Genomic DNA, 144179 nt, shown 5'->3' with positions numbered 1-144179 from the left:
CAGACTTGGCTATAGTATGGCCTTGCTGTTCCTTACCAGGATAGCCCAGGCTGGCCTAACCTTTTAAGAAGTCAGAAGCTAAGCAAAGTTGGCCATCATATTGGTTGCTCTGGCACAGCTGTCCCCAACCCCCAGTCCGGGGACTGGTACTAGTCCGTAAATCAGTCGGTACCGGGCCGCGGTTCCTCCTCATCCTTCTCCTCATCCTCCTCCCCGGCTGCTGCCTTGGGGGCTGCCCTGCCACTCTGCCGCCGGCTCACCTTTGGTGCTCTTCAGTGGCCGCCATGGCTGGGGCTCCCCCTCGGCGTGGTACTGCATAGCTGCTGCTGTCAGTGCCCCCCAGCAGCCAGTCAGGGGTGCTGGCAGGGAAGCAAGTGGAGCAGGGGCTCAGGTGGTGGCGGCGACATCCCTCAGCAAAAGACTACCTCCCTCCCTGGGCCTCAGTAAAATTGTCAACCGTTGACCATCCCCCGGTGATAAAAATGTTGGGGACCACTGCTCTGGCATACAGGACTCTCTGGCACACCGAGGTAGTCGTGCCGTTGGGAAGAGGGATCTGGATTTTTACTGCCTGTTGTTGTAACATATGGGATTTCAATGTTTTATGTGGGGTTTTTAACATTGTGATCTTCCACGAGATGGCTTGCTGTGGGTGGCGGAATATACATTTAAATAATAAACAAACAAATAAACAAACAAACAAATAAAACATTGAAACTGTTAGTTATGAATTGTTATGAAACCTCTTGTATTACTGTTATGAAATCACTATTGTTCAGTTGATTTTACTCTGGATTATAACGTATTTATCTTTATGTTCTCCTAAGTTTTATGTAAGGGAGCCGCAAGGGAGGCGGTATATTAAATAAGCAAGTAAGCAAATAAGTAAATAAAAAAATAAGCAAGCATGGCATATTATCTGTTCAAGGTTCTAATCTAATGCATATCTCAAAGTGGCAAAACTATGTAATATTAAATGCACAGTAATGATGAAACGAGTGATATAGTTGCAAAATAGATTAGTTAAGAGGGTTGAAACCTAAAATGTTGATTGTCATCATACCCCAAAATTAGTAAGAACTACTGTAATTTATAGACAATGCCTTTAAAACTATAACGAAGGAGACACGAAAAATATTTTCTATCTTACATACATTGTAATGCATTATTGTTCTCAACAAACACAATTATGTTGTACAACACCTTTTCCTCCTTTGCGTTCGTATATCCTTACTGTTTGAGGTATACGTGTGCATACAAAAGTTTGAAATAAATAAAAAATTTGGCAGCAAGTATCGTGGCAGACATGGGGCGGAAGGGTTTTAATGCATTTGTGCTCTCCTGCGGAATGCCATTAGTCAGTTTGCATGAATACGTCCTAAAACAGTTGCATCTGTAAGTAAAAGACTGTGTTTATTATACAAAACCTATCCATCCTTCTGAGATAGTACACCTGTTCTTGCAGAAGATGCATAACTAGAATATTTCAAGTGCACAAAAGGCGTCCATATTGTTGCATAAACTGTGTCACGAGGAGCTAGGAAACACCTGGGGACTGGAACAGGGCATTTCAAAGCTGAAATGGCAACATAACTATGACTAATTGCCATGCACATCGCAGTATCAGTTGTGGATTGTGTTCGAGATGATTTTCTGTCAAATTCCCGGGCAAGGAATTTTTGAACCTCTGCACGTTTTATATATCAAAACCACCTGGATAGATGTTACTTCAACTGTTACCATTACCTCATGACAACCAGAATTGCATCCTGTAAATCTCTCAGATACCAATCATGAAGAGAATGAATTATGTCTGAATGCACATCATGGCGAAGGGCAAGATACAGGAGGCATAACTGTCCCCTTGGATTTACAGTTTCATGGCATTTAGCCACATAACTCCCATAAAGTCCAGAGCAAGTCTTCAGAGACTGACATCTGTATTTTACTTTGATTTGTCGTTCACATGCCTGGCCATTGAAATAATTTATTCTTAAAATGAGAAGGCTCGATCTAGTTCTTATTGTGCTGCTTTCAAAATAGCGTTAACATTGACGTTAAAAAGCCCAAGGCAGAAATGTGAAACAGGTCAGGAAAGTACTTACAGAACAGATTATTTGTATACATGTTTTGCTCCAACAAAATGTGTGCGAGTATATAAAAAACGTTCCCTGACCATACAAGGCATCTCTATTGGGTCTGTTTGACATTTAAACAGGACGACCACCATTTTACATCTGCTTCATATTATGATATAAATGTCTTCTCCACTCTGTTTTGTAACATAGTGCTGTGTAAGTGGAAAGAGTTTCTTCTGCATGTTACTTTTGTGTGAGTCTCTGAGCAGTTATAAATTAATATGAGACAGTTGTAATGAGGCTTTGCATTTCGGTTGTCCCTGGGCAAGGCAGCATGCAAAGCATGTTATCAGCGGATGGGTATCAAAAAGAGGCCAACATTCAAACAGCCATCTGCATAGCTTGCTGATGGTGCAATTCTATGAACCCTTTCTTGGAAGTAAGCTCCATTGAGTAGGCCTGAGCAGAATTCTGAGTAGATCTGATTATGACGGCTCTGCTGGTGTCACTCAAAGATCAAATATGCTGAAAGGTGTGCTTACACCCTACAGTGTACCTCATAGCTGGACTCAGATTAGACAAACTATGGGTCAATGTATCTGAAGAGCTGCACATGCACACAAATGCTTATAACTTGAATTTAAAAACATTGGACTAAAAGAGTGGTTCTCAACCCTGGGGATCGGGACCCCTTTGGGGGTCGAATGATGCATCTGTTGATACAGCCCAAGATTCATTTGCCTTCTTTACTTTCATTTCCATTTGACCTTTTCCAGTCAGCACAAAGCTGCCTGACTCTGAACTGAACTATCTGCCTCTCTCATCAACATTCCATCAGCTCCCATTGGCTACTCTTAGGTAGAGGTGGTGCCTAACCTGCCTATCATTGATGTATAAAAATCTGATAAACAAAATAATGTCATTTGTGGCAGTTTCGAAAAAGAGGTCCAGAAGCCATAGCTGTTCACCTTCATGGTGCTGAGGTAACCCCTTTTCCTTTGCTTCGCAACCAACATTTATTCAATTTTCATAAATAAAGCCTTCAAAAATCAAACCCCTTGTTCACAAAAAAGCGTCTTCTCAGTCAGGGACATCATATAATTAAAAAATAATTTGAAACATGGACTGCTCTGAGAAACTTTGCATTCAGTGTAGTTGCTAGCCAAGTAGCCTCTGGTTGCAAATGCTCTTGATTGAATGGCTAACTGGAAATGTTTGACTTCTGGAGTCAGGCTCTAGAAATAACTGAAAGTAAATTGAAGTTTCTTTTAAGCTGTTTTGCTGTGTCTCCCTTACCATATCTTTTGGAATATGCAAGATCAGTAATATGCATGATTGAACAGAATATGGGGATGTCCTGCAGGGGGCATCATAGAAGATGTGTAGTTAACATATTTAGGTGAGAAATTTTCTGATATTGTCAAATAATCTCCTCTGTGTCTTGACTGGTTCAGTTAGAGGCTTCCTGCTCCTTTGAGCATACTTCCTCCCTACTTGCCTTCACAACAGAAGGAATGCAGAATGGAACAGTTAGGACTCTCTTCTCTCCTCTTTCTATACAGAGTTTGTTTCTCTTCTTACTAAAACTGTTTTATTCTTTTAGGTAGTTTAGTGCTTTACTCTCTCACATATTTAAACTTTGCCAGCAGGGCTACAAGCCCAGAGTGAACCTGTGAGAGTGTGAAATCAAAGGTAGGTCGTTTTTGATAGCAAAGAAGAGAAGAAACAGAAAATGGCAGTTTTCTGCAACACTCAGAACAACTACCTACTGGATAGGCTTACTGAAGGCAAATACCTGACAGGGAAGGAGACAATGAAAAATCACCCCCTGGAGATGGAATTGTGATGTGCAGTTAAAGACCTCCAACTGGGAGGTGATCAGCAGGCAGGAGAGAAGACCTAGGATTCTCATAACCAGAAGGCAAGAGGAGCCCTGATCAAAAGTTTGACTAATAGAGATGTTTTGAAAGCCATTTAGAATCAAACAGCAAAAGCAGTCTGGTTGGAATTAGAATTGTTGTATATTAATTCATTTTTTAAAATGCTAGAATTACCAGCTTTTATTGATTTTTATAAAATGTAGAATAGAGTAGAAGAAGAAGAAAAAATAAGAATACAGAAATATTGAACCTTCATATGGTTATGGTTAACCCATATTCAACAAATACATTTGTTTACTGTCTGTCTATATAGTCTGTGTAGTAATGCCATAGTTCTTTGAATTCTTCTGCTGGTCTGCAATTGATTAGACTGATTAGCTTGGCCATTTTAGATAATTCTCCAAGTTTATTTAAATAGTTTGTTATTTTTGGTATCTCCTGTTGTTTCCAGTTCTTTGCTGTTACTATTTTTGCTGCAGAAGTTGCATGGAAGAAGAAATCTTTGGCCTTTCGAGGAATTTTATCTGGCATTACACTTAGTAACATATAATTGGGATACAGAGGAAATTTAATATTCAATATTGCTTGTAAGATACTATGGATTTCTATCCAAAACTTCATATTTTTTTCACAACACCACATATGATAAAAAGAACCCACCTCATCACATCTCCAACATCTACATCTATCTTTACATCATCATATTCTTTAGACATTTTGCTAATTAGTCTAGGTGTTATATACCATCTATAGAACACTTTATACCAATTTTCTCTTGATAACTGTCATTTAGTGTGTTTTACAGTTTTGCCCCCACAAATAGTTCCCATTCATCTAATGAAATATTTCATTTTAAGTTCTGCATCCATTTAATCATACAATTTTTGACCTGTTCATTCTCGGTCTCAATGGAGAAGAATATGTGGGATATGACGTGAAGGACTACTTGACTAAAGAAGGAATAAAACATCAACTCTCCATTCCATCTACTTCAGAACAGAATGGCATAGCAGAAAGAAATAATTTCTCCCTGTTAGTCAGAGGAGCCAGGTCTGGATCAGGGAATATAGGTCAAGTGGTAGATGTTAGCTCTGTGTGTGTGCTCCCTTACCCTGCTGCAGTTGGCTACTCCTGTCCACACCCATCTTGGTCTGACTCCTCTGACTGATGAGTCAGAAGAGCCAGGTCAGGATGGGGGGAGGGGTGGGAGGTGATCTTGGGGTAAGAAGTTTCTCACTGGGATCAGCTGTTTGTCAGGCTTTGTATGGGGTAATTTGAGCTGTCCCACATACCCGGCCATATAACTGATCCTGCAGGAACTGTCTGTCTGGTGATCAGCTTTTGGGCAGTATCTCCAGGGCTCGGAAGCAGGTAGAAGTGAAATGGAATGGCCTGAACGAAACCAGTTCATGGGAAGGTCATGTCAACTTCAGATTTGGGGACACCGCAAACCAAACCAGAATTTTCTGGATTGTGCCTACCCCTGGTACATAAATGTCATTAATTATCATGAAATAGTAATTTCTAGAGATATTACGCAGATGACTAGTCTAAATTGTAACAAGCTATTTGATGATATATCTAGATTTGGACAAAGTAAATATACTCAACATGAATATTATATTTAGGATTATTTGTTTTTACGTGTAATTCCTTTCTATTTACCTTGGAGATATAGTCATAAAAAGAATAGTTTCCGAAATTTATGTAGGGTTCCTCACCTTCTTAGATTTCTTTAAAGAGGATACAACAACCATTCAAAGGAGGAGGATTTGGTTTCCCTCATATTAGTTTATATATCAGGCATCGTAGTTAACTTGTACTACTCATTGGGGTTTCTCCTTGCAGTTGGACTTGAGCACTTTTGGATGCCTCTTTTCTGGTATCTCTCTCTAAGTGGAATACCTTAGTGTCTACTTATGTTAGAATGGATCCCATTTCTCCTGCAATTTCTACAACTAGAAAACAATGGCGTATAATGATATGACAATATCTATTTGATCCATTTTCATATTCTAAATCAGGGGTAGTCAAACTGCAGCCCTCCAGATGTCCATGGACTACAATTCCCATGAGCCTCTACCAGCGTTCACTGGCAGGGGCTCGTGGGAATTGTAGTCCATGGACATCTGGAGGGCCGCAGTTCTAAATTGTTCTAAATTAACATGAGCTAATTCAGATCTAAAAACCGGGAAGAACCCTTTTTTAGTGGATGGCTTGGACTCATAACTGGATTTTTACACTGGACCAGTGGATAGATTATGACAATGAGGTTTTTTTTGTTTTGTTTTGTTTTTTTGTTTGTGACATTTTCTCAGCTGAGGTTTAGGTGTAGTTTGTAACCTTCTGTAGAATGGCAATGCTTACAAGCTGGAACATTTGTCAGTATTTAAATACGGCCCTGTGGCATTAGATGTATCTGTATCCCCTCTGCTCCTGGAAACTCTAATCAAAATTAAGGCAGAATTGGACCAACAGGGGCTCATTTATGTGTAGCTTTCCAAACTCAAGACACTTGGGGTAAAAATCAGCAATGGTTACCCACAATGGTAGCAATTACCTCATTGTATTTTCCTGGAGGGTTTGAGAGGGCGTACCTGCTTGAGTCAGAAAAAGCCAATTTAGTTTTAAATAATGTATTTGAGGTCTTACTATAAAATGAGTGGCCTAACTGCAGTTGGGAGAAAGTCTCTTTATGTCAAGGACATTCAGTTTTGTATTTAGAAGCAGCAGCATTCCTCATGGGCTCGTTTCCCTGTAGTTTCTTATCTCCCATCACCACACCTGGCTTACTTCTAAAAGGCAAATAACAGTACAGCGGGACCTTAGAGGATTTCGGAATTGTTCAAATGACTTCTGAAAGCTGGAAAATTAAATGAAACCACCTGAGAAACTGGCCAAAAATCTAGAATAAACATACCCTGTTTGAATAATAGTGGATTACCTGCAAAAAAAGGCCTAGGCTTCTCCTTGAAAACATATGACGTGTCTTTGAAATAACATGTGTGCAATATAACCATAGATAGTTTCAGAGACTTCACCCCAAAAAGGCCAAATATCCCACTAGTCAACAAGCAAGTAAATGCCAGCTGGCGTGCTAGGTAGGTTTGGTCTGGGAAGATGCAAAGAGGATGCCTAAGCAATTAAGCATGGGCCAATTTACTGAGCTGAGTAATGCCATCTCTGGCTGGAATCTGGCCACAGCACAGTGCTTTCTAGCAACGACTTGGCTCAGGCTGATTCTGAAAGATCTGTACCCATCAGTTCCCAGGCCAAATTCACAGTGCTGGTTCTTAACATTATGACCCTAAAAGGCAAAAGTACCTGAAGAACCATCTCTTTCCATGCTATCCAGCCCACCAGTTAAAATCTCCCTCTCTGACCATTTCTGCACTGGGAACTTTACTGTCCTGTCTCCTGTGCAGGAGCACAAATGCTCTTCTGTGCGGGAGCAGGAAGAAATGGGGCAAGTTGCTCTGGCTCAAACTCCAGCCTGCAGCCTGGCATACAACCTCCAGTGTATACCATGGCTTCAGAGGGGATGCAGCAGCAAGACTTTTGATCACACTTATGAACTGACCTGTTCTTCCCCAACTTCCACCAGTGAGGAAAAGCTTGCCAGATGTTTAACACCTTTGCCAAGAATTTCCAAGCACCCTATAAACTTGAGCCAGAGGTGTGAGCCCTTGGTCTTTCTGGCACTTTGTTTCCCCATGGCTCGCAACGTCTGTCTTCAAATGAGACAGCGAATGAATCCACCAGCCTCATCTTGGACAGATCCTTTTCGTTTGCTGGTTTCGTTATATGGTGCTTGTTATAATGGGTCTCTCCTGGGAGATAAGCAGGACATAAATACTTAACATGGCTGCCACTGCTGGCTACACTCTTGAAAAGCGGCATGGCTGCGCCTACCTGTCTGCTGTCTGGAACTGCAACCACTGACAATGCTAAGAACCAGCCCCTGGGTTAGGGACAGCATCAGCACAAGATGCTTTGCCTCCCTGCTCCTCGAGTCGCCAGCCAGCCCCTGCCACATCCAGCCACTCACTTAGTCTCCTGTTGAGGGAAACATCTGCATCGCTGTTGACCACTCCTACTGGCTACCTGACTTGCCCAAAGAGGAGGGCACCAAGATTGGAGGGCAAAGGAACTGGAGGGCAGCAAGTCAATTGCAGTATTGGCACACACCCCACCCCAGGGTTCTTCGCCAACTGTCCCTAGCACCTGACCCCATAAGTGGTGGCCTTGACCTCTGGGGTGGAACACAAGCTAAAGACTAGCTCCAATACTGCATATGAAATTTACTCATGGGGGCCACGTGTGAATGGGACGTCAGTGTTTCAAAGATCTAGGGGTAGTCAAACTGCGGCCCTCCAGATGTCCATGGACTATAATTCCCATGAGCCCCTGCCATCGAATTGTAGTCCATGGACATCTGGAGGGCAGCAATTTGACTACCCCCGATCTAGATCTTTGAAACACTGATGTCCCACTGACATCCCCTGATCTAGACTGATTCTCCTCCTTCCTTTCCCACCCCCATTTTCTATGGGAAATGCGGTGTACGCATGTGTGTGAGAATGTACAAAAGTTAAAAGACAAGTAACAAGATTTTTCAAGTACAATGAACTGAATTGGTAGGCTTTTTTGTCCAGGAATTCTTACAGTCATGCTGAGCTATTGTAGACAATGTCAGTTTTGTGGTCACTCAAATGCTGATAAACAAGCTGTGTTCAACAGATATCTGCCTCCCTTGAGGACACATCAGCCTATCGCTTTTCCATGGCATTATTTTAGTGAGGAAAGCCTTAGTAACATCATTTGAACTAACAGGTGCTTTCAGTTTGCATGACACTGCTGTGGGATTTCAAATAGCTAAATGTAATCTTCTTCCTGTAGATAACAGAGAAAAAATGCAGCCCTGCACAATTGCAGCTACAAAATAAATGCTCAGCGTGAAAATAACCAGCAGATATTAGAATAGTCATGTACAAAACCCATGGGAGGAATTCCATCACCAATGATGTTTTCCATTTTCCCAGGCCTAAGCTGTGGATTTCCACTGGTTGAATGAAAAGAAGAAAAGTTCTCCCTCTGTTCTGACTATTCACTCCTTTCTCAAGGTAATTTATGCCCCAGATGTTATCACAAGAGAAAGATTCTCCAGCAGTGTCACAGCAGAATGAATTTTGGAGACTTAATATTTCATACACATCTCTATGATGCGCTGCATTATGGAACTGGTAGGCTTAACTCTGAAAAATACCTGTATGGAAATGGAATTTTATACTCCAATCGTGAAGTCAGGATATCTTTGGAGACTTAAATTCAGTGACTGGAGCAGTGAACTGGCAAGACAGATCTTTCTATGAAATGTCCCTAGGTTTGCAGAAAAATGTGAAATCTAAAACCAATAAACAAAACCAGCCGGGTGGGGGGTGGGGGCGGACCCTGGGCAACTTAAAAACAAAAATAAAAGAAATGCCTGTAGCTTTAAGCAAAGATTCCCTCAGTGGCTGTTGCTAGGCAACTACAGTTATTCCAGATTTTAATTTCTGGGACTAAAACTTTCCAGTAGTCTTTTGGCCTTTGAGGGAAGATTCTTTGGAACTAGCCCTGAGTTGCAAGGCCAGCTCCGGTTTGGAAAATACCTGGAGATTTTGGGGTAGAGTCTATAGAGGCTGGGTTCTAAAGAGGGGAGAGTCTTCAGCCAAATATAATGCCATAGATGCCACGCTCTGAAGCAGCCATGTCTTCCAGGGCTCCCAATATACCATTGTCTATAGTAATTCTGGAATAGTTCTAGGTTCCACCTGGAGGTTGGCAACCCTAGGCAACTGCTGCATGACTTTGCACCATTTGAGTTCTATAACTTAGCTAGGCCTGGCTGCTTGCTATTGTTCCACAGCGGCTACACTATGAAAGCCAGTGTGGTGTAGCAGTTGGGCTTCACAGTAGCTGAAGATAGAACACAGATAAAAGTAGGTCGGTGAATGGCTGAGAAGAATGAAATAGGGAAAGGACATGGGGATTACAAAAGAGAGGTTGGACAATTCCTAGAAATGTCTCAGAGGAGGGGGGATTTGAGAAAAGGAGAGTCCACAGACTCCACCCTCAAAAACAATCATTTCCTCCAGGGTAATTAGGGTAACCAATTCCAGAATTATGATTGCTGTTCAGGTGACAGAGAGAGAAAATGGCTGCTTTGGGGGTGGACTTAATAGCATTACACCCTGCTGAGGTTGCTTCCCTCCCCAAATCCTGTTCCGCCAAGGCTCCACCCCCAAATGCCCAGTGATTTCCAAATCTCTATCTGGCAACTCCAAGGGGAACTGAGACATCTGTTGTGATTCCAGGAGATCTCCAGCCCTCTCTAGGTTTATTCTCCTGGTAAAGCGAATGAAAAATACAAGGGACTATTAATTCAATGAATTTCTGCCCGGTTCTTTTACACCGGTGGGTTGTTGTTGTTGTGGTTGTTGTTGTGGTTGTTGTTTGCCTTTATTCCTTCAACAGTCTTGACTGAATTCACCAAAATCATGAGTATTAAAAATATCATTTTTTTTAAAGAACAGCATTTTATTTGATCTGCAAACATTTACTTGATTTCTGCCTTCGCTTTTGTAAATGTGGAGAGAACACTGAAAACAGCAACTATGCAATCGCTCAGATGCATGAGAATAATGGAGCTACGTGTAGCTATCAGATAGACCGGACTACATAAAAGATGAATCTTCATTCTAATTAGATTAGTCTCAGAATTTCAAAACACCAAATCTGGGCAAGCATTCCTTGACAGTGGAAAGGCAAAAAAACACCCTTGTACAATATACTTATTCACAAGCCTCTGACATCTGGATATATAGGTTCAAATCAGGTCACAGATGGGCAGAATGAATGGGAAGTATTCAGGGTTCCTTTCTGCCCTGCTATATACTTCCAGGATGGCACCAGTGATCTAAAAGGACAGATTCCTCCAACATATTCATGTTCTCCTCTCTGATGGACACCTAGCCATCTGGGGAATCCACAGTCGTAATAAAAAGTACATCGGTAGATAAAGAGATTGAGAGATAGATCACAAGTTACAAGCTCACAAAGCCTGTGTTCACCATTTTAGTTTCTTGTTTGAAATGTGTTATATAAAAGTGGAGTGTTTATTGTAAGTGGTGATCATTTCATCCCATAAAGAGGCGGGCAGTGCTGAACTAGTAAGGGAGAGACACTTAGGGGGAAATTATGATTACCAAAACATGGAAATCCCAACGTGTTCAAGGCTAACAATGCAATCTCAAAATCACTGTCATGGGAGTAAGCCCCACTGAGTAGCCCTTAATAAAATTCTGAGTAGATTTGCTTAGGGTAGGACTGTAAATCTGGAGAAATATTAAGAAATATTAATTCAATAATACAAACATTAGAAAACTGCAGATAGCTAAGAAATCTGAAAAACACAAAATTATCATCTAAGAATATATCCATACCAACCTGGCTAGGATTCTGCTAGATATCAGTCTTGGCAGAAAAGCCTCCATCATTAGAGCAGGATTACTTTGCTTTCTCCTACTGCTACAGCAAAAAATGCCCCCCCCCCTATTTTTCTCCTGGGGTTGAGAGGACCCCCATGGAAAATATGAAGGGAGGAGTATCACAAGAATAAGCAAAAAAAAAAAAAGTCCTTCACACAGGATCCAAGTCAAAATACATACATTATAAATAGGAAATCAGTACCTTAAGGACTAAGAAAATTCAGGGCATTATGAGTGTTTGTGATGTAGATATGAGTTTACAAACATTTTATGCTGGACTAATTTTGTGAGTATTTTAGGTGCCATGGGACTCCTACTGCTACAGACCAGTATGGCTAACCACCTAGAATTAGTATGGCTAACCACCTAGACCAGTATGGCTAACTATCTGTAATTCTGATATCGTAAGTATCAGAATTACAATTAATAGGTAGAATTGTAACATATATCTACTTGCTAATATATATTCACAGACAGACAGACAGATAGATAGAACCATACCAGGAAAGGCTGTATTAGCTTTAATAGCAGGAATCATTTCAGAGTTCTATTTCTATGCACTAGGTGAACAGGAAACAGAAACTAAACATGAGGAAGCTCGAAAGTTCCTCCTTCCAGAAGAAAACTGGTTAAATATTTATTAGGAACAAAAAGATCAAGGAAATCACATTTTGTAATACTAGATAGGGGTGCGGGAAACATTTTATTAAGTCCGAGTAGGGAAAGAGGACATTGACCAGAGGGGTAGAGAGGGAAAAGATAAAGTTCTCATGAGCGACACTTTCCGTGCTTGTTGTGCAGCTGGATAGCACCTGCCTAACATTTACACCGGATAGCTTTTATTCATTTCATGGGATAGTCATCAAAAAACATGGTTGAGAGATGGAGAAAATTCCAAGTATGTGTCATCACTTTCCTGGCTTGTGCAGCTGTTTCCTAAGGCACACAATGATGTTGTGTCATTAAGGAAATACACTGTCACTGTGCCGGACAAATAACACATTTGGTTTTATTGAGCAACTCGACAATAATGAAGGGAAATAATCACTCTAAATATACTGTTTGTTCAGTAGCAATGAGCCTTAATTTCAGCATCTTTAAAAAAAATAAAATAAAGAAAATCCCGAATCACTTTCTTTTTATTTCCCTACTGTGAATTTCCTTTGCAGAACCTGTTTGCTAAAACTCTTCTAAAATATGTGCTGCTATCGCCTAGGATTATTCCAAGATTTGCAGCTGACTCCTGCACAAGAATTCCACAAAGGTGCCAGTGTCTCTCTTAGCAGATTCTGATGCAGGACTGAAGCCAGGCCTGCTGCTATAAATGCAATCATTAAAAGTAGGCTGTGATCCTGAAATTTTCTGGTTTATGAGGAAAGCTGTTGATGATTAAGCCCATTAAAAATTCCAACTTGACAACAGCAGATTATTGAAGAATAACATGGGAGGTTTCATATGAGAAGGGAACAAATCTCGAGATTATATGTTAAAGTGTTTGAAAACGTTAGTATTATTCTTCTTTGGCCATAAGCCTCGATTCACTTCAATTTAAAAAGTTTAGTTACCATTAACTTGCAAACATAGGTGTACATAGGCAATTTAAAGAGTCCATGCTGTCATTTCTATAGCTTGTACTATAAATGGAGAAATCAGCTCCATATGCTGAAGGCCTGTTTGCCCAAAGCAGCCCCTATTTTCTAGGACTTGTCATAAACAGTGTTGACTATGGTTTAACATATTATTGAGGATGTGAGGATATGAAACTAAGTCCCAGATAGAGAGTAATAGACCTTTGCTGGATGGGGGGAGGGGAGTGGGTTATTATCTGCCATCGTGATATTGTGTTTTAATTATGTTTTAATGGGTTTTTATTGTTTTGATAAAACTCTGTAAACCACTGCGAGACTTTTGAGAGTGGCGTTATATAAATAAATAAATAAACAAACAAACAAACACATAAATAAATAAATGGTTGAAAAACTCTTGTTGATGCAGTGACCTTGTTGATGAAGAGCAGGTCAAGGTCTATCCAGTGCTTGGATAATTTGTGTTGAACATCTTGTGTTAGCATGCCAGTTAGGGTTCTACAAATTAAAAAAACTGCAATGAATACATACAGGTGAATGTTTCAGAGTACCTTTTAACTTCTTTTCATGGTTGCACTGGAGGGGGTGGAAAGATACATCATCTGGGCATGGAATTGGGGTACCATAAAGGGAAACAAAAAACCCAACCTGAAAAACTGGAGAGAACCAAAAGTTTAGGGATGAAAGCAATTATAAAAATAGATATATTTTATTGGAGCTCATATTTAAATACATTAAAATATCTGATGGCACAAATGGAGAACTACACATAAAATATCTGGGTGAGTACACCAGTATTGCCAAATTGCGTCCTTGGTTATCCACATGATGGACATCTCCAGGATTGATTTCTGAAACTTGATCTATGCAGGCCTTCCCTTGTCCTTGGCCTGGAAATTGCAGCTGGTACAGAATGCTAGTGTCTTCCCAGGAACATCCTGGAGGGTCAATATCCAGCCAGTGGTGATGCAGCTGCATTGGTTGCCAGTTGCAGCCCAGATCAAGTTCAACGTATTGGTGCTGACGTTCAAGGCCATTCATGGTCTGGGCCTCACATACCTGCAGGACCGTCTACCTCCTTATGCCCCCACAGGCTCTTCACTCTGCGGGTGCAAACTTGTTATTGATCCCTTGCCCAGAGGAGGTATGTCTGGCCTCAACCCGGGCCAAGGATTTTTCAGTCCTGGCTCTGACTTGGTGAAATGAGAGTCCAGTAGCACCTTTAAGAGCAATAAAGATTTATTAAAGGCCCTGAATAAATCTTTGTTGGTCTTAAAAGTGCTACTGGACGCTGGTTTTATTGTGCTACTGTAACCCTTTGTAATGGGGAAGGTTCAATTCAATAAATGACAGCACCTTTATGGCTTGACAAAATGAGAAATTACTTCAAAAGAAAAGAAACCATTTTAGGCATTGAATAATTTTAACTATAACAATATTTATCATCAACCCCAGAACTGTAAAACTAGATATATAACAAAACCATAATGGCTATGAGCATAGCAACATTAATGGGAACAAAATCTTCAGTGTCCTTCAAAGAGGGCACTCAGAACCGAACCAATTCTAACACACTGGAAGAAGAAAGTCCAACTTGAATTTATAGAAGTGCATGGCTGCTGCTTCTGATCTTCCACTTCAGGAGTTGACTTGCTGCTGCTCTTGCTCAGGGACTCACTCCCTGGCTTGGCCTGCAAAAGAATTAGCAGTTCCCTCAGTCCAGCTCTGGGCCTTCTCTCCCCTGCTGCAGGGCCAGACTGACTGAGAGGTGGGGTTTTGCAACTAATATATGAGCAAGATAACTTACTGCTCATGCTCAGTAGCCTTTGGCTCCCTAGGCCTAAATCCTAAACTGGTAAAAATGACATGGGTTACACCACTTCAGACCAACACGGCTACTCATTTGAATCTAGCCTTGGTGAAATGAGTTCCTGGGAAAGCTGAGGGCCCTGTTGGAACCTTCTCAGTTCCTCAAGGCCTGCAAAATGGAGTTCTTCCACCAGGTTTTGGGTTGAGGCCAGGACAGATAAGATTTAGTGCCCCTCCCTGAGACAGCTGAAACAGCAGGCTACTCCCTTATCATCTATCCCAGGGGTAGTCAAACTGCGGCCCTCCAGATGTCCATGAACTACAATTCCCAGGAGCCCCCTGCCAGCATTCGCTGGCAGGGGGCTCCTGGGAATTGTAGTCCATGGATATCTGGAGGGCTGCAGTTTGACTACCCCTGATCTATCCCACCTGAGGCATGAGATTTGGATTTGGTCACCCTATACCCCCTGCCCCATACTCTGTCAGTAGCCAGGAGGGACCTGCCAACCTGTAGAGAAAACAGATCCTCTGTAGACAAGCTTTTTAGTATGAACCTATCTGAGTTTGTAAGATTATTCTTCAGAGTCTTTTTATTATTTATTTTTGAATTTATATACCTCCACTCTCTAATTGTCCCACAGTGGTTTACAATAAAACAATAAAATATAACGTAACCTTTAAAAAAAACCCTTAACACATTAAAACATTAAAAGATGGCAATACAATAGAGGTCTAAACTCCCACACCCTGTCCAGCTTATGTTCAAAGAGCTCTCTCATTAGGAGCAAGGATCCTGGTCTAACCAACACTAAGAGATCCCCCGATAGTAACTTCGGGACCTCATCCTGGCCTCAGCCATAAACCTGGTGGAAGAGCTCTGTCTTGCAGGCTCTGCAGAAAGCTGACAACTCCGACAGGGCCCGAAGCTGTCCTGGGAGCTCAGTCCACCAGATTGGGGCCAGGGCCAAAAACACCCTGGCCCTGGTTGAGGCCAGTCAAATGTCCTGGGGATCTGGGACAACCAGCAAATTCATACCTGCAGAGCGGAGTACCCTGGGGGGGTGGGCATAAGCAGTTAAGTGGTCCCGCAGCTAAGAAAGGCCCAAGCCACATATAGCCTTAATGGTTAAAACCAATACCTTGAACTTGATCCAGAAACCTATGGAATGATGCTGAATGTGGGCCCTCCAAGGTGTCCTACTGAGGACCCTAGCAGCCGCATTTTGTACCAGGTGTAATTTCTAGGTCAAAGCCAAGGGTAGGCCCGCGCAAATAGTCGTGCTTGGCGCAGATGAAAAAACACTGCCTGGGCTACCTTTATGACCTGAGCCTGCATTGAAAGGGAGGCATCGTAGATCACTCCCAAATTCCTTTAAATAAAGCTGCTCGCACACTGTTGCAATTCCTTTCTTCCATTATGATCCCATTTCTTCCAGAACTGTGTCATGCCAACTTTAAAAGTATCTGTGTTGGTCTGAAACAATGGAACAAATTTTGAGTTAGTCCAGTGGCACCTTTAAGGCCAACAGAGTTTAATTCCAAGGGCCATTCCGCACGAGTTCAAAGTAGCAGAAGGCTTACAAATGGTAAACGCTACTAATTTGCCGTTCCGCATGACGTCGCACACAATCTGCAACAGTCTTGCAACACTAGCGCTAAAATCACTTCGTTGTAGCGATTTCCGGTGAATCCAGAAAAGTGGATTCACCCTCAGAAAATCGCTACACTCTTGCCAACAACCTGCAACACTTGCGGGAAAGACCTGTGCATTCTCAGTGTAGCAGTTGCAACAAAGTCCCTCCCCCTGGCTCTCTCTTCCGAACTTCCGGCGAAGCGATCGCCATTTTTTTTCCTCGGAGCGAGCAGGGAAAGCAACGAACCAGTGAGGCTTCATTCACCCAGCGAGGCTTCTCCAGCTACAGTCCCTCCACAGAAGTGCAATTGCTCCCCTAAGTCCCCAAGCACAACACAGCCCCGTTTGCAAGTTCACTTTATTTTTGGCCGAAAATCACTCCCGTGCGGGGGGGGGGTTCACTCGGGGGAGCGTGGTAACGATGACTCGCCAGCTCACACGCCAGCTAGATGGGTCTCTACGTTGCGAAGAATCAAGGCATATTCGTTGCAACGTGTGTATGTTTTTTTTTAACCTGTGTTTAAAGGGAAAGGAGCTTTTCTGGAACATGATAACAACCGCCCATTGGCTTGTTTGATTGACGGCCAGGGGCGGGAACAAGCACAGAAAAAATCGCTTCCTTTCTAGCGATTTTTGTGAGACCGGAAACCTGTGGGGAACGAATGAAACGCTACTGGATTCCACTACAAATGCAGGTATGCAGAACGCCGAGATTCCACTATTTAAAATAGCGTTTCCACTTTGTGAAACCAATTGGCAACATTGGTCCTTGTGCGGAAAGGCCCTAAGTATAAGCTTTGTCTCGTATGCATGCTTCCTTAAAAAAAAAAAAAAAAAAGTTCTGCAACAGTGAATTAAAAACAATTCAAACTTTTCATTCTGCTTTTCACCCATAATGGGGCCTTGAAGTAGCTAACAAGATAAAATAAACAATACAGATTTACGCACAAATATAACCTCTCTCTCTCACACACACACACACACTCGAAACAGGTGATGAGCCACTAGGATGTCCTGGACTGGTATTGGTGCCACAGATTGAGCTCACTATAGGCTATGAGCCAACTCACACCTCTAGCTAATCCCAGGCTTCACCTTACTAGAAAAAAGCAAAGAGGCAGATGTTCAGCTCCAGGACTGCTTCCGCTGGCTCGGCTTTCCCAGTTTCCATCCCAGCTCACACCTCTGGCCATGCCCCAGGCGACTTGCAAAATAAATCTGTCTGAGCCACTATTACATTGTACCACATCAGCAGAACGAAAGGCTAGCCATTAGTAAAATCGGAGATGTTCGGGAAATAGCTTGATGCCTGGAGCCTTAAGGAGGAAAGGGCAACTAGAAACGATTCTCTAGAATCGGCTGGATCCAAAGGCAGAGGAATAAATTGGATTGTCTCTCGGAGGACAAAGATCCCAAAGCTTATTAGTTTCCAAGGGACCAAACTCAACGAGGATGCTGGATTGCCTATCGTTGTTTAAAATTTCAATCATTAGCATTATGGTAGGGAAAAAGAGTCACTTTTTTCACTCACATCTAATATTCGACTAGTGACACTGCCTTTGTTTAAAGATCCAAGTGGGTAGCTGTGTTGGTGTGAAGCAGCAGAACACCATGGCACCCTTAAGGCTAACAAAGTTTTATTCTGAGTATAAGCTTTTGTGTGCATGCACACGAATGTGCTTTCCCTCCTTCTAAAGGATGGCATTTTAAAAATACAAAAATGGCGTGTGATTGTCTGCTTTGTAACTAACCCTTATCAACAGGGCACCCCAACTTCTGGGGGAAATGAAATATATAAAGGGATAGAGTGTGCTTGTCAAGGACCATAATGGACCTTTGTGGCAAAGCTGGGAAGGAACGCCAGATGTCCATAGTCTTGGATTTCCTGTACATCAACTAACACATTGAGGTTTAAAAATAAGGCGCTGGAGAAGGGAAAGCTGCTATCTCTCATCCCTTAGAGGCATAGCTCTAGAGGCTGTAATACAGGCTATGAGGTTTATGGAGACATGATCTATCCCTGTTGTAAACCTGCCTGTCATACATCTTCTGCATGGATCATTTGGGAACAATGTCAGAGGGAAGAAGCAGGGGAAATTTGGCCTTGGAATTCATTCAGCAGGCAACAGAAATGAATATGGATTAGCTTAAGTGGCAGCCTTGTTCAGTTTATAGAGGAATTGCGGAAAGTACCGTCTTAATCGATATACTAATAGGGAAGTCAGCCAAATCTTTGGACTGGAGCTGTGAATAGGCAAGATAAATCTTTTTACAAACCTGAACAATGGCCCAGACTTGCAGAAAAATCTGAAAATGATATATATATATATATATATATATATATATATATATATATATCATATACAGGCAAGTTTTTAAAAGCCCCCAAATGATAAAAGGAGCATCTGTAGTTTTAAGCCACAGATTTCCTTTGACTCTTGCTCAGCAACAGTATCCAAGGCTTGGTTCTGTCAGTGAAAGGAGGGAGAGAGAGAGAGGGCCCTTTCCTAAGCCTATTTTGGCCTTTGGAGGAGGACTCCTTTCCACCAGGCCTGGAAGTTCCTGGAGATTTTGTGATGGAGTCTGAGGGGACAGGGTTTGGGGAGGGAGCAGCTTCAGTTGAACTGAATGCCACAGAGTCCACCCTCGAGAGCAGCCATGTTCTTCAATGGGACAGATCTTTGTCATCTAAATATCAGTTGTAATTTCTGGATATGCCCAGGTCCCACCTGAAGATTGGCAACCCCAGGTCTGGCACCCACTTCTGGATGAGAGCCAGTTTGGTGTAGTGGTTAGGAGTGTGGACTTGTAATCCGGCATGCCAGGTTCGATTCTGCGCTCCCCCACATGCAACCAGCTGGGTGACCTTGGGCTCCCCACGGCACTGATAGAGCTGTTCTGACCGAGCAGGAGTATCAGCACTCTCTCAGCCTCACCCACCCCACAGGGTGTCTGTTGTGGGGAGAGGAAAGAGAAGCCGCTTTGAGCCTCCTTCAGGTAGAGAACAGTGGCATATAAGAACCAAGTCTTCTTCTTCTTCTAGGGAGACACAACTGGGCCCCAGCCAGATTAGTGTAGTGGTTAAGACAGGCAGCTCCTAATCTGGAAAGCCAGGTTTAATTCCCCGCACCTCTATATGTAGCCAGCTGGGTGACCCTGGTCCAATCATAGTCCTGTTAGAGCTGTTCTCACAGAGCAGTTCTCTCAGGGATCTCTCAGCCTCACCTACCTCATATGCCCTTTGTTGGGGGAAGGCAGTGGTAAGCCACTTTGAGACTCCTTTGAATAGTGAAAAGCAGGGTTGTTGTTGTTATTAGTGAATTTTATTCTCTGCCACTCCTGGGAACTGACTCATGGCGGGTTACAATACTAATCCATAAACACTAAAAACTCCAATAAAATCCCATTAAAACATTATTTATTTATTTATTTATTGTTTGTTTGTTTATTTATTTCAATTTTTATGCTGCCGCTCTCGGAAAGTCTCGCGGCAGTTTACAAGTATAAAATAATAATTCCATTAAACCCCCATAAAAACAGCCCTCATCATAAACCAAACAGATCAGAAACCAAACAGATGGCAGTCTCTGGGGCGGCCCCTGCCGCCACCTCCTCCTTTGGCCGCAGCTCAGCTGAGGCTGGCAGGTCCCCCCACTCGTAAAGGGACACACACATACCCTGCAGCCCCACGGAGAAGGGCATAGGATGCGGGAGGCGAGGGCGGGTCGCATGAGCTTCCTTTTCCCCCTCCCGTGCCACACTTGCCTCAGATTTGGCCAAAATACATATCTACGGTCGCGGGCTGATACACACAAAACCAAAAACACACACCAAAAAAAGGGGTCCTGGCTCACGGAGGGATACAGTGACGTCATTTCCTCTGTCGCTCAGGCCCGCCTCCTGATTGGCCAGCGTCTGTGACGTCACTGGCAGCCTGGCACACCCTAACCTATTCTGGGTTGCGGGAGTTCTCAAGGTTGGTTGAACTCCATGGTTTGTGCCTATGGCACTGGAATGGACACAACCATCCACTACATTGATCCAACTCTTCATTACCCAGTGTTCGAAACACGCTGATCACCTAAATTTCAGCCCTACCACTGGAATAGTGGAGTCTTCCACTTTTTAACAGTTGAAAATATTATTTTAATCTATTGAGACTTTGCAGTTACAGTAAAATAAAAGTCTCCATAGATTTGGGAGGGGGGGAGAAACCAAACAATTGGCGATCACTATCCTAAGATTCTAAACACTCCACCCCCCTACCTCCCGATTCAGCCTGAGGTGTAATTCTCAAAGCGGTATAACTTGTCTGCCCTTCCCCCCAACACAACACCCAACAAGGGAGGTGAGAGAGGGCCATAACCAACGCCATTCAATGCTCAATGGTCGTATCTGCTTCTTAGCAAGAGGGGTGTGTGGCCTAGTTGGTCTTCTCTCTGCTCTGTCCTCAACCATAAACCTGGCAGAAGAGCTCCATCTTGCAGGCCCTGTGAAAAGACGAAAGCTCCTGCAGGGGCAGCAGCTCTTCCAGGAACTCATTCCACAAGGTGGGGGCCAGGAACGAAAAGCCCTGGCCCTGGTCGAGGCCCAGTGACCTTCTCTGGGGCTGGGAATGACCAACAAGTTGGTAACCCACAGAGCGCAAAGCCCTGCAGGGGGCATAGGGCAACAGGCGGTCCCTCAGGTATGTGGTTCCCAGACACGAGAGGATACAAAAAGCCAGCTCTTCTTCATTATGGGCTTAAAACAGAAGGGAAGATAAAGGTAGTTTGGCTGTTGGGTGGGAAAGAGATGTTGTTGCCAACTCCAGGGTGTAAACTGCACGGAGCTTTTATTCCAACCCCAGATCGATTCAGTCCCTGCCCTCTACACAGAATGCGATTTCCGTTTGGATTTGGGGCGATTTAAATTTTCCTTCTGCAGCAAGAAGGATTGATCCGGAGTGACCCTACCTTTATTGTGAGATATCTCAGACTGCTGCTAATCCTGAATATATTCAGAAAATCGCATTGTTTTGAATCTGGGCTCTCCTCCATGGTAGAGGACCCGTGATTGGCTACAGGTGGTCATGTGTGTGTGCCTTCTTCGTCCCCCCCCCTTCAAGAAAAGAAAGGATTTTTTTCCTCCCTCCTCTGACTTCTTGGATCCTCTCCCCCCACCTTCAAGAAAACAAAGAAAGAGTCTCCATTTGCCTCCCCCCCACCTTCTGAGCCTCCCTAACCAGGTGCAGAAGACTTTCCTGTTTCAATAGGGAGGGTGGGAAGAGGAAGACCCGAGTTCAAAGCGATCTGAATTCAACAGGATTGACAATGGAATAAAAAAAGTAAGTGCAGACTCTGCCCAGGTTAGGAAATTCCCCGTGATCTAGGGGATAGAACTGAGGAGAGTGAAGTTTAAGAATGGAAGGGATCTCAGTATAATGGCACCCTCCTAAACAATAACTTCTGTCAGGTTAAGTAGGGTTACTAACCTCCAGGTGGGAGCTGGAGATCACCTGGAATGACAGCTGTTCTCTGGATGCCAGAGATCAGTTCCCCAGTCAGATTTCATGAACAGGTGGTATCACTGAAGATGCTACTATTAGTTATGTTGCGGGCTATTCCAACCTTTTGCTGGAGCAGCAATACTGGCGCTAACAGATGAGATGACAGAGAATTACGACACACTTTTAATGCACAGGTACTTAGTTCAATAGATAAATGTTTGTTTGTTTTAATAGAATCTAGTGCTCATGTCCCCAGGTATTCTTTATTTCTAAGCATATATTTAAAGATTTTTGATAAGTAATGCTTTTACAACTGCTATTTTACTTTGGGGTGTGCCTAAAAAAAACCCTCCCCCAAGCAAGCTTTTTAAAAAAAAATCCTATTTATTTATGAACTATTTATATTTTAATTTTTAAGCTATTGGGTTTATTTCTCGGTTATAATAACAACTGTGCGGGATGTCTTTTGTTAGCATAGTCTCTCCTCATTCATTTTGCCGCTGACAATAAAGAAAAAAGAGCTGTGTGATAAAAACGAGGGTGCAGCTGCTGCATTCATTCGGAACTCCAAATTAAAATGATCAGGGTCCTGTTTTATTCCTTTGTGAGGAGCACTTAAGGTCCAGCTGGTTCATAAAGCCAGTGGAGCAGTGAGTGAGATCAGGCTGGGATAAGATTTGCATAAGTATCGTTGCCCCCGGCTACTGGTCCCCAAGAGCGTTCATTGTTCTGTTGTATAATTATCTAGCTTGCAGACAGCTCCAAGGAACCAGAAGAGAATAGAACGTGCACCTGGAAAAAGATTGGCATGCCAATATACCCATGTGGGTGCCATCTTCACTTTGATCTCATCCCTAGCACAAGCGAGAAGCACTACTTTTTTGCACAGATAAGAATGTCTCAAAGCATCGCTGCGTGTCGCATTGGGGCAGGATTTTGAAAGCCTTCTCCACACCTCTTCAGATGATGGACAGAATATAGATCAGTTCCTTCTACGGAATCGATTAGATGTCTGACTTAAATGTAACGGTTCCATTCCCCTTGTAGAAATTTTTCCTGAAGCCTGAGATCTCGAAAGACAGCAAGATTTCACGATTGGTCACAAGTGTAGCATACGGGGTTTTCGCTTCAATCTAAATGCATGTGTATCGTATCTAGTATCTCTTGAAACACCAAATCACAAAGGCTCAGGTCACACTTGTGGATTGTAAATCTGTGGACGTTTTAGGTTTCCTGTACCTTTCACCTATTTTCTTTCCTTCTGTATGAGATGAAGCTATGGAATCACCATGACAAATCGTAAACTAGCTGGTCCCCGTTTTGATATTGAACACTGCTGAATGGGGCCACTAATAGAGAAGTTTGGGGACTGGGTCTACTTGGGGAAATTCCTCAGGTTTGCAGAAAAAATAAGACTATGTACATGAACATAAATAAATAAATGGAAAACCAGCCTGCTGAGGGAGGACAAATTATGCTCCAGAAGGGATACAATATTGAAAGGAGTGGAGTGTCAATTAAAGGGGAAAGTGGGGAAAGAATGGAGAAATTGGTTTGCTCAAAAGCTTGGGGGTCGGGATCCCTTTGGGGGTTGAATGACCCTTTCAGAGGGGTCGTGGCAGGGCAAGCAGCTTGGCCAGGGGAATGCTATTTACACAACAGCCTTGCAGGGTAGATCAAGATATTTATTTAGTCCCGTGGCGCCGCGGGCGGTGTTGAGATTGTGCCAGAATAAACACTACATATCAAATTTGGCCCATGGCCAAAGTTTGAATGATATGAGCCATTGTTCACATGAGTTACCAGAACATTTCCCTAGAAAGAGTATATTATGGAATATAGTTTCAAAAACACGATGTGTAACAGATTTTGTTCCGGGCAGCTAATTCATATGGGGGAAGGACCCTCTTCTGGTGTCAAATGGGAGAAATCACAATAGATTAGCAATGCGAATGAATGAAAAAGTAAACCAAGCATAGTAACTTTTGAAACGTCCATAGAAATACAAGATATCTCCACCTCGAAATACAGGGATTGCGATCGGTTGCCTCACAAGGGTGAGGGATGTTCAAACGTGCACACTGAATGCACACTGGGGCTGCCTTTTTCTGTAAAAAGTCCCCCGCACACACAAACATGCAAATATTGATTGCACAACAGTGATGATTGCTCAGCATAGGAGAGAGAATCCCCCTGGGTCCCAGGAGAATCGCATGTTTGCCTCAGAACCCTACAGAACTGGGATTGTGGTCATTAAAATATATATATATTATTTCATTCTTTCCCCCCTGGATTTTTCTTAGTGCCCATAGCTTTATGAGTTTGTGGATGTAGCAGTTTACGTTTCAAACAAAGGCTGAAACTGACATTCAAGAACCAACTGTGGATTTAGCCAAAAATACCTTGGAGAGTTATTGCTTGCCAAGAACATAGTGATGCTGACAGCATGGTCATCCACTCCCTGTATAGGATAATAAAAGATCAGCTTGGCCTGTGGAAATGTTCAGGAAGAGATAAAGGCTGGTGATAATTCTTACACGGAGACATCTGAGAGAAAATTATCATCAAGCACAACCTAGAATTCAAGGCCATCAAAGCACTCATTCTGGTGCTTGAATTTAATGTATTATTTTACATTTAAAGTGATTAATTGCTTCAAAAAATAATAAAGATCAGCCAGAGCCATTATAACAAAGAAGGTGATAGAGCACATAAATATTCTAAGGACAGACATGTGGCTTTTTATATCACTACTTCATGTTTAATATGGAAAAGAGAAACTATATATCCACCAATATGAAACTTTGGACGGGAGGTCTATTTATATAAAATGTTATTGATTTAAGCTTTTGAAAGGCATGCGTCCTGCACATTTGGATCTCATTTGTAAATTCTCAACCCACAGGGAGAAATGTAGCAAATAAATACCTGATGAATATGAACAATGAACATAAAAGATTAAAGAAATCTCTCTCTGTTAGGAGGTAGAATTAAAGAAAGTTATAGCCCTCTACATCTAATTGACGGTTAGGTAAACTGCTATTCTCTTTCAGTGTTAAACCTATTGCCCCACCTCCACCCCCCCCAGCAGGTGCTTCTTTATTATTCTGGGCCCAGTTAGAGAATAAGTCTTGTTTGACTTATACTGAGTAACTAGCCACCCATTTGGGGAAAAGAACAAAAGCCTTTTGGTCCCTGCTCCATAAGTATTTCGCAGATTTCAACGGGATGTGCCCTGGTATAATTAGCTCAGTAAAATGAAAGGGCTTGCATTGGTATAGGCCCCAGAGGCCTACCGTTCTACAATTAAAGTAATATCTGGTGCCTGCCCAGTTGCCAGGCATAAGATATTACTTTAATTGCGGGATTCCAGGACAGTTATACTGTGCTATATATTGGATTTTGCTATATATAGGACAAGTTGGAACCTGCAAGGACTTGTGAGAGAAGCATCCCCTCCCCCTCCCCCTCCCCCTCCCCCTCCCCCTCCCCCCCCTGGCAGTCTCCACAGCCTCTCCCTTTTCCTGCTTCCTTCTCTACTTCCAGCACAATGGCCACCCTACCTCTATCTGCCCCCTTGACTTCAGCCCTTGCCCCTGCAGCCTCCACCTAGGAAAACTATGGCTCAGTTGTACAGAAGGGAACTCTTGGAGGCTTGTGGAAGATCACATTGTTTTTACTTATATACCCCGCCCACACACACACACACACACATTATTGCCTTTCCCCTCCTCCTGGGAAAACTCCAGGAGGATTTGATTCCGGGTTTGATTCCCTACTCCTTCTCTATATGCAGCCAGCTGGGTGACCTTTGGTTTGTCACAGCACTGATAGAGCTGTTCTGACCGAGCAGTAATATCGGGGCTCTCTCAGCCTCATCTCCCTCACAGGGTGTCTGTTGTGGGGAGATGAAAGGGAAGGCAAATGTTAGCCACTTTGAGATTACTTCGGGTAGAGAGAAGTGGCATATAAGAACCAACTCTTTTTCTTCCATATCTGGCCTTACAACATTTAGTGAGCTCCCATGGCAGACTGGTGATTTCAGTCCCAAGAGTGGAGCTCTACCTCTACACCACACTAGATTTTATACGGTGGCTGCTTTTGAACAATAGCAAGCAGCTAGGCCTAGTTGAGTAGGGTTGGGCATGAACCGGCTTTAGTTCATGATGTGTTCTAGCTGGCTCATTCTTTGCAAAGTCAAGTTCATGGTGGTCACCTTCCTCAAACTTTCCATGAACTTTCAACCTGTTCATGCAAGTTTGTGCTGGTTCAGGAGCAGAGACTTTCCCAGACAGACTCATCCCAATCAATCTGAATGTTTACAGAACTGGGAAGACGTATACAGTAGCATCCAGGGGAGGTCCCCTGCGACTTTGATGTCTCTAGCTTGCACAGGATCCATTCTATACACTCCTGGATCTTTATAATTTTGACAGGTGTAGATTCAGGAGTATACAGATGTTGTGCAAGCCAGAGAAACCAAACTCACAGGCAATCTCTTGCTGACTCTCCTCCACCTGTGCTCCAAGTTTGGTAAGGATTGGATTCATGGGGCCTAAGTTACAGGCCCCCAAAGAAGGTGTCCCCAGGAAACTGCTTTCTGGGGAAATGACAGGTGGCAACTGACTGGCACAGGTTCCGATGATCCAGAATGGATTCTGTGCCAGCTAGATACATCACTGTCTTAGGGTAGGGGCAGTCAACCTGTGGTCCTCCTATTGTCCATGGACTACAATTCCCATGAGAACCTGCCAGCATTTGCTTTTGCTGGCAGGTGCTCATGGGAATTGTAGCCCATGGACCTCTGGAGGACCACAGGTTGACTCCCCCTGTCATATGGAACTATCCCCAGATGTTTCTCTACATGCTCTTCCAGTTCTGCCATCCCTGTTGCTTTGAAGTATGGCACACATTTGGATTAAACAAAGACTGTCTGGAAATATAGTCATTTATGACCAGCACAAACCACCACAAGCAGTTTGAAAGTTTGTAGAAAGTTCATGCTGGTTCAGTTTGGTGTCTGTATCATGCTTGGGGGGCTGTTCTACTGCCTCAAAATTGGTTTGTGAAGTAGCTAAAAATTTGGGATAATCTGTGATTCATGAACAGGGCATGTCATAAATCACAAACCAAACTCCATTTTATTGGTTCATGCCCATCATGCAAGTCAGGTAGAATCTAGTCATCTAATAATCACTGCCAGGCTGGCTCCTGATAAGTCCTCCCTCAAAGGCCAAAGCAGCCCAGGAAAGTGCCTGGCAACCTTACCCTGCCTTCTTTGGACAGACATTTGCCTTGCAACAGCTACCAAGGTCTTCTGCTTCTTAAAGCTACAGGTATGCTTTCTATCTTTTTAAAAAAAACCTCCTGGTATTGGGGGGAGGGTATTTAGAATTCAGGTTTTCCTGCAAGCCTGGGCCATTTTCCAGGATTGTAGAAAGAACGGTTGGCCATTCACAGTTCCACTCACCAAATTTAAGTATCCTCAGATTTAGCTAACTTTGCTGCTAGAATATACAAGTTGGGGACCCAGGATACTGTAATAGCCCGGTCAGATGCTGGACTGCTATCAGGTTGCAGCAACCTACTCAGTTCTTTCAAACAACTAAAGCCAAGGGAGGTGATGAGACTCAAAGTCATTTCCAGTACAAAGTTCAGGGTTTCCAGAGGTCAGACAAGTACAGTTGTCCAGTTCAAGACGTCAAAGTTTTTAGACAGGGAGGTGTCAAAATTTCAGTGTATTGCTTACATTGCATACCCCACAACATCCCCGGAGAGGTTCTATAGTTAAATGCCAGCTGCTGAGACTCAATACTGCAACAGCTCATCATTGTTCTCAGCTGATCACTAACCTCTAGTCATAAGGCAAGCGCTTTTCCTTTTAGTCTGCAGATCTGCTCTAAGCCTGTGCCTTTGCTTCTCTAATGGTACAGGTGATCCTGGGAAGCTGGAAACAGGCAGCTGGCTTTTATCTGCTAGATCAGTGCTGGGGTGGAGGTTACTCCATACAAGCTCTCTGGTATAAGTTGCACCTTCTCCTCTTGCTCATCAGCTTCTGCTGCCTCTGGTTCGGCTCTCTAGGCTCCTTCCTCCTTTGAGGAATGCTCAACCTTGCTGAGTTCTGGCTGACCCATGACCGATACCTGCAGGGGGATCCCTTCTTCCTTCTTAACACGGATCCCACCCCAGTCAGCGGCACCTAAGAGAGTATTATGGCTCTTATTACTGCTGCATCCACTGTCATCAAGCTGTCCTGCTCCCTGCCTGACAAAGCCAGCAAGTCCAAAACAATTCCGGGCCTTTGCTGCTCAGCCCTCTATGGTTCCTGAAACCTTCCAGTCCTAAACCTTCTGCTGCTGGGATGCTATGCTCTCATTTCCACACACACACAACACAGAAGCTGGCAAGCCCGGAGTGGTTCTAGGCCTCCACTGCCAGGCCTGTGACAGCTCCTGAAATCCTACAGCTGCCGTGAGGCCACACTCCCACCCCCAACCCCCACCCCCAACCCCCACTGCCATCAATGCCGGTGAGGCTTCAAGTTTTACTTGCCTTAGACTCCACATACACACACACACTCTCTCTCTCTCTGTCACCATCGAGTCTATAGCAAAGTAGGTGCATTGTCTGCACATGCCCAGAAAACACTTTTGTTCTAAGGGGTTTAAAACCCCTCATGTAATTTTGTACTGATTTCTGATTTTTTTTTTTGCAAACCTAGCCCCCCCCCCCCAAAAAAAAATTTGAGAAAAATATAATTTATCTCAGTGTGGACCCAATCAGTAGATTTAGATATCCACACATCTACCCACATGTGAGAAATAGATTTATAGATATCTAGTTTGTCAGTATCAGTATGCTATATAAATGACATTTATTAGTTACGTAAACCAAGGAGGCCAGCAGGAGACTTCCTGGTTGCTCCCCCATTCCTCACTGCTGCTCAATAGGATGTCAGGGGAAAGGGTCAGGGGGTGAAATCTGGTATTGCACCCATATGTGGTTTAATTTCTTGTGTGAAACCAGAGGTGATAGTTTTGATTTAGCATGGAGCTGTAGGCTTCACCCAAAACTTTATGGTTTAACCATACAGTTTGGGTTGAATCCAAGAGCATTGCCCTGATGTGGTAATATTACTTGAGGTTTAACATCATGACCCTTTCTGGATGGATTGCTCTCCTCTTGAAGAAGAAAGTCCATAGTCTGGGGGTGCCCTTGGACCCAGGTCTACTGCCGGATAAGCAAATGGTAGGGGGGAAAAGTCTCAAGCTGGCGATGGCGAAGTGATTTAATGTTCAAACCAAATTCACAATATTCAAAACCATTTTAAGACAGATTCTCAGGTATATGTCCATTTTCAGTTTCTTCATCAGTGAATTCTAAATCTCAATATTGTAATAACTCAGTCCTCTAATAATGTTTTTGATTGTTGAACATACCTTAGTCTCTTATAATATCTTGGGTGTATAATTCAATCACAAACTGGTTTCATAAATTCAAATGTGCAGGGGTCTACTAATATTAACTTCACTACATGCAATTCCTCTATAGCAGTCCTTGTGGCATGTAACATGGTTACATCTAGATTACTTCAATGTGCTGTACCCTGTACTGTCCTTGAGAAGTAAAGTTCAGTTGGCACCGTACGCTGCAGCCAAGATGTTGACTGTAGTGGGTCATAGGGACTTAATCATTTCAGTCTTGACCCATCTGTCCTGGCTCCCAGTTTGTTTCTGGGGCACCATTCAAGGTGCTAGCCTTGATCTTCAGAGCCCTGTATGGTTTTAGAACTAACATACCTGAAGGACTGCCTACTCTCTTATGAAAGCAAATCTAGCCATGGCTGCCTACAGAGAGGTAGAAACCTCCTTTCTGAAAATGGCTACTTGATGGAATCCAGTTTATAGATATGCCAGAAGAATATCATTCCAAACCAAGAGGCACTTACAAACCTCAGTATTCATTTCAACATCAAAAAATGTCTAGACATTTATCAGGTACAAAGAAGAAATCAGCTTGAAGCATAATTCCGGTCATGCCCACAATGTCTGAGCAAGGTAAACTGATGTTTTTAATTAAGATACTCATCCATAATGAGCAAGGAAAAAATGGTATCCTAAGATTTTTAAACTCTAAATACTGTACCTAAATTGCTAATGGAATTTTACCTGTTATTGTCTTTTTAGCTGAATTATGTGTAACGTAAAGGTAAAGGTATCCCCTGTGCAAGCACCGGGTCATGTCTGACCCTTTAGCATTTTCATGGCAGACTCAGTATGGGGTGGTTTGCCAGTGCCTTCCCCAGTCATTACCGTTTACCCCCCAGCAAGCAAGCTGGGTCCTCATTTTACCGACCTCAGAAGGATGGAAGGCTGAGTCAACCTTGAGCCGGCTGCTGGGGTTGAACTCCCAGCTTCATGGGCAGAACTTTCAGACTGCATGTCTGCTGCCTTACCAATCTGCACCACAAGAGGCTCCTGTGTACATGTGTACATGTATATATATTTTTTAACTTCATTGTTAAGGCCTTTGGCCAATACAATAAAAATAATCTACTACTACTAATCAGTTTGGTTTTTCAATGCAATTTCCCTCCTTACTCCAGCTCCCATTCCACAGGACATTTTATATTCAGATCCCACAATCCCCGACCACCTTTGATGAGCAAGCCTTTAAAAAAAAATAACATCTATAAGTACAAATTAAATACATTTTGTTTTAATAATAATCTCTCAGACTATCTCAATGGGCTTTTCCAGCTCATACAGGCATTAAAGAGGTAAATGTGTTATAGAATCATAGAATCATAGAGTTGGAAGGGGCCACACAGGCCATCTAGTCCAACCCCCTGCTCAGCGCAGGATCAGGATTTGCAAACCATAGTTCTAGTGTCTTCCTTAAATAACATACTTCTGTTGTTGAGTCCAAAGGCACCTTTAAGACCAACAAAGATTTATTCAACGCTTTTATGTGCAGGCACACTTCCTCAGACAAAATGGAACAAGGATCATGAGAGTACAGATATAAAGAAAAGGTAAAATCAGTGGCACATTAGTAAACTGTGTCGTAGCATCCAAATTATGCCCTATGATCATTCTTTGCTAAAACAGCTAATCAGTCCTTTTGAGTTCAGTTGTAGTTCACAAAAACATTGGAGAAATAAAACTGTCCATGTTAATAATTAATGGCAGACAACTACAAGTTGTGAAAAGAAATAATTAAAAGAGACTAGTTACTTGCCCCATCCGTCTCCACGCAAGCCTGATAGCATCCCTGCAAGTGACAAGCCATGCTGGCCAGTTATCGTGTCCTGAGACCAGAGTTAGATTCGAATTTACACTACATATTACTAACATCACATTACAGCCACATTGTCCCAAATAAAATAAAATTCAAATAAGAGGGGGTTGTAAGGGTTAGGGTTCCCTCTGAATTAGCTTCCTTTACCCAAGTCTTGGTGTTCTACTTAACTGTGAAAATTATCTGCTGCAGGTTCTGGTGCTTCACTTTGAAATCCTAAACATTTTTTGTCCACATGGAGTCTATTCTGGACCATTCCTTTCTCTTCTTCAGTTCCAGAAAACATTTTGTTATCTTGGACCCATGCTAAGAAGAAAGTACTTATGTGCCTTTTCTCTCTCAGCATTTCAAGACCTCTGTATTTTGGATTGATGCCCTTTCCATGAAGCAGGGCAACAAAGGAGCATGCTAATTCACAAAAAAACAATTGCATGGCTCGGCATCACAAGACAGATATTAAAAGACGTGTTACTCATCCATAAGGTTAAGTATATCAGCATTTTGACTGGACAGTAAATGTATTTATATGAGGTGCATGTTAAATGTTTGAGCAGTGGAATCATTAGGCATCCTCCACAGCTGTGTGCAAAGAGTGCACCCTGCTGGTTTTTGAACAAAAATTAGGGAAGATACCAGATACTTAAAACGTAACCGTATGTATCAAAGGTACAAGTAGGAGTGCATGACTAACATTCAACTGGGCCATCAGCGTTGTATAAGACTTATACAGCAGTTTCAAAAAAGGGGACAATGCAATTTACTTAAGCTTAAAATACATGCATTGCCAAATTTGCCTAGAAGTCTTTAAATTGGCCTAGCTGTTAGGAATCTTTTATATTCTTAAAGGGAGAAGGCCACTTTTCTCTTCCTTTGCTCCAGGAGCCCCCAGTGAAATTTGAAACCCGTTAGTCCAATTAAGACTTTAACAGATCCTGCATTCCACTTGAAGGCTCTGCAGGTTGTAGATCTGAGGCTTCTCCATCATTTAGCCACTCAGTGGCTAAAAAGGCAAATGGGATTTTGGGCTGTATCAAATGGAGTATCGTGTCCAGATCACAGGAGGTGATGGTACTGCTTTACTCTGCTCTGGGTCGGCCTCACTTGGAGTACTGTGTTCAGTTTTGGGCACCCCAGTTGAAGAGGGATGTTGACAAACTGGAATGTGTCCAGAGGAGGGCAACAAAGATGATGAGGGGTTCGGAGACCAAGACATATGAAGAAAGGTTGGGAGAGTTTGGTCTGTTTAGTCTAGAGAGGAGACGACTGAGAGGGGATCTGATAACCATCTTCAAGTATTTAAAAGGCTGCCATATAGAGAGTATGGAGCAGAGTTGTTCTCTTGCCCCAGAGGGACAGACCAGAACCAATGGGATGAAATTAATTCAAAAGAAATTCCGTATAAACATCTGGAAGAAGTTCCTGACAGTTAGAGCAGTTTCTCAGTAGAACAGGCTTCCTCGCGAGGTGGTGGGTTCTCCACCTTTGGGAATTTTTAAACAGGGGCTGGATAGCCATCTGACGGAGAGGCTGATTCTGTGAAGGTTCAAGGGGGTGGCAGGTTACAGTAGATGAGTGATAGGGTTATGAGTGTCTTGCCTAGTGCAGGGGGTTTAGCCTAGAGAGGAGATGACTGAGAGGGGATCTGATAACCATCTTCAAGTATTTAAAAGGCTGCCATATAGAGGATGGAGCAGAGTTGTTCTCTCTTGCCCCAGAGGGATGGACCAGAACCATGATTGTTTCGGGCCTGCCTGATGCTTGATGCCTTCTGCCTTGTTTGAACATGCAAGATCTGTAGTGCATGTGAGTGAATCAGCAGTATACAAAGGTCCATTCCGCACAGATTCTTTGTAGCAGGAGTGTGGCAAATTGAAATCACTACAAAAATGCGGTTATGCACAACGTCGTTGACAATCTGCCACATTCCTGAAACCGATCAGCAAAAAGCGCTTCGTTGTAGCGCTTTCAGGGAAATCCCAAAAAGTGGATTCACCCTCCCGAAAGCGCTACACTCCTGCAACCAATCTGCAACACTAGCGGGAAAGTTCTGTGTGTTACCATTGTTGCGATTTCTGCAAAGTTCCTCCCCCTGGCTCTCTCCTCTGATCTTCCGGCGAAGCGATCGCCATTTTTTTTCTCCGAGCGAGCAGAGATCAACGCACCGGCAAGCCTTCGTTTACCCAGCAAGGCTTCCCCGGCTGCAGTCCCTCCCCAGAGCTGTTTTAAGTCACCAAGCACCACACAGCCCCATTTGCTGGTTTATTTTCCCTTTATTTTTCCCTTTATTTTCAGCTGAAAATTGCGCCCGTGTGCGGGGGGGTATTTTTTTTTCACTCGGGGGGAGCGTGGCAACGATGAAACGGCAGCTCAAACGCCACCTGCTAGCTAGATTGGTCTCTCCGTTGCAACGAATCAAGGCAGATTCGTTGCAACGTGTTTTTTTTTTTAAACCTGCCTTAAAGGGAAAGGGGCTTTTCGGGAGCATGATAACAGCCGCCTGGCTAGCGATTTTTGTCGAGACCGGAAACCCGTGGGAAACGATAGAAACACAACTGGATTCCACTACAAAGGCAGGTATGCATAACGACGAATTCCACTATTTAAAATGGCGTTTTTTCGTTCCGCAACCAATTTGCAACATAGATCCTGGTGCGGAATGGACCAAAGCAGTGGTCCCTAACCTCCCTCTTCCCGCCCCCCCGAAGCGAGAAGCTCGCCAGGCCGCGAGCAAATCAGCCGCCAAAGTGGCCGATTAGCTCGCGGCCTGGCAAGCTTCTTGTTTCGGGGGGGGGGGGAGAAGCTTGCCGAGCCGCAAGCTAATCGGCCACTTTGGCAGCCGATTTGCTGGCGGCCCGGAGGGGCCGGGAGAGGGAGCTGCAGCCGCTGGCATGGCGGCGGCGCAAATGTGCATGCGCGGACTGCTGCGCATGCGCGTTTGCGCTGGGGCTGCCGCGCGGGGGCCTGGGCCACCCTCTCCCACCACTCTGGAGTAGCGGTCCGCGGCAACCGGAAGGTTGCGGACCACTGGCCCAAAGAATTCCTACAGGGAGCATTGGAAATGTGTACTTAGCATAGCTAGTTTAGAATCTTTCTGATGTTTTTTAAATATTGTCCTCCAGTGTTCTGATTGGCTCTTGGAAGACTTCCTGTTCCTTTGAGCATACTCCCTCCCTGCTTGCCTCCAAAACAGAACAGATTTAATGAATGAAGACAACAGTTAGACAGAACTCTCTTTCTCTCCCCTCCTTCTACACAGAGTTGTTTCTCCTCTAAATAAAACTATTTTATTCTTTTAAGCAGCTTGGAGCTGAGCCCTTTGCATATTTAAACTCTGCCAACATAACCAACTCGGGCTGCATAATTTCTTTCTTCAACGAGAGGAACAAGTGATCACAAGGAACAAAATATATCCAAAAGGCAGAAACTTATTCATTATTCTAGCAATGGCTTAAACAGGAAATAAAATTGATGACCCACTACCCTCAGCACAGCACTGTTTAGATTCAGGTAGGTGGCCCTGTTGGTCTGAAGCAGCAGAACAAAATTTGAGTCCAAAGGCACCTCTAAGACCAACCAACACTTTGACTGAGGAAGTGTGTGTGCACATAGTGTGTGCACACTATGAGTAAAACTTTGTAGAAGTAGAAAACAAGAGGTGGTTTCTCAGAGGCCAGTCTAACTTGAGTAAAACTTAATTCTGAAGAAGGGCCCTTTTAAACATAGAAACAAAATGCCTCTTCGCTCACATAAAATTCCTGTCCCCAAGAAACTAGCTCCCGCTTGTCTTTTTCATTCTGCTTCTTTTTTCAGTCATCGCCCTTCTCAGAAACTCCTCCATTAACTCCTCTTCCAACTTTACTTCTCTTCCCTCTTCTCAGTAATATGTCCCTGGGCACCAACCATGGTTGCCAGGTAACCATCTGCTGGCAACCACTTATGATGGCCCTTCTTTCTAGCATCGACAGATCAGGGGCCTTTTTCACTGTGGCTCCAGTTCTGTGGAATGAGCTCCTGGAAGAAGTGAAGAGGACCCTGGCCTTGGGAATGTTTTCTTTTTAGAACTTGTCTTTTTTAAAAAAAAACTTTTTTAAAATTGAGTTGTACAAATGAGATATATCTGTTATTTCCTCGAGTTACAGATTGTTCAGATACCCCCATTATTATAATGTTATTATCTGGACATGTTTCTTCCTGGTCCTGTTATAAGGGGATTGTTCCAGGTCTAATCCTGTCTGATCTGGATGCAGATATTGTCCATTCTTCTTTTTCTTCTTTGGGGAAGGTGGCACTGCAAGGTGAAGGGATCCAAGACTTGTTATTTTATCTTTGTTTTCAGCTGAGGATGTTTTTTATTATTATTGAATTTTTCCACCTTCCTCCAGGGACTCAAGCTGGTTTGTAAGCAGCTTTGAACCAAGAAGAAATGCAGGATATGTTTAAATAAATAAATAACAACCCTTCTCCAGTTCCCAGAAAGTTCGTTATTTGTCCCAATTACAGTTGCTAATCCCCTTCCTAAGGAAAGCCTGTACCCATTTCCTCACATGTCTTCCCTCCCCATCTTCAACTTTCTTCCCTCATGGCATCCGCCTCACCTTTCATTCTCCATCTTCAGATTTCCTGTTTTTGCATCTACTTTTCCGCAACATTTCCCTTCTTTTCAGTCTGTTATTCCCTATCCCCCATACTAACCAAGGGTTGGAATCTCCAGCCATTTTGGTTTGTCAAAAATAGCTGTCAAGATCTGATAATATAGTCTCTCATCATGGCATTGTTTTCTCAAAGAATCTATATTGCTTGTATGATTTTTAAAAAGAGGAATATATTAGGAAACCTTGAAAGAAAAACACAAAGGCCTGAGCAGCTGAAATGATTGAAAAAAGCATTAATTTTACTGGATACAAAAGTTCCAATGAAAAGGAACTTGCTGTTCACTGTGAAAAAGGTGACAGACAAAGAGAGCAAGGGGATTTCTCAGCTTGGCCTTTTTTTCTTGCTACCAAGCCTCTAAAGGGGCATCAAAACTCTGGATCTTTCTCCCCAGGGAGATTAGTCTGTCCCCTTCTGTTTCTGTCTTCCACCAGCTGATTTTGTTTCATTTGACATTCCCTCAGTGATCCTCTGTCTGACCAATGTTTGAAATAGCAGTTTTTATGTCTCCTCACATATTTTGACTGTTTTTGTTTCCATATGTAATGAGAGGGGAGTTGGTTTTAATGGTTTTAAAATGTGATTTTATCATGTTTTAAATCCTAAGCTTCATCGGTGGTCTTTGTGAGGGCAGAAATGTGGGATAACAACCACCACCTTGGTCTTTCCACCAGCTTTGAGACCAGCTTCTCCGCCAGCTAGATGGCATTCAGAAAACAGACTGAAAAGCTTGCAGAGAAATTATACATTCAATCTCTACTACATCTTGACCTCATTACACTTACTGGAAAGCAAGGACAGCCTCAGAGAGATTGAGAGCTACCTAGCATTGGGAGTTTTCAAGGCGCATGTTGACCTTAAGTGTTAACTAATAACAATGGCTATGATTATTTTAAGAGCCTCTGGTGGTGCAGAGTGGTAAGGCAGCTGTCTGAAAGCTTTGCCCATAAGGCTGGGAGTTCAATCCCAGCAGCCGGCTCAAGGTTGACTCAGCCTTCCATCCTTCCGAGGTCGGTAAAATGAGTACCCAGCTTGCTGGGGGGTAAACGGTCATGACTGGGGAAGGCACTGGCAAACCACCCCGTATTGAGTCTGCCATGAAAACGCTGGAGGGCGTCACCCCAAGGGTCAGACATGACTCGGTGCTTGCACAGGGGATACCTTTACCTTTACCTATGATTATTTTTATTATTTATTACCCACCACTCGTGGCAGGTTACATAACAGTTCAATACAATAAAATCCCCAATTAAAATCCCATTTAAAATCCATATCCTTAAAAAGAGTCAACAATCCAATAGAGATGGCAGTAAAACAACTAAGCCCTCCCTATCACAGGGAGACTCTCAGGCGGGGAAGCAAGTATGATAATTGTTCACACTGACAATAGAGCCAGCATGGCATCGTATCTTCCTACGGGGGCCCTTCAGATCTTCCTCTGGCACTGGCCTCAACCATAAGCCTGTTGGAAGAGCTCCATTTTGCAGGCCCTGCGGAAAACCGGAAGCTCTCCCAGGGCCCGCAGCTCTTCCGGAAACTCGTTCCACCAGGTATTATAGTAAATTCACTTTACTCCCGCCATCACTGCCATGACTACAAAATGAGGTGTGCTTATTTTGTTTTAAATAAAATGGGCACACTGTTTTCATCATACTGCCATTATCTGAACTGGTTGTTAGCCGCCTTAGAAAAGGTAGGAGGGTAAGATAGGAAGAATATGGCCAGGAGCACACTTTACACTGTCTAGGTAAGTCACCGTGAGGCTTCTTCCTGGGCCAGAAAATAGTGTAAAACAACAGTTTAGGAACATCCCATTTAGTTGGCCAGAATATGGGGAGGAGGGGGGGAGCCACACAATGATCACAGGAGACAGATTCATTTAAAATATCTATTGAAATTACAAATAAAACTCTTCAATATGGTTCAAAGTACAAAACAACATTCAAAGGCATTCAATAGCTCTTTTATACATCACAGTGTTAGTGGCACAAAAATGTAGTTACATTTCAAATACAGAAACATAATTTTGTTTTTGTACACTAGTCAAATACATCGTTTATACATATGCATGACTCCTCCATGCTGCTCTATACAAGGTTAAAAATATATCCATGGTAAAATGAATAAGGAAGGTTCAGTTATACAGCAGATAACCTGTACCCAATGATCCTGTAACTCTGTTAAAGAGATTCATAGACAACAAAGGAAGAAGCACCTCTAGTCTTTGAAAAGAAACAGTAGGCTTTTGCTTTGTTGAAAAGCATTGGAGAGTAAGCAGGGAAGGAGGCCCGTGATATCTTTAATGCCATCAGTAGCAACAACAAATACCACCAATTGTCATTCTCAGTATATTCTTTAAAGGGAAGCTCGTCAAATCTGGCTTTGTGAAACTAGCTTGTAGGGTGCTTTTTAATTCTTGTTCGATACATGGTTCATTACCAAGAAGGCGCCCTGTTGATAACTTTGCAAGTCTAAAGGATGTTTTGATACAGCACAGATGTCCGTCATTCCGTTGTTATAGTGTGAAATGCACTCTATACTGCACTCTATTCTACATGTCTCCTGATTGATTTTAAAATGTCTAACATTCTGGAATTGCTGCACTGGGATTTGCCGTGGAGACATCTCACTGTTTTCTCATACAGGTTACCAGGCACAGTTCCTTTCCGTGTAGTAACTAAAAGGTTATGCAAAAAGGGTCCCAATATGGTCTCAGCTTAGTGCCCAGATCCCTTTTAGTACTAAAATTAAAACAGAATCAGTGCCCATGCACACCTGGAATCCAGTAAGGAGAGGAAAAAGGAGAGCAATGAACATTGCAATGAGCTGCACATGTGCAGTAAATTGAATAGTCTGGAAATCAAAACACATAACAATGGTGGACCATTAAACTGATGGTACTGTGTCTGACTTTGTCACAACCTCTAACTCTTGACTGGAATTCAGATACTGAGAATTTCATAGCCTTCCCTAAAAGCAACCTATCCTTATAACCCCCTTTTTAAAATTAGGGTTTTCTTTTTCAATTATGTTGAGGTCCATATGCAAAATCTGTGATGGTCTGCTCTAATGTAGACACCTATTTCTGCCAACTACCGCAGGCTACTCATTATATTTAAAAAAAGAGCTGGTCCAAACTGTTCCTTAAGATAGATGTTATTTGAAAGGGTGATCTGAAATTGTCTTTTGAACAATGAGTTTTTTTCATGGGACAATGAATTAAATTGAGAGTCACTGAAAGTTTACCCTAAGACTGAATGATTAGTAGAAAAACACCTCTGCAACATAACGTTTTGTTTACAAGTGGGCAAATTAAGGTTCAATAAAATTATCTGGTGCTCAGAGCTCAGTTTGACAGCCATTCAAAGAAGCTGAAAGTTTCCATTTCAGTAAGGGCAGAAATGACTAGCCTGGGGTCAGCTGGAAAACCTCACAGCTTACAATTAGATGCCTGTCGTGGGAGATATAAAAATAAGATAACCCTCCGCTGAAGGAGGATTTAAGGCCATGTAACCAAAGCAAGCAATAACAGAGAAATGAAATACAAAGGGTATCGGGAGCAGAAGTTCAGTTTTGATCTGATAACAAATCAGAACCTTGATAAGGGAGGCCATGCTCTCCAGGGCTTCAGAATTCTAAGTTTAAATCAGGGATGGGCAAATTGTGGCCCTCCAGTTGTCCATGGACTACAATTCCCATGAGCCCCAGGGGCTCGTGGGAATTGTAGTCCATGGACAGCTGGAGGACCACAATTTGCCCACCCCTGAATTAAATCATAGCCATGATCCTTTCGTTCCAATGGCCATTTTCTGGTCATTTTCAGAACACGCCGTGGTTAAATTGGTTTCCAACCAATGGCCATTTACTGGTTGAAAACTCACAAGTTGCGCCTGATATGTAGAACAGAATAGTGATTTAAAAATGGGGTACAGCACCTTGAACCCTTTATCCTTCTAATTAAAGAGCACCCGTCAAAATCCTGATGGAATTCTCTGTGGCATGGCACAAATTCATCTTCCAGATAAAGGACCCAAAACGGCATTCTGGCCAGAGAGGCAGCTTCCACGAATGCCCCTTGCTTATGGGTAGGAGACATATTTGTTGCACATGTGGTGCTGTCAGTGACAGAATGCCCTTGAAGATTGCCCTATATACATGCACATCAGAATGGACAAACTTGGGGCAGCCGGAAATAAGGAAAGGAAGGCCTACATTCCCAGCCTCTCAGCCTCTGGCTGGTCTCTGCCTACTCACTTCCTCTTGTTTAAAAGGGTAAGGAGGAGGAGTTGTTGAAAAAGAGTCTGCCACTACTGCAGAGAAGGGGACACAGTGTGTATCATTAAGATGCAGCGGCCTGTTTTACTGTGAGCAGAAATTCTGTGCTTTCTTTTGCTGGTGCATCCAGATAATCGGCAGCTTAGGAAACTGTTGCGTATTTTAGTTGTTTTTAAACTAACTGCAACTGGTAGCCAGTGGAGTCAGTCTCAGGGGAAAATAAAGAGTCATGTGTGCATCAGAAACATGGCACAGTTCAACTGAGACATCTGCACGCATTCACCCTGAAGTGACTGTTCGTTCGCTGCAGGGACACACTCCCTACCGGTTTTCTATTTCCTCCAATGCTTTCTGCCGGTTGCCTGATCCCAATAGACATGAGCGATGATTTTAAATCAACAGGATGTTGATTTCCACATCTGACTCCCTCTGGAGAAGTGCAGCACTTCAAATTAGGTAACAGATGGGACGGCAAAGCAGCAAAAAAATCCAAATTTAAAACAGGAAATGGATATTACTTTTTTTTTTCTTAAAAAAAAAATCCCCAAACATCTTAATTGTTACATTATCATACAGCAGGAGATATAATTGGTTTGAAAGTGGACTTAATATTTATAATGTTTAAACAGATTTCACATGTTATCACTGCAGGCATTTTATTAGATGAAGCGAGGGGAAAAGTTTAGAAGTTTCCATAGTTTAAGAGGATGCAGTTGCTGACAGTCATATAAACAAATTTAGTACTCTGAAACACGATCCTTCCCACTCCAAGTAGATAAGTGTTTCTGGGTTCAAGAAATCTCTCTTCCCACCTCCCAGACGGTATTTGGTGTGTTCCAGACATTAAATAAAAAGGAGGCCCATTACTGAACCCTTCCTCCTCCAAGGTCAAGATGTCATGACAGTCCCTGCCCGAGAGCTCAAGTAACTTGAGAGCTGGGACCCTGGGAAAGAGCATAAACAGCTGAGAGATGTCCCCTTGCAGTGTAGTGGTTAGTGTTCATCTATGTTTGTGTGTGTGCACACAGGCCAAAGGCTGGCTGGGTAGAGGAAGGAAGCTGAGCCCTATGACTGGTCCTCCCTGTGCACAGAGTTGTGCCCGAATGGGGAAGGATCGTGCCTTTAATGTACTAATATCAGCATCTGTCATCAAGACAGATAAGTCATGCCTTGAATCTTCACAATATTTAGGAGAACATCTTTTCTAGTTTCAATAGAATGCTCTCTTATATGTACACAAAAAGATTCCTGGATCAGAAGTTAGGCAGCCCTACTGATAGAGAAGGTGGCTAAAGTAATAGCAAAGAAAAAAAATAATCCAGGAAAAGAAAACAGAAAAAGAGCAATGAATCCCCATTAAAAACAACGACAGCCTAGATTAGACAACAGAGCTTATGTTATAACTCGATTTTAGGGAGGTGGGGGACCCGTTATGCAATTTTTTTTTTTTAAAGTATGTCTGCACAAAACAACTCATACGATTCTCCAGAACATTAGCAGAAGCAATCCAATTACTTGTCTTTGAAAAACCACAGGCAACTGAGGGTCTTTAAGTACCTTACTGGGCTGCCACTATTACGGTGTTCGGTGGGTTTGGATATTTTCTAATTAGAACCGAGACCTAAATGTAAAAAAAAAAAAAAAAAACGAGCGAGCGAGCGAGCGAGATGCTTATACTAAATTCAACAGATCTTCAAATGACAAATGGTACTGAAAACACATAAGTTTAGCAGTAAGACACCTTAGTTTGATGCAACTGATATGTGAAAAAAAAAATTGTTTTATGATAAGATACAAACTCAGTTCCAAGTCTCCCAAAGGAGCCTCAGGGCCAACCAGAAATGCTCAGTGTACATCTCTGATGTCTGGCTTGTTTTATACCAGCCCCTAAACACACACTGGAATCGCTTGGTGCTGGAGATAAGCAGCTCCGTGGCTGCTGTGGCACTGGCACCGCAGGTCCTGCTTCAAGTCCGAATTGGGTCGAGTAAGGCTAAGCTCAACATTAAGTGCAAGGAAGGGCGGGAAACATACTGCAAGGAACCAGCTCCGTCTTCACGCCACCTAAGTCGGCAGAGGGTCGTCGTCTCCTTTATTACACTTGCACTTGCAGCAGAGAACGAACGGCGTAGCGAGTAAAAGGAAAGGAGAAGCCACTAACAGCAACAGGCCGAACCCTGCGAAGATGCCCACAACCTGGAAGGCAAATAACAAGAGAAAAGGATGTGAGATCCCCAGTGGCCTCAAACTGCTTTAAGGGAGACTGGAGAAGAGTTAACTTTTTCCGCACATAACACACACACATAGAGCTGTCTTGCAGGAGTTCAGAGGAAGTGGCTGGCCAAGGTCGTTCTTGCCTACTTTGGCTGCAGACCATCCTATAGGTTCGCAAGCAGAGGATTCTTTTCAAGTATAGATGCCAAGGGCTGACATTGGGGCCTAAAAGGTAAAGGTATCCCCTGTGCAAGCACGGAGTCATGTCTGACCCTTGGGGTGACGCCCTCCAGCGTTTTCATGGCAGACTCAATACGGGGTGGTTTGCCAGTGCCTTCCCCAGTCATTACCGTTTACCCCCCAGCAAGCTGGGTACTCATTTTACCGACCTCGGAAGGATGGAAGGCTGAGTCAACCTTGAGCCGGCTGCTGGGATTTGAACTCCCAGCCTCATGGGCAGAGCTTCAGGTAGCATGTCGCTGCCTTACCACTCTGCGCCACAAGAGGCTCATGACATTGGGACCTACTGCATTCAAAATGGATGCTCTATCTATTCCTCTCCAGAAGTCAGGATAGGGCTATTGCACAGATCCCTTCTCTGGAAAAATTTGCAACCTAAACGTCACCAAAGGGGGAGACAGGAAAGACCAAAAGGAAGAGAAGACAGAAGAGGTGTTGGGAGTGGAAGGCAGCTGAGCCAGTGGAGTGGTGTGCATATTTTAGTAAGCGATGAAGGCGAGGCTGAACCAAAGATCAAGCCAGTCAAACTAGGTTTTCGGGAAGGACTATTATACATGAATGCTGATTAGCTTAATGGAGCACCGAAGGCTTCAAAGTTAACAGATTGCCAAGAACCACTCATATGGAAGGTACTGTGAAGTGTAATCGAGTCATATGCATGGGAATCACAGAATTTCACCCCTCGGGGATCGAGCTAGAGGTATAAATAGTATTCTGAGAAGCTGTTCTGATATTTTGGTATGGCATGCCCAGATACGTTTAATAATTTTTAAAGGTCATGGGAAAGGAGTGCATTATTTCACCATCAATTCTATGACATGAGCAATTTTGCAGCAGGAACGGTGGTCATTTTGGGCATTTTGCTTTGAATTTTATTATCTTTCCTTTATTATATCTAATCAGCAGGTGGCGCTGTTGAACAAAATTAATTTTGAAGGCTACATGGCTGAATTATATAATGGGGGACTGAATATTGTAGGGTTTTTTTAAATCCACAATTTCTTAATTTCATCATTGTACAGAAGCAACAACAAAAAAGACGTGAGTATTTCACGCGCACTTCACCACTTGTTCAGCAAAATATGCGGCTGCTTCCTCCCCTGTCTCTACCCTCTTTTTTGCCCTAGGCACAAACCACTCCACTGCAACATCGTACTGTTTATAGAATTGATGCACATTTTCTCTTTAGCTTTAATTTCTTTAATACTCTCCGGTGTCAGAACACAGAACTCTGAAAGCCTAGTAACTTTCAACGGCTAGCAATCTGCTTTGCGGGCCACCTCAATCTAGCCAAGTTCTTTTAGGATTACTCCGTAAATCCTGTTACTGCTCTCTTTTTTTGTGCTCATCAAAGATCCAGCAGCACGCTGGCATAGCTACAGGAGGTTGCTGTGTCCGAGACCTCTGTTTTTCATGAATCCCCAAGAGCAGGGGTAGTCAACCTGTGGTCCTCCAGATGTTCATAGACTACAATTCCCATGAGCCCCTGCCAGCAAATATTGGATTCCATTTTCAATTAAAATCTGTTATTGAGCTGTTGCGTATCAAATATACAAGTTTGGCCACTGACTCATATTCTGTCAATGTATTTAACCAATCTGAAAGACCTGGTAAGGATTCTTTTTTTCCACCTCGATGCATGTAGGATCCTGACAGCTGTTATTTAACCATATATTTGACAAGCTTACTAACATTTTAAGAAGAAGAGCTGGCTTTTTGTCCCCCACTTTTTCCTACCTGAAGGAATCTCAAAGACGCTTACAATCACCCACCCTTCCTCTCCCCACAACAGACACCCGGTGAAGTAGATGAGGCAGGGAGCTCTGAGAGAACTGTAACTGCTCCAAGGTCACCCAGCTGGCTGCATGTGGAGGAGTGGGGAATCAAACCTGGTTTTTCAGCTTAGAGGCCGCTCACCATTCTTAACCAAGCTGACTCTCGTACCGTTTAGTACTATATTTAATAATGTCATCTTGGATCCATTGCTAATGCGGTTTTCAGTGCCTTTTGCATTTCATCATGAATCATAATCCAATATTCCCTTGCTCCCTGACAAGTGAGCCCATGATTATCTTAATTCGCTTCAGTTCCGTGCGAAGCATGAAATACGCCAAAGGTACCTGGCACCCACCTGTGTTCTATGCCAAATCACTGATGCCCTGGAATGACCCAGCTTATTTCGGCAGGGGCCTTTGTCATAGTGGATAAGGAGAAAATCATCCTGTAAGCCAGCAGAGAAGACAAAAAATCTGTTTGGTGAAACCGGTGACTGGGAAGGAATCCTTTTCAAAGCAATGCCCCCCCCCCCAATGTCAGGTGACAGATGCTGACAGCACGGAGGGCTGTGGGCTAAGGGGGCACTCGTGCTTAGGGTTGTACTGTTAGGACTGCAACCTGCCAGCTAAAGCTGCAACCAAAGACTTCCACGGGCTTTCCCTTTGGCTTTTGGGCAGAATACTAAAAGCAGATAAGAGGCTACTAGGAAAGGGTGACTGTCCTTGAAGGAGGTGGATGCTGCTCAATGCCCCAAGTAAAGAGAAACTGCTTTCGGCACTATGATGCATCCTCCTCCCACGCTGGAGGGACAGGGCTTGGCACGGCTTTGGTGGCTTTGCAAGGTGAAATGACGTCACTCAGAGTTGGCTGCTGATTCACAAGGAGACGGGCTGCAGCGTCAGGGATGCGGCTCACAGAAACACATGCTTTGGCCACTGAGCCTGGATTCAGTATTATATAAATACTCCTCTTTGTCAAAAGACTGGCTAGGACATCAGTCGGTCACTTGCACTGAAAAACCCATGAGAATGAACCTAAGCATTCCTGCTTGGTCTCCGTACAAACTGGAAGCGGGGAGGGGTAACTGGTTCCCGGCACTTCTTCGGGCCAGAATGGGCAAGCCGCGTGGGTGTATTGCTTATTTACAACATTTCCGTGCCTTATTCCCACCCACATAAAGTTACCCAAGGTGGCAAGTTTCAACATTAAAACACTTAAAAGACATTAACAGCTCTTCATGTCCAAATATATGTACAAGATTTGAACAATTCTATGTCAGCATAATAAACATGAATAGCACAAAGCCAGGGAGGAAGGCCAATAACAGTTAGCAGAGGAATGCCAACCTGAACAAAAAAAAAAGGTCTTCACTCACTGGCAGAAGGCAAGGGTGCAGGGGCCTTGGGGAGGGAGTTTCAGAGTTCTGAGGCCATGATCAAGAATTCCCTTTTTCAGGGTCCAGCCTCAGATGGGCCTCCCAAGAGGGCCTCCCAAGAGGAACAGGTAGGGGGGGTCCATATGGGAGACTGCTTTATACAGTACATACATATACTTTGTAATGACATATTAAGCCAGGCTTTCTCAACCAGGGTTTCGTGAAACCCTGAGGATTCTTGAAGGCCCTGGAAGGATTTCCCGAATGAGTGGAAGTTAATTAATTTATATATATATGTATGTATGTATGTATGTATGTATGTATGTATGTATGTATGTATGTATGTATGTATGTATGTATGTATGTATGTATGTATGTATGTATATAGAGAGAGAGAGAGAGTGAGAGAGAGAGAGAGAGAGAGAGAGAGAGAGAGAGAGAGATGTAGATATAGAGATATAGATATAGAGATAGATAGATATATAGATATATTGATATATATAGATATAGATATATATAGATAGATATAGATGTAGATATATAGATAGATATAGATATATAGATAGATAGATAGATAGAGATATATAGAGATATATAGAGAGATAAGATAGATAGAGATAGATAGATATAGATATATATAAAAAATTGTTAAAAGTTTATCAGGTGATATGACCATATATGGTCATGTTAACCTAACCCCCTACCCCCCCACAAAAAAAAAGGCTAATGCAGGGCCTGAAGGGGCTGTGAAGGGGACCCCGGTGGGCATGTACACAGTTCTGCTTCCCAACTATATTCTGCACAATCACACACCCTTCTGGGGTGTCTCAAAGCCTCAAGAACCTTTCAGGGCTTTCTCAATGGGGAAAAAGTTGAGAAAGGCTGCACTATGGCCTTTGCTGGGAAGAGCAATTTAGCCAAAACTAAGATGAGAGGCATTCCGTCCCAATGTGACCCCTAAACTACACCATCATCTTGGGAATAATCTATGAAATCTTTTAACAGTTTGGGTTTTGTTGTTGTTGTTGTGGTGGTAATGCTTCCATCCTCTGACGAGCATGTGATGTTCCTGTGATGAGCAGCTTGTGTGTGTGATCGCTCACGTCTGCCAAGGCAATCTGCTATCTAGAATTTGTTAATGTTGGGGCATTCAATGGGTTCTTTTATCATTTTTAACCATTCCCTCAGCGTGCAATTCGGAATCCGTTCAAGTGGCAAGGGCATTTACTATCCATTACGGGGATAGCGGGCAATAATCTCTTTGCCTCAAACTCAGCTGTGCCGAATATACTCACGTCAAGCGATTCCAAACAGTACCAGCAAAAGGCGTGTTTGCAGTTTTTACACATCATCTGAGCACAGCCTTCATCCCGTTCGATATAAACCTTGCATTTGGGGCAGCGTTTGATTGGAGCGTCGTCTTCTTCCACTTTAAAAACGGAGCTGGAAGAGACATTTGGGGAATGCTCGGTTTATGGAGCCGTTGCTTTCCCGGTGTTCCCAGAGGTTATGTAAAGTATTTTTATCAAAATGCACAAAACGGGATCAGAAACAAATACTGTGTCGACGGCGGTCTTGGGTATTGGCACGGACCCTGGCTTGCCATCCTGAGGAGCTGACCACTACCAGCTTACTGGTGTTTTTATTGTCCGACTGGCTTTGCTTAATTGTAGTAGACCAGGACAGACAGACAGATACACATTTTCCAAACAAATAAAAACAGATGTATTGGGAGGGACACGGAAGAAATACTACCCTGCTTATTCTTCTGGATCTTTTGGCTGATTTCAAAGGCACTGACCGTGGTGTTTTTTGGGCCTCAGAAGCCAAGATGTGAACTTTTTTTTTGGGGGGGGGGGGGTATCACACTTTGGTGAGTTCAATCGTAGTTGGCCAACAGGTCCCAGAAGAAGAAATGGAGTGGCACCCCACTTTTTGCTACCTGAAATGGCTTATGATCACCTACTGTTCCTCTCCCCACAACATACACCCTGTGAGGTTAAGAGAGCTCTGAGAGAACCGTGAGTGGCCCAAGGCTACCCATCTGGCTACATGTGAAGAAGTGGGGAATCGAATCCAGTTCTCCAGATTAGAGGCCACTGCTCTTCACTACTATACCATGCTGGCTCAAACTGACTGCCAAAGAGGGGATTCTGTTTTCTGACCCCATGGTGTTTGAACGGTAGGGATCTGTCTTGCCCCGATAGCATTTGACGCTGATATTAAACCAGAGGGGCCACCTGGAGAAAAGCATCATCACTATGCTGATGTCACCCGGCTCTACTATGGGCTCCATTGGGATGCAGTGAGGCCTTGGATGCCCTGGAGGCCACAGATGGCTGGATGAAGTTCAGTCCAAGTAAAACAGAGATCATGTTGGGCAATAACAGTGCCCACCCAAGACTGAGACATTGCTCTGTTCCAAGCAGGTCCACATTTCACCCTGAATGGGGCAGATTCAGTTTCAAGGAGCTGCTGGATTTACTGTGGGAGATTAAGATCTCCTCTATTGTACGAGGTGTCTTTAACGAGCTTTCGTTTGTCCACCAACTACAATCCTTCTTGGAAAGCTGGGATTTTGCCACGATCAAATTCAGGCTAGATTATTACAACGGATTTTGTAAGCAGCTCATCAACTGGTTTGTGTAGAACGGTGCTGTAAGACTATTGATAGGGTCCAAAATATTGATCTCAATGGCTTGGGACCAGGATATTTAAAGGTCTGCTCCCCCCCCCCCCGTCATGTTCTAGCCAGCCTTCTAAAATCCTCATCCAAAGCCATGTTGCCTTCTACCTTTCTACTCTCCATGCAAGTCACACAAGTGACTTGACTACAACAAAGTGCCCTTTGTAGTGCTTCCCATGAACAAAACCCAGGTACTGTATGCATGATTTGAACTAGGTGGAGTACCATAATTGTCTTCACGGGAAGCACTATGAGGAACAGTTTGCTGTAGTTAAGCCTGAAGCTGTGTGGCTGGAGACAGACTGAGCTGACTCTTTTTTTTTTTTTTAAGTAGCATCTAACTTAGCTCCAGCACTGTGACTGGCTAATTCTGCACTTTTTTCCATTGTGGATCCTGCTGAATTCAGATCGATTGAACTCAGACCTTCCTCTATCCCCCCCCCCCTAATTGAAACAGAAAGTGGTGGAAGAGAATTGGAGAATTGGGTGGTGGTGGAAGAGAATTGGAGACAGCCGGTGGGGGGGATAAATCTAAGAGGCAAATCTCTGCTGAGAGAAGTCAGGGCTTCTGGAGCGCAGTCGCTTTAAGATAGTGGTTCTCAACCTGGGGGTCGAATGACGCTTTCACTGGGGTTGCGGCAGAGCAAGCAGCTTGGGGGGGGGGGCATCCACACAACAGCCTTGTGGGGTAGATCGAGATAAGAGCGTTCGTCTGTCTGGAGCAGCGGAAAAGAGCGAAATTGGCATGGTGAGACAAGAGGCAGAACTGAACTGAGAAACCCCATGAAAAAAAAACAATTTATATACAATCATGAATAAAGGATCTCCACACCACTGATCAGTTTCCGTTTAATTTCTGTGAAAGAACACTTGCATAATTTTATGGTTGGGGGGTCACTACAACATGAGGAAGTGTATAAAAGGGTTGCAGCATTAGGAAGGTTGAGAACCACTGCTTTAAGAGAGCCAGTTTCTAATGCCAGGTTGAATCTGTACTCCCCCGCATGCAGCCAGCTGGGTGATGTTGGGCTCGCCACAAAGCTGATAAAGCTCTTCTGACTGAGCAGTGATATCAGGGCTCTCTCAGCCTCACCACAGGGTGTCTGTTGTGGGGAGAGGAAAGGGAAGGTGACTGTAAGCCACTTTGAGCCTCCTTCGGGTAGAGAAAAGTGGCATATAAGAACCAACTCTTCTTCTTTTCTTCTTTAAGACAAGCCTTGCAACTGGGAACCAGGAAGTCTTTGAACTGACGTCCTGGCCAATCAGGGAAGACTGCTTTGCTACAGCATTGGAAGCACAAGGAAGTAAGTTAATTCGCAAAAAGCAGAGAGCTGCACATTTACTGATGCCTATTTTTGAAATATCCACTTCTGGGTATTGCTGGGGAAAGGTAGGGTCACTCCTGATCAATCATGCATGTTACAGAAGGAAAATTTAAAGCACCACAAACCAACGTGGAAATCAAATTCCATGTAGACGGCAGGGATTTATTCGAGCTGGCAGTGGGTAAAAAGCCCCATGCAGACCACACCAGGGGTAGTCAACCTGTGGTCCTCCAGATATTCATGGACTACAATTCCCATAAGCCCCTGCCAGCAAATGCTCATGGGAATTGTAGCCCATGAACATCTGGAGGACCACAGGTTTGACTACCCCTGGACTATACCACTGTCTCCTTGTGCAGAGGATCAGGAACATACAGGGTGAAATACAGGTCTGTGGTACAGACGGGTCTGGGGTCCTCCTGATGTCACTTTTTAGTTGCAAGTGATTGGGGAGGGGGAGACTCAACACTCGAGGAGCTATGCCTACATAGTAATTCCTGTACCTTGTCTCCCCTGGAAGGAAGCTGATTGGCATATTCTCTTGACAGCCTTGCCCTGGATGCCAATTGGATTTGCATGCTGAACAGAATTCTATGTCGCACGACTGGCATTGTACCAGCTGGGGATTCTGAGGTCCTGATTCCTGAAGTTGGCAGACTGCTTGACAGGATGAAGACGGGCACCATGTCCGGCAGGGGTCCAGCAGCACCTCTGTATGGAAAACAAATGAAGGGCAAAAGTGAAGACGCAGCCTTGCTTCTGAATCACAACGTGCGTACGGGATGGCTTGATGACTCACTAGATACCTCAACCCAGGCAAGCTCTGAGCAGCTCTGGACATTATGGAATGTGTGCAGAAGTGCAAATGCACCTCTTGGAAGGAAAGATGTGAAAAATTCTAGCTGGTTATATATGGAAAAGAAAAGGAGCAGGAAACATGGATCATTTCTGGGTTTCCGGGCAGGTTTCTTCCCATCCTCCCCCACAGCCTTCGTAACAGCACGCTCAATATGGATGTCAGTTTGATGGATGGCCTGAGATGTCTTTGGGGAATTTTCACAAGTGACGTTAAGTTTGTCACAGAAGACCAAAAGCAACATTCTGAATAAAAAGCAGCCAACAAGAATATTTAGATCAAAAGTCCAATTGTGCACCTGAAGGAGATCCAGACCATCATGGCATACAGGAAGCATTAACCACTATACTTGAATCTAAATGAAGAATCTTGTATCTGAACACAGTTAGGCTCCTTCTGAAGCAGGGCCTTTTCAAACACACAGAGAAATGAAATAAGAAATGAAATGCCTCATAGCTCACATGACTCCCTCCCCCACAAGGAACTGACTTTTCGCTCGTTTCTTTTTCACTTTTCATTCAGCTTCTTCCCTCAACCCCTGCCCTCCTCAGTAACTTCTCCTCCAACTTAACCTCCCTGCCCTCCGCTCAGTGGTATGTCCCTGGGCACTGGCTACGGTGGTCAGGAAGCCATCTGCCGGTTATCCAACCACTTATGATGGTCTATCCGCATTGGCCAGAGCCTGGCCCTTTCCCATTGTTGCTTGCTCCAGGTCTGTGGAAAGGCCTCCCCAAAGAAATGAAGGGGTCCCTTGCTTAGGGCCCAAAGAAGATTCTGTTATAAAGTCTGCTCCTGAATACTGTACCTCTTTCAAACTGTAACTTCTTATACTTCTGCATGATTTCTGATGCGACCATACACTCAATCTGTTGTAAGGGGAGAGATAAAGAAGGAACAGATTAACGACGGCCATAACCAAAGTCCTGCTACACGAAGGGAGACAATGAGTTTGGTGCAAGAATGACACAGCGGCCTTCTCTCCCTACCCCTGCCCCCTGTGATGTAGCGTTACGGGGCTTCTGGGGAAGAAGTTGTTTGTACTAGGGAACCTACTTCATTTTCTTGTAGGTGTCCTCGCTTCGGACAGGCCGCATCCGGACAGCTAATTGCAGTTTCTAGACCTTCCTTGATCAAGAGCTCTACGTACTGCTTCAGGCACTGTAAAAAAGAAAAGCCAAACACAAGTATTGTAAATAACCCAGTAAATTGTATGATCTGAGAGTGCTCTTAGATTTCTCAGATAAGCTGCCAAGGATGTCAAGGACCTACCAGCCTTGTATTTCTGCCTCCTTTCAAACCCTTTTCATGGAAGAGTCTGTGGAGGCCTTCTGCAAGGAGGGCTCTCTTTATTAGGAGGCCCCTTGCATGACACTTGCACTTCTTAGTCAAGTTCTGACAATGGGATGGTGATAATGCCAAGGATAGTTAGGAATCCCAGCCACTTCAGGCTCAAATGTGCCCAACAGGACTTTCTACAGCACAGCATCCAGATTAAAGAGTCAGCTCAGTTTAAAAAAAAAAGGGGGGGGGTGAACAGAAAAGGAATTCCTGTTCAAGAAACACACTCTTGATCACAAAACCAGAACACTCCCAGGGCTGGTGTTGGCCCCTGGGTTGTTGCCAGTGAGGCAACAACCCCTCCCTCCCCGATAGTCTTCTGAGCGTGGGGATAGAGTTATTTATCGCCTTGTTTGCTGTGGCTTTTCTGTATTATATTGGTATGTCCTTTTTAATGGGAATTTTAATGAGTTTTTTTTTAATGAGGACTTTGTGACCCGCCACAAGCCATTGTATAGGAGACGCAGGATATAAATCACATAAATAAATAAAAATAGATAAAACAATTTATGCCATACTTTTAGCCCTGGCCTCTGATCGGAGAGCACTTACAAGGCTTGTAAAAAGTTAACAGTAAAAGCCAAAAAAGAATCACTGAAGTAGCTTCATTCCCAAGTACCTAAAGAATCTTCCCCCCCTCCTCCCGATTTTCCCATAGTCCGTTGTAAGATGCCCTTACAAGTATTGTTCCCAATTTCAGACAGACAGCAATGGTGCATTTTCTTACAGTAATTTTAACTACATGGGCCCTTCTATTGACAGCGGCTTACATAAAAATGTAAATGAAAAAAACATATTCTGAGAGCTATTTTGGAAAAGTTATGCTGGTAACACACCCACATAGAATTAATTTACACTTGCTGGTGATCTCTACCTTCCCATTTTTGTATAATCACATTTTACTAATTTTTCTTACAAACCTATAAAGAGATCCCAATAGTTTCAAGCAGCTTCTCACACCAGCATTTTTTTGAACTGGGGTCAAGATCCCTGAATCTGGGAAGGTACTCTAGGACAGGGGTAGTCAACCTGTGGTCCTCCAGATGTGCATGGACTACGATTCCCATGAGTCCCTGCCAGCAAACACTGGCAGGGGCTCATGGGAATTGTAGAGCATGAACATCTGGAGGACCACAGGTTGACTACCCCTGCTCTAGGAGGTCTGGTCTTGTGCTTATTTAGATTACATGAGAACGGAGCCTTATCAGTTTTCGTAGGTATGTGAGCAGGGATGCTTTACATTGGGGGAAGCGGTCAGAACTGGTTTCCCCTCTTCTGAAGGGTGGGAGCTTATAGAGAATGCTACTGCACACAGTACTGGCCTTCTGAATAACCTCAGAGCATAAGCCAAAATACTTACTGGGATTCAAAAGCCCAGTCCTAGAAGAAGATTTAGTTTGAATACCCTGCTTTTCACTGCCTGAAAGAATCTCAAAGTGGCTTACAATTGCCTTCTCTTCCTATCCCAACAACAGATTCAAATGAGTAGCCGTGTTGGTCTGAAGTAGCACAATAGAATCAGAGTCCAGTAGCACCTTTAAGACCAACAAAGATTTATTCAGGGCGTGAGCTTTCGAGTGCAAGCACCCTTCCTCAGACTAAGAACTCCTTACATGACCGTGGGAATATATAGCAAAAATTAATTCTGTTACATTAGTAAACTGTGTCACACATCCAAATACAACCAATGATAATTCTTTGCCAAAACAGCTAATCAATCCCCTTGAAATTCAGTTGTTGTTCACACAAACATGGGAGAAATAAAACTGTCTGTGAAAGTGATCAAAGGCGAAAGTGATCACATTACCATACGTTGACATTAAACATTTTATAAGGTGTCATCACATATGTCATCACTTTGAGGTGGTTTTCACTCTGTTTTGTAATACAAGAATGTTATCATTAATCCATACACAATTATATGTGATTGAGGGCTTGATTGACTAGCAGAAGTTCAGGTTTCCTGCGATGCTTGTCCTTTTCTACTTCTATAAGCAGCTCGGAATCTTTTTCCAGCCTCCAACCCACGTTGTTCATTTGGCCCTTGGCTCGAGAACCAGTAAGAAAGTTTCCCCATGTCTCTAGAACAGGCTTTCTCAACCAGGGTTCTGCAAAACCCTGGGGTTTCTTGACAACCCTGGAAGGGTTTCCTGAATAGGTGCAAGCTAATTTTTTTTAAATGTGTTAAACCCTTATTGGGTGGGCCTGGAGGGGGTGAGAAGAGGAGGGGCCGCAGGTGAGCATGTACACAGCTGTGCCTCCCAGCCATACTCTGCATGATTGTGCCAGTTTAGGGGTTTCTCAAAGCCTGAAGAATGTTTCTTGATGATGAAAAAAGTTGAGAAAGTCTACTCTAGAGCCAAATCTAATTGGGGTAAGGTTGATTAAAACTAGAATTGAGGTCATGGCCTTCTCTGAAACAAGGATAACATTTTACTTAAGCTTACTTTGGAAGAGTCGCTGACGTGGCTTTCTGTGTATAGTTCTGAGTGTACTAGAGCACACAGGCCTTCAATGGGTCACGCACTGCTAGAGTGAACTTTGAAGTGGGGCCACCTGTCAATGGTAGGAGCTGGTGAGGGAGAAGGGAGATGCTTTGAAGGGCACAAATACACCCCTGAAGCAGCCCTGGATTGCTGAAGTTTGAAAATAACGTTGAGAAATTTTTTTTACCTCTCACTGTCACTCTCAGTTTCTTCCATACCACTTTTCAATTTAAATTTCAGGGTCAATTCTAAATGATGACTAAATAAGAAATGAAACTACCTGCGTGGATAAACCTGTATTCTGCTTTACCTCTTTCAAGTGGCAGGGACTCTGTTTTCCCTGTATGTGTTTCTGTGTGTGCCCATATTCCATTTTCTTTACTACTACAATGCTGCAACACCATCTCCAAGGCAGACTTCAGATTCAGCTTCCCTTGCTTCAATCTACACTGCCAAGTCTTCTCTCTCCTCTCAAAAACTACTCATTACAATTACGGTAGAACTGGCCTTGCCCACCCAACCGCAGTTTCTCTTTTCTTATTCCTACCTGAAGAAGAACTTGGTGCCAATCAAAAGCTTGCCAGTATAAACCTACAAAACGAGTATGAAAAACAAACAAATGCAGGATAATTCTCTAGGAATCCATCCATACCTTAGCAACTGCAAATCTCTTTTCAGAAACTCAGGCAAGACTTACAAGCAGAATTTTAAAGAACTTATCAGTAGTAACAGAAAGCATTGTGCTTTCCACTTTAAGTTTATTACAAACTTCATGTTTCACGCGACCCACTCCTAGTTTTGCAACCACTAAATTCCCTTCTATCCTGCAATGCCACTTTTAAAAATAAATACTTGCTTCTAGCCCCTCCGCTGTGAGAGCAGAGTCCCTGGATTGCAATCAAGTTCCTGTGCCATTCTTCTTTCAAGGAATGTCCTTTGCTCTAAGAGAATGAGGCAATTTCCTTTACCAACACAATGAGTCTTGAATACTTTCAAAGCAACAGGCAAGCTGATCTTTGGCAGGTTTCTAAGTCACTCCAATGCTCAGCTTTGACCAGTCAAGCACGAAGGCTAAAAACAAGACGCAGCAGTTTAGGATGCATACGTACACCATGCTACTACACTTCAGTGAAAATCAGGAAGAGTCAGAGCAGGCCCTGTTGATAAGGTAGGATATGACCCCACAAAGATAACCTAAAAGCCACCTAAATACACTACATGTGTAATTGTAGCTTCTGAGAGCGGAAGAACAGCGATCTGGACCATTTGTGCATCAGTGCACACGCAATGCTCATGGAGAAGGCTGTTCTGCACATTCACTCATTGTGTAAACACAGCTGCCCCCTCCACTAAAGGAACAGGAAAGCAGTGGAAGCTACGTGCAGCCATTATGAGCCCCCAAACCCAACAGAAATCACTAGACAAAACCAACCCCCCCCCCCCACACACACACCTTTCTCTAAAACAGGGGTAGTCAAACTGCGGCCCTCCAGATGTCCATGGACTACAATTTCCATGAGCCCCTGCCAGCAAATACTGGCAGGGGCTCATGGGAATTGTAGTTCATGGACATCTGGAGGTTTGACTACCCCTGTTCTAGAAGGACACTGTGTTAATTGTAACCAGCCGTACTACCATGCACTGTGGGTTCAACTGAGGAGGTATAATGTTTACCTATGGGAGGGCTCTACAGTGTATATTTTGCGCTACTACTACTACAATTCAAATGCTGGATGATTAATTAAGAGGAAACTGTACACATTTTTAATGACAACAGCTAGGAGTCACAGAGCTCTTTGAGATGGTCGGGAGGTCACTGTGAACCAGCTCCTGGCGTAACCAGATGAAATGTCAATTCTGGACCCAATTCCTACCTGGCCACAGGGTGAAGATGGCTTTGGTCACTCTGATGGATGACCTTCCGAGGCAGGTAGATTGAGGTGGATTGGCATCATTGGTGATGTTAGATCATAGAGCAGAATTCGATGCTGTAGACGAGGGGTAGTCAAACTGCGGCCCTCCAGATGTCCATGGACTGCAATTCCCATGAGCCCCTGCCAGCAAATGCAGGCAGGGGCTCATGGGAATTGTAGTTCATGGACATCTGGAGGGCCGCAGTTTGACTACCCCGAACTTTTGTAGTGATACTTTCATTGATCATGGTCAACTGATTAAAGACTTTGCTTCTTATTTGGACCCCTTCAACTGAACCCAAATTTCTGTAACAGTAGTAACAAACAGATTTATAGAGACTTGGTCTACTCTGAATTACAGTGGCTTCGGAACGTTTCCAACAGAACTCTTTGCAACAGCTAGTACCTGAGTTAGTTCACAAATAGAGAAATGGGCTTGAACAAGGGACTTCTGCCTGAAGAATAGGTACTTGGCCAGTGTATAACAGGCCCTCCACAGAACATTACCCAGTGGAGCCCTGCCTTGCTTCAAGACAGAGCTCCTCAACCAATATATTCCGTTACCTCAGAAGGAGAGAGCAGGTGTTTTGCCAAAAGCTGCCTGTGTAGCAAGCTGCCTGTGACCAAACTGAGGAGATGGAAGACAGAGAGGCACTTTTTGGCAAAAGAAAATATTTGCTGGTTTCTGTCACTCATTAAAAGAAAAAGCTAAATGGATTGGGAGGCTCTTTACACAATATTTTTCATTTTTAGGTGCCAGATATGAACAGGATGGGGAAAATATTCCAGTTCCTGAGTGCCAGCTGTCACAAACAGCAAGCCCTAGTTAAAGAAATATCAATTCTTTTTATTGCTTCATTTAATTGCTGCTTTAAGTTTGCTCTGAGCGCAATCCTAAGGGTAGGCCAAAAATGCCTCACTCTGAGTTTGTCAGCAGACCTGGGGCATTTCCACACAGTGGTCAAAATGGCGAGATGCCCCCTACCTGCATAACGTGATATTAAATCATGCTATCTCTCCCTTCCATACTTGAAAGCCGTTCTGCCGCGTCATCTCACATTTTTCCCTTTTCACATGCTGTGCAAAAAGCAAAAGAGAGAGTGATGCGCTCTTTCGCTCTCCGCTCCTTGGCCTGTCAATCAATGGGGCCAACCAATCGGAAGTTTGTTCGTCTAGCCCTTTAAAAAAATGAAACTTATATGTGGCAATGTGTATTCGGTCCTATGTAAACACATTTCCACATAAGTTAATTGGCCCCCTCCAAAAAACAAACAAACATGGCCAGCCAGTGGAGGGCACAGTGAGGGATGAAGATCCCCCCCCCCCAGTTCAAACACCATCAAATCTCTCTTTAGTGGTTTTTAACTAAGTGCATCCTTCCCTTCCTCTTTGGTGCTCAGGCACCCCCCCCCCCCCCGGTCCCTTCTTCTCCTCTCTTCCCCCCCCCCTCACTCACCTTCCCGCATGCTGCTTAGCCATTCCATTCCATTCCATTCCATTCCATTCCACAATCGCCCAGGATTCCTTCCCTCTTCCTCCCCAGGCACCTCTTAATCGGGGCGCTGCCTCCGCACCACCCCCGCAGCCCCCACGCTGCCCGTGCCACCTGCACGCTGCCTGAGCCGACTTGCTTAGAACCACTCCCTAGATGTTGCATTAGATTCCACATCTCACTGATTATTTATCTAAGCCCTTTATTGGGGAAAAGTCATTTTAACCTATACAAAACGAGGACATTCCTTTCCCCCACTTTTTTATTTTAAAGAAATTTCCTCAGAGCTCCCTGGGAACTAGAATTTATATTGATCTTTTTAGAACTTTACTCTGAGGCTCTGGAACTTTGCAAGGAGTCTATCTTATATGACTTGACTTCCTGCTTCTTCTCATATTTGGGAGAAATGCAGTTGAGATCATTTTGGACACTGATCTGACAATACTTTGAAGCCAGTTTGAGAATTCAGTCTGAATTAAAATCTGGCACCAGTCATTACAGCAGTGCTCATATTTTTCTACCTCTTGCCATTTTTAGAAGTTTTCTCCTTTCCACCTTGTAAAAATACCATGTTTTATGGTTTTCCTTTTGCAATAAATATGTTCTATGTTTTTGAATATAAAAGTGTCACTTATACTCTGCCTTCCTATTTCCATAGTCAGCATGGATTTCTAATCTGGTGAGCTGTGTTTGATTCTGCACTCCCCCACATGCAGCCAGCTGGGTGGCCTTGGGCTCACCACAGCCCTGATAAAGCTGTTCTGACTGAGCAGTGATATCAGGGCTCTCTCAGCCTCACCCACCTCACAGGGAGAGGAAAGGGAAGGCCATTGTAAACCACTTTGAGACTCCTTCGGGTAGAGAAAAGCGGCATATAAGAACCAACTCTTCTTCAATGGACTGTTAATACTGGATTTCTTTTGAAACTTGTACAGCAAGATTAAAAATAATCCTCAGGTTGCCTTAAACACTAGATAAAATTATTTTAGAGACCTGAAACCTTCTTAGGCAGTGGCAGCTTATGGGTACACCAAGTTGATCCCAATCATTGTACTAAAGTCTCCTTTTTCAGTTCTCTGCAATTCACAAATTCAAGGGAGAAAAAGCTGTGCCCTTGTGACCATCTTGCCATGACAGAAGCCACCTGATTTATGAAAAGCTGCCTCCCATTCTTAAATTCTTAAATTTTAAACTGGTATAAAAGAGTGGCTCTGGATTTCTATCTCTTCTGTCATATATCCGTATTGCATTTAACATTGTAGGGAGTCTGGTCTAAATCCTGAAGCTGCTTGCTTAGCTTGTCAGACAGACTTATTAGATGCTAGAAGATGAATTTTCTGCCAGTGCACAAGGTCTGCTGTCTGATTAAATCAAAGCTTGCTTTGGGTTCCAGACATGGTTTGTTAACACTGGACACACTAAGGTCAAGACTATAGAGGGTGGAAACAGCTGGTTAAGTAACTACACTACATACCTGCTGTTTCTCTACTAGTGTCTGTAGTAAGAGAGTCTGTGTCTATTGGTTGGGAAGGGAGACTATTCGCTAGATGGAATAGAGGCTATGATTTAATTTTTAAAAACCAACAGAAAGACAATACAATATAGCACAGGATGTGAATGTCATACTGGAGCTACACCAGTATTCCAGTTTCTCCAATAAAAAGTTGCATTGTTGCAAGAATCCATAAGAGAGAACTCAGAAGAAAATTAACTCCCTATGAGGCTCTCTTAATTTCAGACAAGTATATAAACTATTGTCTATGAATGTATGGGACACTATTCAGAATGATGCAAACAAAGGGAAGAAAGCCTTCGTGTATAAATCAGATGGTAAGAAACAGAGATTCCTGTTCTCAACAAGGCTATTCTTTTTTTTTTATGAGTCTTAGTCTATATGACAATCCCACAAAGAAGCCTGACCAAGGCCAACTTCCTCCAGCCAGCTTAGCATGCGGTGGAAATGTTCTACAGCAGTGGTCCCCGGGGACCGGTAAATGCTTGAAAATTTTACTGAGGCCCAGGTGAGGTAGTCTTTTGCCGAGGGACATTGCTGCCACCTGAGGCCCTGCTCCACTTGCTTTCCCACCGGCACCTGTGACTTCCTGCCACCCGCTAGGGGCGCTGCCAGTAGCAGCTGCGCAGTGCCACACTGAGGGGGAGCCCCAGCCATGGTGGCCGCTGGAGAGCACCAAAGGTGAGCCAGCGGCAGAGTAACAGGGCAGCCCTCAAGGCAGCATCCGGGGAGGAGGAGGAGGAGGAGGAACTGCGGCCTGGTACCGACTGATCCATGGACTGGGACCGATCCCCGAACCGGGGGTTGGGGACCACTGTTCTACAGCACAAAACTATTGGAGGATGGTGGAAGGCTTTCCCAATTTTTTAATCCTCAATTATGTTGTGTCCATATTAGTCTCCTGGTCCATCGCCTCTGCCAGCGGGGGATAGGGGCACTTTCCGAGAGCAGGAAGGAATGACGCGACATGCTGACATCATCTGGAAGTGACAATGGTTCACCAAGGATATTTGGGAAGGGATGCTCTGGCTTTTGAGCAAAGCTCTATGGTAGAATTAGCGTCTATTCACACAGTTTTACTTTAAAAACCCTGGGCATCACGCCCTCCCTGATGTCACTTCCAGGTGAAGTCAGCACCCTGCTTTAATTTGTGGCGTTCTGCCAGGTTTGGGGGAGTTGGGGGGGGGGAGATATATCTGGAAAGTGGGGGACCTGACAACTCTAGGGGGGACCTGGAAAGACCAGGGGACCTGATAACTCTAGGCCATACCAAGGAAGGTCAGGACATTAACAAAGTGTGCCATAACTGCTATTAGATTACTGTTAGCGAAAACATGAGATATTAAAAGCCCACTGAGATCCTTTCTGGATAGAATAAAGGGCTTCTATTTGACCATGAAATTACTGGCTTAAAATCAGTTTTTTTCTGATATAGATTTGATTTGGCTAAAAGTTATAGTTGTATATACAAGAGTACAAGCTGTACTCTCCAGAAGACTGGAAAGCAGGAAATGTTACATTTTTTTTAAGGGTCCAGAGGGAACCAGGAAATTACAGGCAAGTCAGTCTAGGATCTGTTCCAGGCAAATTACTAGAAACTGTAATAAAAAAAGTATTATTAGGCACAAAGAGGAACAAAGTCTGCTGAGGGAAAATCAGCATGGCTTCTGCAAAGGGAAGTCTTCCTTCACAGATCTTTTGGAGTTATTAGAGAAAGTGAACAAGCATGTAGACAATAGTGACCAGGGAGACACTATATACTTGGTCTATCAAAAGGCTTTTGACAAAGTACCTCACCAAAGAAGCCTGAATAAACTTAGTTATCTTGGGATAAGAGGACACATTGTTTTATGGATTAAATACTGTTTCAATGAGGGCAGTACAGTCCACAAGGAACAGAGCTGGGGTTGGTACTATTAAATTTGTTCATAAATGTTCTTTTACTAAGAGTGAGCAGTGTAAAGGCCAAGTTTGCAGATGAAAATCAAGGCTGACTGTGGTTGCAATTAAAACTAATGTTGCTAGATAAGATACATTTAATAAAATTTAATTAAAATGTCAATACTACCAAACAGAATGTTCTGTTTTGAAATGTTCCTGTATTAATACAGGAACCAGAGGTTTTTAAAAAGCATACAAAAATGTTTCTCTAACTTTATCTGAAATTATAAGAGACCTAGAGTTAATTTTCAAGATGCCCAGGATAAAGCTTGGGAATTTCCAGTGTTCAAAAGTGTTTCTTATTCAGCTAGAATAGGCTAGAAAACAAATTTTAAAAGATAAAGACACAGCATTGATTCTAGTTGAGCAATCTTTGGCATCAATACCTTTGAGAGTCTGGATTTTGGCAGAATAAAAGAGATAAAAATAGTTATTATGCTAGGGATAATTTTGTTATCAATGTTTTAGGAAAATGCCTGGATAAAGGTCAGACCAAAATTAGCCTCTGGAATATCTCCGGTGGCTTCTGTTGTAAGATCTAAAGAGTTTAGCCAAGCTGCAAAACAAGGAAAATCTGAAGGTATCCAATTACAAATATTTAATCCCTGATGGGCTACCAGTACTTACATTTGGTAAAATATCATCTTTAAGGAAAGGGCAAATCCTTTGGTTTCAGTATTTACAGGTTAAAATCTTCTACAAACATTAGTATTCAAAGATGAAAGAAGAACTCAATTTACAAGTTTTGAAAAATCTGTTCCACTTAATAATTCTGGTAAAGCCTTGGAGGAGGAGCATGACTCATGGCTTAAGTACCACTCAGAGCTTAATAGCCACTCAGGGCGACTGTCCCACCCGAGTGCCTCCTCCTCCAATCAGCTTGCCTGTCTGTCCAGCGGCCAAACCTTCTGTCCCCCACCCCTGACCACCCCTCCTCCTTCCACTTCCCTCTGAGGCTTGGAGGCTGCAGATCCCTGCTGCATGAGAGCTGCCCATGCCAGTGAGTTCCCTAACAGCTCCCTGCAGCCTTTCCAGGTCCTGGGGGAGGAGGAGGCCATCCACCCCATCCCCCTAATCTAGCACCAGTTGTATTCCTGAATGCAACAGGCTTGGCCCCTAGTTAGCTATAAAAAGTGAAAGAAATGTATGCTCTAAAATACATAATTTTCCAATGGATGCTCATAGTAAACGGCAAAAACATTTGTAAAACTTGAAAGTCTTGAAAGCCCCAATAAGCACTATGTTTGGCCATCAGTGTTAAGAAATGGTTTAAATGTCTCTGTAAATCTTTCTGCCAAAGAAAATTAATACAAATGGTATACCAGTGACATCTATTTCCCTATAAATTAGCAAAAATTATGCCAAGGGGTGTACAAATTGTGGCTCTCCAGATGTCCGCGGACTAAAATTCCCATGAGACACTGCCATGATGCTGGCAGGGGCTCATGGGAATTGAATCCATGGATATCTGGAGAGCCAAAGTTTGGCCACCCCTGGCCTAATGGCTCTGTAGGGCTACCCAATGCCAATTTTATACACATCTGGTGGGTGTGTTAAAGAACTGCAGTGTTCTGGAATATGACTGCTGTAGTTATCTCTAAAGTTACATTATCCTCTACAGTTTTCTGTTAAATCATGTAAAATTCTCTTCTAACGATATTTATGAATTTGTTCTTAATGCCATAACATCTTCAAGGCTAAGTTTTGCTCCAAATTGAAAGACAAACCTAAAGAAAGAGGATTGGTTAGAGAAATTAGTAAAATGTATTCATCTATGACAACAAAAGTGCGTCTAGTCAAGGCTATGGTCTTCCCATTTGCAATGTATGGCTGTGAAAGTTGGACCATAAGGAAGGCCGAGCATCAAAGAATTGAGGCTTTTGAACTCTGGTGCTGGAGAAGACTCTTCTGAGTCCCTTGGACTGCAAGACGAGCAAGCCAGTCAGTCCTAGAGGAGATCAGCCCTGACTGCTCCTTAGAAGGCCAGATCCTGAATATGAAACTCAAATACTTTGGCCACCTCCTGAGAAGGAAGGACTCCCTGGAGAAGAGCCTAATGCTGGGAGCGATTGAGGGGAAAAGAAGAAGGGGACGACAGAGAATGAGGTGGCTGGATGGAGCCACTGAAGCAGTCGGTATGAACTAAAATGGACTCCGGGGAATGGTATAGGACAGGAAGGCCTGGAGGATCGTTGTCCGTGAGGTCGCAATGGGTCAAACACGACTTTGCACCTAACAACAACATTCATCTATGCAAACTAACTAATCTACTACATGACCACATGTCTGATAAAATTGAAAAATTGAATGCTTATCTGTCTAGAATGAGAAATTAATTTTGAGTTAGTAGAACTAATATTTTATAATAGTTTGAAAGTTTATATTTCAGAATGTTGTCTGAATTAGTATTATTTCCATATTTTATCAAATATATACATATTTTTGAAAAGGCTGATGGTGAAGAGCTCCAAAAGGATCTCCACAAACTGGACGAGTAGGCAACGATCTGGCAAATTTTTGAACGTTATAGTTTTAATTTTCTGTTTCTAATTGTCGTCAACTGCCCGAAGACGGCTTTGCTTGAAGAATGTTTCAGGGGCTTCTCAATGGTAAAAAAACGAGAAAGTCTGGACTATACAGTCATGTCCAGAATAAGAATATAACTGAGCAGTCTGGGAGGGAAACAAAGGGTGGAAGAGGAGGCCCTGACTTTCATGCAGATATTCCAGGAGCATCTGGTTGGCCATCAAACAGGATGCCAGATGAGATGGGCTTCAGAAGTCACTCTTACTAGGATTAGTCAGTAGAGACAGAAAATGAGCTTCTCAAGTTTTGAACTATCTCTTAATCTAATTTGTAAATAAGAGATGCCTGTAATTCTTGCCAGTCAGTCAAGAGTAATTATTGATCACAGCATATAGAGAGTTCATTATTTCCTGGAAGCACCTGAAAAGTTCACCTGCACTCTGCATCTGAAACAAAAAAGCTGGGCATTAAACGCTGTGAAATACTGAAAATAAATTCAACATATAATGAGATTCATTTAAATCTGCAGTTACTGTTTTCTAAGCCCATTGAAGTCAATAGGTTTAGGTGTAACTCTGTTTGGGAATGCAGCACAAGAGATTTTACCCATGTTTCCCTGCATATTTGGGCAGAAGGACACAGATCAGAAGAACAACCTCCCTTTCCAGAGACGCTGACATTGTGCAATTATATAAAGGTGATAATCCCTTATAAATTCCTTTACAACAACATTTCAGGGTTTGTCAAGGGAGTACGATCTACTCAGTCTTGTAATCCACTCTCTCTCCATCCAGGTTTGAGAATTGGAATAAAGTCTGCCTTCCTTCCAGCTGTGCAGTTCTGAAAGCTCTCTTTGTGGAGAGCACATTTGGCTCTTTCTCTAGGCACAGGATTTAGAACAGCAACTCAGCACTAAGTCCAGAAACCACAAAACTGGAAAAAAGAACACATTCCAGCATTTCTAAACTGCATTAAAGTGAAAAAGATGTTCCAGCACTCCTACCAAGTGCACTAAATTATACCGTGGTGTTTTAAGAATTACATTTAGTTCTCTCCCTGGCTGACATTTTATATACATCTGTTGCTTTCATGCCCGTTGATCTCAATAGGTTTTAGGCCTCAACCACTGAGCAGAGATTATCTCATCTTATTCACACTTTAAAGGAAGAAGAAGAAGAGTTGGTTCTTATATGCCGCTTTTCTATACCCGAAGGAGTCTCAGTGCCTTACAATCGCCTTCCCTTTCCTCTCCCCACAACAGACACCCTGTGAGGGAGGTGAGGCTGAGAGAGCCCTGAGATTACTGAAGAAGAAGAGTTGTTTCTTATATGCCACTTTTCTCTCCCCGAAGGAGTCTCAAAACATCTTACATTCGCCTTCCCTTTCCTCTCCCCATAACAGACATGCTGTGAGGTGGGTGAGGCTGAGAGAGCCCTGATATTACTGCTTGGTCAGAACAATTTTATCAGTGCTGTGGCGAGCCCAAGGTCACCCAGCTGGCTGCATGTGGGGGAGTGCAGAATCATACCCGCCTCACCAGATTAGAAGTCCACACTCGTAACCACTACACCAAGCTGGCCACTAGTGACCCTACTAATCTAGTAGAACACATGCAAGAAAGCACAACACTCCTGTCCCGCATACTGAGTTCCTGCACACTAAACACAATTCACTGTGTGCCACTCTAGATGTTGCCTTGCTTAACGTTGTCTGTTTGGCATCTACAAGAGGCAGATCCTTTTTCAATAGCTGCTCCCACCTGGTGGAACAGGATCTTGGAGGAGATGGGGAAGTACTTCCTTGGAAGTTTTTGGAAGGTGCTACTAGCAGCAGCTGCCATTCTGTTTGCTATGGCTTTTTAATGGGCTCAAGGATACCGACATATTCAGGGGAGATGGGCTAATAGGAGGTTTCTGTATTTTACATGTTTTAAATGTGAAACTTGTCAGCTGTCCTGAGCGGCAAAGTAAAGGCAGAGTTTAAGTATTTTAATAAACACACAAAGAAATAAAATATTTTCAAATTCAATTATTTTCAAACCAAAAGGCTTTTGGTTGAGGCTGGGCTGTAGACCGGGGAAATACAAACATCGCCCAGTGTGATATGAGTGAACTCACACCAGGGAACGGAACTGTCGAGGGGTTTCAGAGCTTTATCAGAGATGGGAATGATTGCCACCGTCTGGAATATTTTGTGATGTAGTGCTGGCACGATGGAAATTGTGCCAGCAGTGTGGGTTATGTAATTTGTAAAAGAAATAAATACTTAGTACCCATCTGCATTCTTGACCAAGTTTTTACTATAGGAGCACAAAATGAAGCAACTTTTGGGTTTTTTTTAGCGGGGTGGATACAGTGCTGCCTTGTCTCCTGCTCTTCTTCCACCTATGCTGTGCTCGATGCTTATGACCTTAACCAGATGGCTTCACATTCCCGGGGCATGCTGGGAAACTCAGAAACCAAAGCTCTATGCAGCTGTCTAGGTGATTCTGGTCTGCTTCCTTGTTTGGAATGTTGATGGAACACAGAGACCTCCCTAAGTATTTTTTTTGCTCTCTTTAATGCCAGATGTGCTTTTACAAAAAACAAATGATTTAATAAATGCTAGTTTAAAAATATTTTTATAGAATTATAGAATCACAGAGTTGGATGGGGCCATACAGGTCATCCAGTCCTACCCCCTGCTCAATGCAGGATCAGCCTAAAGCACCCATGTTAAGCATCTATCCAGCTGCTATTTGAAGACTGACAATGAGGAGGAGGCTCACCATCTCCTAAGGCAGCCGATTCCACTGCTAAACTACTCTAACTGTGAAATTTATTTTCTGGATATCTAGCTGATACCGTTCTACATATAGTTTAAACCCATTACCACAGGCCCAATCCTCTGCTACCAAAAGAAACCTCCCCCTGCCTTCCTCTAAGTGACAATCTTTCAGATACTTAAAGGCAGCAATCATGTCCCCTCTCAACCTCTTCTTCTCCAGGCTGAACATTTCCACGTCCTTCAGCCTTTTCTCAGAGGGCTTGGTGCTCAGGCCCCAGATCATCCTCATCACTCTCCTCTGCACCTCTCAATTATGTCCACATCCTTTTTGAAGTGCAGTTTCCAGAACTGCACACAGCACTCCAGGTACAGTCTGACTAATGCAGGACACATCAAAACCATGATAACAGCAGTTATCATAATAAAGTCTCATGTAGGCATATATTATTATTACATTTCCATCATTCTTCTTGTGCTAAAAACTCTGCACATATGGAGGTTATCCTGTCCTACAGACAACAAACACTCCCACCCCCTTGTGAAGGTGTTCAGGCTCAACATTAGTGAGTAGTCAAAATCCACCAATAACTCTCATGCCTGTGTGACGAACTGGACCCAGGTCTCCCCAGTTCATGCATGCAACCACCTATCTACTACACCAAGGATGGCCAAACTGTGGCTCTCCAGATGTCTATGGAGTACAATTGCCATGAGCATCATGCTGGAAGGCACTCATGGGACTTATAGTCCATAGACACCAGGAGAGCTGCAGTTTGCCCATCCTCACACTATGTCAACCAAGTCTCCGAAACACAAAAGATGTAACTTTTATTCCACCATGCTCAGGCCTTTCACAAAAAAGAAAAATGTATTTTTATTTTTAAATTTTAGTCACCTTTCTACCAGAGCCAGTTTGGTATAGTGGTTAGGAGTGCAGACTTCTAAGCTGGCAAGCCAAATTTGATTCCCTGCTCCTCCCCCACATGCAGCCAGCTGGGTGACCTTGGGCTCGCCACGGCACTGATAAAACTGTTCTGACCGAGCAGTGATATCAGGGCTCTCTCAGCCTCACCCACCTCACAGGGTGTCTGTTGTGGGGAGAGGAAAGGGAAGGCGATTGTAAGCCGCTTTGAGACTTTTTCTGGTAGAGAAAAGCGACATATAAGAACCAACTCTTCTTCTTCTTCTACCATATAGGAACTCAAGGCGGATTACAATGTGAACAATAAAACACCAAAACAAACAAAAAAGACCCCGCACACTACATCACAAAAACCATTAATTTAAGATAAATGATTTAAAACTGCCTGTAGGCAGAGGAACCAATCAAATGCCATCATGAATAAACTGTCTTCAGGTACCTCCTAAAGATCAAGAGTGAGGGGGCCTTGGGAGGTTGTGCCGTGACTGTGGGGCTGCCACTGAAAAGACCCTTTGACAAGTACCCACCAGACGAGCTTCTTTAACTGATAGGACATTTAAGAGGCCTCTCTCTGTGATTTCAATTCCTGCACAGAAACTGCAGCGGGTGTCACAGGTTCTGCAATATTTCCTCATCACCAATAATTCCTAGTGAAAGGCTCTGATGAACCTGAATAACTTTAAGTATGCCCATTAAGCTTTGATTCCCTGTTAAGGGATTGGGAATCTTCAGTCTACATTCTGACAAAGTTTGGACCTGAACACTAGAAGGTCCTCTGAGGCCACAGCAGAACTAGTTCTTGGGCACTGGATAGGTGTCCTGCTGTCTGTTAGGGACATATAATCTTAGCTGAAACAATATGTTCCACAGATTCTCTCCGAGTCCAGTGGGAGTTACAACTGCGGTCCTTTGACCAATTTGCAGCCAACCGACAGAAACATCTGAGGAGTACTAACCAGAGTACAAAAGATACATTGGCATTGTGCTATCCTTGTCATCTGTTCCACAGGATATTCCCCAAGGCAGAGCTTACAGGATACAAGAGGATCAAGCACCAAGTCCCAAGTAGGCCTGTATCTTGCTGTAGTCATTGCAGAATAATCTGAAAGAGAGGAAAAGAAGCAGATGAGGCAGAAAGATTCTCAGAAAGGTCACGAGTCAGTCACAATTCAGATCAGCATCATGCACGAAGGGAAAAAAAGGATTTAACCTTTCGAGGCCTACTTGATTTTGCTGATCAAACCTGGACTCCCTGCCCAGTTATTTCTGTTCGAAGGGAAGAAGATAAAGGTTTTAAAAGGACATGTCTTTTCTCCCCATTATTAAAACCATTAACAGCAGCATGAAAACCAGCAGAATGTCAAGATTTAAATCCCCTCTTCCTTTTCTCCAGTCTGAAGCACAGCTATGCATACATTTTTTAAATAGGCTGACTGAGACTCATGATCCTCACTGTGTCTACTTTGGCCTGAGGTCAGAGTTGGCAAATGGAAAATATTAAACAGTGAGAGAGACACACATTCTACAAAACCCTTTAACACACAGGTGCACCTAACAATCAGCAACTAATTAACGCACGCGCAACTTATATAGTCTCAGTACATAGGAACCATCTGCAAAACCTTAAAGTGGCAGTTGCCTAATTAACTCAATATATTACACCCCTCCCCCCATTCAACATAGTCCTTCAAATACTGAGATCTCGAATGCACCCTTTGTGACAGTCTTGGTGGTGGATCCCCATTGTCTGAGGGCTCGGGGGGAATCATGCCCTGCTCTGAGGCATTGCAGTTTGGCTCAGCCTCCTCACTGCCAACATTTCGTGCTAGATCTGCTCCTGATAGATTGGTTCCCTGGTCAAACGCCAGACCTTCCTGTCCATTGGCCTCTTCCGTAAGAACGGGGTTATCTGTGGGGACCATCCGTCTCATTTGGTCAACATGACGCCTATAGACCCGCCGATCTGGCGTTACTGCCCTGTAAGCATCCTGGACTTCCGCTGGCAACCACATAGGCCCATATGCATAATCCCGGATATACACCCTGTCGGATGGAACAAACACCCTTAGTTCCCGACCTCCCAACTTCCAACCAGGCACGTTGGGTTCCTTCAAATCCGGGTGCAATCTGTCCAGCAATGTTTTCAGGCAGCGGCGCATCAATAATTCCGCTGGGCTAGAACCAGTGGACACGCAGGGCATCACATGCTGTGCTAGCAGGAAACTTGCAAGTCACTTGCCCCAGTCCCCGTGCACCAGCTGTGCCAGCGAGTACTTAGTCCTCACCATGCATTCTGCTTGGTCATTGGTCGCTGGATGGAAAGGCGCCGATGTCACATGCCGCACAAGTCCATTTGCCAGGAATGTCTCAAACTCGGCACCCCTAAATTGTCCAGCATTGTCTGACACTATTACGTCCGGGATGCCATGTGATGCAAACAGGCGGCGCAATTCTTACCTGCTTTAGTAACACAAAATTATACACTCCTGGTGTATACAGGATTATTCTAGTGTCCCATAGCAGCCAAAGAAAGGGGCTATGAGTATCCTCTTGGTTCTAAATAAGCCCTCAACATGAAATAGTAGAGGGGGTGATGGGAGGAATGGGTGCAGCAACTCTTGCAAGGAGACTCAGGAAATCCCTAGTATAGGGGGAAGAGTAGAATTTGTTCAGTGGGCACATCACTAAGCTTTAATACTTGAGCCCCCAAACAGCAGAATTAGCAGCACAGAGATGCAGCATTAGGCAGGGCATCTAATATGTTCATCAATAGATTTTGAGAATGATGGAGCACCTGCTATATGATTTATTGCTTCAATACAATAATCACCTCCAGATTAGATTTCTGTTAACTCACTCTATGCAGGTCTATCCTTGTCCTTGACCCAGATATTGCAGCTGGTACAGAATGCAGCTGCTACGGTTTCATGGGTGCATCTTGGAGGGCTTATATCCTGCCAGTGCTGAGGCATCTGCACTGGTTACCAGTTGCAGCCTGGATCAGATTCAAGGTTTGGGTTTTAACTATTAAGGTCATAAGCGGCCTGGGCCCCATGTACTGAGAGACCGTTCGCCTCCTTCACTCTGCGGGTAATAATCTGTTGGAAGTCCCTGGCCCAAGGGAAGTCTGCCTTACCTCAACCAGGGCCAAGGCCTTTTTGGTCCTGGCTCCAATCTGGTGGAATGAGCTCCTGGGAGAGCTGATGGTCCTGATGAAGCTGTCACAGTTCTGCAGGGCCTGTAAAATGGAACTCTTCCACCAAATCTTCAGTTGAGGCCAGAGCAAGTAAGATCATGGGGCCACCCAGGCTGAGCCAAGTCATCGGGCTATGCCCCTTGCCCCTGAGGCTGGGGGCACCATCTGATTGGCTGGGGACAGAGGTGTGGTTTATTGCTGTTTGGATATTTTTAAATGAAATTGTATTGGAGTGTCAATGGGGTTCAACTGAAGGAATAATGAGCACAAAAATAAATTGATTGAAGTCAAGTTGTGTTTATGTATATGCATTCCTTTTAGAATTCACAGAAGCCAGGACCTGATAGTTTCCCAGGTCTGTGAATTTTGAAAGGGGGAAACAATTATTTACACCTATTCAGCCTTTTTCTGGCATCCTGACGTGGAGCCAATGCATTTTTTTTTGTCTTGCAAAGCCATTATCCGAGCACCAAATGCAACACAAGCCGCCCTTAGAAAGGAATTCCATCTTCTGCTGGTGAGAGAAATCCATGCGCTGAGTTAGTATGAAGCAGAGAACAAAGAGGCTTGTTTACTTGTCAGTGAACATGTGGGAGTAGAACACTTAATGTTTTGAGATCTAGGGTTATGTTATTTCCTGTTGAGAAGAACTTTAGGGCTAGACTGTGTGCATCAGCATGGAACAGTTACAAGCAGAGAATTGGGGGGGGGGTGAGTAGGGGGTGAGATGCCAGCCCTTTTGTGCAGCATCAGGGGGTATTCCCTACAGGGACCCAAAAAGAGAAATAAGCAGAAAGAGTCTTTTGAAAAAGGCAAGCGCCAGGGAGGGACGCTAAGCCGAAGGGCATAAACTGTACTACAGTTAGTTCTATTTAACTAACATACCTGTCTAACAGGCAGTGTTTTCACTGGACCGCAATACCTTAAGCTCCTCTGCTGACTTCTTCACTTATGAAATACCCTGTTGTAACTTTTCCTTCAATACCTACTCTGCTTCCCTTGACAACCTGTTTGATCAGATCCAGATGTGCAACACAGACAGAATGGACCTTTCAGCCTCCATTGACCTTATACTGAATCAAGCCATTGGTCCACGGAGGTCAGTACAGTCTACTCAGACCACCAGGCGCTCTTCCAGGGATTTTGAGAGAGAGGTCTTGTGCATCATCTGATCCTCATAACTGAAGATGCTGAGAATTGAACTTGGGACTTCCGACATTCACAGCCAATGCTCTACCCCTGAGCCATCTCACCCCAAAGCCTGAACACACTAGGGCTGAACTGAGCAGTATATATCACATAGCCATGCAGAAAATCAGTCCAACTACTGCTACGACCACTGGAAAGACACCTTGGCGTAGAGATTGTGAGTCAGGTTTGATCCCCCCCCCCCACACACACACACACATAGCGCCAGATTGGGCCATTCACAGTTCTCTCATAGCTCTCTCAATCTCACATATCTCACAGGATGTGTATTGTGGAGAGAGGAAGGGAAGGCAATTGTAAGTTGCTTTGAGACTGCTTTGGGCAGTAAAAAGCGGTGTATACAAATCCAACTCTTCTTTTTCTTCTTCTTTCGAAAGAAATTATATGAGTGAGATAAAAGTGGAAGAACAGAGTTGCAAGAGAGTCAGGGCCAAACTGTGAGTGAGTGAGTGAGTGAGTGAGTGAGTGAGAGTGAGTGAGTGAGTGAGTGAGTGAGTGAGTGAGTGAGTGAGAGAGAGAGAGAGAGAGAGAGAGACTTCCCTCTTCCCATCCTATTCATGTTGCTCTGCTGCAAACCACTTACCTTCTGAAGGCATCAGAAGGAAGCAGCCATCAGATTAGCTTTACAGATGGATGTCTTAAAATAAAATCATACAAAAACAAAATACATACAATCACTGAATGAGTGAATTGGAAGGGACCGTACAGGCTATCTAGTCCTGAACATCCTGCTCAGTATAGGATCAACCTAAAGCTTCCATGGTAAGTAGCTGTCCAGCTCCTGCTTAAAAACTGACAGTGGGAGAGCTCACCACCTTCTTAGGTGGCTTCCACTGCTGAACTACTCTGACTGTAAATCCCACCGCCCGATATCTAGAAAGTATCATTCTACACTTAGTTTAAAGCCATCATTGCAGCTCTGCTGCCAACAGGAACAGTGCCCTGCCCTCTTTTAAGTGACAATCTTTCAAAACGCAATCGTATCTCCTCTCAACCAGAGGTCTTTTGCACCACCTGCTACCTTAGCCTTGAAACTGGCAGAGCTAGCAATTCAGCCATATGTGTGGAAGGCAGGTGCTCTGTCACTGAGATCCGGGACAGCCACCGTCAGTCACAGTACATGAAGATGGGCCAAGGCCACTTCATGTCTTCTCAGTGTCCTTGTCAAGTTAAGATGAAACAGATTCATAGAATCACAGCGTTGGAAGGGTCTACTCAGGCCATCTATCTAACCCCCGGATCAGTCTAAAGTGGTGTCCCTAACCGGGGGGGGGGGGGGGGTTGGGAGGGGTCCCTGGAATTTCCCCTGCTGCCTTAGTTAGGCTTGGGAACTGGCCATTTCCCTCTTCCCCTCAAGCATGTGTGGTTTAGTCCACTGATGGTTTTCCCTGGCTGGGAGGAGGTGGAGCCTGCATATTTATTCCCAGCTTAAACTGCCTGTCTTTCGGCCGCCCACAGTCCTCGTCAAGCCTGCTTGTTGGTATTTATGCTCCTTGGAGAATGTTCCTTTCCTGCAGCGCTTTGGGAGGTTCTATTTTTCTGTCTAAAACTGTGATCTTTGGGAAATTCTACCAGAATAAAGCACACTGCCAAGAGCTACACAAAATAAACGCAAAATTGTGCCACCTTTGGGGATGGATTTAAAGACCTGAAACAGGTGCCCAGTAAAGCATCTATGAACAGCTTTAAGATATTGACAACAATTTATTTTAAACTTCTGAGTTCTGAATATTCAAAAGGTAATTTGGCAGCATATATGAAGATGATTCATGAGGAATGAAGATTACGCTGGCAATTCCCTGGGGAGGGGGAAGGTATCACCAGATGCCTCTAACAAACAAACTGCTCTTTACTTCAACGGGGACAGATTCAGGTGGGTCATTGTTGGTCTGATGCAGCATGACAAAGTTTGAATTGAGTGGCCCCTTTAAGACCAACAAAGCTTTATTTGGGGTATAAACATTCCTGTGCACGCAGATACCATGTATCTGAAGAAGTATGCATGCACAGGCTTATACCATGAATAAAGCTTTGTTTTATGGAAACAGCCATAGGAAAGGAGGGAAACATAACTATATAACAGGAAGAAAACGTATTATCCATCACAGCCTTATAGGTTTAGATATACAAATAAAGTGAAGGATGAAATTGCTATCAGGGGCTAGAGTTCCTGAATATTTCCCACAACATCTCAGCATAAGTCTTCTGAAATATGCAGCATGTTTTCATGGTGTTAATTTGCCCTGATTCTGCAAGGGTGAATGATGTCCAGTGTGCCCTTCCTATATACAAGAATACACATGGTGCACACAAACCAACCAACCCTGCATCCGCCCAAGGTTGGGCACATAGGGATTAATGCTGGACCCCCCTATCACGAATAGCTGATGCTTTGGGTCAGGCTTGAATCCAGGACTGGCACTATCAGTACAAATCCTTGCAGGGATATGCCAGGAGCTATTAAAATGTTAAAAGCCTGAGGAACACATGTACTTTTATCTAAGAGGTACAGAAATCCTTTTACACAGCTACCATTCATTTCAACACAGCAGGATAAATTCCCAGTGGATTGTGCTCACTGGAACCTGTAACTGGATGTACCAAGTTTGGGAAACACATGTCATATTATGCTGACTAGGCTCTGTGAATGAGCACAAGTTGTCCTGCCAAGGAACTATTCTGGGAGGAATTTTCCTTCCAGACTATGGCCCCAAAGAAGTTATTTTACCTTTCTAAGCTTACCTATGTTGTCATTACTAATTATTCAGGGCTCCAAGAAGAGATCAAATACTGTGGATTCCTGAGCAAATCCAAGCACTCATGACAAAGCATCCACTTGTACGTTCCAGAAATTCGCATTCCAAGCAGCCACTGTGGTTGTGGTAGAACATCAAACAAAAACTTCCTCCAGCCATGTCCTGATGTGACATGTGTCTCTACCCAAGAAGAAGCCTCCACAGACGAAGCCAGAAAAGAGCACTACGAGGCAGAAGGGGCTATTCAAACACACACACACACAGTGGCTTTTGATTGCTTAAAATTTAAAATGGTGCCAAATGGGAATTTCAATATTCTTCCACCCTATACGGGAGCCAGCTCTTTAAAAATCTAGGAGTTTGAAATATTCATCAGTATCCTTGCTAAAAACATTACAAATACAAAATCACATACATCTGTTCAAAGAGACTCCCTCTAAACTGAGGCTTACTTTTTACCTTTTACATTCAGAGTGAACTTCTATTATAGTTTTTTTTTTAAACTCATAAAGATTTCTTTAACCTAGATCACACTAGTATTAAGATAGCTAGAATTAAGATGGGGAAATTTAGAGGCCCATTCTTACAACCCTATTTGTATCTGACATCCACTGGTGATTTGCCTGGGTTGTTTTACCTGTGCTGCCAATCCTGGAGACAGTTACATGCTTATATACACACACTTGGAAAGTGCTTGAAAAGCTACTACTGAGCACTGCACAGAGGCAATCTGTTGTGAATTGTGCACACAGCATTAGCAAGACAAACTCAGAGCACAGAGAGTGGCTCAGTGGTAGGAAGTCCATCTCTTCTGCGTGCAGAAGGAACCGGGTTCAGTCCCTGGCATCTCCAAGTTAATGTGATGTGAAAAGACCCTGGAGAGCCACATGATGCTGGCAAGGGCTCATGGTAAATGCAGCCCATGGACATTTGGAGGGCCACAGCTTGGCCACCTCTGACCTAGACTGACAAGAAACCTCAAATGCCACATGCAGAAAGGGCTGTATGAACTGCCCCAAAACTGAAGCACAAGAGAATAGGGACTGGAATACTACTCCTCTGAAATCTGGCTTCTAAACTTTGTAACGAGTGGGATTTAAGTTAACTATTCTGGGCTACCCAATTCAGATCATGCCTCAAATTGTTACCAAACTTCACTAATCTTTTTGGTTAACCCAGCTATGAAAATGCCAAGGTATTTTCAGTATTTTAGTCATTTAGCTCAATTAGGACTCTGTGTGTTCACAATGCCCTGACCAGGACTGTTTCCACACTGGGAACTTTGCTGCCACGGCTCCTGTGGGGGAGCACAAATCTGGGGTAGACAAGGTGCACCGGGCCAAATGTTCCCCCATGCAGGAACAGGAAGTGGTGGGGCAACCTGCCCTGGCTCAAACTCCAGCCTGCAGCCTGGTGCAGAGTCTCCACTGTGGAAATGGTCATAGATGGCCCAGACTAGCTCAGTCTTATCAGATCTCACAAGTTAAGCATGGTTGGCCCTGGTGCGTACTTGGATGAGAGACCACCAAGAAAGTGCAAGGTTACTACACTTCACATTACCCTTTGAAACCAGGCATTATTCATTGTTGGCCCCATTTCAAATCAAGTGAAACAGAGAGAGGGGCCTGAAAGAGAGAATTTCCCTCCATTAATGAGTCATTTCTGAAACATGATGCTCATTTCAAACAGTACCATTCCGCAGCATTACCACCACCCTTTCCCCCACACGATCTCTCTCAGAGATTTTATTTTAATGTTCTAAATGGTGCTGCTATGGCACTAAACCAATATAGCACTTCAATGCTATAGTGGCACCCTTGAGATGCCTCGACTCCGGAATCAAGGCATCTCACTGGTACTGGTTTAGAGCCGCAGTGGCTCCATTTAGAACATTAAAAAAAAATACTCTGAAGAAGACAGTAGGGCAAAAAAGGGCAAGGGGGAAGCAGCATTTCAGGAAGCGCTCTGGATATTTTAAACACCACAACACTGTGATTCAGAAGGACAACAAAGTGGTGAAAACTGGAAGAAGGCAGCTTCCCTCAAAAGTGGCTCAAGCACGTTTTGTGAGCCTCAATGAAAGCGGGTTTGTGTGGATAAGTAAATACATTCTGCTAGAAGCTGGTTACTAAAACAGGTCTGTCTGAAATGACAGGAAAAAATCCGTTAGCAAACAGTTACTAAAATGGAATGCAAAGGCAGTTTGAAAAAAGCCTGAGGCAGGCAATGGCAGACGACCTCCAACCGTCTCTTGCCTTGAAAATCTGATGGGGTTGCCATGTGTCGGCCACAACTTGATGGCACTTCCCACCTACCATCATGTTCACAATTCCTACATTCTCACACACACAAAAAGATGCCCCCATTGTGGTGGCTAAAATCACCACAAGAAAACAGGCATGGTACACCAGATACACACCTGGTTCTCAGGGGACATCATGCCACTAAGGCCAAACAAGGAGGGTCAGCATGGAGGAATTAGCTTGTGGATGCCACCATCATTTTAAAGCAATTGAAAATGCTGCAAGCTCAGTTGGCTGAGGCACTCTTGCCCCCTCCCCCACTGCCTTTTCGATGCTGAAACAGCCACAAAGTGCGCGTGGCAGCTTCGGCACTTCAAAATGCACTGGAGCTAGGAGAAATAGAAACACCTCAGCCCACTCCACCACAGGCCCAACTAGGCCCTCTTGACATTTTTAAAGGTAAAGGTAAAGGTATCCCCTGTGCAAGCACTGGGTCATGTCTGACCCTTGGGGTGACGCCCTCCAGCGTTTTCATGGCAGACTCAATACGGGGTGGTTTGCCAGTGCCTTCCCCAGTCATTACCGTTTACCCCCCAGCAGCAAGCTGGGTACTCATTTTACCGACCTCGGAAGGATGGAAGGCTGAGTCGACCTTGAGCCGGCTGCTGGGATTGAACTCCCAGCCTCATGGGCAAAGCTTTCAGACTGCATATCTGCTGCCTTACCACCCTGCGCCTCAAGAGGCTCTCTTGTCACAAGAGGCTCTCTTGACATTTTTAAATCCCTCTAAAATGCCGTTGGTATCCATAAGGCAGGTGCCATCACATCTAGTGTGGCCCTAACCGACAAATTAATCAGGCCACGTGATGGCGGCTTTTATCTAACAGAGATTATCTTTAAAAATTGCTTCCCTTTTCTCAGTATATGCAATAGATCAATCCATCAATATTTATTTACGGTCATTCAGACCAAAATTCACTTCAAAGGATGTCATCTTCAAAAAACTAAAATAAATACATCATTTGCGGTGCTTATGGAAAGCCCTTGGAAGAAAATTCCAAAATTTCCAAATGATGGCTTGTCGAATATTTTAGATGTGATGTATCTTTCTAATTTAATTTTATGCCGTCTGCAATTAAACTAATTCAAAACCAAAAATGCCCTGCCCTCTGCTCAACTTCTGGGAAGGTCAGTGATGAGATTCCCCTCCACAACAGCTCAATTGGGGTCATGTGGTAAAACAAAATCAGCTCTTGGGCCATAGATGTCTATTTAAGGGAACTCCACCGAGGCAAGAGTGACCGTTTCTGGAGCACACTCTTTCATTACTGCTTCTTCATGTTTATTTTTAAATAACCGCTGTGCCTTTAAGGGTAGTCTTGTAATCCTGAACTGCCACCTCAAATGTAAAAATAGAACCGGGACTGAAAGAGGCCATGGACCTCGGGTTTTCTTTTTTAAAACCCGCACAACCTAAAATTACACCCAAATGCTTACATTGGCATTTACAGTGTGTTTACATACATCCCCAGTAACAAATTGATCAGTTGGCTTGTCCTTTTGCTATTCAAGGAAAGAACCTGGTTTCATGTGCAATCAGAAATATCTACAGGAAAGATCTATTCTTAGAGTCGGTGTAGTGCGGCAAGCTTAGAGACCGAAGCTATGGGTTAGGAATGAAGGCTATTAAATTCTGGTAGACTTGTGGAAAAGTCTTAATATTCTGAAAGTTAGCAGGGTACCTAGTATGGCTGATAAGCTCAGGATGCTGTTGAGTGCATGCGGTCAGAAAGCAACAAACAAAGAAAGACACATTCTCCAAGATTGTACTTATCTAATATAGGAACTCTTCATTAGTGGGCTTAATTTTACACATTTAGAAGTAAAGAAAAGATTCCTATTCTAATCCGAACAGCTGGATGGGGAGAGATGCATCCTTCATGCTGCAGGCTTGAGGAGTGGAGGAGAAGAAGAAGAAGAAGAAGAAGAAGAGTTGGTTCTTATATGCCGCTTTTCTCTACCCGAAGGAGTATCAAGTCGGCTTACAGTCGCCTTCCCATTCCTCCCCCCACAACAGACACCCTGTGGGGTGGGTGAGGCTGAGAGAGCCCTGATATCACTGCCCGGTCAGAACAGCTTTATCAGTGCCGTGGCGAGCCCAAGGTCACCCAGCTGGCTGCATGTGGGGGAGCACAGAATCGAACCCCATGCCAGATTAGAAGTCCGCACTCCTAACCACTACACCAAACTGCCTCTCTAGGGACAGGTCAGTGAGATCAGAAGGTGAGTGGTCAGTATTCCTATCTATCTCATTAACTTTATGGTGAAGAGAGTTCCTCTTAGAGTCAGGAGACATCACACAGAGAATTATTTCTAACAAGGAAGTCCTTGATTTGAATCTAGACTCTGCCATTTCCTCTCTGCCTCCTATCCCCAATAGGGGAATAACAAGAGTTCTTCATCTGCAGGACTGTACATATTACGACATGCTTGCTGCAATCAAGTACAAACGTAAATGTGGGGGATTTCCAAAAGGATGAAGGGGGGGGGGCAATGTTTATTTTAACTGTGATCATCAGAAATTAAGAACTGAGATGTTTCACAGATGTGGGCAAACAGTAACGTTGAGTGTATTGCACAAAGGAATTTCTGAGCTTCAGTGGTCAACCAAAAGCATCAATAGTACCAAGGAAAAAGAGAGAGACATTGTACGATGAAAAGCACTATCCAGATTGCCTCCTGAAGTCCGCTGTGCTATCCAGCCACGACAGCCCAAGGAGCTGCGTGAATCTCTGGGATAGAAGACTCTAGGGGAAGACTCTAGGGGAGAAGAAAACAGCCCTCAGAAAAATCATGTAACAAAACTCAGGTGAAGAATCAAAACAGCTCTAAGGCGTGTATGTTCATAAAGAAAACAAACATCTGTTATCCCTGGCATGGAGCCCTAAAGCCCAGTATCACCATTTGAACACAGTATGGAAACTGTAGGGCAAAGCAGTAGATTAGAAAGGAAAAGGCAAAGAAGGCAATGGCCAGATTTCCCACTGAGCCTCCAGGCAACTGGGCCACAGTTTTCCTAGGCGGAGGCTGCTGGGGAGAGCGGGAAAGGGGCAGATAAAGGGAGGTTGGCTACTGGGTGAGAAGGAGATAGGATGAGGAGGAGGCAAAGGACCCCAGAAGAGTATAATGCCATAGATTCCACCCTCCAACTGGCCATTTCCTTTCAGGAAACTAGGGTTGCCAAACTTCAGGTTGGGACTGGAGATTACCCAGAAGTACAACTTCGCTCCAGATAGTCAGTCCCCCTAGAAAAAATGGATCATTCAGAGGGTGGACTCTATCCTGCATTATATCCTGCTGAGGTTGCTTCCCTCTCCAAACCTTACCTTCATCCCAAACAGCCACCCCCACTTCTCCAGGAATTTCCCAATATGGAATTGGCAACCCTAGGGCAGTGGTTCTCAGCTTGGGAGTTGTGACCCCCCAAGGGGCCAGCACCATGCCGCCGCAGCTCTGGCTGTCTCTGTCGCCGCTCTACACACCCTACAGCGAGAGCAACGCCAGCGTCTGTGCATGCATGCTGCTGCATGTGTGCATGCGCACTGCCACATGTGTGCATACGCGCCGCCACATGCATGCACACATGTGCGTGTGCATGCCGCTGCCACCCTGCCCCTGCTGTAGGAGTTGTGGGGCGATGGCAGTTGAGAACCGCTGCACCTAGGGGGAATTGATCTCTGTAGTTGAGAGTTCTGTTGTGATTCCAGGAGATCTCCAGGCCCTAGCTGGAGGTTGGCAACTCTAGGGGAGAAGAAAGCAAGAAATGAGGAGAGGCTTTGTGGTGTGCTAGTCTTAGGTTTCATCTCTCTCCTGGAAGGAAGCACAGAGGAGCTGACGAAATCGGGCCAGTGATATACTTCCCCTGGATTTTAAAAGTCTATTAAGACTGGGGAAATTTGATAACTTAGACAGAAGTTCCCACAACTATATTGTAGCCCTGCAGCCCAATCCCCTTTAGTCAGAATGAAGTCCACCATTGGCACAGGTGGCACTTTATATACAATATATATTATATATTAAAAATTCAAAAAGCCCCACTGGACACCTCTCATTTACTAAAAATACCTGGTGGGTGCCATAGCGTCCATGGACAGCATCTTGGGGACCCCTACTCTAGTCTTTGGCTCTCCCCGCCTCTGTCCCTAGATCTGGCATTCTACCTAATCTTTTGTTCTGCTCCGGCCAGGCCCATCTGCATAAGGAAGCAATGGAGTGTTCTGTGCTCCAGAGAGAGATGACTCATCTCCTGTAGTTTTCTTTTTGCCAGTCTTTCAAGCAGCATTAAAGCTTCTGGAGCATATGTAAAGCACTGCTATAAGCACTGAAATCTTGAGATGATTTCTAGAGCAAGGGTATTTATAACCTCAACAATTCCAGATACCAATTCCAAACAAACGTTTCCTACTGTATGTGCCTGAGAAAGCCTCCAAACTCGAAGAACATAAATAAGACCAGGAGGGGAAAGCAGATGGTTAAAGGTCACAAATGTATAATCTATTTTCTTTCATTCATTTGGCAATGCGTAAGAACTTTCAGATTTAGGCCTTCAAGACTGGAGAGCATTGTGTCAAATATCAGTCCGGTGCCCAATCCCCATACCTTGATTGAAATTAAAGTGTTGTGTCTTTCCATGGAATTCACTGCCAGGAAAGGACCTAGGGATCACGTACCTGCACCTATAGATACATTTCCAAACAAACAAAATCAAAATAGCACTGCTCCTCTGCAAACCTCGCTCACCGTTTTCCTGCCTGGAAGTGAAGTTCCTGTCCAAAAGTCCAGATTCTACCCATACAAGCCCCCATTTTTATCAGTGGGAAACCTCTTGTAGACAGTTCTAAATATGTTCCTTCCAAACCACAGGACACAATTAAAATGTAGTTCAACCCTCACCGCATTCTTATGACCGAGCTCTTCCTTCCCCTTTAGAGACAGTTTGTAGAGAACAAAACTACAAATGGACTTGTGTAGGCAGGGTCAATATTGGTATTCATAGGAAATGGTTCTTTGTTGTTTTAGCAGCCCTAACTCAATTGGGTTTTCAATTCCCTCACCTTTGAAATGTAACAAATAAAATAACCACTGATTCAAATGAGTAGCCGTGCTGGTCTAAAGTAGCACAATAGAATCAGCGTCCAGTAGCACCTTTAAGACCAACGAAGATTTATTCAAGGCGTGAGCTTTCGAGTGCAAGCACCCTTCGTCAGACACTTCTTGCTTGCACTCAAAAGCTCAGGCCTTGAATAAATCTTTATTGGTCTTAAAGGTGTTACTGGACTCTGAAAATAACCACTAGTTACTGTATCTTCTTGAAAAGATGACTATTTTTCCCCATTTGTGCAACTACATACATGAATAATATACTTTTTGTAACTAATATTTTAGCAGAATCATTTTACATTCAAAGATAGTCTTCCTTTCAAGCAAATATGTACTTGAGCGGGTGGCTCTCGTCCCAAGCAAGAAGATTAGGAGAAAGAGAAAGAAAGAGATGGCACCAGAGTCCTAATTCTTAGCAAGGCGTTGCTCGCAAGGCTTTGAAACTTTCCTCTGCTTTCAAAGTAGCTTGTCATTTGGGGTGGATTTAGGGAGTTCCTGCTTGAGAAGCACAAACCAGATCCTCCACTGGTGCCAGAAACTGATGATGCAACAACTCCAAATACTTTCCAATGTTCTCAGCAAAGCAGAAGGCAGAAAGATGAGACAAAGTAGAGTTCATGTGACCAAAGTGTTCTGAGTGGATCCTGGAGTAGATCTTCAGTGGGCAGTCTAGCTGAGTCATCACTGGTCCAGATCTCAACCCACGTTTTATCTGCCACTGTTTGAGCCACTTGTGGGTGCCCAGCAAATTTTGCGAGTATAAATTCAAATTCAATTTCATCATGTGAATTAAGCCTTGCTCTGAGAAGGTTTTAATGGTTTGAGAAACTTGGAAGTCTGCTTCCTATTCAAGAACTAATCAAGTCCCTCCCTGGAATGGCTTTTAAGCCTGTTTAAAAATTCCCTCTCCAAGTCCCAGCCTAGAGAAAAATATGGCACCAGAGTTCTAATCCCCAACAAGGCCCTGCACGCAATGCTTTGAAACTTTCCTCCACATTCAAAGTAACTTGTCATTTGAGGGTGTCATTTTCTTTCACCACTTACCAAAACTAACAGAGAACTATGCAAGGCAGATACATAAAAGAAACGCTACCAAATACACAGCAGTAGCTTGACGGAGAACACTTTTTCAAAGTACAAGCAGCAAATCATTCATTCATTATGTGCATTCGTTTTTGGCCTGGAGTATACTATGCAGATCATTTTAACACATGAGTCGTCTCCGTTTCAAAGGCGTTCCAGAAACATCCCCAGGAATGTAGGCATACTATTATTATTTTGATGTTTTGAATTCGGACCATCATCCAAGATAGTTGGACCCATTTTATCCTCACAACATACCTGAAAATAGATTCAGGTGGGTAGCTGTGTTGATCTGAAGCTGGAGGACCAAGTTTGAGTCCAGTGGCACCTTTAAGATCAACAAAGTTTAATTCTGGGTATAAGTATGCATCTTATACTCAGAATTAAACTGAAGGTGCCACTGGACTCAACCATAACTAAAAGACAGCAACTGACCCAATATTCAGTCAGGTTGGGAATATGAATCCTAGTTTTCTAGGTACTAATATTAAATTTGCTACACTGGGTCTGGGGGCAGTCCATAAAGAGCAAAGTTAAAAAACTAAAGCTTAAAGCCAGGGCTGAATCTGCACTTACTTTGTTTATTCCATTGTCAATCCTGTTGAATTTAGATTTGAACTCGAATCTTCCTCTCCCCCCACCCCTCATTGAAACAGAAAAGTGTTCTGCACATGGTTAGGGAAGTTCAGAAGGGGAAGGGGGAGCCAAGCACAGCCAGAGCCTCTTTCTTTCTTTTCTTGAAGGGGGAGGGGAGAGAAGATAGGAGACAGCAGAGGAGGGAGAAAAAAAAAAAGACGCAAATCTCTACCGACAGAAGTCAGGGCTTCTGCTGAGAGAAATAAGCGGCTTCCGCTTTAAAGCAAGCTTGTCACCTAGACAGTCTTGGCCAATCAGGGCTTCTCTAGCAGGGAACTCTTCAGCAAATTTGAAGTAGCCAAATATCTGCTTGCTTTCTCATGCATTCTCATTCCAATTCTTCAAATATTGAGGGTTAAAACCACTCCAGGATATTGCAGGGTAAAGGCAGGGTCACTCTGGATCAATCATGCTTGTTGCAGAGGAAAAATTTAAATCGGACAAAATCAAAGGGAAATTGCATTCAGTGTAGATGGCAGGGATTGAATCAATCTGGGATTGGAATAAAAGCTCCGTGCAGACTCCACCCAAGTCCAAGGGCAAGGATACCACTCTTTCAGCATGGGTAAAATTACAGGATACATAGAAGTCAGTCTGCTATTGCAGCCTGCCATTAAAGGAAACCTGGCATGCTGCTTCAGTTATTCCTTATTTGGATAACAACACAGACTGAGCGGTAGTTAAAAGGGGAAATGTACTTCTGACGCAACACTAAAACATTATTAAACAGATTAAGTACATCAAGCTACGTATTTTACTACGGAAAATCCCGGTTGAGAAAAGAAGGGCCCAACCAGAGACCGGGGGGATATTTAGTAGGCTTCCAAAACAAACACAAAACACAGAGCCAAACCTCTTTGCTTTTATCACTGAAGTGTGTAAAGAGATGCTCTGCAAAATGCACATGAGTCCTTGAGTTCCAAAATATTAAGTACACAAACGTCACTGGGAAAAGGTAAAACTTTGGCCCATGGTGTCATTTGAGTTTTATGTCTCATATCACTTAAAATGAACTTTATTTTAAATCAATTTCTAAGGAGGCTGTAAAATTCCTATTCTGAAGTACTCTCTGTTCAGGGCAAGACCCTTGTGGAAAAGAATAAACGCGAAAACTGAACAGAGGCCAACTGTTGTCAAGACAGCTAATGCAAGCTGCAGCAGAACAACCTCCCTTTTGTCTGCAGTGCCTAGCCTATGAAAAAGCACCGGCCGTTTGGGATAGTCGGCTCCTGATCACAATAAAAGGGGTGGTTTCTCTGGCTGCAGTCAGACCTCAAAAGAGGATCCTACTAAAACCAGCCCTGAAAGCACGGTATCACAGACCTACTGCCTCTTGGATTCATAAGGTCACGCCTGACACTTCAGCTTGGTTAGCAATCCCGGCCAAAGAAGAAACGAGCTGATGGATTTTCTGAATAGCTAGCTGCTTTTGAATTTGAAACAGGAAAAGGGGGGAGTCTGTTGGCACTGGAACAGATAGTCGGAATTTGGCTGTGCAAACGGCTTCAGGGGAAACCCAGCTCTCCCATCTGAAGCGCCAAATGCCAATAATACCCTTTCCAAATTAAAGAACCAGGCTGCTAGTTGCCAAGATATTGGGCTAGGTGCTGCTGATGGCAGGATTGCTGGTGGAGGGCGGGAGGGGAGGATTAGGGCTTCCAAATTCTAAAGACCTGGGTCACACTGGGAAGCTAGGCAAGGTGTCGCTGGAGAATAACAGTAGCATACCTATTCTAATCTCTGTGTGCATGTTTTTCCTCAATGTGAAGTGGGTGGGGGAGTTGGAACCTCTCTCTGGAAAACCACAGTGGAGCCCTGACTGGTGACTGACTGCACAATCTACAGCCAGTATTAGCATAACTGGAGAGTTGCTCCAATTCCTTGACAAGTTTAGTTTCCTTTCTCACTAATGGGTTATAACTCTGCACTGTCCTTCTGGACTGCTCTGAACTTTGCCCATTCTTTGGCTGTACTGTGAAATTCTTTTGTAGCAGCTGCAAAAAAACAAACCATCAAGAGGACCAAGGCCCAAATTAAACATGATGGCAGTGCCTGGCAACTGGCAGGAGGGTGGTGGGAACAGGAAGCACCTGGGAAGAAAAACTAAAAAGAAAAATAAGGCCTTGAGACCACAGAGTTCTGGACAATTCCTAGAGACACCATTTGTCACTCCAGGTAACTCTAGGAATCATCATGAACTCTATAGTCAGAATTTCCTTTAAAATGAGACATTTTTCATTTTCATTTTTCTCCCCAGGATGATCACCCCTCCCCTCATCTGACTCGTTTCCATCCACCAACCAGAAGAGCATTAGCAGGCAAGGGCCACAATTACCTGGTGGTCTCCGGCCATAAGCGGGAAAATGGGGATCCTAACAATAGCAGCGGTTAAATCTGTATCTATGCCTTTTCACATTTATTTGTGGGTCTACTTTAAACAGACAAAGGGTCACAACAATCCTCCCCAAAACTCTTCTCTCCCAGCTGGACTTATTTCCAGTATGAGACCTCACCTGAAGAGTTTTACATATATTTTAAATTTTTTAATGTTGTGAAACGGCCTGAGCTGGCCATGCTGGGAGAGGCAGTAATAGAAATCAAATAATAAAACACTTGGAAAATAACAAAGCACTTGGAAACAGGAAGACAACATAACCGTGAGGCTGAAAACTGAAGCAGGAGGAGGACCAGCTGCTATCTGATTTTTATTTATTTATTTATTTATTTAGATTTATATACCGCCCTCCCCGAAGGCTTTTCTTGTATTGGTACAATCAGACAGCCTATCTTTCTTCTCTGAGACTTTGGGACAAATCTAGAATTTTGGTCTACCGGGGTCCTAATTCACACATAAAATGCTGAGAACCAATAGTTACGCCAAGAGCATATCCTTTGTTTATGGACTGAATCTCATCAGACTGCAAGTAGGAATTGCCTATCGGAATAACTGAAAGCCAGTGTGGTGCAGTGCTCTTGGTGAAAGAAGAAGAGTTGGGTTTTATACCCTGCTTTTCACTACCACTCAAAGTGGCTTATTTATATATTTTATTTATTATTTCGATTTATATACCACCGCATTTCCTCGGAACCCATGGCGGTTCACAGAATAAAACATTAAAATACAATAAAACCCCACAAAACCCCAATTTACAATAAAACAAGCACGTGGTCAAAAACACCAATAATCTATCCCATCCCACCTCATTCAGACAGTTCAGATAGAGGCCGAATTTTCTTCCACTAGGAGTGAGTGGGTGCAGGTCTAATAAACTCTAGTAGACTTTGATAGACTTATAATCGTCTTCCCTTCTTCTCCCCACAACAGAGACCCTGTGATGTAGGTGAGGCTGAGAGCTCTACAGGTCTGCCTTGTGAGAACAGCACTATCAGTGCTGAGACAAGCCCAAGGGCCCTCAGCTGGCTGCATGTGGAGGAACAGGGAGTCAAACCCAGCTCGCCATATTAGAAGCCATTGCTCTTAACCACTACACCAAGCTGTTGGACCTGGGAAATCCCATTTCTTAATGGTCCTGGAAGGACTTCCTGAATGGGTGGCAGTTAATTAATTTAATTTTTGTTAAATGTTTATTGGTTGATATGACTATATATGGTCATGTTGACCTACCCAAAATTGCCAATCTTTCGCTTGGAGGGGGTAGGAAGGGGAGGGGCCCTGGGTGGACAAGGACACAACTATGCTTCCCAACCATATTCTGCATGATCATGCAACTTCTCAAAGCCTAAAGAATGTTTCAGGGATTTCTCAATGATAAAAAAAGTAGAGAACAGGCTGTGTGAAAATGTAACGAGCTCCACAAATGGCTTTCCGTAGTAGGAGATATTTGTCTAAAAACAGAAAAAAGGAAAATAAATGGCCTGAACCAAACATGAGATATTGTTCTAGCAAGCCATGGTCTCATAGGTAAAATATAAACAAAACACGGAGGGGGAAATACTCTAACACTACCGTCATGAGTAATACGTGATCAAAAAGCAAGAAAGGCAGAGGTGTTATGCTTTATGCAAAACTGTGCACATGAACTGTCTGATGACTTAAGTTACATGTGAAATGGCTGGTGAAAATATGCAGTGCTTAGCTGACAGTCTGCAACGAACACACTCAAGCTCTTTGATTTACAATCAATTTTAAGCTAAACTTCCAACACAAAGTGCTGCTAAATTGTAGTTATCCCCGTAAAATCTGTCTTTAAAACTATTTAAAATTGAGCACTATTTTGAAACAAAAGATGAAAGGGATGTAATTATCATCATACAAACAGCTCAATCCTACTGGCAGAGTAGGGGTAGGAATGGTGGGCCACCCCCAGCTCCCCCACCCCCACAAAAAGTCTACTCCAGAAAGCAGGGAAGCCTGGTTCACAGGAAATAGTTAAAATCTTGCAGAAGCACAACAATTATATATTTTTTTAAAAATACGGGTGGAAGAAACTGCAAGTCATCCATAAGATAAAGTTCCAAGTCAGCTGCAATCCCTTGGCTCTTTTCTCCTCATATGTTTCCTCTCATTTTTTGTCCTATGCAAAAACAAGCAGTATAGCTAAAGACTGCAGATGAAGCCATATATGAGCTTTGGGCATCCAGGCTTCGCCCTCTTTGACCTTTTATGCACTGGAGGTTTCATGCTGGGCTGCAGGCTGGAGCTTTAGTCATGGCAGGTTGGCCCACCTCTTCCTGCATTCACACAGGGGAGCTTTTGGCCCGGTGCACCTCAGCCACCCCTGATTTGTGCTCCTGCATGGGCGCTGGGACAGTGAAGTTCCCAGTGCATAAACGGTCTTTCCCAGGCACGGGAACCACACGAGAACACCACCCCCAGGTCAATGGAAGTAATAATGGATTTAAACTTCACATAGTAAAGTATAAGCTAGATATGTCAAGGAATTTGGTGGTGGGTTTTTTTTTTTTTAAGGCAGTGGTCAAGCCTTTGCTGAAGAAGCCATCTCTGGACTCACGGGACTCCACCAACTACCCCTGTTTCACACCTTGCATTTCTGGGAAAGGTGACCGAGTGGGCAGCTGCACACCAGTTGCTAACATACCTAGAGGAAGCGTCGGACCTGGATCCATTCCAGTACGGCTTTTGGCCTGGTCACAGGGTGGAAATGGCCCTGGTCGTTCTCACGGGTTACTTCAGACAGTAGCAGGACCACTGTTTATACTGCTAGATCTTACGGCAGCATTTGATACTGTGGACCATGAGCTTCTTGCTCATCGTCTCATCAATGCAGGAACAGGGGTGACTGCCATGAAGTGGCTGATTTCCCTTCTCCAAGACTGAGGACAGACAGTAGCTGTTGGGGAGGAACAATCTGACCATTACCACCTCCTGCATGGAATCCCACAGGAAGCAATCCTCTCTCCAACATTGGTCAACATCCTTATGCGCCCTCTAGCCCAGCTAGTTTGGGCATACAGCCTTGGATGTCATCAAATTGCAGATGCCGAAATAAATTAAGAGGGGTAGGACCCAGAGATGGACCAGATACAGGGCAAGTACAGAGGCACTGGGATACCAACATGGCAAATCAAATGTACAAAAATGACTTTTATGGAATCTTCAAACTTCCATTCTTCTTTATTCTTTTATATAAATCCCAACACGTTTCGCTCTTTGGCTTTATCATGGGACTTCCATTTTCATATTTTGAAAAACTACTTCGGTATAGAGAAGTCATCTCCTAACAGAACGCCCTTAGCTACGAATAGCAATTGTTGAAACTATCTTAGTCTCTTGTTAGGGGATGACTTCTCTATACCGAAGTTGTTTTTCAAAATATGAAAATTGGAGGGGCTCATGGGAATTGTAGTCCATGGACATCTGGAGGACCACAGGTTGACTACCCCTGCCCTAGATGGCCTATATGGCCCCTTCCAATTCTATGATTAAGATCTGTGTCATACTGATGAACCACATTAGTTTGTACTATAAAACACATTTGTTATAGCATACATAAAATTCCAAGAAACTGGGAATGATGTATGTTTTCTTGTAATATGTGATTAATACCTTATATTCTAATAGCCAGCTGTGTCCCCCACCTGCAGATTGCTAAATCCATGGCTTGTGGCCACACAGAGGTTACAGAGATGTTGCCTCACACTTGGGGAATTTGAAAAAACACAGTTGGAGGTTTAACCCCCCCCCCCTCCAAAAATGCATTCTCTGCCTAAGAACCTACCTGATGGAGCCTTGCAGGCCAGCATCAACAGAGGCACGGCAGCTTGGGAAATGCAGCAGATGTAGAGGGAGGGGGAGGAAGCAAAGGTGGGAGGAATAGGATAGCTGCTCCTACATGTTTCTTGCAGGTCTCTACTTGTAATACAAAATCCTGAAAGGTGGACAATGAATCTGGCTCCTAAATTGTCGGACTGCCCCTTAGATAGAAAGAAAGTTTGTCCAGGTGCACCAGTAGGCCCTTGGCACAATTCATCTAGGGAAGAAGTTTTTCTCATCAATGAAGTTGTAGGCTACAAAACCTGTACCTGCTAAATTTCTGCCATCTATCACACGTTTCAAAAGCCTACATAACTGGACCTGAACCGTTCACTTGGGCAGAAGAGAAGGGATGTCTGCTTATAGTTGTCAGAGCTCCTCTGTTTTTAACGTTTGACTCACGTATCAAAAACCAGCAATTTCCTACCAAGCTTAGGAAGCAATAAGATAATCTTTCTTTGCTGGCATCCTACACACCAGACAACTTTTAAAAGCACAAGGCCACCTGCCAGGAGAAGAACTGATAACCTTTAATCAGATTAACAGCTGTACAGAAATACCTATTAACAGTTAACAACGTGTGAAAGCAGCTGGCAAAAAAATGGCAATCACCATTGTTTGCACAACACAGGATCAAAAATAGATAAATCAAACAAGCCAAACTAACAAAGGGGGAAGAAAAAACAAACATCCAATACAGTCCCACATCCCGCTTTTGAACAGAGCACCTTCCAGAGGGACAGCACATGGCTTCTAGGTCTCTGGAAAAGCTATTACAAGTCCCAGTACCCTCTCCCTCAGTGCACAAACCTAGGCCAAGGAAAGGTTGTAATTATAAATCCATTCTATACCCAAGTAAACAGCCTAAGTTTCATAAAGTGACTGTCAATCATCCCTTGTGGCAAGGAAACCAAATTGCAGGGTTGCCAGCTATTCTATCTGTGCCCACAGTATTGGGACCTGCAAGAATTCTTGAAGGTGGTAGGATTAATCTCCTTTCTGCAAACTGCAACACCTGCAAAGTCTTTTTGATCAGTGGTCCCCAACCCCCGGTCCGGAGACTGGGACCGGTTCATGGATCAGTAGGTACCGGGCCGCGGATCCTCCTCGTCCTCCTCCCCGGCTGCTGCCCTGCCACTCTGCCACCGGCTCACCTTTGGTGCTCTCCAGCAGCCGCCATGGCTGGGGCTCCCCCTCGGCGTGGCACTGTGCAGCTGCTGCTGGCAGCGCCTCCCAGCGGGCGTCAGGAAGTCAGGGGCACCAGCGGGAAAGCAAGCGGAGCAGGGGCTCAGGCGGCAGAGGCAACGTTCCTTGGCAAGACTACCCCCCCCCCCGGGCCTCAGTAAAATTGTCAAGCGTTGACCAGTCCCTGGTGATTAAAAGGTTGGGGACTACTGTTCTAAATTAACCAGTGAAGGCACCAACCAATGAAGATACAGCTGCAAAGGAAGGTTAAAGAAGTTGGAGATCTTCTTCCTTTCCCTTTAAAAATCTTCAGGCCTCCGGGTCTACGTATCGCCTCTTGGCCTGCTGAAGCAAGCTGCTTTTAACCCACACCAAGCAGGGGAAGATGACGAGATCCAAGTGAGAGTGGCAACCTCCCTGCACTGCTCTGAGACATTTGCAGCCCAGTCCTTATGCCTATTCAGTGAGAAGAGGTCCTGCTGAATTCCACTGGGCTTACTCTCATGTAAACGGACAGGCAGGCAGCGTTGCTGGTGCTGACATGCTGAGCTTGGGCTCTGAAGACCCAGCCAGAGGGAGAAAATGCAGTTCTGCTCAGGGATGACAGTGCTAATTTGGTAACGGAGATATGATGATTCACCATCGAATCTCTTGGCAAAAGACGAAACAAATCTTCTGGTTCCTTAACAGGTGGGACAAAACCTTGCAGCCCCAGACTCCCTGCTCACTGTAGTATTGACAGCTACATCAAGGACTGTTCAGGTAAGAACTCGGTGCTGTCTGTGAGCAGTCGATGGCCTAATTTAAACATGACGGTGGCTGCACAAAGGAAGTCTCCCATATGATTTTGCGCTCTCACACAGCACCTGGTATAAACAGAGCTGTCGGCTGTGATGGTCACAGAATTAGCACGCTGAGGCCCCACGGCTCATGTGAATGCTGCGTTGGCAGACTAACAATGGACTCGGGAGTCATTCTGCGCACAGAATAGCCCAGGTTAAAGGAAACGCTGGATGCATGGAAAGTCACAATGTTAAGTTCTTTTGTTCTGCTTTAAATTGTGTCTGGCCCATTAAGCCTTTCCCAGTTCAGTGTTGTTGGGAGGGGGCGGAACGCTAGATCCACCACAATAAGTTGCAGTTGGCTTTTTTTTACTGTTGGCTTTTTATTATCTCTGTATTAATACTGTTGTGAACTGCTCTGAGCCACATTTGGTAGAGGACTGGCACCAAAATGATGGGTGGATGGGTGGGTGGATGGATGGATGGATGGATGGATGGGTGGGTGGGTGGGTGGGTGGATGTGCTTCCTGCTCATTTAGAAAAAGAATTGCTCTTATATCCTGCTTTTCACTCCCCAAAGGAGTCACAAAGCAGCTTACAATTGCCACCGCCTTCTCCCTCCACAACAGACACCTTGTGAGGTACCTAGGGCTGAGAAAGGTCTGACAGGACTGCTCAGTCAGGACTTTGACTCATGGGGAATCAAACCCGGCTCTCCGGATTAGAGGTCTCTGCTCGTAACCACTACACCAAGTTGGCTGTTGCAGGTAGGAACTAAAGCATCCAATCTGAGGTGCGTTTGATACTGTGCAGTTTGCATATGGATCCAATAGCTAAGTCACCGGACTGAGTGCCAAGACAGAGGACAAGAACTTAATCCCAGCAAATCCTTCCTCCATGGTGACACTGTCCTGAGCTTGCCCTGGCTGTATTTAGAGTGCAAACACCTGAGATCCAAAGGGAGGGGGAGAACAACCCAAAGCCACAAAAGAGCAACCGAAACACAAAAGAGCAAGCATGATTCATGAACAAAATTGGGCTTCCTTGTGGCCTTTGTGTGGTACCTGGAGCACTGAAGGTGTGATAGTTAGGGTCAAAACAAATACTGAAAAGCACCCCTCTCACCCCCCCAAAAAAAAACAAGACTAAAATATTTTAAATAATCCACACACTGCAAAACCCCACCAAATGTTGCAAATTACTGGCTTAACAACCGGTAGCACCCACACTCCAAATTTGTCAACAGTCATTCAGTTTTTTGAGAGGCAGGCAAAGAAGTGCCATGAAACAAGGGAGGTTTCCTTCCCCTTTTCAGTCATCAGTATGCCAGGCACTATGAACAAAGGAATGTGTGGCCATGCAAGCTTTTGGGAGTCCTCATCACACTTCTCAAGTCCTGGGGTGGGAGCTGTTATGCCCACTTTATTTCACACAAAGATTCAAACCACTGACCCATTATTTCCTAGTGTACTCTGTAGAAAAATAAACACATCCTAACCGTCAGCAGTATTGTGCCAAGAATGTTACCTTTTAATTTTGTTTCAAATCTATAAAAGTCTGCCCTGGATAGAAAGAAGGGAGGCCAGGGTTACACCGCTGAATTGCCCGGTTAATTGTGTGTCTGTGTTGGGGAGGGGGGCAGATCCAGGGACTCAACAATCCATAGCTTATAACAAAGTGGGAGGAAACAAATGGGGGGGTGTGTGCTTGCAAATATCACAGAAAAGATGAAAACATCTGTGTGATGCGTGTGAAATTAAAGTTGGTTGTTATTTCCTGGAGCAAACTGATTCTAGGGTAGGGCAAGAGAACAAAGAAAAGCAGATGAACACAGCAGTTTATTCAGGCTGTCATCCTGGGATAACAACCCCATGTATTATCTTAACCTTTCATTTCTTTATATATTCTTGGGAGGAATTAGAACACTGAAATGAGTTGGTAGTCAGCAAAATCAAGGATTCCTACCCAGGTGTAATATCCCATCCCACTGTTATTGGGGAGAAGGGCAGTCATTACAAATATCACAACTTAACCACAAAAAGGTGCTTTAAAATGTAGTATTCATTTTCGAAACAAGCTATTGCAAAATTACATTATAGCAGCAGCAGGCAAATTATCACTGATATATGCAAAGTTCTGCAAGGTCCAGAGACACATGCAATAGTCTAGAGCAGTGTTACCCAACCCCTGGGCAGTGGACCAATACCAGGAGCCCTCGGTGCCGGGCAACGGCAGGGAGGGAGGGAGGCACAGGCGCCAGAGCACCAGTGGGCTCACCTCCCCCCCCCACGGCGCTTGCTGTGCGGCCGATCAGTGGCAGTGAGCACCGTGGGGGGGGGGAGGCACGGGCACAGGCACCGACACGACGGCGGGCGCAAACGTGCCAGTGCGGAGCTGCCGCGCCCATGTGTTTGGGCCTGCCGACACGCCAGCACCACCACCACCACCTCCCTCCCCCTCCCCCAGTCCCTGGCCCGAAAAAGGTTGGGGACCACTGGTCTAGAGCACTCTTTCTCAACTTTCTTAGCACTGATAAACCCCCGATACATTCTTCAGGCTTTGAGAAACCCCAGATGTGGTGCGATAATGCAGAATATGGCTGGGAAGCAGGGCCCACTAGGAGCCCCTCCCCTTCCCACCCCTTCCAGACCCATCATTGGCCATTTTGGGAGGGGAGGAGGTCAACATGTTCATATATGGTCATATCACCTGATAAAAGTTTAACAAATTTAAAAAAATATTAAAAATTAATTAACTCCCACACATTCAGGAAACCCTGGTTGAGAAAGTCTGGTCTAGAGCAACCTTTCTCAACTTTCTTAGCACTGAGAAACCCCTGAAATGTTCTTCAGGCTTTGAGAAACCCCAGAAGTGGTGCGATCATGCAGAATATAGTAGGGAAGCAGGGCTGTGGCCATGCCCACCAGGGGCCCTTCCCCTACCCACCGCTTCCAGACCCATCATTGGCCATTTTGGGAAGGGAGGGCAGGTCGACATGCCTATATATGGTCCTAAGGTAAAGGTAAAGGTATCCCCTGTGCAAGCACCGAGTCATGTCTGACCCTTGGGGTGACGCCCTCTAGCGTTTTCATGGCAGACTCAATACGGGGTGGTTTGCCAGTGCCTTCCCCAGTCATGACCATTTACCCCCCAGCAGCAAGCTGGGTACTCATTTTACCGACCTCGGAAGGATGGAAGGCTGAGTCAACCTTGAGCCGGCTGCTGGGATCGAACTCCCAACCTCATGAGCAAAGCTTTCAGGCAGCTGCCTTACCACTCTGCGCCACAAGAGGCTCAATATATGGTCCTATCATCTGATAAATGTTTAACAAATTTAAAAAATATATTAAAAATTAACTCCAACCCATTTCAGAAAACCTTCAGAAAACTCTGGTTGAGAATGCCTGGTCTAAGTAGAATAAGCGGTGCTGATGAATACTCTGGTCCGAGTTTTGTAATCCCACACTAAAGTGATTTCTTTTGAGAGCCCCTCTGAGTTGACCATTGTGACCCACAGAAGCTATGGAGGGTATGTGTGCAAAAAGTTAGCATATAAGTCTTCCGTGTTTCCGTGAGGTTTTCATCAAAGCCCCTGTAAGAGCTATTCCTCTTGCAGAAACCTGTGTGGTATGGAAGAAGTTTGGTTCTGAGTATCTTTGGAGCCTGCAGAATTTTGCCAGGTAGACGCCACATGTTGCATTCACATATCATCAACATGATAATAAAAGCCTGATATTAAAAAAAAGACAAGAAAGGTATGACTGTAAAAACAATCCTAGCAAATACCGCTTCTTTGACTCCTCCACCCAGTGGAAGAACAATGAGACCAAAGGCCTCAAAAGAACAACAAATAATAAATTATATATTAGCCAGTTCTTGCTACACTTGACTGACTCGCCAACAATTTCATGTTATTGTAACATCCTGTATTGTGACCAAATGGAGCAATCCTGATCAACTACACCTTTCTATGTTCATTGCCTTCAAAAGTGAATCGCTCTGTTGAGAACTAAGGGATGCAACTATCTTTCGTCTAAATAAACTGAAGGTTATGGGGGAAATAAAACAGTTACAAAAAAAGGACTCCAGAAGACTAATTCCACAATCGGAAAAGGGGATGCAAGAAAGCTTTAAAAGATAATGGGAGTTCCTACAGTGTGTCTCCTGGAACGCAGTCCAGGGACCCCTGCACCCACAAGGCAGTTACTCCATGACATTCACTCATTTCACACCCTTTTTCTAGTTCGAATAAGATCAGTGGTTAGTTGTGGAGCAGCTCAGTGCAACAACACATCATTAGCAGCAAAGCCTGAGTTCAAAGAGGCTACAGCCACACAATTAACTGAAACTGCTTTCAGACATTGCAAAGATGCAGAGGGAACAGAGGCACAGCAGACGCTCCCCGCCCAAACCATCCCAAATGGAACTCAGGCATTTCCCCCATCCAGTACAGAACCATCTGGGCACAACTCACCAAGCTGTACTTGAAGAAGTGTAAAATCAGATGGCACAAGGAGCCTGCTATATCCTGTTTCAAAACACCTGAAATCACTCAGGATAATTTATCGGAAAATACTTCCTTTTCCTATTTGCATGGGCCTGTTCTCTTAGCCTAACCCATGAGATCAATGCAGAAAGCAAATAATTTGTTTGAACAGTCCGGACTATGTCACCTGACGGCAGTTCCTTTCTTCTTGGTGCCTCAGACTGGCCACACCCCCAGGTGACCTGACTTCCTGTCTTTCTCGCCTCAGCTATGGAACACAGACTCCATGCCAGGGGTAGTCAAACTGCGGCCCTCCAGATGTCCATGGACTACGATTCCCATGAGCCCCTGCCAGCAAATGCTGGCAGGGGCTCATGGGAATCGTACTCCATGGACATCTGGAGGGCCGCAGTTTGACTACCCCTGCTCCATACCCTCCCAGCCATCCACCCTGGAGTGGGCCTGCCTTTCACAAAACAGTATGCCTGGAAGGTTGTGGCTCGTCTCCTTCTCTTAAGCTGCTGGCAGAACCAAACCGGAACCAGAGAAAGCTGTCACAGCTCAGTGGAGAGTGACATGCTGGGAAGGGAAAGCACACATTGAGAAAGCTGCACATTACTGTGCAGTTTCCTACAGAGTCAAACATGATCCTAGGTTGCTGAAGAACCCTCCATCCGCACAGGGTAGAGCTAACATCAAGCTTATCAGAGCAGACAGTTTAACTTAGGCAAGAATGAGTGTGGGTGGCATAATAAGAATGAGCAGAGAAAACCCAAGAGAAGAAGTTTATAGTCACTGTGACAATTAGAATATCTCTGACAAGGGCTGATTCTCAACTTACTTTGATTTTTTCTGTTGTGGATCCTGCTGAATTCAGATTTATTTGAACTCAGGTCTTCCTCTATCCCCTCCCCAATTGAAACAGAAAGTGTTCTGCACTTGATTGGTGAAGCTCAGAGCGGGGAGGGGAGCCAAGCGCAGCAGGAGTCTCTTTCTTTTCTTGAAGGGGGGGTGGGGTGGATAGGATTGGAGACAGCAGAGGAGGGGGGAACAAATCCAAGAGACAAATCTCTGCTGAGAGAAGTTAGGGCTTCTTGAGCGCAGTCACTTTAAGACTAGCCTTGCAACTGGGAACCAGGAAGTCTTTGAACTGATACCCTGGCCAATCAGGGAAGACTGCTTTGCGATGAGGCACAGAGAATGAAGTTAATTCACAAAAAGCAGAAATCTGCACACTTACTGATGGCGATTTTTCAAATATCGAGAGTTATATCCACTTCTAGGTATTGCGGGGGAAAGATAAGATTCAAAAATGGTGGGTAACAGCATTTCTGTTCTACTTGGGCATCTCTGTGAGCGGCACCATATCTTGAAAGGGAAGGGCAGAGGGCATAAGAGCTTGAAAGAGAGGGTGAATCTTTGAATGGAGCATTCGAGTGGTAGCTTATTTCTTTTACCTTTCAAAAAATTATACTAACGGATAGCTAGTTTACAAATATCGTTTAATCTTAAAAGAGGCCACCAAGGTGGCACTTCCATCTTTTAAGAGCCTAGTCCCCCTAAAGTCACAAAATGTTCTGCTTGAAGCTCAGAAGCATGCAGCGCCAAGACATTTCTTTTTATTTTCTTCCCAAAACTTCTGGAGGGATGATAACATATGTGCAGGTCTTGAATGAGACTTTAACTAGTGGCTTCCAATGGAGCAAGTGGGACATTTCTATTTATGATTGCTTAAAAGGTACATGGAACAGAATGTGCCCAAAGACCTAAACAGATAAAAGGGCTGCAATTGTCTTCCTCCTTCTTATACTGTAGGGTGTGTCAATATGTGCAATTTCCAAAGCAGTCATTTCAAGGGAAGAAGAACTGTTCTGTAAAATGTACAACCATGTAAGAGTTTCTATGACCCTAACTCAGCCTTTTTCAACCCTTTTGACCACGGAGGAGCCGCTGAAATAATTTTTCAGGCTTTGAAGAGCCCATGAAGTAATGTCAACTGGCCACACCTCCCTGCCACACCCCTGGAAGTGACATGTCACTGCAAGTGACATCATCACCCGTGCTAACAGGCAGGCTCAAGAAGGACTGGGAGGGGAGAGATCGGAGGCTGTTTAAGGTGGAAGGAGGCATGCAGGCCCCGCCCACTTCCAGGTGCAGAAACCTCAACCGATCTCACTCATGCTTGGGAGGCAGGAAGGGGGAGCAAAGGAAATGGCCAGTTCCCTAGCTTGTGGCCAAGTCCATTAAGGCAGGAGGGGAACATCTGTGGACCCCCTCTGGAACCCCCATGGACCCCTGGTTGGGAAGCCCTGCCCTAACTCTTATATACAGCCATAAAGCTAACAAACAACATAAATAGTATAACTGCATTTGTAAAATGCTACTCAGATACAGAAACTGAAGAGGCTCTTAAATAGCACCACTTTCCATGGCTCATCTCTACCTTAAGGAAAGCTTCACCTACTAAATTTCTGCCTGTCAGTTATTAAAAACACAGGCTCTTGCCAGGACAACCAGTTGGTATTCCCACTGTCTACTAACAGGTTTTTCCTCATTATTTTTCTTTATGTGAGAGAGCTATTTCAGCCAGTACCTGGCAGCGTCTCTCTATTCCAAGATTGGTATGAGGGGTTGCAGGTTATTTTTTTAGCCGCAAGGCAGCACACAGAAGTTTTCACATAGCATTCATTTTTATAATAACTCTGCAATTCTGTATGTATTTCACCAAAAGGCTTTTATCCCGAAGCTTACTATTTCATCCTTTCTTTGTTCTAGTTAATTAGGAGGGAATCCCTTTGTCGACATTCTTCTTTAAACGGATAATGAAAAAGAGAGCAAAATCACAGGCCTTTTCGTAATGAACAGAAATCGTAAGACTTCTGGCTTGTGATGCTACAGAAAACGAGCAACAGGGATTCTGAGGGGAGCACAAGTTTTAAAAGACATAAGGGCAAAGGCCAGTAATGAAAGCCTATACAATTAGAACTAGTGGAATCGGGTTTTTTTTTTTCCAGTTTCTTTTGATATCACTAGCTATGAAATAGCTTGGGGTGACCCATGGTGTTAACCAAATTGCCCTCAACACTATAAAACAAGATTAAGACACACACTCACGTCAGCACCCAAAGACAAAAGAGCTCTACAGAAACATATTGGCAGTACAAATCACGCTACACCTCAAGAATGTTGGGGAATGGTCATGCTTAACAAAAAAGCTTTTATCTATAAGCTTACTATTTCTTTTTTTCTTTGTTCTACTTCATTAGGAGAATCCCTAATTCTAATTCTCATTTTATCCAGACACAACGTAATGTCAGAATTTCTCATTCATTTATTTATTATTTGCTTTTCTGGAAGAATTGTATGAAACCCGAATCTCGTGAACTGCGTTTTAAGCATGGCTGAGTTTTGGTTAAGTCCTTGGAAACCTTTGTTAGGCAAACCACGGTGAAGTATAAAGGCCCAAGGCTTCTGCCCCCACAACCCAAGGAAACAGACTCAAAGGTGCCATTCTCCTCTTCTCTGCCTCCCCCGTATCTCCTTCCAGCTTCCCTGCAGCTAATGATGACTGTCATCAGCCAATCTGTGTGGGTTTCCAGCTACTGCTTTGAGTAAGGCTCGCTCTAAAATGCACATACCAAGAATAGCATGTGAGGCATCCATGCAGCAGAGATAAACAGAATGCAATTGCCAGGTTTGGCTTAGATGATCTTTGGAAGCAGGCAAAAGTATGCCATCTGCCCGGTAGCCTTGAGAGAACACGATCCGACACAGTGTCCTCTCACATGGATTGCTTCAACAGCATGCTTCTTCTACCCCTACCCAGGTTACGTTAACTTCCGGAAGCCCACCTCCTAAACATACAGCCTAGAAAATACCCTCTACAACAGGGGTAGTCAACCTGTGGTCCTCCAGATGCCCATGGACTACAATTCCCATGAGCCCCTGCCAGCGTTCGCTGGCAGGGGCTCATGGGAATTGTAGTCCATGGACATCTGGAGGACCACAGGTTGACTACCCCTGCTCTACAACATGCACCGAGAAACCAGATCACACCTTCGTGTGCAAATAATGGAGCTACCTCTGTCCGTTCCTTCCAAAAGGCATGTTCATACAAATCCAACGAATTCTTCCCAAAAGGATCTAGGAAGAGGACCGTGAGAAATGTTAGCAGGCAGTGCAATGCATATAGGCAGCACGGCCAGCAACATTTTCAGCATACTGATTTCTCCCCCCCCCCCCACACACACACCCATTTGATACTCGGAGACATGTGGGATCACAGAGAGAAAGCCAGCATGATGTATTGGTTAGAGCAGGGATTCCCAACTGGGGGTCCACAAGAGCTCCAGAGGGGGTCCACAGCTTTCCCCCCCTGCTTTAATGGACTCGACCACAAGCTTGGGAACTAGCTGCTTCGCTCCCGCTACGGAGCCTGACTGAGTGAATTCTCTCATGGTTTCTGTGCCTGAGAGCGGGTGGAACCTGCAGGCCTACTCCCACCTTAAACTGCCACCTGTCTCCCCATTTTCGTCAAACCTGTCTGTTAACATGGGTGATGATGTCACTTCCGGTAGCATGCAACTTCCCCAGGGACTGGCACAGAGGCATGGCCAGCTGACTTCACTTCCACGGCTCCTCGAAACCTGAAAAATTATTTCAGGGGCTCCTTCACCATTAAAACATTGAAAAAGCCTGGGCTACAGTGTCAGACTAGGATCTGCAAGGACCAGGTTCAAATCCCCACTCCACTATGAATCTTGCTGGGTGACCCTGGGACAATCACTCATTTCCAGCCCATTTCTCTTCACATTATTGTTCGATAAAATGGAGAAAGCGAGAGACCACACATGCCATCCTAAGGCCCTTAGAGGAAGGGTGAGATAAAAAATATAATAAACATCATACTTGCCTTGCATGTGAGAAGGGGTCTAAGACAGACCCCTCCACTCGCACACACCCACACCCACACTTCACAAATAAGAATACATTTAACGGAACATCAGTGTTGTTAATAAGCTGTTCTGATTGATGCAAACAAACTGATCTTCAGCATGACCCTAAATAAGTTCACTCGGAGTGGGACTTAATGCCTAATAAGTTGCTTAGTACAGCAATGCAACCTGTGTGTGTCAGTGTGTGTGTGTAAAGGCCTGCTTTATCTGTTATCACCACAGATAAAAGTACAAAGAGATCCAACACTGACTATTTTAAGTAATACAGAATTGACTCTCAGTAAATCAGTGCATTAAAAAAAAGGGAGGTGGGGGGTGTCCTGGAATGACACACCCTAAATCTGCCAAAAGTTTTGAAAATGTTTTCCCCTCCGTTCTACTAGCCACTGCACCCAACACTCAGTAGACCAGGGGTCCCCGACCTTTTTCCGTCTTGAGGCACTTATGGAATTCTAACAGGGTGCTGCTGCTGCAGGAGACAGGGCCAACCACAAAAATGTTAGAGAAGGGGTTATGCTTAACGTTACACCTCAGCCAGAAGCTCAGTTTGACATTGAGCCTTTCAAAATGAGCATATTTTGCACACAAACACAGGTTATCTTTTGGCACACAGTGAAGATTCTTGATCTGTGATCACAGCTGCTGCCAAAGCAACGTTTCTAAAAATCTGCACAGCCAATCAGACTTAATGACCAATTAGAATCCCTGCTGGCTAAAATCCCCATTTGCCCCACTCACTCTCTATAAATGCTTGGCAGGTGCCAGGAAGAGCACCGACAGACAGCAGATTGGCAACCATTGCAACAGACCTTAAAATACAGAGCTTTCAGATGTTACTTCTTCATTTTCTCCCTAGTAGAAAATCTGACATATTAAGGGATTAAGCTAAAGGAAACCAAGATGACTGTAAGGGTGTTACGTTCGCAGAGGCCGTGGACAATGTCTGCATCATCTTCCTTTTCATGTATCTCTACATACCTCTAGGCCAGGGGTGGCCGAACTGTGGCTCTCCAGATGTCCATGGACTACAATTCCCAGGAGCCCATGGACATCTGGAGAGCCACAGTTTGGCCACCCCTGGCCTAGGCCCTGACCTGGACCTATTATGCACATGTCGGATAATGTGCTTTCAATGCACTTTAGAGGTAGATTACGCTGTTCTGTACAGGAAAATCGAGCTGCAAAAATGGAAGTGCATTATCCGACATGTACAGAATGGAGAGCCCAGATCTTGGGGGTTATGCAAGCTCGGCCCTTGCAAGTATTTGGATGGGAGACCCCCAAAGAATACTAGGGCCATGACATGGACGTAGGGATTGGCGAACCACCCCCAACCATCTCTTGCCTTGGAAACACCACCGGATCACTATAAGTCAGCTGTGACTTGACCTCAACAGCAACAAACATACCTCTGGTCTCCTTCTTCCCCTGGCTGCAGAAATGCACTGGCTCAAACCCTCTCATCAAGAAGCATCCAGCGCCAGAACACAAGCCAGCCACGTCTGTGCCAAAGGGAGTGCAGGGACGAAATCCAAAACTACCCAATTTATAGTGGGTGTATCCAGATAAATATACAGACACCCACGCATACCTCCATGCACACTGTAGATAGAACCAGTGTGATGAAGAGTATCCGAGCAGGATCTGCCAAAACCAGGTTCAAATCGCCACCGTGCCACGGAAACCCTGTTGGCTGACCTTGGTCCAGTCACGGTCAGCGGAGTCTCTTACAGGGTCGTTGTGTGGATAAAACGGAGGCAAGGAACACGGCATAAGCTGCATCCTGGGTCCTCACTGGGGAAATGGGGAGATTCTATCAACGAGAACCAATCCTCCCAGTAAGCGCTTCTATTTCCATCTCCCTTTCTCTGGGATTAACAAGGAGCCGTGTCTGTGTGCGCCGGTGCGTGTGTCCAGCAGGCACCCCTTTATTGGTTTTAGAGGCTTCATCGCCACGCACGCGAACTGTCCAGCCGAAACCAAAAAGACCACCAGAATCTCCAAAGGGCTGGGCATCGCCTTCCGTGAGGCCCCCCCCCTTCCACGGGAGTGTGGCTGGTTCCCAGTGCCCTGGTGTCATCGCCACGGGCGGGAGGTCGCCGGACGTCGCTCCCCTCCCCAATGGGGCTCGCCCCCCTCCTCCCCACCGCGGAACGCCGATGCTCCTGCGGCGCTCTCCGAGGGGCCCCGTCCTCCCCAGCCAGCCACAGCCCCCCCCCCCGCCTCTGCCGGCCGCTCGCTCGCTCCCGCTGCGGCCTGAGCCCCCCGCCGCCGCCGCCTCAAACTGCCCCATCCTCCCCGCGACGGCGGCGACCCGGGAGGCATGCGTCTCTCGCCCGTGGGAGCAATGCGCATAAGGGCATGTGCCCCAGTGGCCGCGGCCGGGCGAGAGATCCCGGGGGCGGCCTAGCGGAGAAGGAGCCGCGCACCGGCCCCGCCCCGTCCCCCGAGCATGCCGCCGGGAAGCAGACACAAAGGGGCTGCGGACGACGCCTTACCCTCCTCCTCCCGCCGCCGCTGCGGGGAAGATGAAGGCGCTGCCTTGCGCTGCTACCGCCGCCGCCGCCGCCTCTCCCAAGCGGGCGCCTCCTGCGCTCTGCGCTCCGCAGCGCCGCTTGCATGGACTGGACGAGGCAGCGCCCGCCGCTCGCGCCTCACTCTCCCGGGCAGCCTCGCCAGGGGGTCGGCGCTTGGCGCATTGTGGTGCCTCTCTCGCTCTCGCTCCCCGCTGCGTGCCGGAGCCCTTTCTGGCGGCCCTCCCCTTCGGAAGGGCGGTGGAGGAGGAGGAGGAGGCGGGAAGAGCTAATCTGAGCACAAGGACGCCATTAAACTTCAGCGGTTTCGCCGCCGGGAGCGGCTGGGCTTTGAAGCGGCCGCCGGATTCGGAGCACGACGCGCGCTCACGGCGCCCCCTCTTGACCGTGGCGAGCGTCACAGCGAGTGGAGGTTGCAGTCCACGGGCTGCGCCGGGCGGGCCCCGTGTCTCTGGGCTCTCCCGACAGGCCGGGCGGTCCGCGTGCCATTCGAAGCGCTGGGATCGCTGCGCGTTCTCTTTTAACGTTTGGCGCGCCAAAGATTCGCGTTCGGCCTCTCACGGAGAAGGCGCGAGAGCCTCAAGGGCGCTTTTACTGACCGGGGTCGGTCGTGGGAAAATAGGCAGGAATCTGGGGATACCTTCCCGAGGACCTTTGGGCATGAGCTTTCCTGAGTTCGCCTCACGCCATCCGTGTGCAGCCCTGGCATTTCCTGCATCTGATGGCATGAGGCCTAGCTCAGGAAGAGTTTACACAGAGATAAAATTTAATGCACCCAGTTCCTGACCTGGATGTTCCTGGCGAGCCCAGTCTCATCCAAAGCTATATTGGGTCCACCAAGGGATACATGATTCAGAGTCAGGCAATGGCGATCCACCTTTTGCCTGACTGCCCATCTTAGGATCTCCTGGCTGCAGGACACTCGCACCAGACAATACAGAAATAACTCCCAGTTAATAGAGTTACTGGGAATTTTGGCAGGTTGAGGTTTCCCCCCCATAGTAAGGCCGTTTCCCCTGTTTAATTCAGAGAAATTGGTCATGTTTTCAACATTCACTCATGGTGTGCTTCAACAGCATTAGGGGTCTTTTGTGATTCTCAGAATTACACAGCATTGGTCTACCCTTTGAAGAAGCCTGATGTGGGGCAATACTGTGAAGTCTCCTTGAATGCAATCTTGTTACGAGAAGATAAGAGAACTGTATAATGCTGGTTGCTGTGTGAACATTCTGTGCTCTTTCTCTCAATTATTAATGTCCATGTAACTGTTGCTTTGTGACATCTATTATAACTCGTGTTGCTAATACACGGTATGTGTTAGCATTTATTTAGGGAGCTGAGTGCACACCACCTGGAGGTTGGCAAGCCTGCTGGCTAATGATGGACTTATTACTAGGGTTACACATGCATTTTTCCAACTGGGTAAATAAGAGCTCTTGGGGCGTGTCATGTTGGGTTTAACTCCCATAACTCCCTTTATAGATGGCCCCTCTGCCCCTGATCATTAAAGCAGAATAATGCTGAGCATTGTGAAGATGTACGTGTCTGGTTAGACCCTCAGAGCCCATTTCTGAAGTAGCCCAACAAAATCAGAGTCCAGACCAACAAAGATTTATTCAAGGCGTGAGATTTCGCGTGTAAGCACTCTGAAGAGTTGCAGCCCATTATCTTTGTTGGTCTTAAAGGTGCCACTGGACTCTGATTTTGTTATTGTCTTCCACACAAACATTAGGCCTTTCGTTCTAAATTGTAGCTCACAGGTCCATAGGATGTGACTTTTTAAAATCAACGTATTTGATCATTTATGTGTGTCCAAATGGGACCGTGGTTAGCTGTACCCTTCTCCAATCCAATCCAATCGAGACACAACTGTCAGATTCCATTTAAGCCGAGTGCAACTCTTGTAGCAATACGAGAAGGTTCCCGCCAAACAGCCAGGAGACCTATCCAAAACATTATGGCATTAGCTTTTACCATATATAGTAAAATATCTTTTCAGACATGCATATATCACTTTTTGGTTATACAATCTACATGTCGGTCATCTACATAGAATACCAATGTTACCACCACAACAAAAATTACTGGCCATCCGGCAAGGTTGGCCTGCCCAAAACTCATACAATAGCTTATTTTTACTCCATTATCAACTTTATTCTGGTACGCACTTATATGTTTGCTGAAAGCCGTCTACTCAGGCTTATGCATTGTTATGCCTAGTGTCTAGCAGACATCGTGGCCTTGAGCACATCTCTCGCAGAACATTGTTTTGGGTACCTCAGTAGACAAACTGGTCCCCAACCTTTTTATCACCGGGGACCACTCAACGCCGGGGACCACTCACTGGGGTCCACTCAACGCCTTTTACTGAGGCCCGGTGGGGGGGGGTAGTTTACTCCTCTACTCTCAACCACTGCCCTAGCGCTCTCTGGTCGCTATGGTAATGTTTAAACATCCCTTCAAAATAAGATACAGACACACCACAACAATGAAGTGTATTGTAAAGGGCTGGGGGGATGAAGTAAAGGGCCGGGGGGGGGGGGAGAAGGCGTCCTTCGGGGCCCACCTCCAATTAGTCCGCGGCCCACAGGTTGGGGATCGCTAACATGGAGCAGAGTTGTTTTCTCTTGCCCCGAAAGGACGGACCAGAAACAATGGGATGAAATTGATTCAAAAGAAATTCTGTCTAAACATCATGAAGAAGATCCTGACAGAGCGGTTTCTCAGTGGAACAGGCTTCCTTGGGAGGTGGTGGGTTCTCCATCTTTGGAAATTTTTAAACAGAGGCTGGATAGCCATCTGACAGAGGCTGTGAAGGCTCAAGGGGGTGGCAGGCTACAGTGGAGGAGCAAGAGGGTTGTGAATGTCTTGCATAGTGCAGGGGGTTGGACTAGATGACCGAGGAGGTCCCTTCCACTCTATGATTCTAGTGTTTGTTTTTTTTTAGTCTTCAGCATAAGTAATACATTCTGCTATGCACATATGCTAAATATGCTGAATATAGCTTACTTGAGCTGCTGGCAGCCACCTATAATGGCTCTAAACTAAGACGGATCCAAAATGGACTCACTCTGGTATGTCACTTATGCCCCCAATGGGAACCCAAAAAGAGTTTCCATCACTGTCTTCTCCTCCATATTATCCATCCAGCAACCTAGGCTGGGACTGTGGAACTGGCCCAAGGTGACTCAGCAAGCTCCATGGCATGAGTGATTATACTAGTCATACACTCTTGTCCAGTATACCGCACAGATGAAACAGTGTAAGATATTGAGCTCGCTAAGTGGGGGCCAGGAGCTGCTGGTTGGGGGGCATTTGTACTGGCAAAGTCCAAATATGTGAGGGAGGAGCCAGGCACTAGACTGCTTAAAAGAATAACATAGGTTGTGAAGAGAAACAACATCGTATAGAAAGAGGAGAGGATAGACCTAATAATCTAACTCTCTAACCGTGCTCTGCTGTTGTTCTGTCTGCATGTGATGAATTGGGGGAGAATGCTGCGCATGCTCTGGCTCATTAAGGCTGGGGAACTCCCACTTCGGAGATTAAGCTGGAAACAAAATGTCCACAGCCAGGTGGCACACTCCCAGTGGGGGGCCGCATGAGAAGATGGAAGATGAATTAAGAGGAAGAGATGGGTTTTTTTGTACCTTTCTAATTTTTTTTACATTTCTAGACCATTCCCGTCAACCCTGTCGTCTTGTTTTACTACCTGAAGGAGTCTCAAGGTGGCTTACAATAATCTATCCTCCCTCACCCCACAACCCTCTGAGGTAGGTGGGACTGAGAGAACTCTGAGAGAACGGTGGCTGGACCAGGCTCACTCAGGCTGGCTGCAAATGGCAGAGCGGGGACTCAAACCTGCTTCTCCAGATTAGAGGCCACTGTTCTCATTAGTTCTAGGTTTAGTCCCAGGACACCCTCTGTTGCAAGAATATTCTTTGGTAGAATCCTAATAAGCTTGGAATCATTCAGCTCTGCAGATTGGAATTTCATCCAGCTGCTAAATATGGGATTGTTATTGTTGTTAGTTGCGAAGTCGTTGTCCCATCCATCGCGACCCCATGGACAATGATCCTCCAGGCCTTCCTGTCCTCTACCATACCCTGGAGTCCATTTAAGTTTGCACCTACTGCTTCAGTGACTCCATCCAGCCACCTCAATATGGGATATCATTGCTTAAGAAGCTGAATAGCAACCATGCAGCATCACTTGTCTATGTGTGCATTAGTGGGTTTGAGGTTTCATGTCCTGAAACAATCCATAATAAAAGATATGTGGTTTGGGTGTTGGCCTGCAAACTTTTATTTAGGCAACATTTGATCTGAAGACAGGACAGAATTTGCACAATTGCTATGGAATCAAGCCCTGTAATTGCTCCTGTGGCATTTTATGTATTCGGGGGAGGGGGGCATAATGTTTAAAACCTATATAAAGCAAGTACAAGGATGGAAGAAGATTGGACACACTTCATTCCCCCTGGAACTGTGTATCATTATGGTTGTGCTGATATAAATAGAGATGAGAGGGATTACAATTTCAGAAGGATTTCATGCAGACATGGTGGACGAAATATGTCTTTTTATATCAGCTGCCTGGCTTTTGTCTAAATTTATGTCATGCATGTGTTAAAAGGTCACCGAGACCAACTTGAAATTAACCTTCTAAATATTTCCACTGTTACTAAAAATACAAACTAAAATTAGTCTCAAACAAAAGGACTGTAGCAAAAGGAATGTAAGCCTTTTCAGGGGGTGGGTTGGTATATAAATGAATTTAAAAAGGAAGGATTTTGCCCCACTCTTGTCAATTATAATTTGGGGTTTGAAAACATTCTGTTTTTCTGCTGAGTTCAATAGGAATACTGAGAGCTGGACTATCTCCACAATTGTGTATTTTTAAGCTCCAGGTCAACCCGAATTGTCACAGAGGACTGTTACTAATGATAAGAGCAGTCTTTCTCAACCAGGGTTTCGTGAAACTGTGGGGTTTCTTGATAGCCCTGGAAGCGTTTCCTGAATGGGTGGGAATTAATATATCAATTTTGTTAAATGCTTAATGGGTAATAGGACTGTATTTGGTCATGTCGACCCCCCCAAAATGGTTAGTAATGGGCCTTGAGGGGGTGGGGAAGGGAGGTGCCCCAGGTGGGCATATGCACAGCTATGCTTCCCAACCATTTTCGGCATGATCCACTTTTTGGATTTCTCGAAACCTGAAGAATTTTTCTGCGGGTTCTCAATGGTTAAAAAGTTGAGAAACGTTGGGTAAGAGGAAGGTAGGAGGGGTGCTTAACACCACCATACCCTGCCTGTCCCTCTTCCCCTCTCCCCACCCAAAGGCCCTACTCCTAAACTATTGTGTCCTCAGGGGTAGTCAACCTGTGGTCCTCCAGATGTCCATGGACTACAATTCCCATGAGCACCTGCCAGCAAACGCTGGCAGGGGGGTCATGGGAATTGTAGTCCATGGACATCTGGAGGACCACAGGTTGATTCTGGGAAGGAAAACACATCAGCAATTAACAGAAAGGGAGGCAGGGCTGGAGGCTTAAACAGCCTGATACTTACCAGTTCTCCTCTTGAAGTTACATTAGCATTAAGAAAGAACTGTCAGGTTGGGCCCCTTTCTTTCCCCTTCCAGAGACACTCAAGCTTATGGGTTACGGTGTAGTCCTGCGGAATATGGTGCTTCATTGAGGCTCAACAACCCCTACATCTACAAACTTGATGTCCAACTCAACACAGCAATGAGAACGAGGGGATGTATTCACGGTAAGTGTAAGGATTTGTGGGCCTTAGTAGAGCAAAACTGATGCTCTTAGTTGTACTGTAGTAGTGGGACAAAACATTAGTTAACCAGCTTGCAAAGAGGGAACAATTAAACAATTTTATGTAAAAAAAACCAAACATGAGCTTCTCCTGTCCTAACAAAATGAGGAAGATTTCTCTAGCCCAGGGGTAGTCAAACTGCGGCCCTCCAGATGTCCATGGACTACAATTCCCATGAGCCCCTGCCAGCATTTGCTCATGGGAATTGCAGTCCATGGACATCTGGAGGGCCGCAGTTTGACTACCCCGATCTAGAGTGTGGTAGATATGCCATGTGACCTGGGTGCCACTTGAGGAGGGGTGCCACTGAGCAGATCCTATTGAAGTCAGACAAGCCATCGGATAGTGGGGGGAAAATCTTTAGATGTATGTCTTTAGTTATCAAACTAGAAAGAAAAGAAACTGAAAAAATGGACTTTGATCTTATCCTAGACCAATTTGCATCAGTCAAAGCAAGTAAGATGCCATTATAAGTTTCACATAGTGGCATCATTTATTAATTAAATGATTAACAAGCTTGACTTGTGCTTACCCCAAAGCCGAAAGGGCTCCAGAACGTAACTCAACACCCAGAAGAGATGTTGGGATGGTCAGGAGTCGCTTGCCAAAGCCAAAGGCCAGAGGGTGGCCAAACTGTGGTTGTCCAGGCTTCCTCATGAGATGGTGAGTTCTCCATCTTTGGAAATTTTTAAACAGAGGCTGGATAGCCATCTGACGGAGAGGCTGATTCTGTGAAGGCTTGAGGGGGTAGCAGGTTAAAGTGGATGAGCAGTAAGGTTGTGAGTGTCCTGCACAGTGTGTTGGGTTGGACTAGATGATCCATGAGGTCCCTTCCAACTCTATTATTCTATGATTCTAGATGCCCACAGACTCCAATTACCATGAGCCTCTGCCTCCACCATACTGGCAGGGGCTCATGGTAATTGGAGTCTATAGACAACTGGAGAGCTACAGTTTGGCCTGCAGGTACACCAACAGCATGGAATGAACTGAATCTCTTCATTCCTTTCCTAAACAGCTGGCTGATGGTTCTAGCTTCTTATAAAAGGACCACGCCTGTTCATCAGGCCTTCATTTTGAATCCCAGGGAAATATACCTGCAGCATCTATTTTGACATTCTGTTTTCCAGCCAGCTAGAGGGACCGCTGGAGGGATTCCTCATTTTGCGTTGTGTGCTGCCCACCAACAGTAGGTCCCTTGAAAATCAATCCCTTTTAAAATTTCTGTGTTCAGATTAAACTGTGACAGATATGCCTAAAAAACACCCAGTGTTTCTTGATGAATATCAAGGCCTTGAATCTGAAATAAGCATCGACACACTGAAGTAACTGTTTTGTCACATTTTATACTATATGCTATTTTTCGTTTTACACATTTAATTTTCTTCTGATAATATCCATAACAAAAAATATATATATATATATATTTAAAATCATAATACAGTAATATAAATTAGAACTTGGACAAACAAAATCAAGTTAAAGGCATCCAGCTGGGAATTTCTTTTCCAAGCCTTTCACAGAATTTTTAATATTTTGGTTCCTCTTACACACTATTGCTTTGCACATGGAGGGAAAAGAGCTCACTCACGAGTTACAGTGAACTTAATTGAATAACAGGAACTGTAACACAGCTAGGGCAGTCTGAAAAAATGTGGTATGAGGATTGTTAAAATAGGCCCATGTCAAATCCTTAGGCTGGGAATGGGAAAGACGCGGCTGAGCCCTTCCTCTGCTTGCACCCCCACCATCCTGGCACAAAATGCTTCTCTCTGGCTGTTATTTTTCTTCAGCAGATGTTACTTTGCTGGTATCCCAAGCAAGGTTTTTTCTGATGTGTCCTCGGAGTTCCCAGGCCCATGGGGATATGATCCGAACTGGGGTCACGGAACAGTGTATATGCCAGTCCCCGTCACGTGGAAAACAGTGGCTCCCCAGGACCACGTCTAGTCAGAAAAGAGGAACTGGGGGGAAGACTGGAACCCATTTTCTTTGTGACCCCCAACCTGGCCTGCCCCCCTCTAGGAACGGAGAACCAGGTACACAGCTTGTAGTGGACTCTGACCTGAAGTCCTCATGGGCTTTGTCCTCTATTGACATAACAAGTCTTGGACTGATGGCCATTTTGTCCCATGTATGCAAACAAGCATCTGAACACATATTTTTGCCTGTTCTTTATGGCATTGGTTATCCCCATTTAATATTTTAAAATTCTCTGTGATGGTACTGCAGCCCAAACCTTGCAGCTCCAATTGCAGCCCATTATTTATATACATCAGGGGTAGTCAAACAGCAGTCCTCCAGATGTCCATGGACTACAATTCCCATGAGCCCCTGCCAGCGTTTGCTGGCAGGGGCTCCTGGGAATTGTAGTCCATGGACATCTGGAGGGCCGCAGTTTGACTACCCCTGATATACATAGTCAAGGAGCATTCAGATTCACATTTACAGGCAAGCCTAAGCTGACTGTTTTCTCTGCACAAGCAATACACACACAATACACACCCACACACACTGCTGCATACAGGGGGGAAATGCAGGGGGGGAATTCTTTTAAAACATCTTTCTCAGCAGAGTATAGTAATTCAGATGTTCATGATATGTGCTCCCTTTTCCAGTGTCCAAATATGTTTGTTCACCATTCGAGTGCCATATCTGCTTTGCTCCATGTATATTTCCCTCCTCGCTTGAAAAACATCTTCTCATCAAATCCACTGAACTGTATAGCATTTTCTACGCCTACATCCAGGATTGATCGGGAAGGCTCTTTCCGGCCATTTGTACAGTTTAGAAAACGCATCTGCAAAGCCAAGAGAGAAGAATATTTAGGGAAGCAGCTGCCCGAAACTTAATGACTTGCAGCAGAACACAGGGAGGGGGGGTCAGTCTGCCTAATTTCAACCAGGAACACTTCTTAATCTTAATAGGTTAATAACTATGTTTTTCCCGCAGTTAACCCACAGTCGGAGTATATGCATATTAGATTGCCGTATTTTACTCTACTTGGGATATCCATATAAGGACAGTCCAAAAACCACAGTTCTTTAGAACCCAGCAGAAAGACTCTGGCTTCTAAAGAAAGAAGGGACACTATCCTTCCAAGGTTGAAAGAGCTCCATAGGCTACTAGCTCACTTCTGGATGCAGCCTAAATCTTCCAGACAAATAAATCAAGAAACCTTACTGAAGCCAGTGAGTCTATCAACATGAAATCACAAAATAAATAAATAAATAAAACCACCCACAAACGTGATTGCTTCTTCACCAGCATATTTTCTCCCATGAAACCAAATGCACATTTTAAGCAATGTCCATTTTGCAGATAAAAGCACAGAAAGGGGCACACATTTTTAATTCCATGTGTGAAAATATCCCACAAACCATCTCAGAATTTGTATTCCAAAGCAATGAGCTGAGTTCTCCTAGACAGGGTTAAAAATATGTATTCCTGCCATTCCTATGGCAAGGAAACTACTCAGCCAGAATGCCGGCAATATGAACTGGGACCACCAGCAAACAGAGCTGGTTTGGTGATAGTGGTTAGGAGTGCGGACTTCGAATCTGGCAAGCTGGGTTTGATTCCGTGCTCCCCCACATGCAGCCAGCTGGGTGACCTTGGGCTCGCCACGGCACTGATAAAACTGTTCTGACCGAGCAGGAATATCAGGGCTCTCTCAGCCTCACTCACCTCACAGGGTGTCTGTTGGGGGGAGAGGAAAGGGAGACTCCTTTTGGTAGAGAAAAGCAGCATAGAAGAACCAACTCTTCTTTTTCTTCAAAATGTTTCAGGGATGGTGTCCCAGTCCATCCCTTCAAATATGGGTTTCCTATTCATTCTCCTCCCCCCAAAGGAATTCTTATGTTGCAATAGAGCACATTAAGAATTATTTGCATCAATAGGACCCTCCTATATATTAAGATATTTAATTAAAGGCTCTTCTCTGGGGGATTCTGCCTTCCAAAGCTACATGGGTGGCTAGAAGTGAAAGCGCCTTTCCCGTGGGGGTGTCCTGACTGTGGAACTCCCTCCCTTTTCAGTTTTTCGAAGCAGTCTTTGCATCACAGACAGGGGCTTGGATACTGAGGTCAGTCTCTGCTGACAGGACTTCTTGATGCTCTGCTCTCCATCACAGCCCGCATAATGCCGCTTCTGATAACATAGGACACCCCCTCCCCCAGGGTCAGCACGAGGGAGAGTCAGAAGTTTGTGCTTTTTAGAAAAAATTGCCCTTTCCATTAGCAGCAGCTTCCCATGGGATCCAGCTCGAGGCCAAAGGTTTATTTTTGGGGTGGTAAACCAAAGAAGATATGAAATGACTTACGTATTCATCCAGAATTAAGTATGAATCTCTCATCTGTTTAAAAAAAAAGAGAGGGGGAGGGAAATTGGAAATTAATGCATCTACTTGCTTGGACTACGGATGGCAAATTTTATCGTAACAAAAAAATTATTTCAGCCAAAACAATCTCACAAGGGTGTGTTGGAAAAGGCAATGTATTATGTAAGAAGAACCTGAAGGGGGCAGCAAGAAGACAATTACCAGTAGATAGGATCCTGAGGACAGCACCTTCTCTCTCCTAGTAAGTGTTGCTCCTTGTCTGCCTCCAGATTGCTACCCTTAGCACAATTCCCTCCTTCTTTCCAGAAGTGCAACTCTCAGCATTCCCCTTTCAGACGGAGATGTAATTAGGAAATTGTCTCTGTCTCTTATCTTTCCTATCAAGTATTTTAGTTTCTAAATAAACTTTTAAAAGGTAAAGGTATGCCCCTGTGCAAGCACTGAGTCATGTCTGACCCTTGGGGTGACGCCCTCTAGTGTTTTCTTGGCAGACTCAATATGGGGTGGTTTGCCAGTGCCTTCCCCAGTCATTACCGTTTGCCCCCCAGCAAGCTGGATACTCATTTTACCGACCTCGGAAGGATGGAAGGCTGAGTCAACCTTGAGCCGGCTGCTGGGATCGAACTCCCAGACTCATGGGCAGACAGCTTCAGACAGCATGTTGGCTGCCTTTCCACCTTGCGCCACAAGAGGCTCAAAAATAAACTTTTAGCTACTCTTTAATAAGGTTGTGTGCTGCTGTTTTGCTAATTACTCTGCCAAGAGGTTGTTATCAGAATAACATGGAGAAGAGAACCTCAGAAGTTCCTTTGTGTCCTCGTGGCCCATTATGTACACATTCGATAATACACTTTCAGTGCACTTTAGAAGTAGATTATCCTGTTTCACACAGGAAAATCCAGTTGCAATTGCACATTGAAATATGTGCAAAATGGACACATTGGACACTACAGTTCCAGAAGGACTATTTCATGGCCCTGCTGAACCAACTTCCAAAAGCAAAACTAAATGTGAGACCAGCAATTTCACGTAGTTAAACATGAAAGAAATGGCAGATGGGGGGATTACATAAACACACAAATAATGGCCAAGCTGCCATGCACCTCTGTTTAAGCACCAACGCTTGGTACCTTTAATCTTTAATCCCAAACCCTATGAGGTAAGGCAGTGGGACTTGGGAATGTTCATCCTGGAGAAGAGGCAGCTGGGAGGGGACAGGACTGCTGTCTTTAAGTAACTGAAAGGTAGTCACTTGGAAGAGGGCAGGGAAAGGTTCCTGTTGGCAGCAGAGGAGAGGATCCACAGCAATGGCTTTAAACTACATGTCGAATGGTACTGGCTAAATATCGGGGTGGGAGGGAAGGGGGATTTTCACAGAGCAGTTCAGCAGTGGAACTGGCCGCCTAAGGAGGTGGTGAGCTCCCCTTTACTGGCAGTCTTCAAGTAGCGGCTGGGCAGACACTTATCAAGGATGCTTTAGGCCAATCCTGCATTGAGGAGGGGGTTGGACTAGATGGCTTGTATAGCCCCTTCCAACTCTAGGATTCTACTGTATCATATCGTAACCTATTCTAATCTAGTGGTGAGCCTGTACCAGAAATATCCATGGCTGTGACAATTACACTTGAGGAGAAAAGCTGTGGGAAACTGAGGCATGGGCCAGAGAAGGGCTCAGCTATCCTCCCTGACATGTTCCTTTTGCTTTTGAAATAGCACCTCACTTCCCCCAGCCTTCTGCCATAACTGGAAAGGGCTGTGCTTAAACACATGAAACTATTGCCACCATATCTCGCCATGATGCAAGTTCCTACTCAGCAACTTCCTTCTTTCTGGTGTCCCTCTCATATTTTTGCACACATCTTGAAAGGCTTAGCAGAAAGAAGTGAACAATGCAACTGGAGAGGCCGGGGATCGAACCTGGGACCTTCTGTGCACCCAGCAGTTGCTCTACCAACTGAGCCACTGCCCCTACCTAGAGTCTATTCCAGGGGTACTCAACCTGCGGTTGTCCAGATGTTCATGGATTACAATTCCCATGAGCCCCTGCCAGCGAATGCTGGCAGGGGCTCATGGGAATTGTAGTCCATGAACATCTGGACGACCGCAGGTTGACTACCCCTGGTCTATTCAATAGTCCTTACTCCCAGGAAACTGTTCTTAGGATGATACTTTGACCATGCCACCCAAAGACCTCTGTCCTGGGAACAGGCTCTATTAAATAGAGTAGGGTTATGAGACTTGTTTAGGATTGCTTCCTTACAGTTGCATCCTAAGTACAGGATTACACTCTTCCAAGCCACTTCACTTCAGGGGATTTAGAAAGGTGTAACTCTGCATTCAATTATACTAAAAAAAAAATCATCCAGGGTTCCAGTTTCAATATTTGCAGAATGAGATTATGAAATACATACAGCCTGGCCAAAGCACTCACAACCGACAGTTATTGCAGTCTCATCTTGTATTTCTCACTGTAAGCCTAACTGATTCGGAGAGAGTGATTAAACCGAAGACTCCTATCTCTGTTGCAGACTCCTGCTGTGATATTATTTGGGCAATGGCTGCTTGATGACTTTACATTTTGCATGGAGACCCTGGCCAGCTCAACCACATTATCCACAACAATTAAAAGATATTGCAGGAATTCTGACAAGTAATCCATGGCCCAGATAAACTTTCCCCGGGGGCCAAGAAATCAAGAGCCCAGTCACTTTACCATTAATTTTTCAATTAACCACCACATTCTGATTTTTGAAGAGCCAGCGTGGTGTAGTGGTTAATAGCAGCAGCCTCTAATCTGGAGAGCCAAGTCTGATTTCCCACTCCTCCATATGCAGCCAACTGGGTGACCTTGGGCCAGTCACAGTCCTGACAGTGCTGTTCTGACTTAGCAGTCTCCCAGGGATCTCTCAGCCCCACCTACCTCACAGGGTGTCTGCTGTGGGGGGAGGAAGGGAAGGCGATTATAAGCCACTTTGAGACTCCTTCAAGTAGTGAAAGGTGAGGTATAAAAACCAACTCCTCTTCTCCTTCTACCTCTGGACTTAAAGATTCCATTTCTCAGACTGTAGAGCAGGGGTAGTCAAACTGCGGCCCTCCAGATGTCCATGGACTACAATTCCCAGGAGCCCCCTGCCAGCATTCGCTGGCAGGGGGCTCCTGGGAATTGTAGTCCATGGACATCTGGAGGGCCGCAGTTTGACTACCCCTGCTGTAGAGAATAGTTGAGAAATATAACTTTACTTTTTTATTAGATTCGGGCACCAAGCATGAAACATCTTTATGTCGTCGCAGGAAGCATTCGAAATCTTCATCACTAATGGCAAATTTTTCTGCTTCTCTCAGAGCATCTTCCCCTGTGTTTTCCCCTTCAATGAGCAGGCACTGAAATACCTAAGAGACATAAAACGGATGCTTAACAAGCGTGTTATTTGCTGGTCACAACTTCCAGGACGCGCAATAAATGTGATAGAACGGGCCCAACAGCCTCTTTTTCTGCAGTAATACAATATAAAGAAGGGTAACAACGTTAAAGTTATTGGAGGCTCACTAGCGTAAAGGTATCCAATAACCGGCAGATTGGCCCATAAGACTTTCCCACAGAGATCGAGAGCATCACATTTTTGGGGTTTTATGAAGGACACTAATTGCACTTAATGCATTTACTAAATTTAGCCCTGAGGCAAGCATACCATTGAGTGTGACCTACTAACTAAACCATATGCAGCCCCCCCCCCAGTCATATACTAAGCTTTATCAGGTGTTTGAAACCTCAAGCCAGCTGCAAAAGAGGCCAATTAAATCTATATCGGAGCACCAAAGATGGCTGGGAGCCTGTGCTGGATTGGGACCATCGTGAGTCAGCAGGCAATGCAGGTTTCCCGTTTTGGATGAAATACCTACATGAGAGCCTCTTGTGGCGCAGAGTGGTAAGGCAGCAGACATGCAGTATGAAAGCTCTGCTTATGAAGCTGGGAGTTCAATCCCAGCAGCCGGCTCAAGGTTGACTCAGCCTTCCATCCTTCCGAGGTCGGTAAAATGAGTACCCAGCTTGCTGGGGGGTAAACGGTAACGACTGGGGAAGGCACTGGCAAACCACCCCGTATTGAGTCTGCCATGAAAACACTAGAGGGCATCACCCCAAGGGTCAGACATGACCTGGTCTACATCACCCCTAGTTGCATGAACCATGAAAGCAAAGCATACTTTTAAAATATCTTATGTCTGTATGCTAAAAGTTAGTATAGAGCCTTTCCACAAACTGAGGGGGGGGGGGAGAGCCGTGCAGGCTTCCAGGATAAATTCTTACAGGCCAGACTCAGTTCAGCCGGTGGTCCATTTGTGTTTTCACACTTTCCACTTGCTTAGAGCAAGTTCTGCCTTTCTTGGTAAACTGCCTTCTCAAAGAGGCTAAGAAAATGTTTTTATTCAACAATTTACTGAGACACCAAGGAAAGGCAGATTGGCACTGGAGGGTTTTGTTTTGTTTGTTCTTTTAAACCATCTTTTTCTAAACATTTCGTTTGACAACTCCCTCCCCCATTTGTACGGTGAGGTATGGGCACAGAGGATGTAATTTCAGCAGTTTGCAACTGCAGGATTTAAAAAAAAAACTTATTGACGGTCCCGACTAGAGGAGATATTTTATAAAGGAGACGTTTCAGAGTGAGAGGCATGCAGAGGTTGCTTTTACAAATTCTCTGCCTTCTCTTTCTCCTAAAGTGTACCATAATATGATGTATGATACCAATATGCCATGTCTATGCACCCAGACCAATGATGTGAAAATGATGCAACAGAACAGTACAGAAGTACATGTTACAGGGAAGACAGAGCCAAATTCCGTGTTTCTCATAGTACCTCGATTCCCCCTCACAAAGCAAGAACAGTATGCAACCGAGTGCCAGCATAGCTCCAAATCTTGTGCAAGTGACTGCATCAATGATCCCCTACGGGCTTGATCCTCTAGGGACAGGATTCCTAAGGTTGGTTATGCATTGGGGCAGAATGCAAAAGCCCACCATGCAGAATAACGTATACCAAATAGAGTCCATTAACCAGTCTCAGAACGTAGATGGAGCTGTTTTTTTGTACCCCGCTTTTTACTACCCTACAGAGTCTCAAAGTGGCTTACAATCCCCTACCCTTCCTCTCCCCGCAAGGTAGGTGAGGCTGAGAGAGCTCTGAGAGAACTGTGACTGGCCCAAGGTCACCCAGGCAGCTACATGTGGAGGAGGAGTAGGGAATCAAACCTGGTTCTCCAGATGAGAGGCTGCCCCACTTAATCATTACACCAAGCTGGCTCTCACTGCTCTCCCCTTTAGCTTCCATGTATTAGAACAGCATCACAAAATGTTAAATTTTGTATTTTTCTCACATATTTTGCTGCTGGGAAAAAAACAAACATCTTTCTTACCTTCCAGCGGACAGGATTTAGTGCCTGAATCTGCTCATTCATGTCCTCTTCTACGTTGAATCTGTTAATCACGGAGTTTATTTTGAAAGCCACACCATAATGTCGGCACCATCCTCTTAGCTTCTGGAGTTTTTCAACATGGTTCCTTTTCCCTTGCCCACGGCCAATTAACACATTGACTTCCTCATTGAAACTGTCGCAAGAAACAGCCAGAATATCAAGATATTCCCCTGAAACAGACAATGTGCATTAGTCCAGAGTTATCTAGTCCTACCCAGTCCTGTGCCTGGACCCACTTTTTAACCTGACCAAAAAACTAAGAGGACTTGAAGGAACAAATATTCACATCCTCATTATGTTTTATTCACTGATTTAGCATTAAAGCCATTTAGCAAACAGCAAAATGAGTGCAACATTCTTGGGTCAATGCAGAATAATCCATTTTGCCAACACTTTGAAAAATGACATAATTAGTTCCCCGTCTCTTTCCTCTCCGTAGCCCTCTTGGCTGCTATTTGTGTAAAGCTATACAGCCCTAGGTGCCACTGGACTCTGTTTGGAAAGCAGAATTGTGACGGCTTTAATAATAATAATAACAGTTATAATGATTTGAAACTGGGTGCTAAAACACTCAAAAATACAACACAAAGCAAAAAGGAGCGCTCGCAACTCACTTGTACATAAAAAGTCCACCCCACCCCCCCCAAATTCTGCAAACACATATGTTTGACTCCAGTGCAGGATTTCCAAGGGGAGAGAGAATTCTGCCTGACAGTCACAACTTCCTCATCTTCCTGTTGCAGCTTGAACGTCTGCTGTTCGGGAACAGCAGTTTAGCAAGAACTTCACACTGCAGGTGGTGGGACAGGGGGAGGAGGGAAAGTCATGCTCTGAGGACAGAAATCCTGGGCCTATGGAAACACTGAGCGCTAATAAAATATGAAATGGTTTGTTTTTCTAAGTGTTCCACTGTCATAATTTTAAAGGATTATTCGGGCTTATCAAAGCCTAGTTAAAATGAAATAAAAGACACTTCTAATAACAAATAGACCTTTTAAAAATAATGAAAACTGTTGTTTGAGGCTTGAACAGGTGATCCACACCCAAGCCTTGAACGATTCCTAAACATTCAACAGAGCGGATTGCCACAATTCTCAAATGTTATAAAATCACAGTGTTGGAGGGGACCCTCCAGGGTCATCTAGTCCAACCCCCTGCACAATACAGCTTCTGTAGATCTTTTTTTCCTTTCTTTTTACTGATAAGAGATAATTCTTCAGTGATTATAGGAATAACCTTGGTCAATGATTTTGTCTTTTAAGAGAATAACTGACATACAAAATACTCAGTTAACCTTAAGATTTCCTCCCAATCAAAAGAGTATATCTTTTAAATAAAACTTATAATTTCTTTCTCTTACCATAACGTTTGAACCACCTTTCTGTCACCATGCTTCCATTGCTCACAATGCTGACACTTGGGAGTTTTAGCTCCTGTTTACAAAACTGGACCAGCTGCCCCACAAATTCTCCCCTCTCCGGAAGAAATGGTTCCCCTCCTGAAAAGTTTATTTTCTCCATACCTAGGATGCAGCAGAGAGAAAATCACAAATGAAAACTGTTTCGGGGATGAAGCTTGAAAGCACCAGTTTATGTGGCCTGTTCCCATAAAGACACATATTTAAACTTAGGTTGTAACTTTTTATATATGGCCATCTATAACAGCCAAGAAAAATAAATGTGAGAATTACATCCACACAAAATTATTCTATAGGAAAAATCAATGTATTCCTTGTTGAAATTCCACATTAGTAATATTCTGCATTACAATTCTGTGACAGAATCAGATTCTTTTCAGGCAATATAAATGATCTGACCATATGTCCACTTAAGAAAAAGTGGGACTGTGGTTATTTGTGACTGAGTGACGTGTACACTATGCATTTGTTTGGTTGGTTATTATAGCTTCAGCTTCAATTGATACAATCATTTTTTGTCAACCTATACTGGAGAATGAAGTCTGAGACCAGTGGCACCTTCAGGATCAATGAAGCTTAATTTGTCGTGTTGGTCAGAAGCAGCAGAACAGAGTTTTACTCTGGGTATCAGATTTTGTGCACGCAGGCTTCTTCAGGTACAGGGCAAAAGACTCTTCCCTTTACATCTAGGTAGGAGGTGAAGCGGAGGTTGCCAGGAAGGACAACAGGGCTACCCACCTCCTTCCATCTGGAGCAGCAGGCCAAAGTTTAAATCTGGTGGTAGCTGTGTTGGTCTGAACCAACAGGTCAAAGTTTGAGTCCAGACGCACTTTTTAAGACCCACAAAGTTTAATTCTGGGTATAAGATGTGTGCACGCTCACAAAAGCTTATGCCCAGAATTAAACTTTGTGGGTGTCAAAAGCACCACAGGAGTTTGTTCTGTTGCTGGGTTCTAGAAGAAGAAGAGTTAGTTCTTATATGCCGCTTTTCTCTACCCAAAGGAGTCTCAAAGCGGCTTACAGTCGCCTTCCCTTCCTCTCCCCAAAACAGGCACCCTGTGAGGTGGGTGAGGCTGAGAGAGCCCTGATACTACTGAAGAAGATGGAGAAGGAGGAGGAGTTGGTTCTTCTAATGCCGCTTTTCTCTACCCAAAGGAGTCTCAAAGCAGCTTACAATTGTCTTCCCTTTCCTCTCCCCACAACAGGTACCCTGGGAGGTAGGAGAGGCTGAGAGAGCCCTAAGTGCCAGTGGACTCTGTTTGGAAATCTTATACCCAGAATTAAACTTTCAAAAGGTGCCATGGGATTTTGTTATCTTGCTTCAGAGCAACAAAGCTATCTACCCACCTGACTCAATACCGAAAAAAAGAACGTCTTTAAAAAAATACATACATTAAAGTCTAACCTGTAGTCCCCTCTTCTGTCACATCCCCTTTTAATCCCAGTCCCACCAGCGCAAGCTGTTCTCTCTTCTTCTAGTTTATCTGCACAACAACCCCGCGAGGTTGGTTAAGCGGAGGAGAAAAGCGCGCCCGAGGGACGCCGCCTGCCCTGCCCTGCCCTGCCCTGCGCGCGCCGGAGCGCCCCCCCCCCCCCTCTCACCGGCCTGCTTGAGCAAGGCGAGCCCCCTGCGGGCATTGGCGACGGGCAGCACGAAGGACGTCGTGGCCGTGTGGAAGCAGAAGCCGCACTTGTAGTTGCAGCGGCGGGTCAAGTGGTAGTTGACGCTGACGGGCACCGGCGGCCGGGGGGCTGGCGGCGGGGCGAGAGGCGCGGCGGCGCGCCGGCCGCAGAAGGGCGCCAAGAAGCTCCGCCAGGCGCCCAGGAGGCGCAGCAGGAGGCGCAGCAGGCGGCCGGGCGTCGAGGTCATGGCGAGCACTTTGCGCCCGGGAGCCCCGCGCCGCCCTTTTAAGCGAGCGCCGGCGGGGCCCCGCGGAGGAAAAGGCCAGTTTCGCTTTCCTTTACCCAGAAGCAAAACTTGGCGCGGGCTGCGAAGGGGGGCGCCGGCCGCCAGGTGACCCTCCCCGAGCCTGGCCCGCCTCGGGAAGCCCCTTTTCGGAAGCAGCCCGGCCGAGCGGGCGGGTGAGTGGGGGGATTGCGCCCCCGCGGGAAGCCCACCCTTGACATGTTCGCTCGGGAAAATGAATCCATGGCGAGAGGAAGCGGACCCGCGCGGGGAACCCTTCCCGCCCTCTCTTGGCTGGGCGCGCTGGAGCAATTGTTCACGTGAGCCCCCCGGGGAGCCTCCACCTGCAAGAGGAGGCTGAAGCTGCCTCCCAATGCCTTCTTCGCCAATTCCATCCAAACCCTTGAGGAGAGTCTGAAAGCGCTGAACCCCCCAAGCAGGATGGGACCACCACAAATCCCACACACCCCACCATTCAGGGGACTCTCCCCATTTTGGGGACAGGGGCAGTTTCCTGGCCCAAAGCCCAGTTCTTGTGCCAGTTGGTGTCAAAGTGGGGTATCCCCAAATTACATAGATGGTGGGGCCAGGCTGCACCCCAAAGCCATCTTTGGACCACCGCAGATGACACAACCACCCATTCCGGAGATTGTTCCCTGCAAAAGGACATAAAGCAGGGGTAGTCAAACTGCGGCCCTCCAGATGTCCATGGACTACAATTCCCAGGAGCCCCCTGCCAGCGTTTGCTGGCAGGGGGCTCCTGGGAATTGTAGTCCATGGACATCTGGAGGGCCGCAGTTTGACTACCCCTGACATAAAGGATTGCCTGGTTGAAACTCTGGTTCCAGCACCGCAATCTTCTATTTGCAGCGCCCCAAGAGGCCTGCTTTTCAAAGAACACGGAAGAGGAATGTCTGCATGCCCTCCAGGCCCCAAAATAAGGCTTGGGCCACCTTGTGTGATCCATCCCCACATTCAGGGGACTGTCCTCATTGAGGGGACATATGCTGTTTCCTGGTTCAAAGCCCAGTTCTTGTGCTGGCTGCTCCACGAGATAGTAGAGGTGGTGTGACAAGGCATTGTAATCCCCATTTTACAAATCTGAGGGTGTGGTGTGCTGCTTCAGGTGTGAGTCAGAGATAAAACTTACAAAGTGACTTTTTAAAAGAAGGATGTATTTTGTCCAGTGCATGTTTGGAACTATGGTGAGGACATGATCTGATGACACAGATCATTCTGACGTACATAAAACACCCTTTCAAGGTCCATTTTGGAATCCGTGTCAAAATTTAGAGGGGCGTGCCCACTGGGCTCTCATGGCAGGGTACTGCCATGTACCCTGATTATGGCCACTGCAGTCAAAAGTCCATACGGTTTGACTCACAGAACTTCTCAGCTGAGATCCTAATGCAGAGCATTAAGTAGGATGCAAACCCGATCTCCAACATTTAATATAATGGTTTATTTCATTCAGATGTCCACGGAAGAATATCCCAAAGTTTTGTATACTTCCTCAAAAAATCAAATAGAAAAGGGAACAACTATATCCCTCCTTCCTCCCTACCCAAACAGCATAACACATGTACAAGAACACTTAAAAATTAATAATATATCCTCCAGATGCAAAATTGTTGGCAGGACTTGGAATGCAAGACATTTGGGTTGGTCCCTCAAATTTGGAAAGGGTGGCCACTGGCATCCACATGATGTGCTAAAGGAACAACAGAACTCAAGACATGGCGACATGAAGCTGCTTCAACATCAAGCAGTATTCTGAAGAGATGTCCCCAACCACACTGTTGCTATTTATTTTGGCAGAGTTACAGACAGGAAGCATATAACAGTAGCAAAGTGAGTACAGGGGTAGTGCAGGCAGAGTACTGATATCTAAGTTTTTAATCTACTCAAATCAGCTGGGGAGAGAGTACAAAGAGCTCCAACACCTCTCCGTGGAAAGCACAATGCTCACATTCCAGGGATAGATGGAAAATAGTTTGGCGGGCTGCACCACAATCACATTTGAGACCTGGCATTTTGCCTCACGTAAACAAAAGGGCTGCACGATTGTTGAAGCCTGTTCAAATCCCATTAGCTGTTTTCCATACTTTACATGGCAAGTCAAATCCTGTGGGCCTCTCGTTGGGTTTATCAGATTACAGATACTGGGTGGAACTGATTGTATCTATGTTTGCAATCATTCATTCCGTATATCAAAATCTTTGTGGTGGCGGAACTAGTGGAGATCTTATTGCTGGGGGTCAGGACTTTAGCCCTGACTTTTTGGTAATCCCTGGGTCAAAAGATGTATGCTTGGTCTCAACCAGGGCCGGGGCCTTTTTGGTCATGGACCCAACATGGTGGAATGAGCTCCCGGAAGAACTGCTGGCCCTACAGGAACTGCCCCAGTCCCGAAGGGCCTGCAAAACAGAGCTCTCCTGCCAAGCATTTGGTTGAGGCCAGTAAGTTAGGATCCCAACAACAGAGCCCTCCTTGCAACTCTCTCCCACCCTGGACTGAGAAGAGAGCAGAGCTGTTCAGTTGGTAAATTTGGCAACTACAATATACCGGTTAATTTTAATGGTTTTTGACTGTTATCATTTGTTTCATATTGTTGACTGTTCATGTTGTAAACCTTCCTAGATCAGCTCCCCTGCAGAAAATGGATGCTTTGGATGGAGGGATCTGTGGCATTGTACCCCGCTGAGGTCCCTGTCCTCCCCAGGCTCCATCCCCAAATCTCCAGGAGTTTCCCCACCTGAATCTGGCACCCACTGATGGCCAGGGTGTGTGTGTGTGGCATCCCTACTAGAAGGGGTACAGTCAGCTGTATACAACATTCATATTTCTTTGAAGCAATGAATAGAAGAAGAAGATTTGGTTCTTACATACCCGAAGGAGGCTCAAAGCGGCTTACAGTCGCCTTCCCATTCCTCTCCCCACAAAAGACACCCTGTGGGATGGGTGAGGCTGAGAGAGCCCTGATATCACTGCTTGGTCAGAACAGTTTTATCAGTGCCGTGGCGAGCCCAAGGTCACCCAGCTGGCTACATGTGGGGGAGTGCAGAATCGAACCTGGCATGCCAGATTAGAAGCCCGCACTCCTAACCACTACACCAAACTGGCTTTCACACCAAAGATTGATTGCTCCACAATCACCATAATATTGGACAGTTGTTTTTTTTACTGAGGTGTCAGTGTCTGACGTGCGCCTGCAGGAGACTGAAGTGGTGGAATGCAGAGGTAATAGAACAGACTGCACTACTTTAGATTATTTTGACAGTTTACAGTCATTGCCAGTGGAAAATCAGCCCCCTAAGCAAAGCACTCTTCCTGCTGGGCTAGCTTTCTGCCTGAGAGGAGTGCTTATCGAATGGGAATGGGAATGCATCTGAGAGAGGACCTTGCTGTTTGGAACCGTAATGGCCATTGCAGGCCACTGTCTGCCAGATGCTAAGAAAATGTTTCACAATCGACAGAGACATAATTAGGGCCGTATTATATGTGCTTGCCTTTATCTTTATCTGCCTTATCCAAGTGGGGATTCCGTGATATGTTGGATTTAACACCTAGCTAGGCTAACTCAAAGCCATTAATATTCCATGCTAATTAGGTAGAAAAGATCTAGAGAAAACCACGACTTTACACTCGCCTTAAGGAATTGTAAAGAGTATCTTACATCACTGACGAAGATACCGAAAATGAAAAAATATCTAGGTGTTCGTTTTGATGTTTTGGAAGTTCGAGGAATTGTATATAGTGGAATAAACTTATTTGCCATCACCAGCTTGAAAATCATTTCATTTGCTTGTATTACGGCTGACGGAAGTTGGCAACCCAGGTGGCTGCATATGGAGGTGGTTCATGCTTGAGATGAGAGTCTGCTAGTCTATAACCACTTCACCACACTGGATCTCAAGATCGAGCAGGGAGGAGGGCCAGAAGCCAGGAAGGTCGCAGTGCAGGTGTATGTGCTAGCGCCAGTTGTATTTCTTGGGTGCAAAAGGGCTTTGCCTTCCAACCTTCCTAATGGCTCAACTCTTTAATACAGTTCCTCATGTCGTGGTGACCCCCCAACCATAAAATGATGCAAGTGTTCTTCCACAGAAATTAAATCAAAATTAACCAATGGCATGAAGATCCATTGTTCATGATTGTATATAATTTTGGTTTTTTTCCTGGGGTTTCTCAGTTAAGTTCTGCCTCTTGTCCCACCATGTCCATCTCATTCTTTTCCACTGCTCCAGACAGATGAATGCTCTATCTCGATCTACCCCGCAAGGCTGTTGTGTGGATGGTGCCACCCCAGCCAAGCTGCCTGTCCTGCCGCAACCCCTGTGAAAGGGCCATTCGACCCCCAAAGGGGTCCCAACCCCCAGGTTGAGAACCACTGCTCTAGGGCAGTGGTTCCCAACCTTTTTATCACCGGGGACCACTCAACGCTTGACAATTTTATTGAGGCCCGGTGGGGGGGGGTAGTTTACTCCTCTACTCTCAACCACTGCCCTAACACTCTCTGATCGCTATGGTAATGTTTAAACATCCCTTCAAAATAAGATACAGACACGCCACAACAATGAACATAAGGAACATTTTATTTTCATGGAAATTTTAACTCATGACAATGACAAATCAATGGGAACCCTGAGCTTGTTTCTCTGCAACGAGATAGTCCCATCTGGTAGTGATGGGAGACAATGACACCCGAAGTGTATTGTAAAGGACTGGGGGGGGGGGATGAAGTAAAGGGCCGGGGGGGGGGGGGGAGAGAAGGCGTCCTTCGCGGCCCATCTCCAGTTAGTTGACGGACCACATGTGGTCCGCAGCCCACAGGTTGGGGATTGCTACTCTAGGGTATTAAAATAAATTTGGAGCCAGGACGCAGCCCTGTCTAATCTGCTTATGTAATAAAATGATTTGTAATAAACACCCTTCTGAGCTGGCTGGACTGGCCACATGGGGAAGGGTGGGTGGGTTGACATGACCACATTATGGGCATGGAGGGGATGGGAAGGGGAGGGCCTCCCAATGGAAGCGTCCACAGCTATGCTTCCTAACCATATTCTGCACGATCGCACCACTTCCGGGGTTTCTCGAAGCCTGAAGGATGTTTCAGGGGGTTGTCAGTAAGAAAGGCTGCTTGTGGCGAACCGCCGGTGATGGGCTCCGCTCCATACGCTCATGCAGCCCGCACCTCACCCGCGGCAGTGAATGCCAGGAGGCCCATGACTCTTTGGGCAAAGAGTTATTATCTGTTTCAAGCCTACTGCTCCTGCCTTTCCTTGAGCGGCCAGGAGTTCCAGGAAAACCTCCTTATCTTGCCCTCGGGGCTTCCGCGATCGCCGCGCATCCGCGACACACAAGCCCGCGAGGAGGAGGAGGAGACGGGCAGTTGCGTTTCTCTTTAATAGGCGGCGCCCCAACACGAAGGTGTGAGTGTTTGACGGCGCGGCGTCACCTGACCGCTCTCCGCCGTTTCCCGTCCCGCGCTGGGTTTCGTTTCCTCGCCGGGGAGGCGGGCGCCCCTGCCCAATCTCCTCGCTCTCCCTCCTTCCGCCCGAGTTCGCTTTCTGGCCAGCCCCTCGCCGTCCCCGCCGGGGAGATCAGCGGCCGGGCGATCGCTTTCGTTTCCCGCCCCTGACGCTGCCGCCCAGCCATCCCCGTCTCCGGCGGGCAGGCGATGCGCCTCCTCTCCCGCGGCGCGCCCCTGCCACTGCCCCCCCAGCTGCGGAGAGCCATGGCGGGGACCCCGTCGGGGCCGGCCGCTCCGTTGCCCGCCGAGCGCTGCTGCGTGGCTGAGCTGCCCGGCGCCGAGCTCGTCTATTTCACCTGCAGCAGCCGCGGCGGGCCTGCACGGGCCGGGGCCGGGATCGGGGCCCTCCCGCGGGGGGTTTTCTTGCCGCGGCCGGGGCTGTGCTTCTCCTTCTGCGTGGCCGCCGGCGCGGCTCAGAGCCCCGTCGAGCGGGTGCGGGCGGCGCGGCTGCACCAGCGCTTGCAGCAGAGGCTGAGGCAGGCGCCTTTCGGGGCCGGCTGCCAAGTGCTGCCGCTCCTCTCCTACAGCCCCGATGCCGCCGCCGCCGCCGCCGCCGCCTTGCCGGAGAAGGGCTTCCTGGTGCGGGCGGCGCGGGGGGCGGCGGAGACCGAGCGCGCCTTGGAGGGGCTGCTGCGGCTTCACCTGCCCGCGCCGGCCCACCTGTGCGTCTACCAGGAGGAGGGCGAAGACGGGCAGCCGTGGCGCGCCCTGTGGCGCCTGGACGGGGCGGCCGAGGGCAGGGAGCTGCTGGGCCGAGCGCGCGTCGTGCCCGCCTCGCCGCCCGCCCGCCACCCGGCCGCTGCCCACCTCCTCGACGGCGCCGTCTTCCGCTCCCGCCGGGCCGCCCGCAGGCTCCTGGAGGAGGTCAGCAGGCTCGCTCGGCGCCTGGCTCATCCCACCCGAAGGCCCCGAGTCAAAGCTAGCCTGCAGGGTGGCCAAATGGGCGCTGGCCAGGTGGCGGGGGCTCCTGGGCATTGTAGACCCTGGCCGTCCGGGGCTGCCTCTCCGCTCCCAGTCTGGCTGCTTCTGCCGCAATTGTACTCTGATAGGGCCCAGTGAATCCTGAAACCACTGCTGGGTGGGGATGTGAGAAGGGAGAGTGGTGAGACATTTCCAGCCATGGGGTACAGGAATCCAAGAAGGGTGCTTAGACTGTGGGGTCCCTCACATCTTGCTATGAAACCACTGAATTCCCCTATATCTCGTCTAAGGGTTCCCCATGGATGGGAGCAAGGGTGATAACTAATGGGCCAAAACTGGCATCATACCAAAGTGGATCTTGTACTTTCTCTTCTGTGTAATGACCAGGCTGGACCTTGAATCATTCCCCCCTCTACACACACACTCTCTCTAGGTTCCACATCCCTTTGAGAGTCTGGGTGTCACTCCTTTTTTTTTTTTTTTTGCTTTAGTTAATTAATTAAGGCGCTTGTTTTCTAACAGGCGCTTCAGAATTAATTGCTGTTTTAATTACAGTGCACAGCTCTGATTCCTGAAGCCAAAGCAGTCCTTGATGTTGTGGATCAGTGCCCTAAGCTTCCAAAAAAGGGGGATTTTCCTGTGATAGTTATTGAAGGCCTGGATGCAACAGGTAAGGACCAAACACAATGCCCCAAATGAAATCATTATTAAAGCACCAGGGTTCCTGTTTCGTGAACATTTATGTCTTTATTTATTATATATATATATATATATCTGTGCCACCCTCTCATGAGGCTCAGGGCGGTTTACACCAGTTTACATTTGACCATTGCATGCACACTTGTAGCCCACCAGTATGTGCAGGTTTCTACCGTGGAGCAGGGAAAGGCTTTAAGCCCCCTGTCCCCATTCACCAAATCAAGCCCCGATGCACCTGGGAATTAAGGTTCGTAGATGGAATTCCTGGGAAATATCCAGTTGGCAGGATCCAGGGTGGAGCCAAATGCAATCTGTTGTATAGTTAGTCCCTCAGTTCCATTCCAGGGCAAGCTCGCACAGCAGATCTAGCTATGTGCATATACTTATCTAGATTTTATTTGATTTTTTGTTCTGAGGCAGACTACTTTTAATTTTATATATATATTGACCTTGAGCTGGTGATTTCCACTCCATTACCAATGGAAGAGGGCAGGGAAGCTGACTTGGTGTAGTCTGATCTCATCCGATCTCAGAAGATAAGCAGGATTGAAATTTAGAAAGGAGACCCCCCCCCCAAAAAAGGAAGACTGCGCAGTAGAAGGAATGGCAGATCCCCTCTGCTTCTCACCTCCCTTGAGAGTCTCTTGCTTGGGTAGCCATACGTGGGCTGCAGATGGATAGTAATAACATATGTACTTGCAAATTTAGACCACCGTTCTGCCAGTAATGTTGTAGATTCTTTTCAGGAGTCCAATATCAGGTTTTTATCAGCCTGATGAATATTTCTTCCATGAATGATCAGCGTTTTCTTCCCTGCTCAAAACATAGGCAAAACCACAGTCACTCAGTCACTGACGGACTCCTTGAACGCCGCTCTCTTGAGATCTCCTCCAGCTTGCGTCAGCCAGTGGAGAAAGACTTTTGACGATGAACCAACACTCGTTAGAAGAGCGTTTTATGCTCTGACCAACTACCTCGTTGCTTCTGAAATTGCCCAAGAATCCACTAAGTCGCCAGTGATCGTAGACAGGTTTGTGAGATAAGAATACCTTCCCCATTGCATGCTATTGAGAAGATTCATTTCTGTTACTTCTGGGAAGTATAGGGACATGCTACAGTTTGCTTTTAGCCACCTCCTTCACTTTGCTCATAGAATTGGAAGAGGAGGCTATAGAGGCCATCTAGTCCAGGGGTAGCCAAATGGTAGCTCTCCAGATGTCCATGGATTATAATCCCCAGAAGCTCCAGGATGTTGCTGGCAGGAGCTCGTGGGAATTGTAGTCCACTGACATCTGAAGAGTCACAGTTTGGCCACCCCTGAACTAGTCCAACCACCTGCTCAATCAATGCAGGATGTTCCTAGAGCATCCCAGATAAGTACCTGTCCAGCCACTGCTTAAAGACCGCCAGTGAGGGGGGGCTCACCACCTCCTTAGGCAGCCGATTCCATGGCTGAACTACTCTGTGAAATCCCCCCTCCATGGATATCTAGCCGATATCAATCTGCACAGAGTTTAAAACCCACTACTGCAGGTCCTATACTCTGCTGCCAACAGGAACTGCTCTATGCCCTCCTGCAAGTGACAACCTTTCAAATTAATAATACAAATATTAGTATTAGTATTAAGACTGCCACTCTCAGCCCAGCCGTCTCAGGGCAGTGTACATCAGATAATACGATACAAACTAAAACTATAATATTCTAAACAATATCCATATCTTTATAGGCTTCTCCTACATTGCCCTCCCATGGTGGAGGTCAGAAGCTGGTGTTACAGGGAGAGTGTCTCCAGGGGAGGGGGGGAGGATTCTTAGATGTTACTGGTGGCCCGGCCTCAACCCAGTGCCTTGTGGAAGAGCTCTGTTTTGTAGGACCTGCAGAACTGATTAAATTCTGACAGGGCCCCTGTCTCCTCCTGGAGCTCATTCCACCAGGAGAGCAATCATGTCCCTTCTCAACCGCCTTTTCTCCAGGCTGAACATTCCCAAGCCCCTCAGCCTTTCCTCATAGGACTTGGTCCCCAGGCCCTAGATCATCCTGGTTGCTCCCTTCTACACCCTCCCAGTTTTGTCCACATCCTTTTTGGAGTGAAGCCTCCAGAACTGCACACAATACTCCAGGTGGGGTCTGACCAACATGGTATATTCCTGAAAACAGGGGGTACCTTTTCAATGGACAATTGCTTGTGAATTGCTCAGTTAATGCTACCTTTTCCCATGTAGCCAGAGAGCCCAACTCAAACAGAAAGTCATGAGGTCCAAGTTGTAACTCCCAACTAGGGAGAAGGCAGGGCCCTGAACTGCCTTGCATGTACCACTGCTCCAGATCTGGCTCCTCATGGGAACTGTCTGTCCTTTAAGATGGATGCAGGTGACAAGAGCTATAGCCACCATGCTGGAGTCCGTAAGGATGTGGGGTTTTGACTGAGCATACTTGAATTCCAATTTACTTGGAACTTATGAAGCTCCCTGTAGGTCTTGAGAAAGTCACCGTGACCCAGCCTAAAGTGTCCCCATGGGTTGTTGTGAGCAACAAAGATACTACCTGCATGTACTGCCTTGTGCTCCTCAGGCAGAAGGTTCCAGTATGATGAAGGGTACTCCGAACTGCACCGCCAGCATAAAGCACATCTCTTATTCAGCAGACCTTCAGTTCTTCCCATTCAGCACGGCCTGGTCCATTTGCAGTTTTGCACCTGTCGTTTTGCAGTACAGAATTCTCCAGGTCCTGAATGTGAATCTTACACCCATGTGTACAATCTGCTAGGTATTGGCATAGCACGGCTGCTTATGCAATTGCTACGGAAATCAGCGGGCCAGTGTCAAATCTCCCTCCGCTGTGTGACCCAGTCTACTGTTGGCCTGAAGACCTCCTGAAACCAGATTTGGTCCTGCTGCTCACCGTTAATCCCGAGGAACGGATCCGGAGACTACAGGGACGAGGGGCGGAGAAAACACGGGAGGAGGCCGAGCTGGAAGCCAACAGCTTCTTCCGTCAAAAGTATGTCCTAACCCCTTTGGTCTCAACAAACGTCGTGTTGATTTAGAGCGGAATGTATTTTATGAATGTTTTATGAAAGTTGCCCACCGCTTTATGGATGCAAATGGAAAAGCAACATATAAATCTAAAAACTAAATCAAATCAGTGTATTGATAACTCTCTAACCTGCCCTCCTTAAAATCCATTCAAATGTGGCTGCAGGGTCCTACTCTGAAGAGATTCCATCTGTGACATTACTTATTCTCTTTTTAAAAACAGAGTCGAAGAATCTTACAAAAGGATGGAGAGGCCTTCCTGTCAACTCGTTGATGCCAGCTGTTCCAGAGAAGAGGTTTTCGAGGATGTTCTACATCAGATTAAAAAACATTTCCCCTTTCAATAGCTACTGTTTAATGCACTAGGGCTGATACCCTTCAGCACGCCCCAGAAGTCCCTAGCAAAGTACCGTATTTGCCGGCGTATAAGGCGACTGGGCGTATAAGACGACCCCCCAACATTTCAACTCAAAATATTGAGTGAGCCCAGTGGGGGGGGAGCCGCCCGCCGCCGCTCGCCGCCCGCAGCGCTGCTCACCCAGTGGGGGGGAGCCGCCCGCCGCCGCTGCTCACCCAGTGGGGGGGAGCCGCTCGCCGCCGCTTGCTGCTTGCCTGAAGTGCACCCGGCGTATAAGACGGCCCCCCCACTTGGAGGCATGTTTTTCAGAGGAAAAAAGCCGTCTTATACGCCGGCAAATACAGTAATCTTTGCTATCATGTAGGAACTCTAATATTTTCATGTGTCTAAAAGTGATGCTCCAACTAAGAAATCTGATTTCCCCAAAGATTCTTAGGGATATTGAAAGAGTCCACTCTGCTGAGCCAAAACGGAGCCCTGCATTTCATGGAACATTATCCTCCAGAAAAGTGCATCTTTTGTCTCACTGATTGCCTAGGGGTCTGCAAAATATTCTTCTATTTAGAATGCAAACAGGAACCGGATTTATGATGTCATCAAGTCCCTGTCAAATGGAACATGTGGCAACTGTCCTGCTATCCTGGAGAATGAATACATGGTCCCACACAAATGATACAACGGCCTTTGCCACTTCTTGCGCAACTTTACTCTGACACGGGAAGTATTTTTGCATAGTCCATCCTGACACTGGGGGCTGCCAGCCCCCGTCCCCAGTGACCAGGGCAGACCGGGAAGTAAAAATGCTCTTGGAAGGCAGTGGAAGGGGAAAGGAGGCTCCTGTGTGGCTGGCTGTTCCCGCCTGCTTGCTTTTTGTCCCTCCGATTGCTTTTTGTCCCTCCGATTGCTGTGGCAGTGCCGCCTGCCTGCCTGCAGAGGCTGCTCACACCTGTCCGTCTGGGACTCAGGCTGCTGGTTTGCAGGAGCAGTTCCTCCAGCCTACCTCACATTGGGGGGGAGGGGGGAGAGGGGGCTGCCATTACTTGGCATTGGGGTGGTTCCCAATTCTGGAATGCCATCTTGGAGTTTTGTCCACATCCTGGATAGTCCTTGCATCTCGGCCTCCAAATTTCTACAGTGGTATCTCAATTATTTTTAAATGAAATTATTTTGGATCATTCTTTTAGTATAATGAGTAATGATGACTTGCATTTAATTCACTCTCTAAGTTGCGTTGAACGGGAATAGTGGGATATTTATATATTTAGAAATACAAATGATAAATCTAGTAAAGACTTCTTACAAACCTGGCAGCATTTTACGTGAATGTTGATTGGCTGTGTCCATTGAGCTTTGATAATTTCTTCTACCATAAAGTTACTTGACAGAATACTAAAAAGATGTAAGGGGGGGGAAAGCAGCAAAACACTAGTTAATGGTGGGCTCTTTCATATGTGAGTGGGTGGGCAGGAAGGGATGGGCCAGTGTTTGTCTCTTGTGGCCTTTCCTTGCATCCCCAGGGAATTGCTGATCACCACTGTGGGATGGTAGGTGAATTTCCTCCAGGCCAGGCTGGAATCTGGACATTTTTGGTGGAGGGATCACTTGGGCATGAAATGGGGGTCACTGTGGGTGGGCAAGTAGTTGTGAGTTCCTGCATTGTGCAAGTGGGTGGACTACATGACTCTGGAGGTCCCTTCCAACTGATTCTACTATTCTGTATGTACACGAAGGAGATGGCCATATATTGTAGGAACTTGAATGGGAACTCAAGCCTATGGCCCCTCCCCCAGACAATGACACTTAGTCTTTGCATTTCATAGAGTGGGTTTTTTGTGCTGGAAATATCCCTTCTCAGTGAATCCATCATTTCTCATAAGGTATTACGTTCTTGGTCTTGTCTCTGGTCCTTGGGGGCATTTAAGGTGGTTTTAAAAGTGAGTGGATAATGCCACCAGAGGGCAGAAGAGAGCTAGGCATGACAGTCTCCCAATCCTTTCCTACTCTGGGTGAGGGAGAGCAAACAGTAGAAACATCAGTGTGTGTTACGCTCGGCCCAGTCCTACAAGCTGTGCAGCCACTTTATGAAGAATCTGGTGTTGGATCAGGCAGTATTTAGTGGACAGAGCACGAAGGCTTCATTGGAAAGCATGTTTTAAGATCACATGTCTTTACTGCATGGAACATACTGTTGGATTTTTAAAACCATGCCTGATCACAAGAAAATATCCATGATTTGGAAACTTTTTCTTTGAATCCTAGATGCCTCTGGTTTTGGCATGGATTTGCCCAAAAGGCCTGCTTTTCTTTATCCTCTGGCACTGAGAACAGTAAACACGAGGTCTAGTTAGCCTACTGATATATGAGTAGCAAATATTAATTTTTTAATACTACCCTTCCCTTGTGGACTCAAGGCAGTTTGCAACATAGATAATAAAGCATAGTCTCAGCCATAAAAGAGTGTTGCAATGGTTAAAATGATTAAAATATTTACAGTTCTAAAATCCTGTGTTAGAAATATGGTGAAATTGGAAGCATGGTACATGGGTTGAAGACCTGAGATTTGTTTCATAAGGACTTTGGTGCGGGTCCTGCGCTATTGATTCCTCTTCATGCTTATCTCTGGATGAAACCTTTAGGGAAGGCCACGAATATCCCAGGTCTGCAAAGCAGTCGGGTCAGAGAATTCAACCATATCGGGGCATTTGGCTCTAGGACAACCAGTCACCTTGTTGCAAATGAAGAAGTAAAGTTGGGTTTTATACCCTGTGATAATGATGATTAGGTGAGATGGAGAGAGCTCTGTCAGGATTGCTGTGTGAGAACAGCTCTAACAGGTCTGTGACTAGCCCAAGGTCACCCAGCTGGCTGCATGTGGAGAAGCAGGGAATCAAACCCAGTTCTGCAGAACTGAGGCTGCTGTTCTTCGCTATATGATGCTGGCTCATGAAGTGCTGATGTGTGGGCAGGGAGAAGTACAGTGCAGAGGCTCAGTCAAAGGATGCTCCTGTGTTTTCAGATATGAACCCTGGACTTCCTTCAGTCTCCCCACAACTGACACTCTGTGAGATAGGTGTGGCCGAGAGTTCTGACAGGACTGCTGTGCAAACACCATCATCAGGGTTGTGACGAGCTCAACGTCCCCCAGCTGGCTGCATGTGGAAGAGTGGGGAATCAAACCCCTTTGCCAGATTAGAAGCCACTGCTCTTAACCCTTAACATCCAGCTGGTTGGTTGCCCTGATCCTTGCCTTTCTAACACCCCAGCCTTCCACACTTTGCCTGCCTGCCTGCCCAAGCCGAGGGTGCTCATTGGGTGTTCTGAACCAGATCCCAATGCAGTGCATGTTTCTCTTGCTGCCACCCAGGAACTGTATTTTGAGCCATTGTGTTCTGAGCATGCACCAACCGGAAGATTGACACCCAGTGCTGAGTGCTGACAAATGCACGTGTGCAAAAGTGGCACGTGCATTCAGAATTTAGCTGCTTGCAAATAATGCACAGTCCAGGGGCTTTTGTAAATGCAGTACACTACGAGCATGTGTGGATGGTGGCTACTCACCTACCTGCAGTGCAGATGCAAAACCCACTGGAAATGCTGCTCATGTGAGGGTGCTCAGATTATGGAATTACGAGCAGAGTAGGATGAGTCCAACAATCATATCCAAAACCACAGGAGCATCCTTTTTCTGAGCCTCTGCTCTATATAGAAAGCAACTTCCTCCTGCGGAATAATGTAGTAGTTTTTCCCGCTGGGTAGGTTGGGAGGTCAGGGGAGGAACAGCGTGCACACCGTTCACCTTTGTGATGCAAATTCAAACAATTTCCAGTGCCTGATCACAAAATGATTGTTTTTTGCTCAAGGGCATTCCTGGTCATTTGTGATCTAAGCATTCAAGCCAGGGCATGCTTTCACATCAATAATAGTAACAGGGCCATACACTCCACCCCCATTTTGTGCATATAAACCCTGGAGGTTAAAGCTAAGGCTCATCAACATTTTATTGAATTGGAAGTTTTTCTGCACCCTGCTTTTCACTACCCGAAGGAGTCTCAAAGAGGCTTACAATCACCTTCCCTTCCTCTCCCCACAACAGACCCCCTGTGAGATAGGAGAGGCTGAGAGAGCTCTGAGATAACTGTGATTTGCCCAACGTCACCCAGCTGGCTGCAGGTGGAGTAGAGAATCAAACTCGCTTCTCCAGATTAGAGGTTGCTGCTCTTTACTATACCGCGGTGGCTCTTATTAGGAAATAACAAAGCAAAAGACAAATTCCACAACAGCAGCGTGGGATGGTGGCTTGGAGAAGTGGATAAGGGACCTGAGCCCTTTAAGAGTCAATGGAGGGTACGGGGTTTGTCTAAAAGCTGACTAGGTGGTGGCCAGGGAAAGGGAGTGATGCAGCTGCCCCAATGACCTTGGCTGAAAGTACTGTGATAAAGCCAGATTAGCAAACTTTACTTGCTAATTCACATGAGCCTTTCTGCTTGCCCAGGGAGCAGATTACAGATCCTTATTTACCCCCCCCCCCTCCTATGGAAACCATTTCCTGCTTAAATTATCCACCTACCCCTGCTTAGCACCTGAACTGGAGAGCACAAAAATAAGCAGACATAGATCCTGCCCCTGTGTCTAGGTAGGCCCTTGTACATTTCCCCCATCCATGGCCTATTTGGTGCTACTCACACAGGACCACATAATGCACAGAAGAAGAAGAAGAGTTGGTTCTTATATGCCGCTTTTCCCTACCCGAAGGAGGCTCAAAGTGGCTTACAGTCACCTTCCCTTTCCTCTCCCCACAACAGACACCCTGTGAGGTGGGTGAGGATGAGAGAGCATTGATATCACTGCCTGGTCAGAACAGTTTTATCAGTGCCATGGCGAGCCCAAGGTCAACCAGCTGCCTGCATGTGGGGGAGCACAGAATCGAACATGGCATGCCAGATTAGAAGTCTGCACTCCTAACCACTACATCAAACTGGCTCTCCCAGTACTTACAAGCATAAGCTTCTTGCTTCTCACTTTGTCAGACTTCTGTATATTTCTATCATCACTATAACCATTATAAAGTTGAAGTTGTGTGCAGCCAACTCAATCCCTACCTGATTGATCCTGAGGCTTGCTGCCAATAGGAAGATACCACTCTGCCAATGAGGGCCAATCAGTTCAAATTGCCCTCAGCCAATTAGGGCTAAGCAGTGCAAATGGCATTCTGTCAATGAGGGCCAATCACTTCAAATTGCATGCAGATGACTCACTCTCTACCTGATTGGCCCTCCCTGGGAGTCTGCTGCCAGTAGGGGGATACCATTCTGCCAGTGAGGGTCGATCAGTTCAAACTGCTTGTAGACAACTCAGTCCCTATCTGATTGGCCTTCCCTTGGAATGTGAAGCCAATAGAGAGAGAACACTCTGCCAGCAATGGCCAGTCAGATCAAATCAGCCAATGAGGGCCAATTAGTTTAAATTACATGCAGACAATGCACTCCCTATCAGGTTGGTCCTTCCTGGGAGTTGCCACCAATAGGGAGAGAGCACTCTCCAATCAGGGTCAATAATGCTGCTCACCTGTCCTCTTTTTCCTCTGCCTGCTGCTTGCTGGGTGGAAGAGCTGCTGCCCTATTTGAAAGGCCCTGCTGCTGGTAAGTTGCTCCATTCTCAGCCTCTTCCTGCCCTCCATCTCCCCCAAGCAAGGGAGAGAAGCTAGCTGCTTTCTTTGCCTTCTGTGTTAGTCTCAGGTTTCAACTCTGCTGGAAGAAAGCACAGATGAGCTGCAAGGCAGGCAGAGATAATCAGTATTTCACAGACAGAATGCTATGTATGTCTTAACTCAGTCCAGTGAGTCAAGGGTTCCTTCAGGCATCAGAACAAGGATCAGGTCACAGGTTGTATCCACAACCCAGGCTTCCCAGCCTCAAGTTAATATAGGCTGTCAGCAGCCTCTCAGTCCACAATCTTGTGTGTCTTGCTAACATGGTGTGGTGCCTTTTAGACAAGAGCTCTCTTCCAGCACACAGCTGGCTTAATTGACTTAGATGAGCCAGGGGAGCTGATGTTGGCCAGAGGAATCAGGAGCTACTTCAACAACTGTGGAATCTAAGCCCTGGTTTGTGTGCAGCTCTATTCCCTCCTGCTCATCAGAGCTCTCTGCCTGTTGAAAATCTGACTGGGCTAAGCTCTCATCCAGCTAAGACTCAGGTGAAGCTGGGAGCTCTTGGCAAGGCCTTGCCTCTGAAGAGTCCTCCTTGAGAGGACCTGGGCTCACAATACCTCCCCCTGGCCCTGCATCTGGCCATCGGAATGCTCTTTGCTTTCCCCCACCATTCCTCTCTTCGGAGGGGCTGGGGGGATCCAGCAGCCTTCTCCAACCTGGCATATGGGAGATGCAGGGGGATGAGGACACAGCCCCCCCCCCAGCCTTATTTGTCCAGCCTGTCCTTTGGGAGATGTGGGGATGGGAAGGAGGTAGCCCAACCCTCCACAGCCTGCCTGGCTGGCATTTGGAAGATGTGGGTTTGTATGGGAGGGTGGGGACAGTGGTTACTTATATAGACACTGTTGTATGGGATTGGGAGTAGGACGACTAGTGCTCCTCCAAGGCAACTGTTTTCTTCAGGGGAACTAATGCCTTTGCCCCCCCCCCTTCTTTCTCTCTTTCTCTCTATCTCTCTCTCTGTCTTTCATCCTATCTTTTTTTCATCTTCCTGAAGGTTTCCAGGCTCCCACTTGGTATTTGGCACCTCAGATGGCTGCCTATGGAGGAGGAGACAGGCATCAAACCCTGCTTCTGAGATTAGAGTCTGCTACTCTTAACCACTTCACCACATTGGATCTCAAGATCGAGCAGGGAGGAGGGCCAGAACCCAAGAAGGTCACAGTGAAGGTGTATGTGCCAGCACCCATTGTATTCCTTGGTGCAACGGGCTTTGCCCCTAGTGTGCAATAAAGTTTAAACCTCATATCCAGCACCAACGGTATTGATTGCCATCACAGCATTTCCTAAGATGCCATTTTGCATGTGAAAGGCCACTACCCTGAGCGGCATCACCCCTTTAATGTTTACAGCAGTGGTCCCCAATCTTTTTATCACCGGGGACCAGTCAACGCTTGACAATTTTACTGAGGCCCGGGGGGGGGGGTAGTCTTTTGCCGAGGGATGTCACCAGTGCCTGAGCCCCTGCTCCACTTGCTTTCCTACCGGTGCCCCTGAATTCCCACTGCCCACTGGGGGGTGCTGCCAGCAGTAGCTGTGCAGTGTCACGCTGAGGGGGAGCCCCAGCCACGGCGGCCTCTGGAGAGCACCATAGGGGAGCTGGCGGCAGAGTGGCAGGGCAGCCCCCAAGGCAGCAGCTGGGAAGGAAGACGAGGAGGAGCCGCTGCCCAGTACCGACTGATCTACGGACCGGGACCGGTCTCTGGACCGGGGGCTGGGGACCATTGGTTTACAGTATTTGCGAGTTGACCTGCTGGGTGTCCAGCCTCAGCCAGTGTTGGTTTCATCATAATTTTTTTGTTCAGTGTGGAAAAACGGAGGTTCCTGGAATTCTGAAGCCACGCACCAGCTGCATTGATCTGACGGTGCATTATAGAAAGCCCTTCTGTACCGTTGATGTATTCTATTTTAATGGATTCGCTCATGCTGTTATAATTAAGGGTGTGTCAGACTTTCCAGAATAGGATCTTATTTTTTTCTCCAATTGTCTATAAAATTTCACTCTTGGCTGCATCTCGGGATATATACCAGAGGGGACCTGCAGTTTTTAAAGCCATTTCTGGATGCCTTAAAGCATTCTTTTAACCAAATTGGTTCATTAAGGGAAAGAAGGGGGAATGTATTCAATAATACCTTCCCTTTAGAAGTCTTCTTTTTTGCTACTGAGTTAGAAATTTTCCTCCCCTCACACCACCCTTTCTCCTGGTGTCAAGAAATGTGAGAATGTTGTGAATTCATTCTTTAAAAGGAACATGCAGTTTTATGTCAAAAAGGCCAGGATAAAGGACAAGTTTATTTTGCAGGAGGCAATGCAGTTTTGCAGCTATGCTGCTAAAGCATGAAGTTTCTTATATATTTTATCTCAGTTGATCAGTCCAGCTCATGACATGAATAAGTAGCAGTTTTCAAGCTAATCCAGATAGCTTGGTTACATTTAAGGCTTCCAAATTCAGTGTTGTTTTTTTTAGCATGTACATAGTATGCACGTCTGCTGTATGATTTAGATCAGGCCTTCTCAGTCAGGGTTTTGTGAAATTCTGAGGTTTCTTGATGGCCCTGGAAGGGTTTCCTGAATGGGTGAGAATTAATTTTTAAAAATATATTTTAAATTTGTTAAACAAATTTGTTTTTTGAAAAGCGAAAAAAGAGGATATAGTTCCTAACAGACTACTTGAAACACATGAACACTATGACAAATCTAATTTTAAATGGCCCTAGTATTTAAGCTGTGATAATTGATACTAATTAGGAATAGAAGAAGACATTTTCATCATATATTTTTTAAAGAGAGCCCCAAAGAGGACAGACACCAAAAAAAGGGCATGTCCTCTAAAAAGAGGACATCTGGTAACCCTAGTTCAACATATGGCATTTCAACCTCAGTGCATACCATACCGAGTCTGAAAATCTGCATGTTGAAACTTTCAAAGAAAGTGCTGCCAACTGTGCACACTGGGAGAATCAAGTCTAATGTGTAAATCCCATATGTGCCGTCAAACGTAATGACGGAAGAGGACTAATGTATTCTTGAAAGGTGGTAATACCCTCTCACTGTTATTACCTATGAATTAAGCTAGCATCTCCCCTCTGGCTTAGTCTGGTAAGGAGGCTGTAGGCTCTGTACCTGCAGTAGCTGAAAATCTGCCCTTCTGGAAACCTTGATCACCACAATGGATCTGCTTGCTAATGAGCGCTTGATGGGTTTCTAAGGATCTACACAGCTCCCCAGTGCAATACATTCAAGCATTTCTTTAAGAAGGCTGGAATAACCTCCCAGGTGGGACAGAAAAGTCTTCCCTTGCTGGCTGAAGATGACAGGTGGTGACATTCTTTTGTTCTGCCTGATATTTCCTCAGCAAACCCTCCTTCTTGATCTATGTTTAAATTGGCTGATTGGGATTTTAACCAATATCTTTTAACCTATGTATTAATTTTTTTTTCTTTTAGCTACTTTAATGGAGTAGAAAGGGTGGGATACAAATAAATGAAAAACTAATGATCCCAGCTGAGTATCTCTTTTTTTAAAAAGTTAGCCATGTCCTAGGTTGTGTTTTAGCTGGAATAAAAGGTATTTGTTCCCCTGCATATCTGTGCTCAACTGAGCATATGTTAGAATATAACAATGGTGGAATCATCCATTTAAATGCCTTTCATCGCAGCGTATTGACAGAAAATATCCTCCGGAGCTGGAAGAGCTTGTTCTTTTTCTACACACACACACGCACACACGCACACAACCTATAAAGCAATTACTGTAACTGGAAGATATAATTTTATTTAATCCTTTATGACATTTTTAATTAAAAGGGCTTTAGTGCATTTTTCCCCAGCGTGGTATTAGATTTCACTCTAGATACAGCACCCATGTGGTCTCTGACAAGAGTTCAGTAAGTCGACGTTATGAAGTATTCTCTCCAAAAGGGCTTTTGACAGATTTGCTTGGAATAAGAGACACCATTTTAGAGCCCTTTTACTCCTCAGACACAAAATACGGCCTCTGCCATAACTAAGGTAGTTGTAGAATAACACAACACGCTGTGCGCATAACTATGTTTTCACACGTTCGGTCTTGCGCTCCTGCCGCAGCATTGAACAGATGAACTCTCTGTGAACCACTTAGAAGCACTGATTGAAATTAAATGTGCTGTAAATTATGTACTTCCTGCCTGAATAACAGGGCAATGGATTTGTTCCCTTATTAAAAGTAAGGTTTCGCTCTGATTTAATTCTTCACTTCATTAATACGACTCCTAACTTGAATCCCCCCCAACTTTTGGAAAATAAAATGGGGGCTCACTCTTATCTGGTTTTCTTATTTAAGCACAGCAGCTACCTTAACAGCAAGTTATTTATTGTTCAGTTGAAAGCCAGTGTGACACAGGGGTTAAATTGTAGGACGTGGGTTTGTGGGCACCCAGATTCAAATCCTGCCATGCCATGGATGCTTATTGGGTGATCTTAGACCAAACTCACCATCTCAGCCTAGCCTACAGGGTTGTTGTATGGATAAAATACAGGAGGGCAAAATGTTGTCAGCTACTTTGGGTCCCCATTGCCTGCTAGCAAGGCAACGTCGTTCAAATCTAGCTCTGAGAAAGAACAGAGTCCCCAATTGTTAGGCCTGTCTCTGGCAATGAGCAGACCTCATACTATTTAGTTTCTTGAGAAAGCGCAGGCTGGTGTTGATGTAGTCCTGTGTGAGTGAAAGTGGACAGTCAGTAATAATCTAGGGGCTAGTCCAGCATTTTTCAATCTTTTGACCATGGAGGAGCCCCTGAAATAATTTGTCAGACTTAATGGAGCTCTGGAAGTGATGCCATCTGGCCACACCCCCGCCACAGCTGGTGAAATGACATCACTACCAACACCCTTAGCTCTCCTTTTGCTTCCCCCACCTTTACT

At 45.2% G+C, this 144179-nt stretch overlaps 3 protein-coding genes and 1 long non-coding RNA gene across 7 annotated transcripts in view; 2 read left to right on the top strand and 2 right to left on the bottom strand.

The window, feature by feature from the left end:
- The window catches only part of LOC143819277 (uncharacterized), a 15094-nt gene extending 5806 nt beyond the window's left edge, over positions 1-9288 (top strand). The window contains exon 5 of the long non-coding RNA XR_013224906.1: positions 9001-9288. This is a non-coding gene — a long non-coding RNA (uncharacterized LOC143819277). The remainder of the gene's footprint in view (positions 1-9000) is intronic.
- Positions 9289-37827: 28539 nt separating this feature from the next.
- On the bottom strand, positions 37828-129096 carry RNF144A (ring finger protein 144A). 3 transcript variants are annotated; one of them, XM_077310281.1, is made up of 9 exons: positions 129087-129096; positions 104022-104064; positions 68554-68699; positions 51754-51858; positions 51506-51566; positions 50348-50555; positions 47129-47276; positions 44814-44903; positions 37828-42424 (listed from the first exon to the last, which is right to left on the bottom strand). In XM_077310281.1, the coding sequence occupies exons 3-9, from the start codon at positions 68686-68688 to the stop codon at positions 42293-42295; spliced, it is 879 nt and encodes a 292-aa protein (XP_077166396.1). In that variant the 5' UTR covers positions 68689-68699; positions 104022-104064; positions 129087-129096; the 3' UTR covers positions 37828-42292. The 3 variants fall into 3 exon arrangements, with proteins under 3 accessions (XP_077166396.1, XP_077166404.1, XP_077166387.1); XM_077310289.1 differs by lacking the exons at positions 104022-104064; positions 129087-129096 and adding an exon at positions 103115-103135; XM_077310272.1 differs by lacking the exons at positions 104022-104064; positions 129087-129096 and adding an exon at positions 102933-103051.
- Positions 111224-123060, bottom strand: RSAD2 (radical S-adenosyl methionine domain containing 2). 2 transcript variants are annotated; one of them, XM_077310240.1, is made up of 6 exons: positions 122720-123059; positions 121061-121222; positions 119641-119870; positions 117468-117617; positions 114210-114242; positions 111224-112688 (listed from the first exon to the last, which is right to left on the bottom strand). In XM_077310240.1, exons 1-6 carry the CDS (start codon positions 122985-122987, stop codon positions 112524-112526), a joined length of 1008 nt encoding a protein of 335 aa, XP_077166355.1. In that variant the 5' UTR covers positions 122988-123059; the 3' UTR covers positions 111224-112523. The 2 variants fall into 2 exon arrangements, with proteins under 2 accessions (XP_077166355.1, XP_077166365.1); XM_077310250.1 differs by lacking the exon at positions 117468-117617 and having other exon boundaries at positions 122720-123060.
- On the top strand, positions 128496-134877 carry CMPK2 (cytidine/uridine monophosphate kinase 2). The gene is made up of 5 exons (XM_077310262.1): positions 128496-129417; positions 130030-130144; positions 131002-131203; positions 132941-133174; positions 133433-134877. The coding sequence occupies exons 1-5, from the start codon at positions 128701-128703 to the stop codon at positions 133554-133556; spliced, it is 1392 nt and encodes a 463-aa protein (XP_077166377.1). The 5' UTR covers positions 128496-128700; the 3' UTR covers positions 133557-134877.
- The last annotated feature ends 9302 nt before the right edge of the window (positions 134878-144179 follow it).

This window comes from Paroedura picta, chromosome 1 (genome assembly GCF_049243985.1).
Source record: "Paroedura picta isolate Pp20150507F chromosome 1, Ppicta_v3.0, whole genome shotgun sequence".
Lineage (NCBI taxonomy): Eukaryota > Metazoa > Chordata > Lepidosauria > Squamata > Gekkonidae > Paroedura > Paroedura picta.
Note: the sequence above shows the minus strand (reverse complement) of the source record. Positions and strands in the feature narration are given on the sequence as shown.

What these genes read in the sequence shown, in the direction of transcription:
- RNF144A (XM_077310272.1), bottom strand. Translation starts at nt 102,987, where the DNA reads ATGAGAGGGTTTGAGCCAGTGCATTTCTGCAGCCAGGGGAAGAAGGAG. An exon ending in GGGGAAGAAGGAGACCAGAG is followed by an intron (nt 68,700 to 102,932) that starts GTATGTTTGTTG and finishes CCTCTCTTTCAG; the next exon opens with ATTATTCTGCAATGACTACA. An exon ending in ACTGTTTGGAATCGCTTGAC is followed by an intron (nt 44,904 to 47,128) that starts GTGAGTATATTC and finishes GCTGGCTTACAG; the next exon opens with GATGATTTTCTCCTTATCCA.
- CMPK2 (XM_077310262.1), top strand. Translation starts at nt 128,701, where the DNA reads ATGCGCCTCCTCTCCCGCGGCGCGCCCCTGCCACTGCCCCCCCAGCTG. An exon ending in TGAAGGCCTGGATGCAACAG is followed by an intron (nt 130,145 to 131,001) that starts GTAAGGACCAAA and finishes CTCAAAACATAG; the next exon opens with GCAAAACCACAGTCACTCAG. An exon ending in TCGCCAGTGATCGTAGACAG is followed by an intron (nt 131,204 to 132,940) that starts GTTTGTGAGATA and finishes ACAATCTGCTAG; the next exon opens with GTATTGGCATAGCACGGCTG.
- RSAD2 (XM_077310240.1), bottom strand. Translation starts at nt 122,987, where the DNA reads ATGACCTCGACGCCCGGCCGCCTGCTGCGCCTCCTGCTGCGCCTCCTG. An exon ending in TAAATCCTGTCCGCTGGAAG is followed by an intron (nt 117,618 to 119,640) that starts GTAAGAAAGATG and finishes TATGTCTCTTAG; the next exon opens with GTATTTCAGTGCCTGCTCAT. An exon ending in TGCCCGAATCTAATAAAAAA is followed by an intron (nt 114,243 to 117,467) that starts GTAAAGTTATAT and finishes TTTTTTAAACAG; the next exon opens with ATGAGAGATTCATACTTAAT.